The sequence below is a fragment of the Camellia sinensis genome, chromosome 5 (assembly GCF_055761805.1).
Source record: "Camellia sinensis isolate YWXY chromosome 5, ASM5576180v1, whole genome shotgun sequence".
NCBI lineage: Eukaryota > Viridiplantae > Streptophyta > Magnoliopsida > Ericales > Theaceae > Camellia > Camellia sinensis.
Window position 1 is genome coordinate 181,939,410 of NC_138965.1, and position 144,179 is coordinate 182,083,588.

Consider the following 144,179-nt stretch of genomic DNA (forward strand, 5'->3'; position numbering starts at 1 on the left):
GTCTTACCATTTCGCACCAATTGGGTTGTCCCAACTAAAGGCCACCGATCTGTATTAAACAATCATCCCAACTTAGTTGGTGACTTTTTGTTAGAAATAAAAAACATTAAAAAAAAGAAGATAAAAATAGCCCAATAAAATAAAAAATGAGCCTTGTGGGGAATATATATTTACTCAATGCCTATCTAAACATATAAAATAACTACCAATCACATTCACAGGGAAGGACAATGGAAGTTGCACTCAAAAGAATTTTCTAATAAGAAATTGAGAATAAAATATGCTAATATAATGCACATGGGTCTCTCTCTCTTTCTCTAATACAGTTCCTAGTCAACTTGGGACCATCATCGAGAGTACAATCCTCTAAAATAAATAAATAATTTAAATTAGAAGGTTAATTACACTAAAACCCCTAACTATTAACAAATATTGCTTTGTCTCTCTCATTTATGAATCCTTATATATTAACCTCTTTAATTATAAAAAATTATACAAATACACCCATTTTTGGAGAGAATCTGGAAGGGGTCTACATAAGTAAAAATGATATATTTTTATAATTGATGGAGTTAAAATATGTGTTCATAAATGAGAGGAATGACATGATTTTCGCTAATAGTTGAGGAGAGTAAAAATATGAGTTCATAGATGAGGTAAGTGAAGTGATATTTGCTAATAACTGAAGAAAGTAAAATGATATTTTAAGATTTAACAAAATTACAAAGACCTCCTTAAAGTTTTTGAAATAACATTCACCTCTTATTTGCCTTGGTTGTCGATTTCAAACTTTTCCTTCCATTAACAAAGTAGGTTTTTCGTTAACAATAGTGACGTTAACAATAGTGACTTAATAGGATGACTTACATTTTTAGAAAGGTAATTATCTGAATACTTTGGGTGGATAGGCCTTTGTAATTTTATTAAATCTTTAGTATAATTTAAAATAAGGGTAGATTGGTAAAAAATAAATAAATTATGTTAATGATGTTAACCTGACACGTTTGATAGGACATGCTGGGTCCATGGGCGGTTTCTGTATTTTTACTAAACCGGTTCCGATAGGTAGCTCGAATTTGGAGGCTCGAATTTGGCTCGAATTCGGAGAAGAAGAAGAAAAGAATAAGAAGAAGGAAGAAAAAGAAGAAGAGAAGGAGGAAGGAGGAGGAGGAGGAGGAGGAAGGAGAAGGACTGGAGGGGGCATAATCACAGAGGGAGAAGTAGGCGGAGGCGGGGCCGGAGGCGACGACGGTGGTGCTGCGACGGTCGGCGGCGGCGAGGTGACGGCGGTGGTGCTGCGACGATCTCCTCTCCTCCTCTCTCTTTCTCCCTCTCTCCTCCTCTTTCTCTTCTCCTCTCTTCTTCCTCTACTCTTCTCCTGCATTCAACGAAGAAGAAGAAGAAAAGAAAGAAAGAAAAGGAAGAGAAAGAAAAGGCAGAAAAAAAAAATTCGAAACCCAAAACGACGTCATTTTGGGTTTTGAGCTGAATTCGGGCCACCGAATTCGACCTACGAATCATTTTCCTTACTAAACACAGATATACTTTTGAGTCCTAAATTACGTGCTTATTATTATTATTATTTTAGTGTATAACATTTTATGCTTGGCTTGGCATAATCAAAAAAAGTTAAAAAGTCAAAAAGTCACTATCCTATTTAAATTACATCATCTTTTTTATGTCACATCACCTCTTTATTATATTACTTCAAATCCAATTCATACCCAATTTATATTTGTCAAAAAGTGTACTTATTTAGTTTATCCCAAATAACCCCTTAATTATGGCAATTTAGTTGTTAAATTGACATAATTAAATGGGTTAAAATAGTCACGATACGTAGTAAGGAAATAAAAAAATAATAATTAGGAACAATTATAAAAAAAACTCTGAGAGTTTGAGCCTTATAACAAAATAAATCATAATTTCTTAATTTTATTAATTTAAATCTCAATATTTTGAATTTTTTTCAATCTAATCATTCTTTTATTTTAGTTAAAAAAAACTAACAGGAAAAAAGTATTTTAGTCATTAAACTCCATGTAAATATACATAAAATGTCTAAAATATTTTTTTATTGAGTTTAATGACTAAAATACTATTTTTTCATGGATTTTACTTAATGAAAATCCACAAATAGTTTAGATTAAAAATAAATCAAAAGTTTAAGGTTTAACTTGACAAAATTAAAAATTCATGGTTTAAATTGCTATAAAGGTCAAACCCCCAACCCCCCCCCCCCCCCCCCCCCGGTTTTTTTTTGTAATTTCTCCAAGAATTTATACATCAACAAAAATAAAATTCTTTAACAAATTAATACAATTAAAAAATTAGGGAGCCCAAATAACACAAACAAAGCATACTTGGGACCAAAAGTATAATTAAGCTTTTTTTTTATTATTGAGGCTTAATTTTTTTTGTTCCGAAAATTCTAATGATTAATATTGTCAACTATAGGGCTACTTCAATGCATATTGATTTTGTAAATGATATAGTCAAAAGCGTAATTAATTCAAAAAAATCAAGACTAATATCATAAGTCAAAAAGATTTATCAAGAGTATGAGTTTGAGAGCAATTGACCGGCATGTGAAGTCCACTACAGATCCTGATTTAATTATTTGAGCCGTTCATTTTATAAGTTATTTTGTATATATCATTTATGAAACAAACTAAGTTGATTAGATAGTTACAGTCTTTCATTTTATCGTGTTTCTCTTAAAACAAAAATAGATGATCGATTTTTTTAAATATATTTGTTGTCTATCTCGTAACAAATGCGATAAAAAAAAAATATTATGACAATCAAATCGACCTAATTTTTTCAATGGATAATATAAAAAGTCTTATAAAATAAACAGTTTATCTTATCAAAATGGGACTGTGATGGGTCCCACCACCCATCAAATTCTTTAAACCCCAAATTTGAATTTGAGATAATTCAATTCAAAATAAAAATATATACACATAATTTTTGTATAAAATAATGTGGTTAAATTAAAGATTTTTACTAGAAAATAATAAAAAAAATTATTAAGATGATTTTTAATTGTTAAAAAATAATCAACACATCATTTTTTTTTAACACTATCGACACATCATTGTAATAGAGTTTTTAGTATTATTATTATTGTTTTGTAGGATAATAATTTTTCCAAACGAATCCTTTGGACCACAACCAGAGAGAGAGACAGAGAGAGAGAGCGCTTAACTTAGGCCTCATTTGGGAACCTTCTTTTTTAGTTAAAAAGTCAAAAAGTTACTAAATTAACCAAAAAGTCAACAATCCATACCAAAAAGTCAAAAATTCTCTTTTCTCTCTACTTTTTGCATATCTTTTCGTAAAAAGTCAAAAAGTCATTCCAAACATACTAATTTTTTTAATTCATATTTTAACCAAATAATCAAAAAATTACTAAATTAACCTATTCCCAAACGATGCCTTACAATAAAGTAGAATTTGGTTGCCATCCACGTTTAGAATATAAAAAGTTGGTGATCAATCAAAGTGTTTAATAGACTAATATACACACACATAAAACAATATAACTTAGACATATTTATATAAATATATAACTTTAATCATACAGGCGTCCAAAAGGTCACAATTTCTGTGAAACCTTCTTACACCGATAATGCTACGTAACTCAAATTTTGTAGCTTAAAAGTGGCTTAAATAGCCAAAACGACGTCGTTTTGAGTACAGAACAATATAAAAATGGCTAAAATGACGTCGTTTTGACCATTTGAGCCACTTTTGAGCCACAAAATTTGAGCTACGAGACATTTTCCTTCTTACATTAATTCTCATGTGCTAGTTTAATCTTTGAATAAATTACACTCTTAACTCTTTTAAAATTTAAAATTTAAAGAAATATAATAAATTTTATAAGTTTAATATAATTATATTATATTTTTTTAATATTTTAATTCATATAGCACTTGATTCTTTTTTAATTAAAAATTCTTGAGTCATATGAAGAAAATATGATATTATTCTTTTATATTGAAATATATACTTTACTTTGTGTATTTTTGTTCTTTAGGCCTCGTTTGCCGAGTTAACATTTTAGTCAAAAAGTTAAAAAATTATTAAAAAAGTCAAAATATAACTTATATAAAAAAGTTAAAGATTCTCTTTTCTCTTTACTTTTTGCATATCTTTTTGTAAAAAGCTAAAAAGTTATTCTAAACATATTAATTTTTTTTAACTCATATTTTAGCCAAAAAATTAAAAAGTTACTAAAATAGTATGTTCTCAAACGAGACCTTAATAACATCTGCATTAGTTTTAATTTTTTTAATCTTACTAAAATATATATCAATTTAATTATATCAAAATTATGAAACTTGCTTAAAAAAATTTCAACTCATAAGGGATTAGTATAATTTACTTTTGTCCTTTCTATTATTTGTTTGAAGAACTGACACTGAAGTAAATTGTACGAAAAGGCGCCCATGAAAATTATGGTAATACTACAATAGTACTAATTTAGTGTTTTAAATTTACATTACTAATGTCAGCTTTAGAGCTGATTGTGCAAGAAAAAAATAAATAAATGTGTGGGTGATTTTCCGACCACACTGCCCGCTTAGTAACCAGCTGGAGAGCACTGACAGAATAGATGGCACCTGACTGACCTGTAACAGAAATATAAGAATCCCGCGGTGGTTTCGACCACCCGGGGCACTCTGACGATCAAGTCAATATATCTCTCAAAGATAAATCAAGTATTAAACTCACAAACTTGAGTATCAAAAACATACCTTAGACCTATGGGGGTGCCTCTCTTTTATAGCCAATACAATCCTAGTCCCAACAGGAGCCTGGCCCTAATGGACTTAGGATTACTGCTAATCTGGAACTCCCAGTGGGATCAGGATAAACTCTCTAAGAGTTTTATCTTTACCAAAACTGAAGTCTTCTCTCAATCTAGGACTCTTGTCCATATCCAAGTTGAGTTCCCTCTTCATTCTAGGACTCTTGTCTCTTATCCGCTTATCTCGGATTCCGATATCTTCGGAGGCAACCTCGGCCTAGCCGAGATGACCTCGGTACAACGACCAAGACACGTGGCACCTCGGCTGACACGTCGGCGTCACCTTGCCACGTGTTGGTACTCAGAAAATATATCCCCACAACTGCCCCCTAGGTTCTATTACCTCGGCATTCTGAGGTGATGGAACCTACACTGTTCGTTCATCTGTGCCCTTCTGTCCGAGATCAAACTTGTCGTCTTCAAAGTTCCCTGGACTTTACTGTCTACTGGTGTCAAGAATCAAGTTTCATGTTTTCCAAACTGCTTGAAATCGTACCTCCTAGCCGAGGTTCTGATTCCATTAATTCGTAAACTCCAAGAGCTTCGCAACTGTTCCACTCACACTCTCTGGTGAGTTCCCGATTTCCAGTCATCTATTTGACTCCAACGATTTTCATATCGGCGTTTATTTCACTTTGTAGGTTCATAAACTCTTTACTTGCTATTAAGCTCAATCTTTCATAACTCTTCTGATTTACTTTGAATCTGTTTATTTGCCCTCTGTTGTCTTCTATTTTTGTCTGTTTTCAAGTCTTGAATTGTTTGAATGCCTGGCACTGTTCTTGTCATATCCGCTTTCTGTTGCTAGCATCATGTCTGGGTCATTACTTTCTTGTTCTTCACATACTTACTTAGTGCATGTGCACTTGGCTTTATTCTTGAACTTTGTCGTCTTGTTGACTATTTTTCTCTTTTTTTCATTTAATCCTCTGGCTTTTTTTTTTTTTTTTTTTCCCTTTCTAGCTCTTTTGCTTAAATCCGTCATTGTTCCAAGCTTTCAAGCTCTGCAATTGTTTTCGTTCCTCTCCTCCGGTGAAGCTTACGTTATTCTGTTATTTTCGCATCCGTCGTCAGACTTCGGCAATTCTCATTCCGGCTTCCCTCTTTCTAGTAAGCCACTTTTCCTCCTGATTTTATTTCTTGTTGCTTTCCAAGAAGCTTTGCTTCATTGTTAATCACCATTGCTGTTTTACCCGTTGTTTCCAAATCATCTTCTTGACTACACACTGTTCACATATCTGTTGATTTCTGCCACTGTTCTTGGCTTGACACACCTGTGCAATCTTTTTGTCTTAATTTCCTGATAGCTTCATCACCATTTTTGATTTACGAATTATATTCTTGTTTCTGTTTTCTGTGTCTTTTCCCAGATTCTTGCTTTCAATCCTTGCTTTCAAAACTCCGAGGTGCCAATCACCAAGAAGAGCTTTGATCAAACTCTTCAGGAGGTTGATGCTGAGCTCGTGGCTGAGAAGGCTGCTGAGAAGTTCTTTCCAACTGTCTTCTGGGGGTAAGACACAACCTACCGCTGATACCCAATAGTTTGCTTCCTTCTTGAAATTGATGCTGAGGTAGCGGTAGAGAAGCTCCTCCAAATGACTGCCGAGGCTGAGCCATTGTCATCCGTCGAAGCAGATTAGTCCGACGTTCTTTAAGGTCTTCATTTTTGTACTTGCCAACCTTCTCAGCTCTTAACAAACTAGTTGGCCATTTCGGTTGATCATATCTCGGAAACGTCTTTCAGTGTTATCTCGGCTATACCAAACTTGTAAATTACTACTGTAACAACCCTCATACTATTTACTGATTAATGACTGAATGATTACCGTTAATCATAGACTACTGCGAAATGGAACTGATAATGACTGATAATTGAACTGATTAAAATACTGAACTGACTGACCGAAATTGAAACTGAATTGAATGAATACATCTGTTTGAACTGCATTCTATCTATTGATTGTTTATTTGATCTGTTCGTATTTTAGTGTTTAGACTGCTAATTGAAGGCCTTATCGGCGGCCGAATCCGGAATCGATTGATGTTTAATGATCCTTAGAATTAATGTGATTTTATAGTATAATTATCTGAAAACTGATTAGGTATGATTGAATTAGATTAAAATGAGTTAAATTGCATAGTTGGTCTTATTTACCATTTTGCCACTAGAGTGGCCCACTACTTGGCTCATCTCATTACATTCATACATACACATTTTGTTAGCTCATTCTTGAGCACAGCACCGACTAGAGAGAGAGAAATAGAGAGTGAGAGGGAATTGAGTTGAGTTCGAGTTTGTTGGTGGAATTGCTTGCTAATTGAAGTGTAGATCACTAATTTGAGCCTCTAGCCTTGCATTGGAGACCTAAGGTAGAGTAATTACTCTCTTGTTTGTGAATTGAGCTAGTTCTTGCATGATTCATGCTTCACCATAGAAATAAGTCATGTTTTGGTTCATTGTGGTTGAATTGAAGCTTAATTGTTGCATGCATGTTGCCATTCTTGAAGTTTTGAGGTTGGAGTTCATAATACCTCACATGCATGTCCATCTTTTGGTCATACTCCATGAGCTCATCTTGTTTTTGGAAGGTTTGAGCTCTTTTGAAACAGCATTGAAGCTTTGAAAATGATTTAAGATCATGCATGTCATGTTTGAGGATTGTTCTTGAAAATGATTTGAAATTGGGTTTGAATTAAACACTCTTGGGCTTTGATTTCTCAAATTGAGTTTTGAATCATGTTATTCCATGTGTTTATAAGAGTTTTCCAGCAAATGAGCCCAAGAGGATCGTTTTTGAGTCACTAGCAGCTTGGTTTTGAGCTTGAAGGTGCAATCTGGAATTTCCAGATTTCGCACTTCCGCTCGAGCGGGTATAGTGACGCTCGAGCGTATAATTCGAGCATCCAGTATCTCTGCACTGTTTTACAGTCCGCTCGAGCGGAGGATTGGGCGCTCGAGCGGAGTCATGTCTCAAGCTCGAGCGGGCGTCGAGCGGAGATTTCACCCATCCAGTACTTTCACAGTACGCTCGAGCGGGAAAGTTTACGCTCGAGCGTGTACCTTTGTTGCATGTCCGCTCGAGCGGGGAAACCTGCGCTCGAGCGGGACTCTGTTTTTCTGACAATGCTTTTAAATGTACATCTTTGCATCCTCATCCCATTCTAGGCATTCTTAGGCCTAGTTTAAGACATCTTGTTGTGGATATAGATGTAGAACGCACCAAGGCAAATTAGGGGTTAAGTTATGAGATTTCCCAACTGTGTAGCTTAGTGTGTTCAACCTATTAACTGTGTAGGGTTGGCGACTGGGGAGGCACGCTCTAGCATACTGTAGCCCGAACTCTGTGAGTAACAATTGTGTAAAGATATGTTCAACTGATATCTTTTGAATATTGAACTGAACTGTTTGCTGAACCGGTATTACTGAATGAATGTATGTCCTTTATTTCTAAACTGTACTGTGGCATCCTTAGTACCTACTGTTTACGGTTACTGTTACTGTTACAGAGATCTCTGTCGGTTCCCTCGTGGAGCCACTACTGTTTACTGACTGATGGCCATCATTACTGTTCGGTCTTTTAAGACCTATTGTTACTGCTATGCTAATGGATGTACCACATATGACTGTTTACTGTACTGAACAACTGAAATACTGATTGAATTGAACTGTTTTCATTACTGTAAGGACATTCATTCTAAACCCCTTTACGCATTATGTTATTCACTGGGCTTTAGCTCACTGTTTATATATATATGTAGGTGCTCAGCCACCAGATCGGAGCTAGGAGCGTGGGTTAGACTCCAGTTTTGTCAAGCCAGCCTTTGTGCCTCACTGCGAGGTTCCGAGCCTATCTGCTAAGGCTTAGGGGTGTTTTAAGAATTCCCCCTTCTGTACTGTTTCACTGTTTTGTATAGACTGACTGTTCACTGTACCGCTATCTAGGGTTGAGTCCCTAGTTTGAATGAATGTAAATGTTGTGCATACTGTTCTGTACTGTTTATGTATGAATGCATGAAAAATCTTTTTGGCATACAGACTGTCACAGCTCATTGGACATTGTTTAATTACTGTATTGGCTTCCGCCAGGCCCTGTACTCTGTTTTACTGTATTACTGTTCTGTAGGCCTTCGGTAATCTCAGATTACTGGCCGGTTACGGTGCTAAACCCATAGGGCCGGGTTTGGGTCGTGACAACTACAAATTTCAACAAGTGGTAGACTTCATAATCTTCGGTTAACTCATCTTGTAATTTGCTCAAAAATTTCAATAAGTGTTAACATTCCTTGCTCCTTAATTATCATTCATTCTTCCACTGTATTTGATAGCTATGTCGGGTAATTGACTTCTCGGATGGCCCTGAGCTCCAAAAGTCTGTCTACTTCTTCCTCTACTGCTTCGACGTGTGTCAACGTTGGCCCTCTTGCTCATTGGATTACAGGTTTGGCCGACCTGTCGACGTTCAATTTGCGGCATGTGACCAAGCTTCAAGTTCTATTTCTTCTTCTTCGGCTAAGCCTAAGCCGAGAAGAAAGAAGCGTTCTTTGTCCCCCTCCTGGACGAGGATTTCCAGTGCCTCTTCACACCTCTCGACTGGCTTCTTACCGACATCATCTAGTACCTCTATGTCCTCGTTTTCAATCTCTGCCTTCTCTGGTTCTTGCATGCTGCAGGTAGATTTCATTGCTGCCATGGAGCAATTCTTTGCCTGCAGTTGGTCTCCTCTGACTTCTTCAATCCCATGTTCTGTGGGGAACAGCAATAGTTGATGCAACGTTGAGGGAACTGCCCCCATTGCATGCAACTATGGCCTTCCCAAGATGATGTTGTAAGGTGAAGGCGTTTCAATCACGACGAATTCTGGTTTGATCTTCTTCTAACTGCTCTTGCCTGATTCTATACTTAGAATATTTTGTATGCCTTTCATACTTTGCCTCCTTTGTGCAATCTTCTTGGGGTTACATACCTCAGGTATAATAGCTACAAAACTTTTACTTCAGCAAGATACTGACCTGCAAACTTTTCATAAATTCTAACAAGTGTGAAACATATACTACTCAATGTTAACTTTGCAAACTTTGTCTCAAGCTTCAATAAGTGTTTAAACGGTGATCTCGGTTTAGTCTACTTGTAAATTGCTACAAATTTCAATAAGGATTAACATATACTGTAACAGGGATCAACAAGGATTAACATAACAAGTGTTAAACAATAATCTATTTATAAATTGCTACGAATTTCAACAAGTGTTTAAACAACATACTTAGCTTTTTACTCAACCTGTAAGTTGCTGCAAATTTCAACAGATGATCATATGTCGGCTTAACGTTATCTTGTAAATTGCTACAAATTTCAACAAGTGTTAAGCATCTTCTTTGGTTTAACCAACCTGTAGATTGCTACAAGTGTGCAAACTATAACCTCGGTTTCATTTCGACTTGTAAATTGCTACAAATTTCAACAAGTGAAGAGAACCAGTAATCTCGGCTTAACTTTAACTTGTAAATTGCTACAAATTTCAACAAGTGAATTAAGGAATAATCTCAGCTTAACTTCGACTTGTAAATTGCTACAAATTTCAACAAGTGAAGATAAGGAATCAGCTTAATTCCAACTTGTAAATTGCTACAAATTTCAACAAGTGAATTAAGGAATAATCTCGGCTTAACTTCGACTTGTAAATTGCTACAAATTTCAACAAGTGAAGATAAGGAATCAGCTTAACTCCAACTTGTAAATTGCTACAAATTTCAACAAGTGAAGATAAGGAATCAGCTTAGTTTAATTTCAGTTAAACATCATCTTCGGCTTAACTTCGGTTAAGCATCATCTCGGTTTAACTTCGGTTAAACATCATCTTCGGCTTAACTTCGGTTAAGCATCGTCTCGGTTTAACTTCGGTTAAACATCATCTTCGGCTTAACTTCGGTTAAGCATTATCTCGGCTTAACTTCGGTTAAGTATCATCTTCAGCTTAACTTCGGTTAAGCATTATCTCGGATTAACTTCAGTTAAGCATCATCTCGGCTTAACTTCGGTTAAGCATTATCTCGGTTTAACTTCGGTTAAACATCATCTTCGGCTTAACTTCGGTTAAGCATTATCTCGGCTTAACTTCGGTTAAGCATCGTCTCGGTTTAACTTCGATTAAACATCATCTGGGCTTAACTTCGGTTAAGCATTATCTCGGCTTAACTTCAGTTAAGTATCATATCGGCTTAACTTCGGCTAAGCATCATATTGGTTTAACCAACTTGTAAATTGCTACAAATTTCAACAAGTGGTAAACGCATTCTTCTTCTCTTTGCCCCCAATGTGAACTTAAAATCCACTTGGGTTCTCATCATGTAGCTTCGACCTTGTCGCCGAGGTTGAATTCAATCCGAGGTTGTCGGCCTTGGTTTCTCTATTGATCTTACTTGGCTCCAACCTGAGTTTGATTTTCGGCCTCGCATCGGCGAGCCGTTTCTCTTTTCTTGTTCCGATGCCTTTGTTCCTGGCATGTCTTCCTCGGCCCTAGCATACTTCTCAATTCTGGCCAACTTTAGTCTGATCTTGTGTGTTTCCTTTTTATCTTCTGGGATTTGAGATCTGCTCATTGTGCTCTTCTCTTCTCGGACTCAGGTCCTGAGATCTTATCTTCTGGAATCTTGGATCTACTCACTCAGGTTGAGCTCTTCTTTTCTCGGACCTACTCATCTAGGCCGAGATCATGTCTTCTGGGATCTGGGATCCGGGATTTGCTCACTCAGGTTGAGCTCTTCTATACTTGAATGTTATCTTCTTGGGAGCGCTCATGCCCCCTGTCTTTGCATCCCTTCTAGAAGGGTCTTCGTTCCTCCGCAGGTATCTATCCTTTCATACCTGGAGGTCGTCTTCGTTGCTTCGATCTGTTGTCTTTGGAGTGTCACCTTCCTGGCCGGCTTCTTTCACTCCGTGACTCTGGTCACGAGTGTCTGTGTTGCTATTGTCCCCTTCAACGTCGAGATCAATAGGTCTTCCACTCCCAGCAGGAGCGTAGTCTCTAATCTAGTCATTCTGTTCGTCATTGGCCATCTATTCTTCTTTCTTTTCCACAGACGACGCCAAATTGTGTGGGTGATTTTCCGACCACACTGCCCGCTTAGTAACCAGCTGGAGAGCACTGGCAGAATAGATGGCACCTGACTGACCTGTAACAGAAATATAAGAATCCCGCGGTGGTTTCGACCACCCGGGGGCACTCTGACGATCAAGTCAGTATATCTCTCAAAGATAAATCAAGTATTAAACTCACAAACTTGAGTATCAAAAACATACCTTAGACCCATGGGGGTGCCTCTCTTTTATAGCCAATACAATCCTAGTCCCAATAGGAGCCTGGCCCTAATGGACTTAGGATTACTGCTAATCTAGAACTCCCAGTGGGATCAGGATAAACTCTCTAAGAGTTTTATCTTTACCCAAACTGAAGTCTTCTCTCAATCTAGGACTCTTGTCCATATCCAAGTTGAGTTCCCTCTTCATTCTAGGACTCTTGTCTCTTATCCGCTTATCTCGGATTCCGATATCTTCGGAGGCAACCTCGGCCTAGCCGAGATAACCTCGGCACAACGACCAAGACACGTGGCACCTCGGCTGACACGTCGGCGTCACCTTGCCACGTATTGGTACTCAGAAAATATATCCCCACAATAAATAAATAAATAAACAAATAATAGTCAAACTATCACATCAATTATGGATCTACATCAGTACAACGTTATTAGTAGTCTATTAGCATTCTTCAATTAGGGGTCTGAAACATTTTTGATATTACAAAGGACTCAATCATTTTTGGAGTCTTATGCAATATCTTAATATAAATTTGTAATTTATTTTTTTTTTTTTTGGGTCTAAGATCTATCATGCTTTGAGGATTTGAGATACAAGTTCAATTTCAATTTTTCTGGGTAATAGTCCCACACTCGATTCTATTGAGGCTAAAAGAACAAAATAATTTGAAAGACCATATTATCCCTACTTATTTGTATATTTGTTCACATTATCTATCTATTCACGCCACCTATTTATCCAAGTATCATTTATTTGTTTAGGCATTATTCTTTTATTTATTTATATTTTACCTATATTTAACCCGCTAAATCTTTCTTGTGCCTGAGGCCTCGTTTGGAAATTAAGTATTTTAGTCAAAAAGTTAAAAAGTCATTATAAATTGTTATATCACTCTCTCAATTTTTTTACACATCTTTTCATAAAAAATCAAAAAACTACTAAAATAATATGTTCCCAAACGAGGCCTTAGTTAATTTCAAAAAGAATTTTATAAATTTTCTAAAAAAAAAAAAAACTAATACTGGTATTAATAATAGGGACAATTGGGTGCACATCCTTATCTTTTATCTTTAATGTATTAGTTTAAGAACCACAAGAATATTTGTTATAGCCAAAGATGGACCTAAGGGGTGCCAGCACGGTCGCACCTCCAATTTTTTTTTTTAAATTATGTATATTATACTAATAATTAGAAAGATAATTATAAATTGAATTTTTTATTGATAAATCTCATTTAGAGGTGTTCTATCTCAATAAGTCCACAAAGGAAAATTATATTTTAATTAGTCCCTTGTGTTTATACTTTTATTCTATAAGATCTTTTTTTCCTAATTTATATTTTTTGTTAGACTATTATACCTTTATGTTTATTATTGATATATATTATATACAAGAATGATATACACGTTTCTATCTGTTTTTGTTGTGGTAGAGTTTCGTTCTTATAGGAGAAAATATGACGACACAGAGTTCGTGGTAGTATTTCGTTACAGTAGGGTTTCATTCCTATAGGTGAGAAGATGACGATTCAGAGTTTGTGCTCTGTTTGTTTGTTTGTTTTTTTTTTTTTTTCCCTCCTACCATAGTTATGATTTTAGCCAGAAATCAAAGGAAAAGAAGAGGATTTGAATCGAAGAAAAAGAGGTGATGGATTACAAACTTGTTCAATAGATTGATTAAAACCCACATTCGACTGGATTGAATCAAAGAGAAAGAAGAGATGGATTTGAATTGCAACTATTTTTGTATCTAGTCTATATTGTTAAATTCTTTTTCCAACTTCATTTTCTGGAATTGATAGACATGCAATTTTTATTTGGTTGAAAGGGGTTATGGGTTTTGGCTGGTTATGCGGTTGAGATATAGCTCTGTTTTTTGAATGTGGTGAATATTCATATCTCAAGAAGAATGTGAATGTATATGAAGGATTGTATGCTCTGTTTCTTGCTTTTAACATTATTATCTAGATTAAATTTTGGTTGGTTGGTTGGTTGTATGGGGTTGTTGGTTTTGGCTGATCATGTGTTTGAGTTTTGATTTAAATTTTTGAATATGGTAAATATTCACATCACATGAACAATGTGAATGTTCATAAAGTGTTCGGCTTTGGGATTAGTTGTGCAAAATATAAACTTAGCTATTTCTTTTGCATGATGTGATCAGTGTTAATATTCACATTAATTTGAATTGAAAATTTGTTATTGTGTTATCAATTGGTATTAATATTATTCACACACTAATATAATATTGAATGGTAAATATGTTTTCACTGTGCTCATTATCACTGTGACAAGGTGATATGAAGGTTCACATCAGCATTGCATCAACTTACACAACGACAAACCTCAGCTTTCATTTTGAATGCAAACACAATGTGAATATTTACACTAAAATATATGAATGTGAAGTTCACATAAATTCTGAAATATAGATGAAGACACTATGGTTTTAAAGTGTTAATTACTAATATGGAATGGTGATATTAAAGTTCACATCAAAATTGCATTGCCCACAAACCACATTAAGCCATTGATTATGTGTACATAATTGTAAAGCAGCTGACAACAATGTCAGGTTCACATTGATTTTTTAATCTCTAAAAATATGACTACATCAACATTGCATTAAGCACAAACCATCATTTTTGTGTGTACACAAACATGAAGTGTATGTTTATGCACAATCAGATTATTGATGTGAATGCTAACATCACGAGTAAACATCAAATGAATTATTTAGTCACATTAAGCCAATGGTTTTGTATACATAATTATAAAATAACATAAACCAATATAAATATTAACATTGACTTTCTAGTAACAAATATTATGACAATATATCATTGTGTCTTATTAAGCACAATCAAAATAACTAATTATGGTTCTTTTGTCCAATGTATTCTAATATTTACAAAATCACAAAGGATGTGAAATTCATATTCATATTTTTCTTGCCGATGTAAAATGTGTCTTTGGATGCCTTATATGTCTCTAGCACGAATATGATGATATCATTGAACTTCATGCATTTGTTGAGGTCGACTTTACCGATCCTCAACACATTAAACAACTGTCAAAATGGCGTTTCCTTCAAACAGTCTAGCTGAAGATCCGAGAACCTAGTACTCATCATTAGTTTCACTAACCCAATGATGTTAGATCGGTAGTTGACCTTTTTCATATTCACTTTTCAAGGGGGGCTGGCTATTTGTTCAAGTTTGTTTTTGATGCGAAACTGTTCTCTTTTTATTTTGCCATGAAATCTATCAGCAACATCTGTTTGTTCAATTAGAAATAAATTTACTGTTAATGGCCACCAATGGTAAATGATAACAAGTACAAACTATATGTGCTGTGAATAGTGGAATGATGTGACCATGATTGCATTGAGCAAAACCATGATGTAAATATTCACATGAACACAGTACAACATAGGATAAAACAATAAAAGTCAAATACATAGTGTGAACATTCATTTTTGTATCCAGTCTATGTTGTTAAATTCTTTTTTCCAACTTCATTTTCTAGAATTGATGGACATGCAAGTTTTATTTGGTTGAATGAGGTTATGGGTTTTGGCTGGTTATGTGATTGAAATATGGCTCTGTTTTTTGAATGTGGTGAATATTTACATCGCAAGAAGAAAGTGAATGTATATGAAGGATTGTATGCTCTGTTTCTTGCTTTTAACATTATCATCTAGATTAAATTTTGGTTGGTTGGTTGTATGGGGTTATTGGTTTTGGCTGATCATGTGTTTGAGTTTTGATTTAAATTTTTGAATATGGTGAATATTCACATCAGATGAACAATGTGAGTGTTCATAAAGTGTTCGGTTTTGGGAATAGTTGTGCAAAATATAGACTTAGCTTTTTTTTTTTTTGCATGATGTGATTAGTGTTAATATTCACATTAATTTGAATTGAAGATTTGTCATTGTGTTATCAATTGGTGTTAATATTATTCACACACCAATATAATATTGAATGGTGAATATGTTTTTATAGTGTTTATTACCATTGTGACAAGGCTGATGTGAAATTACATCAGCATTGCATCAACTTACACAATGACAAATCTCAACTTTCATTTTGAATATAAACATGATATAAATATTCACACTAAAATATACGAATGTGAAGCTTTACATGAATTCTGGAATATAGATGAAGACACTATGGTTTCAAAGTGTTAATTACTAATATGGAATGGTGATATTAAAGTTCACATTAAAATTGCCCACAAATCACATTAAGCCATTGATTATGTGTACACAATTGTAAAGCAGCTGACAACAATGTAAGGTTCACATTGATTTTTTAATCTCTAAAATTATGACTACATCAACATTGCATTAAGGACAAACCATCATTTTTGTGTGTACACAAACATGAAGTGTATGTTTATACACAATTAGATTATTGATGTGAATGTTAACATCACAAATAAAACATCAAATGAATTAATTTAGTCACATTAAACCAATGGTTATGTGTACATAATTATAAAATAACATAAACCAATATGAATGTTAACATTGATTTTCTAATAACAAATATTATGACAACATACCATTGTGTCTTATTAAGCACAATCAAAATAACTAATTATGGTTCTTTTGTCCAATGTATTCTAATATTTACAAAATCACAAAGGATGTAAAATTCATATTCATATTTTTCTCGCCGATGTAAAATGTGTCTTTGGATGCCTTGTATGTCTCTAGCACGCAAACGATGACATCATTGAACTTCATGCATTTGTTAATGTCAACTTTACCGATCTCCAACACATTAAACAACTGCCAAAATGGCGTTTCCTTCAAACAATCCAGCTGAAGATCCGAGAACTTGGTACTCATCATCAGTTTCACTTACCCACTAATGTTAGATCGGTAGTTGACCTTTTTCATATTCACTTTTCAAGGGGGGCTGGCTATTTGTTCAAGTTTGTCTTTGACGTGAAACTGTTCTCTTTTTATTTTGCCATGAAATCTATCAACATCTATTTGTTCAATTAGAAATAAATTTACTGTTATATGGTCACAAATGGTAAATGATAACAAGCACAAATTATATGTGCTATGAATAGTGGAATGATGTGACCATGGTTACATTGAGCAAAACCATGATGTGAATATTCACATGAACACAGTACAACGTAAGATAAAAAAATAAAAGTCAAATACATGGTGTGAACATTCACATTGATCAAATACATGGTGTGAACGTTCAAAAAATCAATTAAGTCTGCTATTTCCTACAATGAAAACACTAATGCAAACATTTGAAATACTGATGTGACATTCACATATCTAAACACAAGTGTGAACATTCACATCTTTGGGCACTGATGTGAATGTTTGCATCTATGGATAATGATGTAAACATTTACATCTAAGGATTGAATGGATTGGGGATGGATTATGCATTTGTGTTGGCATTAGCACAAATTTATTTGGCATGTATTTCACATCAGTTCGTTACAATCAAACGTGAAAGGGAAACACAACAACGATAATATCAAATAGTTGTTTTGTAATTCACATTGAACCCAAAAAAGGGAGGGGGGGGAGGAGTGTGAATATTCATAACAACTACATACTACCAAACACCATGACAATATCACCAATTCATCAACTACAAACTATAAAGTTTTGCATCATACCCAAACATGATGTGAATTTTAAGTTAACAAACATGGACAACATTAAGCGAGAATGGATAATTGTCAATGGTATTTTTCACATTATATTCACATACACATGTTAATTCACAATGTTAATGTGGAGATTGACATTAACATTGTATCATATTACACAACTACAAAAACAAGCCTTGTTTTGAATATAAGAATGGTGAGGATGTTCACATTTATAGCTTACAAAGTACAAAAACATGACATCATTAGCAATACATTAACCACTCACCACAATTTTTGTGGGAATCAAAACATATTGTGAATATTCACATTGGTATGTATGTTAACATCAAAAAATAATAGTTTTATCCATATATCACATAACAAGTCCAACAAATGAGGTTTTTCATAGGTATTAGCTTGATGCAAATCTTCATAATGTAACATACAAATGAATTGGTCCACAACAATCATGTAACAATTTTATGCACGCCATGGTTTCTATGTGAATGTTTACATCATGAAAATAGCAACAACAACAATTAAAAATAAAAAAAATCTAAAAAAGAAAGAGAAAAAACTTTAGGGGATTTACATCCATTCAAGGATATCATCAATGCCAACAACAACTGCAAGAAAGGAAAAATAATGATAATTATATGAACAATAAAGACCAAAATCATATCAATATAATCATAGGGATGTGTGGAAGTTCGCATTGGGGCAAAAAATAGTTAGGGTTTAATATTTATATACAAAATGAGTGAAATCACTTACGTTTGGTACCTATTATGAGATGGTTGGATTGTCACAGATCATCATTGTGAAGATTCACAGCAGAAATGAAGGATGAGAATGGTGATTCCGGCGGCCGACGACATAGAGAAGACGATAAAGGAGTTTAGGCGAGGAAACGATGAGATGATGAGAGGATTTCACAGGTATGGAATATAGGATTTTTGCAGAATTGTTTCCGTTTTGCTAGGGAGAACTCTTATATTTTCAGATTCTGTTGGTTTGAATGGAAAAGACACTTAAAATCGTAACAGGGGTGTTTTGGACAAAAAGCTAGGTATGGGACTTATTGGAATAGTCAAAAATAATTTGGGTTAGATGAAATAAAACACTTAGAAATGGGATTTATCAAAAAATCACCCATTTAAATTGGAGTATTTTGTACTCTCAAAATTTTAATAAATTTTAATAGTTCACTCTTTAAATTTTAGTAGTTCACACCTATCAAATTATTTACATTGCAAAATTTTAAAAATAGTTTCTAAATTGAGTTTTATCAAATATTGATCTATTATATTTGTTATTTGTATTATTTATTATATTTCTATATTATTTAAAGTTACTTGTATTCTTTTATTTGTTTCTATTTGTTACTATTCTTATTTTCCGTTCATATGTCATTTATGTTTTTTTCTTTTTTTATAAATTACACTTTAATTGCTTATACATCTTATTTTGCATTTATTTTTGTTTGTTCATTCTCTAGAAATAGGAATATTGTCTGAAAATAAAAATATTGGCTACTTCAAAGTGATATTCTTAAAATAAGTTAATAAAATTTAATACTATTTTATTGAAATGGATTATCATTATACTCATAAAAACATTCATTTTCAATTATAATTTCTTTTCAAAAACTAAACTGCATAATAAGATGAAAGATGATTTTATAGTAAGTTACTTGATCAAATATATTGAAAAATATATTAATTAAGGATTTGATGTCGAGCTATATCATAGATAAAATTTTACTAGACGGAGACATAGTAATAGTTAATATTTTATTAAATTAATGTAGACAATAAATATGTCAAGTTATATTTTTGTTCTCAGTTATGTTGAGAAAGATTGTTTGATTAATAGTAATATTATTCATTTTTTTATGCTGGTATAAATAAAATTTTACAACAATTTTTTTCGATAAAAAGTTACATATAATTTTATCCCTCCAAAATTCAAATCCTAGATCCGTCCTGATTATAGCTCAAGTCCTTGGTTGTTTGAACATGGAAGTTTAGATCCATTTTGAACCCTTATTATTTTATTTTTTGTTTTCTTACCGTTCATTCAAATATTTGGATCATATAAATACATTTTATGTATTAGTTTCCATAGTTGACTGCTAATGGTAGAAACTTTGGTCATATTTGTTTGGCGGATTAAGTTGGATGAGATTGTTAGTGAGATGATTGTTAGTGAAGAGATTGTTAATATGGGGATTGTTAGGGAGGAGATTAAGTAAAAATGTGTTTATTTTGATGATAGTGTGGGAGATGGTTAGTGATGGAATTGTTAAATTATTTTTATATAAAATAAATAAATAAATTATTTCTATATTAGAAAAACTAAAACAAATATTAAAACAAACAAGTGTACTTGGTATAAAAAAATAAAAAAAATAAAATAAAATTTTTATATAAAATAGACTGAATCCCCTCACTATTTTCTTAATTTCACTCAAAATTCACCAGCAAGCCGCTTGGAGTATGAAGCCGCTCACCCAAACCATCACCAAACGTGCTGTGGGTGGGACCCATAGCGTTGCTAGTCCAATCCGGGCTCCTACATTGCGACATAAATGTGACCTTTATGTAGCAGAAAATTTGGATCCAGTGTCATTGTTGTGTGTGAAGCACGACAGTGATTGTTGTGCGGCCTATGGAACTCATTTCGGATCTTATTTTGATGATCCGAACCATTAACAATTTAGGAAATATCCAGAATAATATACCTGGAAAAAATCAAGTTGATTGGATATCAATAACGTGTTCATCAAATAACATTTGTATTTAGTTTGATACATACATATTCATTTTTTTTTTATATATAAAGATGTTATTTGATGAACAGATTATTGATATCTGATTAACTTTATTTTTTACAAGTATATTGTTCTCGATATTTTCTAAATTTTCAACGATTCGAATCATCAAAATAGGGTCCAAAATGAGTTCTACGGACTGTCGTGCTTCACGCACAGTAGTGACACTGGCTCCAAAAAGTTTCTATGTGTAAGGAGAAATTTGTGGATAAATGTTTGGAAATTAAAAGTGAGAATAGAAAGAAAAGAGCCAATAAAAAAGTGTTATCTGTATTTCTATATAATTTTATTAGTGTTAATCAAGTTAACATATATTGATAGATTGTCCAGGGTTTAAAAATATAGGGTGTAATTCGAAAAAAAAAAATTAAAATGCAGAGTTTAATATGTTACAAAGGTTAAATTATAGTTTTTTTTTATTATTTTTAAAAATTAAATTCCCAAGCTTTTAAAAGTAAAAGGAAATAAATGTTGATGAGAATTTTAAATTAGACCATGTTGGCACTAAAATTTGTCTTCTCTATCGAATAAGCATAACAAATATAGAGAGTTGATCCAGTGGATGTTAGGAGTAAAGATCATGAGTTTACAGTGGTAGGTGGATCCCAGAATGCAGAACAAGTGGCAGAAGTGAAACAGTTAAAGGAACAGATATGGCAGTTACAATTTTTCCTGTTGATTCATCTAGTAATGCAGGGAGATGTGGCCAAACGTGGCCCAGGTGTCAAGCCATGAAGATAGGCATGCAAGAGAGGCAGGATACGTGTCTTATTTGCAAAAGAAAGAGGATGTTGTAGTAGAGAAGCAGTTACCAGTGGTTATGGAGATCATGGGCAGTTATACAAGAAGTGGAGGTAACTTGCTCCAGGATGGGACACGTAGCAGTAGAGAAGTAGCAAGACCAGCAGCATAAAGGCTGGAATTTTGAAGAAAAGAGTATCTTCAATCAAATTCACAACCTATATGGAATTAGGAGTAATTTAACTTAGTAATAGCTTTTGTACTTAGGAATAGTCTGTTTGTAATTCAGCCTCTATGGCTAAGTTTTCTTTTGTCGATTGTTATGTTTATTAAACTTGAAATTTAATTCTTGTAATTAAGTGACAAGTTTACTTGTTCTTCAATTGATTTTCAGTCTATTCATACTTGTTTCTTCGCATTTCAACCTCCAAAAAAGTCCTTGAATCTGTTAAGGCATTAAGACGTTCAAACCACAATTGCTTGTTCTGTTATTGTTTGTGAAATTTTGGTTACTCTGTCAAATCTCCTTTGTCGATTTGACCCAAACCAGACTTTTGCTAACATATTTTTCCATGCCTGGTGGGACCTGTCTAATTTGGAGTGATGGCTAGAAAGAAACAACATGAAGTCTTTGAAGATCCTAAAAAAAGAGTTGAAGATGGAGAAGAGTTGGATGGTCGACTTGAAGGAGTGCAGGACAACCTAGGTGATGACCATTCAGTGGCCAAACAGGAAATAGGCCAAGGAAATGGCCAAAATGTGGCCAAAACTGGCCTGTTGATCCAAGAAGGGTTTTTCTATTGTATACTCAGCAAACAATTGGTTCTATATTTGAATATTAGAACCAAGTGATGATAGTTGACTTGTTGGTTTTGTTTGAAAAAGCCAACATCAAGCCCAGCCAATCAAGAAGGATTGGGGATGAGACTTAGGTAAATAAAACACAATTCATACCTCATGTAGCCCATCAATAGCATGAAATTGTAAATGAACCTGTGTCATTCTATAAACCTCCCACACTCTAAAAAAGATATGAGGAGGGAATAACCATAAATCTTGTATTTGAGATGGAATACCCCACAAACCCAATGTTTAATCACAACTTAAATAATGTGGGAATGAGACTTGGGGGGCAATCAAAGCCACAAATGTATGGTACTCATGCATTCAATGGGCCTATAACAGGTTATCAGGCTATGGCAGAATAAAGAAATAGGCTAATTAATCAAGTAAGGCCTCTAAATATACGAGACCGTGCCATGCAGCAACCATATTATGAACCTAACATGATGCATCCAAGGCCTAGAGGACCTGGTCCCCATTTTCCTTACTTCCAACCAGAAGTCTAAGGAAGAGGACAGCAACAACAATACTTAGACCCCCAGATTAATAATAGGCAACAAATAATGAACATCATATAAGAAATTTATGGCCAAGGCCTAAGAAAGCTAGATAGGCCAATGTTTAGGAGTCCTTACCCTCTATGGGTAAAAACAACCCTCATTCCAAGAAATTATAGGATTCCTGAGTTTACTTTATTTACAAGGAAAGAGAGACAATCAACCATAGATCATGTAGGCAGGTTCATACTCCAATGTGGAGAACCTGGCTGTGATGACAATTTAAAATTAAAAATCTTTCCTCATTCTTTGTCGAAAGTAGCATTTATGTGGTTTATTAACTTGCCAGAAAATTATGTTCGTACTTGGCAAGAAATGGAGAGTCAATTTCATGCCCAGATCTTTAGAACTGAGCCTGAAGTGACAATGGTGGATTTACCAAAATTTAAACAAAGGCAAGGAGAAAGTGCAGAACAGTACATCGACAGGTTTAAGAAAGCAAAAAACAGATGTCATGTGTACATGCCTGAAATAGAAGTTATAAGACTAGCCCTGAATGGTTTAAATTTTGAACTTAGGAAAAAGTTTGAAGGTGTGATGTTTAGAGACCTATTTGAGTTGTCTTCAAGGACAACTAGTTATGAGGCCATTCTTAGAGAAGAGCAGTAGAGAAATGCAGCCTCATTAGGGACTTATTACCAGGATATTGAGTTTGACATGGATATCGATATAGATATGGCTCAACTAATAGGTAAACAGCCTGTGGTTTGTGAAACATTAAAGAAAGCTGACAAACCTATGAGTATGCCAGCAACATAACCAGCCAAAATGAATGTGGTTGTGTCGCATAGGTAGTACTCTTTTGACTTATCAAAAGCAGATGCATTATTTAATGAGTTATTAGCAAACAAGTTTTTAACTTTGACTACTGGCCACAACATTTCCAAAGAAAGGAACAGAGTTGGCAAAGAGTATTGTAAATGGCATAATTCTTTCAGGCATTCCACTAATAATTGTGTTACATTTCAAAATTGTGTGCAGGACTTAATTCAAAAAGGAATGTTGAAATATGCTGAAAAAGATAAAGGGGTTATGACAGTTGATAGTGACCCATTCCCAAACTTGGTGGAGATTAACATGGTATCAACTGACTTCCGATCGATTGATCAAAATAAGAAGGACAAAAATCCCAGAGTTCTCTTGGTAGAATTAAAGAAGCTCCACAAAGAGAGGATAGAGAAGATGGCAAAAGAAGCAAAAGGGAAAAAAGTTCAGGAAGAACCTGGTGAAAGGTTCATTTGTTTCAAATGTGGTACTGAGAAAGAAAAAAACAAGGCCATCACAATTGATGGAATTCAGAAAATTAGAAAGAATGTTGGCCTAAGGTTTAACACTATGGGTAATGGTGATCTGCAAATTTTTTACAATGATTATTTGTTCTGTGATGGAACAGACCCAGGGATATTTGGTCCTATGAAGAATTATGGTAGAATGATGCTCCATTCTTGTTCCAAGGAGCTCAAATTCATCCATGCTTTGGTGGACCAAGTAATGTGAGGGCCATGCTCAAACAACACAAGGGTTCTAGGCCTTATGGAAGTCCAAGGATTCTGACTAGGCCATACAATGGCCAGCACTAGCAATCTGATGCATCACATAATGGCCATCAACAGACTGGAAGGCCATATGGATGACAACAACTGTTTGTGAGACCATTTGGAGGATTTCAACAGCAGCATCATGGCCCAAGAGTGAGGCAAAAAATGCAACTAGTTCAACCAATGATGGTAAAGCCTCCAATACCATCTCATCTAGGATGGCAATGAGTGTCTCACCCAAAGTTTTCCATGAGTGGCTGGAGACCAATGGGGGAAACAAGAACTCAGAAAATGAGAGAACAAAAAAGGTTCCATGCTATGATGTCTACAATTGCAGGGGATAAGCTAGCTGGAAGGCAAGATTTAGTATGGACTAGAGATGGATTGGTTCCTGTTACTAAAGGAAAGGAAGTGAAGGTTTCAACTTCTAGAGCCCATCCAGTACAACCAGTTCAAATTCTAAAAAGGAAAATGGAGCCAAAAAAGGCAGATGACAGACCTATTGGGAAACTTTCTAAGAAGGCTTTGCTGAGGTAGAAATTGAAAGAGCTAGAGAAAGATTTAATGTCAGATAAAGATGACAACAATGAAAAAGATGTGGTAATAAAAGGGGTTCAGGACCAGTAGATGGCTATTGATGACATGAATAATAATAAGGGAGTTACAGAAGATAAAGTCAAGTCAGATAGTTCTGGTGGCAACTTTAGAGAGAAATTGGCTGTCATTCATTTTGGTTCTTTACCTCCATATAAGGAGTGCGATATGATTATGGCCATCTCTCAGAGGTTTCAGGCCAAGCCAAACCAACCAGATAAATAGGCAAGTGATGTTGAAGATTTGACTAAACTAGTAGTTCAAGTAGCAATGATTGAGATACAAACTAAGCCACTGAGGTCAATTGAGGTGGTTAGGTTTGTCGATGGATAAAAGGTTATGCTGCAAAAACCAGAAGATAAGCTTATTAGGTTTCTAAGGCCTTTATATGTCAGAGCTTATTTAGATGGGGTGTTAGTGGAAAGGGTGTTGGTTGATAATGGAGCCATTGTCAACATTCTCCCTTTTAGAACACTGAAAGCTATTGGGAAATCTGTCAATGACTTGCTTCCTACTAATGTGAACATAAGTAATTTTGTTGGTGGATCATCTGAGGCCAGAGGAGTAGTGGCTTTACAACTTTAGGTTGGTTCCAGGTCAATGGGAACAACTTTCTTTGTAATAGACTCCATCTCTAACCATATTGTGCTACTAAGTAGAGATTAGATACACCTTAATGGTTGTATTCCTTCTTTTCTGCACCAAGCATTGATCTTTTTAGCCAGTAGTGGTAAAGGATGGATGAAAGTTTACTGGGCATATGCAAATCCTTTTGTTGCTGATGTTAATAACATAGAAACTATGCTGTATGATGAGGATTTAGATCCAATTGTGATTGATGAAGAAGAAGTTAAGTCCCAGGGGAAAAGTTTGACAAATTAGGAGTTCAAGACCTTTGTTGAGGAATGTTTTAAGCAGATAGGCCATGAATTGGCCAAGCCAAGCCTGATGTGGAAGCAGAAAAGGTTTATGATAGAAGAAATTATTGAAGATCAAGAGTAATGCAAGTACAAGCGTGTAAGGCCCCGGTATCCCACATCGGGAATGGAGGGGGAGTTCCTGGGCTATAAAAGTAAAAACTTGGACCCTTATATAGCATCGAGGCCTTTTCCCAAGTGGTGAAATCCCTATTAGAACTCCCCAGTTAAGCGTGCTTAGGCTGGAGTAGTTCTAGGATGAGTGACCCACTGGGAAGAACAAATCCGTACAGGCATGACCCAAAGCGGACAATATCGATGACGTGTAAAGGGTCGGGGCGTTACAAATGGTATCAGAGCCGACTCTCCAGAGTACCGAGTGTGGGCCCCTGGTGTCTCTCGGTGCATGTGGGCGGGCTTGCGAGCTGGCAAGCTACTGCACGGGGACGTGCAGCCTTATGGGGGGTGGATTGTAAGGCCCCGGTATCCCATATCGGGAATGGAGGGGGAGTTCCTGGGCTATAAAAGTAAAAACTTGGACCCTTATATAGCATCGAGGCCTTTTCCCAAGTGGTGAAATCCCTCTTAGAACTCCCCAGTTAAGCGTGCTTAGGCTGGAGTAGTTCTAGGATGGGTGACCCACTGGGAAGAACAAATCCGTACGGGCATGACCCAAAGCGGACAATATCGATGACGTGTAAAGGGTCGGGGCGTTACAAAGCGATAGAAGGGTCGGGGCGTTACAAAGCGATAGAAGAAGACAAGCTAGATGAGACAACTAATGTAATTAGATCTACTTTTTCTAGGCTTTTTTATTTCTTCTTAAAGAGTAAGTTCAGCTCTAAGAGTTTGCCTAATTGTTCTTGGGCAGAATGTGCTATCGACAGTAGCCCTTTGAGTTATAAAGAGGTGTAATTGGAACATCTGAAGGCTACTCCTGCCAAGCTTGATGACCTCAAGGCAGATGTGCAGGATCCTTTGGAAGAATATAACTTAGGAAGTAAGGCATGTAAGAGGCCCATCTATGTAAATGCTAATCTATCTAATGAATGTAAGAGCAAACTAGTTGGTTTGCTTTCTGAGTATGTGAATTGCTTTACATGGAATTATAAAGAAATGCATGGATTAGATAGAGCATTAGTAGAGCATAGGCTCCCAATTAAAGAAAATTTCCTTCCTCATAAGCAACCACTAAGAAGGATGACTAATGAAGTCACCTTATTGGTCAATGAGGGAATTAAAAGGTTACTTAAGCAGGTTTTATTAGAACAGCCAAGTATGTTGAGTGGCTGTCTAATATTATCCCTGTTATGAAGAAAAATGGCAAGTTAAGAGTGTGCATAGATTTTAGAAATTTAAATCTAGCAACTCCCAAAGATGAATATCCTATTCCAATGGCTGACTTGTTAGTGGATTCAGCAGCCAAAAGCAGGATTTTGTCCTTTATGGATGGTCATGCTGGGTATAATCAGATTTTTATTAACCCAGAGGATACACATAAGACAACCTTTAGGTGTCCTGGTGCTTTGGGTACATTTGAATAGGTAGTGATGCCTTTTGGATTAAAGAATGCAGGAGCAACATATCAGAGGGCAATGAATTTCATTTTCCATGATTTGATTTTAAAATATTTAGAAGTCTACATAGATGATGTAGCCATCAAATCTGACAGTTTTGATGAACATATGGAATATTTGCAGCAGACATTTCAAAGGATAAGGACCTATAAACTCAAAATGAACCATTTGAAGTATGCATTTGGGGTATCTGCTGGAAATTTTCTAGACTTCTTAGTACATCACAAAGGGATAGAAGTGAATGCTAATAAAACCAAAGCCATTTTAGAAGCAAAATCCCTAACCAACAAAAAAAAGCTGCAAAGTTTTCTTGGGAAAGTGAATTTTTTGAGGAGATTCATAGCCAATTTGGCTAAGAAAACTTTAGTATTTTCTCCTTTGATAAAAATCAAGTCAGACTTTGAGTTTAAATAGGAAGCATGCCATCAAGAAACTTTTGATTTACTCAAAAAATACTTGACAAACCCTCTAGTGCTTATGTCCTCAATGGTAGGAAAGCCTTTGAAGTTGTACATCTCAGCTTCTGATCTGTCGATTGGTTGTTTATTGGCTCAAACAAATGATATAGGTCATGAACAAGCCATTTACTACCTAAGTAGAAGGTTAAATGACGCTGAGACTAGATATAACTCTGTCGAAAAGCTATGTTTGGCACTTTATTTTGCAGCCATTAAACTGAGGCATTATATGTTGCCCACAGAAGTGTTTGTGATAGCACAAACAGATGTTATCAAGTACATGTTGTCTAAACCAATATTGAGAGGAAGACAGGGTAAGTGGATTTTAGCATTAATTGAATATTGTCTTAAGTATGCGCCACAAAAAGCAGTCAAAGGGCAAGCCTTGGCTGATTTTCTAACAGAACACCCTTATACATCTGTCGATTTAGATTTATATGAAATCAATATGGTGGAGAATGAACCTTGGAAGTTGATGTTTGTTGGTTCAAAGACAAATGAAGGAGTGGGAGCAGGTATTGTGTTGATTGCACCAAATAAGCAAATGTACCAATTTGCATATCAGTTGAAGACACAACATATTCAGTCTTGTAATCAAGCTGAGTATGAAGCTCTGATAATTAGCCTAGAGTTGGCCATAGAGTTCAAAATTAGAAGTCTTCAAGTTTTTGGGGATTCACCGCTGGTCATTAAGCAAGTCTTGGGAGAATTCAAGTGTGTAAGTGGTGCTCTAGAAGAGTATCTAACTGAGGTCAAATGGTTAATCAGTTTCTTTCACCATGTCACATTTACACACAGATATAGATTAGAGAATAAAGAAGCCAATGCGATGGCTCAAGCAACTTTTGGTTTAAAAATACTTGAGGGAGCTTAGGAAAGGGTGATTTGAATTAAGAGTAAGTGCAGAAATTTCTTGCCTATTCTTACTTTGGATGTGACAGAGAAAGATTAGAGATTCTCCTTAATAAAATGCCTGTCGAATCTTAGTGAAGGGAATAATAGGTAGGTCAGATATCAAGCCCTAAATTATGTCATCATGGGAGATGACTTATTTAGGAAGGCTCATGATGGTTTGACTTTACTTTGTATTAGTAAGTTAGACCAAATGAAAGCCATGGCTAAAGCACATGAGGGAATTTGTGGGGCCCATAAGGCTGGTGATAAGATGAGACGGTTGATTAATAGGTATGGTTATTTTTGGCCATCTATCAGAAAAGATTGCGTAATGTATACAAAAGGATGTCAGAATTGCAAGAAACATGGTAATATTCAAAGAGTTCCAGCCATAAGTCTTCATTCAGTAGTGAAATCTTGGCCTTTCAGAGGATGGGCCATGGACTTGATAGGGCAAATTTTCCCAGCCTCTTCAAAAACACATTCTTACTTGCTAGTAGCCACTGATTACTTTACTAAATGGGTAGAAGCAGTACCTTTAAAAGTGGTGGCATAGACTTAAGTCATTTAGTTCTTAAAAAAGAATGTGATCCATAGGTTTGGTTTACCCCAATCCATAACTGTCGATCAAGGCACAATGTTCAATGGGGACGAGATTAAAGGGTTTTCCATAGAATATGGCATTCAAATATTGAATTCCTTACCCTATTATGCTCAAGCAAATGGGCAGGCTGAGGCAACAAACAAGATTGTCAAGAACACTTTAGAAAGGATGATCGAAGACAATCCTAGGGATTGACATAACCTCCTGTCAGAAGTGCTTTGGGCTTATAGAAATTCAAAAAAAAAAAAAAAATAGCACAGGAACAACTCCGTATGAGTTGGTGTATAGACATGACGTTGTGTTGTCCCTAGAAGTAACAGTGAGCTCCAATCGACTGGTTAGGCATTTGAATATTCTTATGGATGAATATGCAGAAGCCATGTCTATTGAGTTGCAAGACTTAGAGAAAAAAAGAATTATGGCCTTTAATCAGTTGATAGCTCAGAAAAAGCTGGTTGAGAGAAGCTACAACAAGAAAGTGAAAAAAAGTGTTTTCTCAAGGAGAGTTGGTGTGGAAAACCATCTTACCAATTGGCTTAAAAAACCCAGAATATGGCAAGTGGTCTCCAAACTGGGAAGGTCAATTTAAAATACATAAGGTCCTTAGTGGAGGAGCTTATCATCTTGTTTCTTTGGAAGGTGAGCCACACAAGAGAGTTATAAAAGGTAAATACCTAGAGAAATATTATCTAACTGTGTGGGAATGCATAAATAAGTCATAAAAGCATAAGAAAGAGCATATGTAAAGCCAAGAGAAACCAAAGTAAATATGATAAATCTTTCATTAAAAATTATGTCAAGAGTATAATAAAAAAAAATTACATTTGGCCTACTCTTTTTGAAAGTACATGGAAAGTCTACTCCAAGCTTGAAGGGCAGTTTGGTGCCTAATTTTATTCTGCCTAAGTTTGGTTTAAGCCTGTTTAATGGCAAATGGGCCACCTTCTACTTGAACAAGAAGAGTTGGAATTTGTTGAGAAAGGTTGACTTGTTCTTGTTCAGCAGCAGCTTTCTAAGACCTCACAAGTGCTAGTTGAGCTTCCAGTTGGGCCTCTTCTGCTGTGAAGTTGGCAAGTTGAATGATGAGGGCCTGTGATCTGGTAGAGGCCTCAACCAAAGTAGTGACTGCTTTTTTCATTTGATCCACTTGAGTTTCAATAGTTTTTGGCTCAGAGTGAAATTGATTGATAGTTACTAAGTATTGTGGAAGTTCTTGAAAGCTTGCACTTAGTCTAGGTCAAAGAGTTGAGGCACTAGAGGTGCAATGGCTTTCAGGCAGTCAGTCAAAACTGTGGTGTGAGAAAGAGCCAGATCATCCAAAGGTTGGTCAAGTAAGTTGAAGTACTGATCCAACAATTTTTGGTCTTCATTAGTCAGTTGTTTTACTCTTCCTTCGACAGAAATATTAGCAACAGTTTCTTGTATAGCAGAAATGCCTAGAAGCCAGTCTTTAATTGTGGAAGGAGATACAACTGCAGGCTGTGACAGTAAGAAAGTAAAGTTAACAACTGGTGTAACTTAAAAAAAAAAAAAACATGTAATAGAATGACAGAAAGTAATGTGAAATGTTGTAACTTCTGTCAAAGGTATGGTAGCAGCTAAAATAGAGGGAGAATAGAGATAGTCAAGGCCTTTCTTGAAGGATTTTGGGTTGGCGTGGTTTGCACCCCCATTTCAGTAGTCAATGATGTTTGAGAAGGCATAGTTGCCTTGCAAAACAGTATAAGGAAATGTTATTAGGCTACAAAAAGAAAATGTGAAGAGATAAGGTGTATAGTTGTAAGAAAGTGTTACCTGTGTTGGTAAATTTTGAGCAATAGAGGTATTGGTGGCCAGAACATCTAGAGTTAGTTCTTTGATAGGATTATGAATGTGAGAAGTTTGAACCCCCTTGTTTACAGTGAAAGTCTCTTGATTAGTAAGGTGTGTTTCAGGAGGAGTCATCTCCTCATTTGAAGATGATTCACTCTCCAAGACTTCAGTATCAGCTTGGTCAGCTTCATCCCCTTAATTGAAGAGTGGGGCATGATTTTCTTGTTGAGTGACATCATCTTATTCAGGAATGGGGTCATGGACAGGAGAACTTTTATCGACAGGAGCTCTATGGCTGTCAAGGTTGTCGATTAAGTCAATTAGAGTCTCTCTGACCTGGCCCAAGTCAACTGGAGTTTTTCTTATATGGCCAAGGGTTTCTGATTCTTTTGAGGAGGAAGAGGCCGCACCATGGAAATTAATGACCTCATTTGTTCCATAGCATACCCCTCTGAGAGGGAAGGCCATTGAGTCCCCTAGAGCTATTGCCTGAGGAATGTAAGCCAAAAGCTCAGCCAATTCAGGGGCCAGTTTTCTTAGGGCTACTCTCTCTGGGCCAATTTGTTCTGTCTGAATGCCAGTTTGGGGATTCAAATTCTCTAAGTTTGTTTGAGAAAAGGGTAGATTGGTTTGGGTTTCAAGCAGCTTTTCATTCTCAGGCAAAGAAGGGGATAGATTGGTTTAAGTGTCAGGCAATTCCTCATGAGAAGAATGAGATGTTGCTGGAGAGAGAAATCTTCTCCTCTTGTATGTTTGAAAAGTATGTCTGAAAGAGAGGAAGGAATGTGTAATAGAGTGTCAGTACATTAAACATAATGTATAGTGGTCTAGCAAAAGCTTGAGTGAAAGCTATACCATTATAGGAAGGGAGGAAGAATTGCTAGAAAAGGAAGAGGCTGGTGCAGCAAGAGCTGTGGTTTAAGGAAGAATTGGTTGTTCTTGTTTCCTTTTTGACCTCCTCTCAAGGGCTGTACCATCCTCCAATCGTGGCTGAAATAACAGAATTTCCTGAATTTCCTCTTATCTATTCTTAGTCCTCCTTTCAATCTCAACACCTTGATTCTAAGGTGTGAACCCTTCACAACTAGTTGTTTTCAAAGATTGCCTTTGGGTTTCTTTGGTGGGTTCATTAGAGTCGTGCCTTTGTCTCTAGGGGCTAGAATAGCCTGGGTTGGCATCTTTATGGCCAAAGGAGTGGCCTTGACAGGAGACTTGGCTGCATGAGAAATATGGCAAGTCAGTACCATTATACACTTAAGGAAAACAATTTTAATAATAGGTATAAGTAAAAAGGGAGCACAAGTGTTTACTAATGCTCATTTCCACTCATTTCCTGTTGTCAGGATGCACATTCCAGAGGCAGACTTGAACTTCTCTGTCAAAAATTAATGCACTCATAAGAAGCCACCATTCTTTGAATCTTGTAGTAAGGTAAGGTGTGGTGTTGCAGTAGTAGAAGCTAAACTGATCAAATAATTTTTTATTCTCAACTAAGAGAGCCTTCACATCTAGATGGTCTTTAAATTAAAGTCTGGCCCAAAATTGTTCATGAATTGTGGATGGAAATAGAGGCAAGGAACAGGTTGATATAAACCTATTTGTCTAGCCCATTGGCAAGGGTTGTAGCTCTTAAAGCTGCAGTTTGAGAGTCTACTAGTGAAGATAGACCCTTCCACTAGAATATATCTAGAAGTAAGGATTTGAGCCCAAAAGTTTCTTTGTTTTTGTCTCCAGTCATTATCTAGGATATGGGGCTCAACATTAATATATGTGAGTCTAGATGAAGTAAAATGAAAATGTTGGAAGGGGATAAAAAGTTGAAGATCCCTGTCGATAGGTAATTCATAGAGAGCGATGAACACCTTGGTGAAGGAATTACAGGTAGCTGGTCTAAAAGAAAGGAAAAACTCAGCACAACTTTCACAGGGTGAGAGGTATGGAGTTTGAGTGGTGGGCCTGACTTCAGGGAAATAGGCATAAAGCCAGGCTTTGAAAAGCCAGAAGGGGCCACCACAATTATGATCAATCTCCTTATCAACTAAAGAAAAAAGGCCTCTGTACAGGGTGCCTAACAAGAAATGAGCAAAGGCCAATTCTATGCCCTCTTGAATGCAAGTAGCAAGGGCTGAGTATTCTTTAGTAATTTTAAAGCCAGGGACACATAAGAAATGTTGAGATAGCCACAATAAGTAAAAAGATGTTCTCTTTTCATTTATGGGTTCAAGGCCAAACCTTTGATACTTGGTCTGGAACTTTCCATAACTAAGGTCAGTATCAAGTTTGATAAGTGTCTGTGGAGTTAAAAATGCACTGATGTGTTGGCCAGAAGTAGGGATGCCAATTAAATGGACAATGTCAAGAATGGTGGGATAAATCATATCACACCTCAGAATGAAGGAATTGCATGATGAGGACCAAAAGCAAGCAACAACATTGTTGGCCAATTTGTCCATATCTAGGAAAAAAGTTGACAGCCTAATGGCATCGTAAATGCCTAAAGCTCTCTAGAGATTAATATTGTACACCATCATTCATTGGACTCATAGCCTCTAGTCAGGGTTAGGTTTTTTCCATGAGCGTAGAGGGTTAGGGCTTGAGTCCTAATGGTGCCAAGCCAACTTCGCCTTACTGAAGAACATCATTTTGGTGTCTGCGACAGGATAATAATGACTAAGTTCATCAAGAATGGTTGCAGTGAAAGTAGGACCCAATTCCTCTTAGACAGAACTATCGCAGAGTGGAATAATGCAGCTGTTAAAGATGTGTTGACGGAGTAGCTACTGGAACTCAGTTGGGAAACATTTCACAGGTAACGTTTCTACTTGTTTCTTTCCTTTAGTTTGAGTTCGTTTAGGTGCCATTGGAGTGTATGAGCAAAAAAAGGTTTCGAAGCAGGAGGTTTGAAGAGGCAGAGGGAATGAGAGAAGTGAAGTGATGATTTGGATTCTGACGTTCAAATAGCTTATAGTGGACCCTGTTGATTGACTTTGGGCCTGTTGACAATTGGGGTTAACAGTTGGGCCTTTTTACTTCATGTTTTGGATCAATTTTAGTATCTGGATGTTATTATAAGTATTTGGGCTTTAATACGTGGGTTTGTTTTTATAAGCCTGAATGAATTGCCCAAATACATAAGTGTCCAAATTTTATTTTGTCCTTTCTAACATTCATTCAAAACAAAAACATCTTTTTGTCTTGAATGAGGGACGCATTGTTGGCACTAAAATTTGTCTTCTCTGTCGAATAAGTATAACAAATACAAAGAGTTGATCCAGTAGATGCTAGGAGTAAAGATCATAAGTTTACAGTGGTAGGTGGATCCCAGAATGCAGAACAAGTGGCAGAAGTGAAACAGTTAAAGGAGTAGATGTGGAAGTTATAGTTTTTTCTTGTCGATTCATCTAGTAATGCAGGGGGATGTGGCCAAACGCGGCCCAGGTGTCAAGCCATGAAGATAGGCATGCAAGGGAGGTAGGATACGTGTCTTATTTGTAAAAGAAAAAGGATGCTATAGCAGAGAAGCAGTTACCAACAGTTATGGAGATCATGGGTAGTTATATAAGAAGTTGAGGTAACTTGCTCCAAGATGGGACACATGGCAGCAGAGAAGTAGCAAGACCAGCAACATAAAGGCTGGAATTTCGAAGAAAGGAGGATCTTCAGTCAAATTCACAACCTATGTGGAATTAGGAGTAATTTAACTTAGTTAGTAACAGCTTCTGTACTTAGAAATAGTCTGTTTGTAATTCACCTCTGTGGCTAAGTTTTTCTCTGTCAATTGTTATATTCATTAAACTTGAAATTTAATTCTTATAATGAAGTGGCAAGTTTACTTGTTCTTCAATTGATTTTCAATCTATTCGTACTTGTTTTTTCGTATTACAACCTCTAAAGAAGTTTTTGAATCTGTCAAGATATTAAGACGTTCAAACTATAATTGCATATTCTATTGTTATTTGTGAAATTTTAATTACTCTGTCGAACCTCCTTTGATTTGACCAAAACTAAATTTTTACTATCAGACTAGAACGAAAAATTTGTGCATGCCTATATGGGTGTTTTTAATATTTATTTAATAATATGGCTAGTCTCATCACTCCATCAACTTGTTTTTTATAAATAAAATAAAAAAATAAATCATTCTCTCTCTCTCTATTGATGAAAAAGTGAACTTCACAAAATAATCAATTATTTTAATTAACACTATTGGAACAGTCATGTACATGTTAAAGTGACAATACTATAAGAAATCAAATTGGACTCGTGTGAATATTGTACACACAAGTTTTTTACAATTTTGCTTTTGAAAACCTCCAAAAACTAGTTTTATTTTTTATTTTTATTCTTATTTTTTATTTTTTATTTTTTAATGCCACTTCAGCAGCCTCAAGAAAACGAATTGTATACAACCTGCCAAACATCAAACACTAATGTGACCTCCAAATTTTTGGACTCACAATTTTGAAAGAAAAAAAAAAAAAAAAAAGTGTCCATAAAAAATAGTGTAAAAAAACCAAAACAATTAATATAAAAATTCAATTGATTCTTTTTATTTTTTTACACATCTTTATAAACTATCAAAAAATCATTAAAAATATCAATTCTCAAACCAACCAGGACAGTTAAATGGGAAGTGATTGAGACCCCCTCCAATCACTATCCCCACCACTCCACACACACGTGGGGGTTGGTGATTGGAGGAGGAAAAAAAAAAAAACTGGCCAATCAGAGAAAGGAAGTTGCGGAGATGCCCATTGTGGGGGTCCAAGTCATTTTCTCACTTCAATTTATTTCTTTTACATGAATTTGTAGATGGGTATAGCAAAAGCTCACATCAATAATTAATGGAAAGTCCCAAACTCTAATTAAAGAGACTTTGTAAAGGACAATTAAACATTTTTAATTTTTCATAACAATGCCTTTTGTTTGAGATGTGAATTGACTTTTTAATTTTTTTTTATATTTTTTGATTATTTTAGTTTGGGATTAAAAAGTCTTGTTTGAGATGAGTTTTTTAATTTTTTTTGACTTCTATGAAAAAAAATAAAATAATTATGATTTAAATATGATATTTTATTTTATTTTATTTTTTTATCACTATTTTAATCCAAACTATTCACGCCAAACATAGCGAATATAATAAACAACAACTTGCAAGCTATGGATGGAAATTCATTAATTGTGGGGCCATGCCAAGTTGACAACTATCCCCTGGTTCCCTTGTTTCCTCGCATCAATTATTGCATATATGTAAGGATATTCTTATGGCAATGTTCTGCTTTAGTAAAAAAAATTAAAAAGTTATTATAAGTTATTATATTATTTTTTTATATTTTTATATATATATATATATATATTTTTTATAAAAAGTTAAAAAGTTATTAAAATTGTATGTTCTTAAATGAGACTTAAGTCTACCTATTAGGATTTACATGTAAATTTTCATTTTTTTTTCTCATTTTGATTAGTTTAGATAATAAAATTTATTAGTCGGTAGTTCCTATACTTCAGTTATTGTGTTATTTTGGTTCTTATAATTTTAATTTGTTCCATTTTGATCATAAATTTATAATTTTATTTCAATTTGGTCCAATTGATTATAAATGTTAATATATATATATTTTTAATGAAAAATACACACATAGGTGGTATGTCTCATACTTTAGGGGATAAAATTATAAATTTGCTCAATTCAACGAGTTAATTTTAACCACTTTAGTAATAACTTTTTGTCAAAAATTCTGACATTGTTATTAATTAAACTAAATTAATACAAAATTTAAAATTAAAGATTAAAATTGAGTCGATTGAAAATAAAAAAAAATATTAAAATAACACAAGAAAAATGTAGAGATTATTAAGTAATTTAGGGACTGTTTGGGAAGTGAGTTTGGTGGTTTTTTCAGTTAAAAAAGCTAAAATAATCAATAAAATAAAAATATCACATTTAAATCATAATTATTTTACTTTTTTTTTCTCATAACCATCAAATTAATTATAAAAAAAAACAAATAACTTTCTAAATACAACTTGTTTAATCAAGTTAAAAATCAATTAAAATAACTAACTTCTCAAACGGACTCTTACCCAAATTAAAATTGTATTTGAGAACTGTGTATACTAATTGATACATGTATTTGTGATTTGTGAAGGGTGATCATGATATCGTCATGCAATATCTTATCGCAATTAATTAATTTTTCCTTTTGTTTACCTAGTCAAGCCCTAATTCCTTTTGTCACCCCAAATGTTCAAGTATTTAAGTTTTGGGTTTAGTTTAATGTTACCGTGGAGACCACATAGGTGATAGATACCTTCAATGATACATAGGCTTGAATAATGGTACAACCATGTGGGTCACGTCACACACACTAGTATTTCTTATTTTAGTAAAAGCATGCACAAAAAAATATTTATAAAATTATTGTATTATTCAGATTTATATAAGCTCATATTTAAAGTGAATCGTCATACAATAATTTTTCTTTAATTTTCCTTTGAACATTATTGTACACGAATTTTGTGTACCTAATACTGTTCTTCTTATTTAATCCCACGTGAGAATGGGACTGGAAAAATTGCAATTTAGCAACAGTCCACTTGAGACTTTCGCTCTATATTTAATCCCACGTGATAATATTATCCGATACAATAATTATACCAACTTAAAAATAATATATTCATATGTTGAAATTTTTAAAAATAAAATTATCAATCAAAAGATCTCATTAAGTAATTTTTAAAAAATTGTCACAAAAATATATTATTTTTAAGTTATTGATTTTCATGCTAGACAAATAATTTGGGATGGAAGTAGATATGTCTTGAGAGATTGTATAATGTGCAACCTCTAAATATGGTATGAAATTTTATATATTTTTGCAAATTTCAGAGTATAAATTATAAAATATTATAATTTTTTCATCACGTAATGTCATAATAAAAATTATAAAGGTTCATAATTTTACTATTTATAATCTTAGGATATATCATAAATTTACTATTCGTAACTTTAGATTGTTTTGGGTATAACTTATTTTTAATTTTTTTTATTTATTATAAAAAGACATGTAAAAAAGTAATGTGATAAAAATAAGCCAATAAACAACTTATATGAAATGCCCCTAAAAGTAGCTTTTATTACAAAATAAACTAACACACTACAAATATTTATAATTTCAAAAATGTTTTAGACCACTAATTAGTGATGGCTCTAATGATGTGGCAATTGGCCCCACCCACTGCCACATGTGTTTTGTGTCTTGTTTTTTTTTTTTTCTTTTTTTTTTCAATTGCCACCTCACTAGTGGTGGTATTAGTGATGGTAAATTAGTGGTCTATAGCATTGCTCTTATAATTTTCATCACAAAATCATAACTTTCTTATGTGAACTTTTTTGGAGTCCGGATTGTAGATTCTCACACACACACACACACATATATATATATATATATAATGTTTATTAAAATATGTATTCAATGAATAAGTACAAATAATTAGTAATTATATATTAGGTTTTTATTTAAGTTCTAACTATTGCTTGTATAAAATAACATGAAAAAAAGTTAAGGTAGCGTTTGGTTTTATTTTGAAATCATGGTTCCAATAAAAAAAATTTAAAATTCTTTTTGAAACTTATAACTTAACAAAGTTTTCAAAACTCAATTCAAAAATTATTTTCAAAACTCTATTTTTAAAAAAAAAATATTTTTTTTATTTTGTTCTTTAAAATTATTTTTTATTTTTTTGAAAAAATATATTTTTTATTTTTATTTTTGAAGAAAAATATTTTTTATTATTTTATTTTTTCAAAAAAAAGTATTTTTTTATTTTTTTAAGTATTGGTCAAATAATTTGTTATAATGTAGATATATATGTGGGCAATTTAAATTTTTTTAAAATTAAAAAAATTCAAATATTTATAAAAAAAGTAAAAATATATTTTTATAAGTTAAAATTTTTAAAAAATTAAAATATATTTAAAAAATAAAATAAAATATTTAAAATAACATTTATATATTTAAAATAAAAATAATAAATTTTTAAATATTTTAAAAAATAAAGCTCACAAATGTAGTAAATACAGCGCACATTAAAATAAATAAATATTTACAATAAAAAATATTTCCCCTAAAAAAATAAAAGTATTACATTAATTAAATATTAAAAAATAAATCCAAAACAATTTTAAAATGCAATTCAAAATTTAAAACTCTTTTTAATACTTATAACTAAACAAGTTTTCTTTTTTTAAAATTTATTTCAAAAACTAATTTTCAAAACATAACTCAAAACTCAAATCATAATTTAAAAACTAATTTTCAATACATATTTTATATAATTATATACATTTTTACATATAACGTTAACCATAATTCAGTTGGTTAACACTTTTTTTAGTTATAATTTATAAATACTATTTTAAAATAATAAATAAATAAATAAAAATTGAGGACTTTTAAGGGGCAAAGCGTAAGGCTCCGTTTGGTTTACTTCTTGAAAAGAGGTTTGAATTTTGAGTTGTATTTTAAAAGATAAGCTGTTTAAAGAGTTTTGAAAATTAAAAAATTATTTAGTTATGAATTTTAAAAATAATTTTAAAATGATTTGTATTTTTTTTTTTTTTTGTAGTTGAATAAATGGAGAAGAGAGAAAATTTGATTGATTAATATGTAAAATGTAAAAGAATGAGATATGAAAAAAGAAAGAAAAAAAATAATCAATTGATTTATTAATAAATAAAAAGAAAAAAGAAAAAAAAATAATTTAAAAAATTTATTAACCAAACATATTTATTTAATTTTTTAATTCAAATATTAATTTAAAAACTAAATCAATCACTACCGAACGTTTTCCTTTTTTTAATATTTTCCAGTATGATTATAAAACTGGCGATTAAATTCGGACAAATATCCACGATCTCATCGGCGATTCTAACTCCGACCTCGTCCCTATTAACTCACGAGCTAAAGTTGTTTCCACGTGTCAATTTCTACTCCATTGCAGTACAGTACAAGCTCCTGGTACCACCGACAGGTGTGTTGTGACTTAAAATGCTCGCGCACGTGGTAAGTTACCGGACCAGCCAGTGAACACAACCTGTTGTATCGGTAACCTGTACTCATCTACATTTAATATTTTAATATTATTTTTAAAAATACTAAAACACGTTCACACGAAACAAATGACTCTCTCTCTCTCTCTCTCCTTTTTGCTGCAGTTAGAAGCATTCTCGCAGATGAGAGTTTTGCATTTTCTCTCTCTACTTTCTCTCTCTAGCTACTAGTCTGCCAAAACGGTTTGTGGGGGAGAATTTGGCTTTAGGGTTTGGTGGTTGCAGTAGCAGAGAGCTGCTACTCTGTTTTTTATCTGCAGAATTTGAGTGCTTTGACTTGGATTTAGAGTTGGGTTTGGTTCTAATTTTGCTGGTTGAAATCTGAAATGGAGAGAGACTTCTTGGGTTTGAATTCTAAAGATTCTGTAGTTGTTGTGAAGGAAGAGGCTGTTGAAGGATGTAAAGACTCAGGTACTTGTAGACATAAAAACATATGTTTTTTGTGCCTAAATATCATTGATTTGTATTTCTCAGTGGCTAAGAATTCAGTTTTCTTTGAACTTAGTGTTAATGTAAATTTGGGTTATGATTGAATTTCACTTTTCATGGCATAACAGTGAGTTGTTGCAAATTATTGTTATTATTTTGCATATTCTCTGTATAAATTTTGCTTGATGTGTTGTATCTTGTGCCAGAGTTGTGGACTGAGTATTCTTTAAATTTAAAGCATGTGCTCTTCTAAGTTAGTTTAGACTTGCTGTGTTTGTTGAGGGTGAGGCCAATTTATGGTAGGAAAATAAAATTGAACAAATAAATGGGGTATTATAAATCGATATTCTAATTAACAAGTGTTTCTACAGAAAATTTTTACGGCTAATTATGATTTCTTCAATTTTTGCTCTTTATATTTTGGATGTCCATTCAAGTCCTGGATTTCAAAATTCATGAGAGATGTAAAGAAAGATTAAGAATTCTCCATATTCAACTTAATGGGATCTTTCATTCACTTATTCTTTTGTTCTTTTTATGGCCAATAATGATTTATTGAACTCTTCGGGCCTCAGATTAAGGGGTTGGACTGGTGGATGAAGCCTTTCCCCTCACCACGCATCTGAGTCTCACTCTTGCATGTTGCAGCTTCCCCTTCCCATATTTCCCCTCCTACCAATTGAAACAGAAAAGAAAATCAAACTTTTTGAATCCCAAATTTGAGTATTCTCCCTTTCATGCAATCCATGTAGTTCAACAAGCAACTGGTGTTTCAAAGTCGAGGACTATGAAGCAACGACACTTGAAAATGAGTGCGTGTCTGTGTCGTACATGTATGGGACAGCTACATGCCGGGGACACACATGTCCACCCATCGTATCAATTTTTTGAGTTACTTTTTTTTTTTTTTTTTTTGTGCAGAACACTTTGAGGACTACTCGACAGACATGCTTGCCCTGTATTTGGACACCTCTCAAGACATCTTTGTGAATTATTATTATTTGTTTATTTTTTGTAACTTTAGAAAATTGATTTGGGGTCAAAGTAAAATATATAAAAACAAAGAGAGACGAAAGTGGGAAAAAAAAAACAGCCACATATCTATTGATTTCTCTTATATATATGTGTCCTAAATTAATATTTATATACATAGTAAATAAAAATATAAAAAATATTTTTTTTTCCATCTCCCTGCCACCTTCATATCCTAAAATTTGCAAAATCGTTGTGTTCGTATCCGTGCCTGTGCTTCTTAGGTTGAAGATGTGTCACCCTTTGACATAGCTGTCCATACATTGTAATCTGTAGTGAGTAGATTTTCATTCGGGTTAAAGTAAAGTAACAATATATGAGGGTGACTGTTATGAGGTGTTTACCTTTCCATGAGATTCTACTCAACATTCACCCAAAAAGGGGGGAATAAAGAAGAATGGATGGGTGCTTAATCTGTAATTTTTTTTGATATGCATGGTTGGAAAACTAATCAGAGTAAAATGAGAAAAACAAGCTATCAAGTAAACATTAGATATATTATTTCACACATTATTGCCAGTCATTAAAACCTTCTTGTTTCTGTGTTCATAACATGTTTCTTAAATGCAATGGGTATTTATCCTCCTCTTATGTTTTCTACAATATTTTGTGCTCAAAAGGATGACCTTAATTGGTTTTTCCATGACTCTAGCCACAGAGTTCCTGGCAAAATGAGTCTGTTTTCTGTGGCAGTTGCTAGAAACTGACACTAAAGGTTACTAGATTTTAGAAACATGCATATTTCGTTAGAAAAATTTATGGAATATTCAAAATATTAGGAATATTGTGAGCATGCGATTTGTAATTTACTAGGAGAAAACTTAACATGTCCAATTGGTTGAAGTCATAATTTATATTCCGTAATAGTGCTATTCCTAAGTTGTGTGGGTGCATGATCAAGTAATTTTTTCTGTGTCTACTGAATAAAATCACCTAGAAAAAATGCCTACGAGTTCTATTTTTTTGTGGCTTAAATGTTCTGTAACATATGAAGTTGTGTCATTATTTCTTGTTTCATAATGTTTTGAAAATATTTGATTTTTGAAGTGTCATTCTGAAATTGTTGATCGAATTCGACTATTGTGATATTGTATTGGCTTTCGTTTTTATTGATGATTCAGTTCTAAACTAAAAGCATGTATTGAACCTAACTGAGCATTGTTGTTCACCTTTGTGGATTTTGTAGCATTTTCAAAGGGTTCAGGAGTTCAGTGGCCCTTGTCAAACAAGGTTTCGGCCCTTCCTCATTTCATGTCCTTTAAGGTTGCTCAAGATGAAACGAAGCCAAAGGTAATGTCTGACCCACTTGCTGCTTCTGGATTCATGTCTATATCAACTGCAGATGCATTTGACACCACTCGCAAACACCGCTCTGGTGAAACCCAGGTTTTACTCGTTCCTTCGTTTGAATAACCATATAATTGCATTTTTAGGGGTTTTGGATAAAACATATTGGAATTGAACTATTCCAGTGTTTTTGAAATTTTTGATGAGTCTGTCCTGTTTATATAGCATTTATACAATCATAGATTGGATTTTTTGAGAAATTTGTGGAAAATGAGATCATTTAGATTCCCTTTAGCAAATCTGTGATCTACTGAGAATTAGTTTATGTTTTTAGACGCTAAGATATTTCCAGTATTTTTACTTAATGAATATAAAAAAGTCTCCAGTGGTTTCTAAACAATCATCCCCATTAGTTAGTTTATCAACAAATGTCCGATCTCTGTCTTTAGTGAACTTAAAAAGCATGACCGTTTCTAAGAAGTAGCGTGTCCGAATTGGATGTGTGCCAGATATCAACACTCGTTGAACACTCCCAAACACGTGTAGGACATATGTTCAAATGTGTCCTATTAATATATTTTTTAAAAAAATTTCAGAACTCGATACTCTTTGGACACTCAGGGGATCCATTGCTTTGACACGCATGAGATGCATCCAAAATTTGAAGAAAAATACTTGGGATTTAATTATAAATTAAAACAATGCAGATTTATAGCTTTTTCCTTTAGGCTTTTTGATTTTAGTAATTTTAATGCCGGAAACTTCCAATTTGTTAGTGAACAAAGCTCTCTAAATATTAGGATTTTTTCACAATTTTTTTTTCAAATATACATATTTGGAAAACGATCTCATATTAGTTTTTCACGAGAAAATATAAATAAGAAGAAAATATTTATTTTTTGTCATATGGTTGTGCCCCTGCCATGATATGTCCTGATTTTTGTGAAAATTACCGTGTTGGTGTGTCCATATCGTATCGTATCCGGCATGTCCGTATCCGTGTTGCTTAGAATGACCTGATAGTTTTGATTGATTTCTTGAATGGTTTTTACTATTTAGAAAGTTCATGATGGACAAGGTGGCGTTCATTTTTCAATGACAAATTATCCTGTGCAACACAATGCGCTTCCGATGCATTTTTCTCATGATGTTAAGATGCTTCCAGCTGCAAATTCCATGAGCAACCCTTTCTTCAAAACCCATTTTTCTGGTGCTGCTCAGAACTTTGCAGGTGCAACTATGAAGCAACAATTACTTGGCGGGATCCCTGTTACGGCACCACATCCAATGATTTCTTCTCTTGCTTCTGTTGCAGGAACCACTGAACCATGGTACCGAATTGCTATATGCTTTACTTCATTTAATCATTTCTTGAATTTGTTGACAAATATAAAATTGTAACAATTATGAGCAAGAAAAGTAACAAAAGAAAGCATGACCAAAAATGATGAAAATGAATAAATAAACTAAAAACTTAGCTTGAATGGTATGTTTTTGTAGGTTAACTTCCAAGTCCTCTGAGGCTCCTCCTCAATTGACCATCTTCTATGCGGGAACAGTGAATGTGTATAATGATATCTCTCCTGAGAAGGTTCTCTCTCTCTCTCTCTCACACACACACTCACACACAAAGAACAACTCATCTTGGCTACTGCTCCCTTTGTCCTTCCAAATTGTTGGTCTATTTTCACTATTCCAGACATCCCAAAAATTCTACGATTTTGAAAACTATCTGCAAGAACTAATTGAGTATATTTTAATTTGTGAAAAAAATACTTGGACTTTTTTTTCTCTCAAAAATACATTGTTTATTGACGCAATTAAAGGGCATGAATACCGAAAATGGACCAACAATCTGGGATAGAAGGAGTAGTTATAATTCTTCCCTCATAATCATGGTCAGGTCAGTTTTTAACATTTATTCTGCTGGGGGCATCTAATCCAGGCTCAGGCTATTATGTTCTTGGCTGGAAATGGGGCTTCTAACAAGGCACAACCAAGAGCTCAGGTTCAGGTCCCTACCTCCAAGCAGACTGGGGGAGATGGTGTTCTTGGCAATCAGCCCACTAATAATACTCCACCTAACTCTGGCCTTTCCAGCCCTATCTCTGTTTCTTCACATCCAGTTGGTCAGTCTGGTAATGGGCTTACTGCCAATGGTGAAATGATGGCAGCCAAACCAAATGGGGTTTCAACCACTCCGCTTAGCAAAATTGACCCTCCAAAGATTGGACCTCTTGCTGCAAATACCATGATACCATCAGGTATGACACTCTGACGATGGTGCTCTGATCCTTTTGTGTTTGTGGCTAAAACATGTGAAGTTAAGTAACTTCTGATTAGATTCAAGTCTTGTATGAACTTCACACAAGTTCAATGAATATCGGGATAAATGGTTGCTAGATATTATCCTTACATTGGATGGTTTGTTGTTGTGATGATGATCCTTATCTTTTTGCATGCAATTTTTATTTTCTATTAACTTTGCCTGACTCTTGTGGTAGCTATTGAAAGTATTTTCTGAACCTCTCTCTCTCTCTCTCTCTCTCTCTCTCTCTCTCGTGTGTATATTATGCACACATCTTTTGCCTCTGGTGCCACTTTTCCTGTGTCTGCCATAATGAGTTTGCAGTGTTGCCAATAGGGAAATCTAAAGATAGAGTTACGTCTGGAAACAATATTGGCTTCCATTTTTACATCACGTCATCCATTTTGTACTGAGAATAATTCTTCCTTTCTCCTTCCTTTTGGTTCTCTTTTTTTTAACAAGTTCTTTTTATGGATTTTTACAAAAATTTCTCTTTTTATTTCCTTTTATCATTCTATAATTTATATGAATACAAATTTTTACGACCCTGTAACAATCTCATCCCACATCAGAAGTTTGCATGGTTGATTTTGGGCATATAAGTAGGAGCAATTAACCCAAATGACATTTCCTTGACTAGCGCTTTCGGGCAAGTTCCTTGATTATATATGGTATCAAAGCCAACTTGTGACATTAGAAGTTTGCATGAGTGATCTTGGATATATAAGTAGGAGAAATGAACCCAAATGATATCCCCTCGGTCTAGCCCTTTTGAGTGAGTTGGGTGGATTTTTAGGGGACACAATTTCTAGATGTAAACAATATTAACTTCCATTTGTACATTAAACAACTAATCCTATTTGGTTTTCTGAACTTTTGTTATGAAGATAACATAGCCAATTTTGATATTCCTTTTTAAGGGAAAATACTGCATAGTCCAGCCCCTCTCGTCCTCCTAAAGTCCAAGTTTCCCCTCTGATTTGCAGTGATCATTTATCAGATTTATAATTGTCACAACTGCCATGTAAATTGATGTTCAATTTCCTTATGCAGCCATTCCACAGTCCCGCAAAGCATCCTTGGCTCGTTTCCTTGAGAAGCGCAAAGAAAGGTAGGCTGTTAAACCTTACACCAATGATTGCTTATGGATTCAATAGTTGGAGATTGAGATATAATGTATTTTTGTGTTCAGTGTATATGTGTATTGCACACTCAACTGCACCTTAGTATTTTCTTCTTTTGGCAAAGGGTTTCTTCTTCTTCTTCTTCTTCTTCTTCTTCTTCTTCTTCTTCTTCTTTTGGTTTGTTTTGACCTTAGTAGTAGGGACCTCCTACTTGGGTGACTTTTCTTACTGTAAAATTCAATTAGGCGCTCTCAAGTAAGAAACTTGTATGAACCTCGCTTCTGTTGAGGAAGAAACTCGCTCCCAACTGATATAAAACCTCTCAAACATACAAATGTTACACAAACAAAAGAGAAACAATTCAAATTTATTATATTAGTTTCTATTTACATAATATTTATTTATATTTAACAATGAAAATTTGTAGTTGACATCGATCTTTAATATTTATTCATATTCTAACACATTAAGTAGAAAAAAGAATTATTAGAATATATTTATATGTTTAATATATAAAATATATACACGTTCCCATAGATGCTCCCTCTTCTGCTCCCATCCTGCCCCCACTCCTTCATGCAACTAAGGTTTTGACTGCCCTAGAGGGTCTATCAATTGACAAGAATTTTTAATTATATTTATGAGAAATAGCTTCCTCACATTTCAGTTGTAGCTTGTCATAATCAATGATCGGCTAAACTGCTTTTCATGATGAGGTTTATGTTAACTTATGCAGGGCACTGAACTCGGCACCCTACAACGTCAGCGTCAAATCTCCCGAGTGTGCCACTCCAGGATCCACCTAAGTTTTTGTGCAGGCGGTGCCGGTCCTCGTCATGATGTCAGAGGGCCAATTATCAATTTATGTAGTAAGATATAGTAGATGTAACTGAAATGGGTTTTGTTGTCCTACTTTATTATCTTTTATGATCCCAACTTGTTAGACCTTCAATCTTAACTAAGTTTGTTTTTATATGAAGTTGTTCACTAGTGTGTTAATTCATTGGTCTCTTTTCTGAATATGTAGTCAGGTTGTATTCAAACATTTAATACACTGTAATATTAGGGAATGTATGTGTAATTCAGAACAAGCTTGCTCTTACTCTTCTTCTTGTTGTTCATCTTTGTTTATCCATTTGAAGCTTGTTTTCCAAACAGCTTTGAATATTGAGATATATCTTAGTTAGTTCAGATCAAATAATGCTGGTTTGTTGTCCATGTTCGACAATTTTAGAGCATTTTATATTTGACCAACAAATGAAATTATGAGTTCAAAAAAAAAAAAAAAAAACAAATGAAATTATGCAATATCACCATGTCCCTGTCTAAAAATGTTAGATTAGTTTTCATGGTGGTAGTCATTATCTATAATATATATATGAATTGTTTTAATACACCAATCAAATAAGTGTATTGTCATTTTTTTTAATGGAATCTCATTTTTTTAATACAGAAATGAGTTGAACCTTTAGTGAGGTGACCCTTAGCATCTTCACTGTTTTTTGATTGGCTCAAAATTTTTTATTTTATTTTATTTTATTTTATTTTATTTTCTGTCTTGCTCTCACAGTCTCCACGTGGAGGTGGGAGTGCTAGGGTTCACCCCCATTGGGGGTCCCAGCATTATTGTTTTTAATATCCAAAGTAAGTTATTGGGTGTCCTTCATCATACATTAAATAATAATAATTTTTTATTGTTTATTATTTGTTTAGTTGATAATAATTTTCAAGAAGTGTCAAAGTGTAAAATGAAGCCTTTTTTTTTAAGGATCAACAAAAATTGTAAATCACTTTTGCTTAAGGCTCGTTGCATAAAATTTAAAGTCAAATTTCAATGAAGAGCAATTACATATGAGTTGTATGATTTGGGGTACAAAATGTATACCTCTTATATAGTCATGTTTGTTTAAACGAAGTAGCTTAGATGGGATTAATATTCTTAGATTGATTGAATTTTATTAGCCTTCTTCATAGTCTTAAGTCAATTTAAATATAGGATTATGATGAGAGACTAATAAAATCCTATCAATTTTATAATTTAATTAATTAGTTCGAACATTATGAAATGTCTTCCATTTGTATACCACCTCCCTATTGGGGATTTAATTCTTAATTATTAATTTTTTTCTATTATCTATTCTTTCTCATGTTTGGATTGACTTAAGGTTATGGGACTACTAATAAATTTCTATCAATTTTACAATTTAATCCGAATCTTTCATTAATCTTCCATTTGTATACCACCTCAGTGTGGGGAGATTCAATAATTCCACATATAAGAGATGCCATATCCGAATAAATTATTAGTCTAAACTTTAATGTTTTTAAACCAAATTATATATTTTATATTCCAAAATGATATCCATCAAACAAAGTTGTCCATAACTTCCATGTGCAATGCCCTTGAAAAAGATATAAGAAGAATTTTTTTGAGTGGCTGTCCTTTTAGAGAGGATATTTGGGGGAGTATTATCTTCACGAAGGGTTTCATTTTCCTTCATTTTTCTCTCATGTCATTTGGTGTTCATGTACTCCTCACATGAGAAGAAAATGAGGGACTATAAATTTTTAAAAATAAGACACTATAAATTATTTTTATCTCATAAGGAATAAATAAAAGTCACACTCAATATTTTGACACAAAATTTTAATTTTTTTTTTAAAATACAAAAAGTAATTTCATAAAATGTACCAAACACTTCCAATGTACTTGTTTGACTCCTTATGCTGTGGGATTTGATTGATAATTCTATGATTCCATGAAAAAATATATGTTTAGTTTGATAAATGTCATTCGAATAAGAGTCATATATGGGAATATGAATACAGTGAAGGATGGGATTAACATTGTCATGAGAGGAAAGTGAGATTGTTAATCCAATCTCATGAGATTAGATATTTGAAAAAAAAAAAAAAAAATTTATTCACTAAATTATGAATTATTTTGATCTTATACCCGTTGTTCACCCATTCTCATTGAGGTTTCATTACTTACCTTGGGTAGTGACTACTTCAATGAAAAAAAAAAAAAAATCACTCGGTTTGGTTTTGATTTTTAAAATTTACTTTTCAATTTTTTTTTGTTGTTCGTTTTTTTTTGTTTTTATTAAATTTTTAAAAATATTTTAAGCATTTTTTTTTAATCTTTAGACACACCTAACATAAATATACTTTAAAAGTATAATGTAAGTGAATTTTTTTTATAAAAATTATGTATATTTTTTATATTTTTGTGTATTTACTAATTTTTAAAATATTTTTCCATAAATAAATATTTTATTTTTTAGATATATCTAAGTAAGGTGCATCTAAAAAAGTATAAAATTTATTTAAAATTTTAAAAATATTCATTAAAAATTTTAAAAAAAAATTTGAAACATAAAAAAATTAAGGGTTGGTTTGGCATAGACTATATAATTTATTTTTTTATCTTTTTTCCATCACATCACCTCTCTACTTTTCTGCACATCTTTTCGTAAAAAGACAAAAAATATACTTTTTTAAGACATCCCAAACCAACCCTTAAAACTAAACGCACCAAAGAATATGCAATTGAAAAGAAAAGAAAAAAATGATTTTTTTTTTTTTTTAAGAGAAAATGTAGTGGTTGATACACTTTTGGTAGTACCCTCGGTCACGTATAGCACAATAGCTTTATTGTTGGTTTTTGGATGGATGGCCCCCAAATGTTTGTGAATTGACAATTTGACATTAACCACGTGAGATGTGTGTTTTTTGTCAAATGTATGAACCAATCAGCAAAAGGCTTCTGTTTTTTTGGGTCACATTTTTGTGTGTTTTTGTTGTCATAGATTGAGATGGGTTTGGATTGGATTGGACAGTACACCAAACGGGTCCCACTTTCTTTTTCATTTGGTTTGTCCTAGATATTACCCCTAGATTTTTGCATTATTTGGGGGAAAAAAAAGAATCCAGACTTAGCCATATGTGGTCATGTTCAAGTAAGACCCACCCCCGCTCAAAAATAAAAGAGAAAAAAAAAAAAAAAACGAAGAGAAAAACAGATAAATGTTGGAGGAAAAATTATTCATAAATTCTATAGGGAGAAAAGTTAAATCATTTAATTTTGAAAGTTTTTTTTTGTAAATCAAATAATCCTATTTTTTAGGTAAGTTTTATTTAGGTGGTTTTGATTCCATTTGATTTTATATGAATATCTTTGGTAAATGAATGATTCTGTTTTGGATGGGATAAGGCAACGTTATCATGTGGATTCTGTCTTGACTGTTTAACATTGATCTACAAATCTCATTTCCAATACACATCATCATAAGCTAAAATATGTTGGAAATAGTTAAGAAATTCTGGGTTAATAACAGAATTTTTTTTTAAGTTTGGTCTATTTTTTAGGTGGGTTCCGTGCGTTGATTTTGACGGGTTAAAGTGATAACGCGTTCTATGCCGCGTTATGATTCACGTGGTATATTTGGTTACTCAAAACCATTACCGAGTGAATAGAAAATTGAAGCAAAAGTATACTCCATGGAAATGGAGTTTTGGTAAAAAATCCTTAAAGGTTTGAATAAGACTTGTCCCACATTGATTTGGTGGGAAGTTCTGAATGGGTTTATAAGGCATGAGATTAGAACTTGGGGTGTACCCCAAGGGGTGGATACCCAAGTGTTTTAGAGAGGGAGGTTATGAGCAAAATGGGTTAGACCCATTGGACCCAAAAATACCACATGCGAGTTGCCGGTCGGACAGATTGGGCTTGTTTGGCCCAATACCTATCTTTTTGGGCCAAAAATATTTGAATTTTATTTTATTTTTTAGTAAAATAAAATCCAGAATTCAAATTAATTTCGAAAATAAACTGGTCCGGTTTTACTGTACACCCAAACAAAGCCCTTTCCGTTTTTTATCTATTTGAATTTTGAACCCAACAGATTTAAATCTGTTTAAATTCAAAACCAAACAGGTTTCATACCTGTTCAAACAGGTTTGCACATGTTTAATTCAAAACCTACAGCCACCAATCCATCTATAAATAGGACAACCCTCATTTGGATTTTGGAATTCCAATTTTCGTCCTTCATAATTCTGCAAACATTCTCTTCATTTTGCTGTATTATTTTCTTGTAAGAAAGAGTATAAACACTTAGTGTGTTCGTTAGGCAAATAATTTGTAGTGCTGCTATTGTTTGTAGTTGATCATTTCATCCTGGGAGAAAAACGTCCATATTCTGAAAGTACCGAGAAGATGACGAATCTGTCTTAAGGACACAGTGTCAAACACTGGACTTCATCAGATATTTATTAGAAGAAATTAATCAAATAAGTTGTTTAATTTATTATTCTGTTTTATTTGTTTATTAAATCAAATTTTAATTTTATTTTTGTAACAAAATGAATCTGTTTTTATTTATTTATTTATTTATTTCTAGTTTGATTTTTGTAATCAAACAAATTCTCTCATTTCCTTTATTTCTTTATATTCTTGTTGTTGTTTAGTACACAACAGAATTTAATCTATTTAAATATAGTGAAGATTGTCCAACAATATACACAAAAACAAAAAATAGGAACCATCCCCTTGTCCCCCACACCCAATATGACAGAACACCAGGCACCCAATCACAATCACAAAATACCAACACCATTACAGTTAATGTAAACACCAAAAAAAAAAAAAACCTATGGACCATTATCATAACAAGATAACATACACCGACAACAAACACAGAAGAACCCAAAATATCATAACCACCACAGTTAACGCAAACACATCAAAGCAAACACATTGGGTGAAAAAAAGATCTGGAATCCAACCCACGAATTGCCAATAACATTAACAAACTCACAACCGGAATCCGCATTACACAACCATTACCCTTTACTCAACTCACAACAAAACCCACTATATCATAAACGTCCATCAACACTACACTAGAATATTGACATTTTTACTTACCCAAAAAAAATATTGACATTTTCGAGATGTTAACAAAATATAACACATGTCAAACTACTTTCACAACTCAATCTGAGCAACACAAAGGAAATCAAGGGTACACATAAACAAACGAACAACTTACCTGACGCCATTTGTTAACAACACAATCACCGGCGACGACGAATGGAGGTTGTTTACTCAGCGCACGAACACACAATGTCGTAACGGCCTCTGCAACTCGTCGACGTAAACGTATTGCCAAAAAGTGGTTTCGTATTTTCTAGGGTTTCGTAGGAAAATGAATTGTTAATTTAGGTTACTACTCCACATTGATTCAACGTTGCATATTACAGATGGATCACAAACATACCAAACAGTATCCCATTTACATCGGAACACCCACAAATTTCCATTTACGTCTCTTCTGTTTCGATCGGTTTGGAGGGAAACCAAAAATCCCTACAGTAAGGTTTGGGGCAAAGACATAAATTCCACTTCGCAAAAACCAACATGTACCCTTGCTCTACACGATAAAACATTGACTAATTGGTCATTAACACTAGAATGAGACTTATTGGTTCATAAGATAAAAGTTGAGAATAAATGGATCAAAAGATTGAGATTTGAGATTTATTGGTGCATCTCCCTAATTTTTAAGAAAAAAATTTAAAAAATTATTTGATTAAAATTTTTTGAAAATAAAAATTTTAAAATCACTTTTCATTCTGTTAAACATCAATCAATCACTTTTTTTTCTCTTTTTTTTTCTCACATCTCCTATACATCAATTAATTATTTTTTCTCTCGCCTATTTATTCAATTACACAAAAAAAAAAAGAATTAAATCATTCCAACCTCCAAAATTTCAAAACTTTTTTCAAACATACAACCAAATAAATTTTCAAATTTTATAAACTCTTTCCAGAAAATTATTTTTCAAAATTGTTTCACAAATACAAACCAAACATGACCGTAATATTCATAATTGTTATTATTATTATTTTATATTATAATTCGATTTTCATGAAGAAATAAATAATATTGTTATATATTTCTACATGTAATATAAAACAATGAAAAAATATGTAATTACAATTATGGCCCTCTCTAAAATTACCATTAAGGATTGTAATCCTAAAAATTCAAACCTAATTTCTATCGACAACTTGGCTAATGCATGGCTACTATCGCCTCTCTGTCACCCCTCTCCAACCTTTATCAGCCCCTATAAACACTATTCTCCAACCTTATCGCACCATCTCTCCATTATGCTTTCTCTTCATTCCTTCACTCGTGTAGCACTTTCTCCTATAACCCTCGCCAAATTTTCCATTTCTAGCCCCGCCTTTTCCTTTGTCACCACATTTCCTCCTCTAAACCACCTCATTCTCGTCGCCTCCCTACCTCTTCATTCTCATTCTTCTTCTTCTCTAAAAGTCCTAGATCCAAGGAAGAAGGTGTAACAAAAAAATGAGACAGGCTAGGGATTGTAGTTGTTGGTAATGAGGGTTGGGGATGAGAGTCAATGAGGTAGAAAAGAGCTTTAAAGTGAGGCTAAGGTAAGAGAGGGTCACGATAGTATGGGAGCCCATGTGAAATACTTTGAATCGATTTCAACTGTGTCTCTCTCTCTCTATGTGTGTGCGTATGTGTGTGAAATGCTCTCTGGCTAGGGCTGTAAATTTGGCCCGGCCCGAGCCATGTCTGGTCTTGCGGGCTCCCGCCAAATTCGAGCCTGGCCGGACCAGCCTATGAGCCAGAAAATTAGGCCCAGGCCCAAGCCTAAACCCAAGGGATATTCGGGCTTTGGGCGGACCAGTAAGCCTGGGCCTGGGCTTACTTGGACAAGCTTGAACAAATTTTTTTTGTTTTTCTATTTTTTCAACCAAAAATTTATTATTTTCCACTAAAAAAGACATTGGGCCTCGAACGGGCTAAGTCTCGAACTGGACCTGGGGTGGGCCTTATGTGGGCTAATGGGTCAGCCATGAGTCGAGCCGGGCTTCAAAATGATAGCCCAGGCCCGGGCTTAGGATCTCGGGCTGGGCTCGGGCCCAAACGGGCCTAAACAGGTTAAGCCCACTCCGAACCGCAAGCACACGGGCTTCAAGCCACTCACGGACCACGGCCATATTTACACTCCTATCTTTATCTCTACATGCAAAGCCCCTACTTCCCCAACAAAGCTTTTCACGGTTAGTAGGCTTCATCGCTCATTTTCCTCTTCCTTATCCACCTCTCTTGCTAGCCGATAGCCCTCGCTCTCTCTCTCTCTCGTTTGGTTATGTGTCCGATTTTTAATGATCGGATAAGTATTTTTCTATAATCAATTTGTGCTTTCTCGCTACCTTAATTGTTGCATCCCCTCTCTTGCTAATTTTCCTCGACTCAGAGTTGCCAAATACACTATAGACCATTATTTGATGTCGTTTTAACATGTTGATCCACGCTAAGCAATCCCTTGTAGTCCATTAAAAAATTATTTTTTCTTCTGTGAATGGGATTGCGACATTCCTAACTGATGGTAGTCATAACTAGTTTCCAATTTAAATTATTAATCTATTTTCGTTAAATAAAATTAATAAAAAAAATAAATATTTTAGTCATTAAAATCAATGAAAAAAATATTTTAGATATTTTATATATATCTACAATGAGTTTAATAACTAAAATACTATTTGTTTTCATTGATTTTACTTAACAAAATAAACAAATGATTTAGATTAAAAATAAATTAAAATATTAAGATCTAAATTAAAAAATAATTTTGTTATATGACTCAAACTCTGAATTTTTTTATTTTTTTTAGAATTGTCCATTTTCTTTTCCAAAAAAAAAAGAAAAGCGTCTTTCAGTTTTCCCTACCACCTAGTCATGGAAAAATAGATTCAAAGATTTCACTTCAATTATTTTTTCTGTTAACAATTGTTCAAAGAAACCAACCCAAATAAAAGAAAAATAATGACAAATGATATGTGCGAGAAATAACATAGAAATATCACTGTACCTTATTTTTCTGACTTCTTGATCAATATCTATCTGTACTAACTCATATAAGATATATTTGAACATGTCTCCTCAATTATCATGTCAAGTTTTCATTGCAATTTCATATACATCTTATATATATATATATATATATAAATTAACCCAGCAAATATAACATATCAAATTATTTATTATTATTTTATATTTTCTTTTTAAAATTTTGCTAATTATGCTGGTAAATATTCCAATGGTCGACCAAATTTAAGGCCTGGCACCTAGGCAAAACCAGTTGCCTACACGAGAAATATATATGTATATACTAATTTTAAAAAACCCGTGTAAAACATAAGTTATTATTACAGTATGATTAAGTTTTATATTTTAATTTTTTTTTAAATTAAAATATTATTATATGAAATTGAATAGAATAAATCATTAAATATATGATAAAATTATGTAGTATGAAATGTATCATTTTTGATTTGTTATACATTAAATGATGTAAACTCCAATTCTATTACCTAACATTTTGGATGAATAATGAGTCTTCAACATTTCTTCCGAATTTACAAAAAAAATTATGGTGTATACTTTTTTCTCAACAGATAAATATACAACAAATACCAAGATAATTCTCTCATCTACAAAAAACTATTAAAATAATTCACTGAACTAGTAAAGAAACAAAAAAAATACATATATATACAAATGACTAATTTTATTAATATATAAATCATACTCGCATAACAAATAATCAATTTTATTAATAAGTAAATCAACAATTTTTAATGATATGAAAAATATTTTTCAATTAACCATTTTGTTAATAAATAAAATCATAAGTCAATTAACAATTTTTAATGATACAAAAAATATTTTTCAATAAACAATTTTGATACTTTACTATTGCATAGGAGAATAATTTTTTTTTTCTCCGCGTATTGTGTTAAATTAAAATTTATAACAAACAATAGTTATAATTTTTAATATTATAAGACCAAATCATATTTTAAACAAACTTTTTGGGTGTATTTGTAATTTGTTAAAAAATAAAAGATTTATGTTTCATAACTGATCAAGAATGTATGCGTAATTACGAAAAAATCTATTTCATAATTGACCAAGAATGTTTGTGTAATTACGAAAAACTTATTACCTAATTGACCAAGAATGTTTGCGTAATTACGAAAAAATCTTTACTCAACATATAGGCCACCATTAGTAGATTATTCAAAATAAAAGCACGAAATCAGAAAGAAAAAAAATACGAAACTCAAACAGTTAAGCGATTCTTATATATATATACATAAAATATAAAATAAATTAATTGTAAGATTGCTTACCGACTACCTCTTTCAAAGCAGCAGCCTTGTGCACTAGTTATATTGGATATAAATTGGTTGAAATGCGAATGGCTTTGTAGTTCAGGTGCTAAGGATTTCTATGCTATGTAACGTGCAATATTATTATCTATACCCTATAAAAAAAAGTTAACAAGAAATTCTCTTATACTGTGTTTAGCTGAGGGATTTGAGAAGGAATTTGGAAAGAAAAAAAGAAAAAATAGGTGAAATTTCACTTAGTTTCACACTCCTTTTCTCTTTTCCTTTCTAAATCTTCCAACCAAAGATAGCGTTAAAGAGTCATGATTGGTCTACAATCCCAAAAAAGCACAAGAAAATAGTTCACAACTTATTGATGCATTATGTGTCACATTACTCATTGCCATTACAATACAAATGCTATCAAATGCCTCTTCTAGACGGCAACGTTACCAATACATTGCGAGTTATGCGCTAGAAAGACAGATCGATAATGCTTAACTTGTAACTTAAAAACATTATTTAACAGAAAAACATGAGAAAAAGTTTGCATATATGTTATCTGTATGGACCATTCCTATTCATACCTTCATTCTCTATTCTGTTCTTATAAATCGGTAAACCCCATTTGCTATGAAGGATTTTGAACCGGCTTTGGGTGAGTGGCGGCATAGATGGAAGAATTGATATCGGTTTTTAGATGGGAAAGTAGATGCTGTACATCTGGACGTAAATTTTCCAATGCTCTTCCACAGAGCGCCAAAACTTCATACCTAGGTTTACTGTTAGCCTGCACAGGTCCTCCTTGCCCTTCATAATGGACAACATGATGGCTGTTGGGCATAAACAAATCAAACATATGTAAGAAAGGTCGTGTGGACGGGAAATGGATAAATTTGAAATTTTATGCTATAGGATTGGTTCAAAGACGAGAAGCAAGATCTTACAGGAAGTCAATGAGATCAGCTATATCCGATGCTTCAACAGGAGTTGATAGCTGTGAGTTCTTCCCGAACACGTCGACCATTATATTTAAAAGCAATGACAGGGTCTGGAGGTCATTTTAAGAATATTACAACCATAACATATTCAAAAGATGTAATTAAGCAATCAATTTAAGATGTTAGGCCCACAAGATACCAAAACTTTTGGTGTTCTATGATTCACCAATGATCACGGTTCTTAGAATCTTATGATTCACAATTCAATTCGGTACGAGTTTTGACCAAAACAATTTCATACGTGTTGTTGGATCTTAAATTGTATGAATCTTATGACTCAATTGTGTTTAACTATGATTCTTTATGATTCACTACTATTTGCTACCATTCAATGCGATTCACTACAATTCAACTCTATTTGCGTAACGCATGAAACAATGTTATTTTACAAAATAAAAGAGAGATAAAATAATTATATTAGTGTACATGAATTTATATCTATATACATATTTATGATTTGGTTATATTGAAATTTATTTCATTTTAAACGTGTACTTTTACATCTACATACATATATAAAATTATATGTAAGAAAACAATGTAAATAGAGAATTGTATATATGATTGTATTATTGATTGATATATTGATATGTTACAATGATTCCTATATATAAAAGAGTAGGTGGTAGTAGGTGGTAGGTGGAGTAGGTGAAGTGGAGGTGGTAGTGGTGTAGTGGGTTAGGTTTAGTGGAGTAGGTGAGGTGGTAGTGGTGTAGTGGGTTAGGTTTAGTGGAGTAGGTGAGGTGGTAGTGGTGTAGTGGGTTAGGTTTAGTGGAGTAGGTGAAGTGGAGGTGATAGTGGTGTAGTGGGTTAGGTTTAGTAGAGTAGGTGAGGTGGTAGTGGTGTAGTGGGTGGATTTTAACAGCCCCCGCAAACTCAAGGGGGATAGGAACTAACCAACTTGAGTTTGGAGAGAGTAACAAAACAAGAAAATACATAAAAATAAAAGAGGATAGGAGACACTGTATGGTTGTGTCAGACCATTGGTGAAGACACTGGATGGTGGTGTCATAACGTTGTAGAGGACACTGTATGGGGGTGTCATAACGTTGTAGAGGACACTGTATGGCGGTGTCAGACCGATGTAGAAAACAGTTTATGGGGTCATGTCGGACCGTTGTAGCAGACAATGTTGTGACAGTTGTTGTGACAGTTTACGGAGTCTTGCTGGACCCTTGTAGAAACTAACCGGAATCAATGTCGGGACAGTTTATAGAGTCTTGTCGGACCCATAAAGGAGCTAACCGGAATCAATGTCGGGACAGTTTACAGAGTCTTGTCGGACCCATGAAGGAGCTAACCGGAATCAATGTCGGGACAGTTTACAGAGTCTTGTCGGACCCATGAAGGAGCTAACCGGAATCAATGTCGGGACAGTTTACAGAGTCTTGTCGGACCCATGTAGAAGACACTGTATGAGTGTGTATATAGGCTGCCCAAAAGATATACATGTAGATATATATATCGAGCCCGCAAAAGTCGCGCCCTCAAAAAGCGCGCCCACTTTATCAAAAGATGTGCCCGACAGAAATCATCGAGCGGCGAGCCATCAAAAGGCACGCCAGACACGCGGCGATGCACGTGACCGACAGAACGCGTGTCGGCCTCTTCGTCAGGGTCTTTATAAACCAAAGCGGAGGCTGAGGCTTGGAAGCATAACAAACCAGTTGAAACCTCTGCATTCTCAGAGAGCTTGTCTCGAAGAGCTGCAAATCTTGAAACACTCTGTAACCAACCCTGTCTGACAGTACCAATCGGTAATCGCTGCTTCTCTGAAACACTTAGCAACCCAAAAACATGGCCTCTTCTTCCCGTCCAGCTACCCAGAACATGGCCTCTTCTTCCCGTGGTCTGCTTACTCTCTTTCCCGACCTCAACGAGTCCACAAGAGAGATAACCGGTGCGGTTGCCCTTGAACCTCAACCAAACGCCCCTGAGTTTGCTCCGTTGACCTTTCCTATGCGGTCTGTGGAGCAAAGAATGGCAGCGCAATCAGATATTGAGGCGAATCAGTATACTTTGAAGTCATGTGTGGAAACCATGACTGCGGTCACAAACTTGTCGCACCGGCTGCAGAGTAGGACAAATGAGGTGCAGCAGTTAAACGCCCAACTGGCTCTGCTCCAACGCATGTATAAGGATGCGCGAGCAGAGATAAGTGTGCTAAAGGCGGAAAATAAGGAACTGAAGCGGAAGGCCACCGTTATGTTCCGATTTGGAGGTCTGCCATATGCTGCAGTGGAGGAGCAGGGAGTAGTGATCGTGCCCAGTGGAGTGGGTGCGGGAAACACAGAGGCAGCACCGGCAAGGGCCGCCCAGGACGGAGGCAAGAAAAAGCGACCCGCAGCAGAGTAGAGAAGCAAAATCCCGCCTGTGGATGTGGTTGTTTTGTGTGTGTGTGTGTTTTTTTTTTTTTTTTTTTTTTTTTTATTTTTTATTTTTTTGGTGTAAAATGCTGATCGGGGTTGATCCCCGGCATGAAGAAATGACAAGTTTGTAAAATGTTTTTTTTTTTTTTTTTTGGGAGTGTTGTGTTGAAAAAATAAAAATAAAATGAAAGAAAACAAGGGAGAAAGAAAATAGATAAAAAAATATGTATAGATGGATTATATGAAAAATATCAGGGTGATTGTTTCAAAAATAAAGTGGGGGTATGTAAAAAGGAGGAAAAGTGATTTGGAAAAAATAAATAAAAAATAAGTGATTTTAAAATCAAATGGAGGAGAGTTTGAGTAATAGAATATAATAAAAAGAGATATATATATATATATATAAAGTAAAGAAGGTGGGGAACAACATGATAAGGGTGTATTTTAAAATGATAAATAAAAGAAAGTTGAAGACAACATGATACCGGTGTGTATGGATGTGATAATGAGAGTGAAACAAACTTGGTGAGTATGATTAAATAAATAAAAGAAGAATGGGTGTGCTTTCCTTAGTGCTCCTCTCTCTGCCTTCAAAGTCGAGATTGGTCTCTCCAAACGAAGGCTCAACATTCAAATCATTGTAGTCCTCTGAAAAGGTTCTAACCATGTGCCACAAAATTGGCCCCACCATTATTTGCCTGATAGATAGATGGCTGGAAGCCCTTGACAACACCAGCACCACATATGGACAAATGCATACACACACAATCACAGCGCTGGCACCACCGATGAGTATGGTGGATAGCCTCCTGTGGGCCATCTCTAACACCTCATCATCTCTATAACCAGATACTGATATTAAACAGAATGTTAATATAAATATCAGCAGCCCATAATCGTATCTTGCTTTCATTCTTGGAAAAAATCTTATGAATGTCACTACTGCAGCTAGTATGAAGACGAAAAGCCCAAGTAGTATGGGCTCACATATTTCTCTAGAAAAACTAGCAATTCGATGAGCTCCAACGCCAAGAGTACCAGCAAGCAGTGTTGCAAAACCCCTATTTACACCCCTTCCAAGTGTTGCACCCACAGAGAAGTCAAAGACAACAACAATAGTAAGAACAACCCACATTGCAGAGACACCAAAACCATCATAGAGAGGGTCACAGTAGTAGAACTAAAAGGTTGAGAAGGTGGTGTAGAGAGAAACCGAAGAGAGAGTTGCCGAGAGAGAGAGGTTGGCCTCTTCATCTCAGAGAGAGATGAGAATGGTTGATCTTTGTATGTAGAGAAGTCGCCTCTGGTGGCGGCGAACTGGAAGCTATATGTATTGATAGAGATGACAGCGGAATAGGTTGAGGTCCGGCGGGCGGCTAAGGTGAGGTTGCCGCCCGCCGGGGAAGCGAAAATACTAGGTTCTAAACCTGCTCTGATACCATGTAAGAAAACAATGTAAATAGAGAATTGTATATATGATTGTATTATTGATTGATATATTGATATGTTACAATGATTCCTATATATAGAAGAGTAGGTGGTAGTAGGTGGTAGGTGGAGTAGGTGAAGTGGAGGTGGTAGTGGTGTAGTGGGTTAGGTTTAGTGGAGTAGGTGAGGTGGTAGTGGTGTAGTGGGTTAGGTTTAGTGGAGTAGGTGAAGTGGAGGTGATAGTGGTGTAGTGGGTTAGGTTTAGTGGAGTAGGTGAGGTGGTAGTGGTGTAGTGGGTGGATTTTAACATTATATATTATGTTAAATAGAGTAATTTTACAATTCACGATTCATTATTTTAGCAAACAATTCATGATTTGATTCATACTTTAACAACAATGCCTATGATTAATGACTTTTTCCCATTGTCTATTGAAAGGACTCCATTCCTATGGTGGTTTGGTCAATGAACGCATCTTGGGCCAAACTGACTAATCTAGCACTTAAGTCCTTGCCATTGTTGGGTGCTTTGCTTTAGCATAGAGGAGTTGGATCCAGGCTAAGAACTAAGGCTAGTTTTATATTAACACATTCAAATCATAGAGGATGGTTTAAACAAAGTCATCTTTATTACATAGAGGATGTGAGTACTAGATCTCTGAACAAGACAAGAATATATGCACTTTAGCATGGTGAAAAACTATTGAGTCACTATAAGTTGTGAAGAGATTGTAAGAATTCTCTCACTGATGCTTGGAAATATTGAAGGTTAGTTACAACTACACCTATCAGTCTGACATAAGGCCTACCATTGCCTATGTAGCAAGTGTAATGAGGTTAAATCAGACTGGAAATAAAATTCATTGTTGAATACCAGATACTGAAATTCAAAGAATTAAACTAGAAATGAATCAGTAATTTTCTGACCTTATTGAAAAGAGCATGTGCATTGGCCAATCGCGGAAGCAACGGACCCATAATACGGAATACTATTCTCAACACTGCAACTGATGTAACTGGCCTGAGATGCTTTATGATAAGGTGTGTTCCATCTAGCCATTCTTGTGGAAGATTACTAAAGAAAGAGTGAAGCAGGGCCACAATGTTACCTAGCAAAAAATTGATCACATTACAGGATCGAGGGTCAATCAAAAAAACATAATGTAAGAAACAATTAATCCTTAAAACTTGAAATGGTTCATGGTGATGAATGTTTGGCTGATCAGTTTGAAAAGAACTAGACCATGGCTGCCTCAAAGCACATAAAACATTGTTTGTTAGCTTAGATAATACACTATGAACTGAAACAATTTGACTTTCATTATTACTCTGCTTCAATCCTAGAGAAGTTATAACTCACTGCTATATGTTTTAGCAAAAGGTTTGAGCTATAAATTGCATTCATGTGAGCAAAAGTTTATGATCAGGCAATTAAAAACTAATTAGTTGTCACAAGCACACAAAAAAAATGTTCTCGTACTGTGTTCTAATTTATTCAATTTGCCATTGAAAAGAAAATGACTTCGAGGCAGCTTCATTACCCCCGACAGTGAATGAAAGCAATAGATTTATATATTGCTTATACATACAGAAAAATGAAATAGCTAGACAGCACCCTCATCATTAGAGGATGAAAAGAAAAAAGCAAAATAAATATAGAGATAAAATATCAGCACCAAAGACAAGGTAAAATCAAGGTTGTTAAAATTGGGATCCTAGGTAGGATCGGTGAGAGGATCTCGTGGATTGGATCGCAAGATTGGATTGAGGATCGTAGCATCCTACTTTCTATTAAAAAAAAGATAAAAATATAAATTAGAATGACACATATTAAAAATAAGGTGAAAAATCACAAAATCTACGATCCTACTTGTGATCCTGTTATAACATTAATCCTACAACAATCTGGATCATTTTCGCAATCTAGGATCGTAGGATTGTATGAATCCTACAATCCGGATCTCGATTTTAATAACCATGGGTAAAATTTATCAATACAAAACCAAAGTTATCAAGTACGTACCAATGGCTGTTGAGGTATTGTCTTGGGCAGCCCATGTTGGATCAAGCAAAGCATAACCAACAGCAGAGTCTAGTTCTCCAAGTGACCTCTTCCCATCAGTAAGCCACCAACTCTCTTTTATTAGACGTGATGCCTCCATATAGAGTTGTATGTGAAAATCTGTTGGGAGTTGAGCCAATAAAAGACCGCAAGCTTGGATGAGCAAACAAGACAACTGCTGGCATGTATAGCCACTTCGGGAAACAAAGTTAGAGGTGTTAATTCCTGAGACAGAAGGAGTTGGTCTACTTGCGTTCAAGGAATCAGTGCTTCCTCCTGAAGGGGAAGTTGGTAAAACAGAACCTTGCCCAACACTATTAGGAGCACCATGCAGACCATTGCTAGATTGGATTAGTGTTGGTTGTATGTGCACAACAATTTGAACTAGTGATGATACAATCTGGGATGCAGATACAGGAAGAGAGAGTATTTCTATGACTGCTGTTTCAAGCATCAGCTGAGTATGTGTCCCTGGATCTTGGATTTGATAGAATGCTTTCTGGCCTTCAGAAGCATTTGTTGGTCCAGGCTGAGAAGTCGCAGAATTCTTGTGCGCACGGAGGGAATTACTTGAAGCATCCCCCAGTGAGACAGTTTTTGAGCTATTATTTAAAGGAGGAATAACATTATTCACAATACCTAATAAAAGAGTTGCAAAGTAGTCCAATGGCGGGCAAATGGCAGCATTTGATGAGTTAATATGCTGGGGAAATGACTCAGAAAATGGGATCTGAAACACAACAAGAAGGAACAAATGAGGCAGCAGCAACGATCAAAGTAGTGGGGGGGGGGGGGGGGGGGGCGGCAAAGAACGGGAGGGGGGAAGAGATTCGCCATTACCTTTTTAAGATCCAGTACATTCAGTATTCGGAGAATAAGCTTTCCTGGAAGATGACCATAGAAATATGCAAGTATATCACGAACAAATGTAAAATTTAGGGGGTAATAGTGAAGAAATGTGGAAAACAACTGCAGAACTCTGTCAGCGAAGTCTGTGGCATCATTTTCAATAAGTCTATAGATGATTAAGGGGATGACTGGAAGCAAACGTGCAGTGATATCATCAAAGAATGTGGGATGCCTGTGTAGTGCAAGATGAGAAAAACAAGAGTCAAAACAGTGCAGGCATTCAAATCAAATGAAATTGCACAGTTTACAAAGATAGAGCAAAAAAATAGTCTAGATAGAAAGAATATATGCATTAATGAAAATAATGGGAAAAAGGGATCTCATGACTACATTTATGAGAAGCCAGAAGAGGAACAGGAATTTATTCAGTCACTTAAAAATGGTTATGTCAATGCTTTCTTGGAGACAATGGCAATTTTACATCTCTTTCCCTGAAAAATGGTGTTCAGTTTAATAAACTTAAGTGGTGGCACATATAAGTCCATCACAAAAAATGCTTTCAACCCAACTATATACCAAACAATTTGATTATATGTCCTCAAGGTGCTTTGTACATGGTGGTTGGATATTGACAAGCCATGAAAGTATATTTTAATCTTTGGGATTGGAGGAATAGATATTAAAATCTTCAAACCTATGATCTTAGATATCCATTGGAACATGTGCAAATGGGCAAAAACTTATCAGCTATACACATCCATGATGATGCCCATATGGACTTAGCAGTGAAGAGAACTGAAAATATTGCTCATAACGTAAAATCTAATATACTTTACTATGACATAAAATAAATATATAATTTTGATGAACATCTCAGGAGTGGTGAAATTCCAATTTGGTTCAAGGAAGATGCCATCCTTTAATATTTCTGTCCCTTGATTATTAATAGTTAATATCTGAGTTCAAAACTGAATGCCTGAATGGCGAAGTTATACAAAACAATGAGTACAATTCTAATGGATGTGAAGATGGCCTTCCTTCATGGTGCTCTAGAAGAGAAAATTTACATGAAGCAACCACAAGGTTTGACAACAATGATTACTACAAAAAAGTGAATGGTTTGAATTACATGGCTTGTGTCCATGCCATGAAGGCTTTTTTGCATGGGAAAAAGTATCTGCGATTTATTGCAAAATTTGAATCCCCCCAAGGAGTATGACACCTATGTTGATTGGTCTGAGGATTCGGTTGTGATGAGTAGTGGCTCTGGCTTAGTTTGGAACCGATATTGCTACTACCCCGGTAATCTAAAAGAACATTATGCATATTTTGTTCCATATTTTTGAAAGTTTATTCGTTCATTCCTTCAGCATGTCTTCTCCTCTAAACATCTCCGAGGAGTGTCAAAGTGACAGCATTCTAAAGTTACTATTGTATGGAGAGATATTCATGGAAGTAACAGTTGCTATATGTTGAATATAACCAAAATATGATCTCACAGTCATTGTATTGAAATACGATAAAGAGAGGAAAAAAAATTTTTCTTTGTGTTTTGTTTATGTTTTATTTGTTAATTTTCATAGAATATCATGAATGAGTCTCACTCATTAAGTTTTAACTTGCAACTTGAGTGCAGAACCTTCATCTTATCAAACAATATGTTCTAGAGATTATTGCAAGGTATGTTGCAGTTTACAAGATGTCAGTTCTTCCAAGAGAGATGATTTGCAAGATCTTTCTGTTGTTCAACATGATTGAATAATCCAAAGGAAAACCATTGTTTCTTTATTTATTTAGTTTTGTTTAATTACTGTAGGTTGTTGTGAATAAATCTCGCTCATTAACTTACACAGTGCATAACCTTGACCATAACAAACAAATTATGTTCTACAGATTTTTGCAAGCTATGTTACGGTTTATAGGACGTCACCTTTCCTTCCAAGAGAGATGATTTCCAAGAGCCTTTTGCAGTTCAACACGCTTGAACATGCCAGAGGCAAGCCAGTGCTCAGGTGGGCCACGATTCATGAGGTAAAATTTTACTCTCTGTTGAAGCTCTTGCCTCTCAAGTAGATTGATCTGCAAAATTAGATTACTATACCATTTTAAAATCAATAGCAATACAAAGGCAACTCTCTCGAAATATGTAAAGATGGAAACCACAAGTATCCATTGTCTTAGTTTTACTACTAGAGAAATTTTAAATGAGTCTTGAGGAAAAGTATATATCAAAGCAAACTTCTCAGCTATCATATCTGGCCAAATCACATTCCAATTCATTTGAAAAAAATAAGCATTGAAACCATCAGGCCCTAGAGATTTGTCTGGTTTGATGCCAAATACGGCAGCCTTTATTTCCTCAACAGTTAATGGTTTCACAAGAAGACCTTGCTGATCATGCTGGAGTTGAGGGAGACCAAAACTATTAAGAACAAGTCACCCTTCCCTTTTTGTGCAAATTCAGATCCCAACAACTGCTTGTAATATATAACGATTTCCCCCTTTAGTAGTTTAGGATCCTCTAATGCATCTCCATTCAAAGCTCTATGCTTAAGATTTTATTCCTCAGCCTATGATTGCACATGTTCTGGTGGAAAACTTGGTATTTTGATCACCCAACCTAAGCCAATTAATCCTAGCCTTTTGTTTTTTAACAGATACTTCTGCTAGGGTGAATTCTGCATCAAGGAATTAGCATCTAAGCTCTTTATCTGAAAATGTAGCTTGAAATTGCTCCAAATTTTGCCTTGCCTCCACCACTCTAGTTGAGATGTTGGAATAATGATCTTTGTTGAGCTGCCTAAGAATAAGTTTAAGCCTTTTGAGCTTGGCTTGGAACTTCACCATAGGTGATCCCTGCTGTGGCTACATCCATGAATCCTCCAAAAGCTTAAAGAACTTTCCATTTTTCAACCAATAGATCTTTAGTCTCAAATAGTTCTCATCTTTCACTGTTCATCCATGCTGATTCCATCACCAGTACAAACTTCACCCAGATCATTCACAAAATTAAAGTGAAATTGTGGTGGCCTGTTACCCTTCATGGTGGACGCATTGAATTTGGGGGATTGGAGAAAGTGCAAAGTTTTTTTTTTTTATCATGGGCATACTTTGAGTTTGTTCTTAAAATTCTGTTGATAATGGCGGTGGTTGATTTGAGGTCCTGAAGGGTTGGAGAAGATGGAAGGATAAGCGACTTCCTTGTCCATGGTGTGAAAAGCACCAGACCAGAGAGAGAGAAGATGTGGGGCTTGGTCCTCGCCTCCTTGAAAGTCACATTGTAGAACATTTTGTCCATTTATATTTATTTTCCCTGATAACTGTTGGAATGTGTCCACATCACCTGGAATTGCCCTGTCTATACTGGTTATAAGGCTCCAGTTTCCCTCTTCTTAATACCTGGATTTTAAGGAGAAGTGTGGGTTGAGCTTTTCAATTTAGTATCAGAGCTTAGTTGGGCCTGTGCTTGGTGTGCCATTTGTCCAAATACTGTATGTTGTGGTCCAGGAGAGTGTGTTGGAATGTGTCCCGCATCGCCTGAAATTGCCCCATCTGTGATGCTAGTTATAAGATTCTAATTTCCCTCTCCTTAATACCCGGGTTATAAGGAGAAGTGTGGGTTGGGCTTTTCAATCCAGGTGATGTGAGACACATTTCAACACACCTTCCTAGACCACAACATACAGTAGACAAACGATACACCAATCATAGGCCCAATCAAGCTCTAATACCAAATTGAAAAGCCCAACCCACACTTCTCCTTAAAATCTAAGTATTAAGGAGAGCGAAACTAGAGCCTTATAACCAGCACAGATGGGACACTTCCAGGTAATGTGGGAATATGATTGGTGTATCGTTTGTCTGGCTACTGTATGTTGTGGTCCAGGAGAAATAAGGGACATGAAGAAATCATCGCACTAAAGCCATATGATGACCTTAATTGGAGAACAAAGAAAAATAAAATACTGAAAATATTGTACACTACAGTGTTGGTTCATCTAATTTCCCCATTGAATCATTGTTCTCCTATTTTCGATCCATACTCCCGCCAACCAAAATGAATTTTGCACAAGAAACTTTAGCACTAATGTAACACATAAGAAATAAGGGACATGAAGAAATCATCGCAACATCATTAATGAGACACAATCTGTATCAAACTTATCCAACATACAAGTGAATCAACATACTGCAATCATTTGATAGAGATACTAATACATACATAAAAGACAACTCACTTCAGAAGACATAATAAGTAATGCTAAATAAACGTACCACAATACGCAAAGCATGGGGATCATCATCACGGTCAATAAGTGCTAAAAGCAAAATATCCAAGGGAAGCAGCTCATTGGTCCAAACAAAATATGCAAGATTTGTGGAAGCTTTTAATATAAGCTCCTGAAAAATACGGCACCGATGATTATTTTGAGAGAGAATAAGGGGAAGAAAAATAAAAAGGAGGGTACAATGCCAAACCTGCAAGGAATGTCCATGTTGTAGCTCCAAATGAATGTGATGAAGAAGGACATCCACCATTTTATATATATTCGCTGTCACTTCTTCAGGAGAAAATTCTCTTAAGACACATCCCTGAATTTCATCACCCACACAGAAAAAGATTAAATAGCAAAGTTTTTACAAGAGAAATATCAAAAACTAAAATGATGGCAAGGAAGGAAAATATTTTCTGGTGAATTAGGGGGAAAAAATGCAGTGTGAATTTACCAGGTTTGCACTGTTAATGTTCTCAGGATGGACATGCATCAGTACCCATGCACCAGCACAAAGATAATCTCGGTGCATTGGAAAACTGTGACTGATGTAAGTCATGGCATAAGTAGGATCAGCTGACGGTGAAAGAAGCTGTGTGCACTGCTTAATCACAGTAGTTTCTGACTGCCAAAATGAAATGACATATGTGAATAAGTGAAGTTTTTTTATCATTTAAAAACCTGAATTCAAACTAACAAACATTATGACATAGGACAGCACTAGATTTTGAATAGGTTATTTGATGGCCTAAACAGTGAGTAATTTAGGGTTTTGAATAAGTAAATTGAAGGCTAATAGGTAAGGGAAGGGATTAGGGTTGGTTCTGTAAGTTTCTGAAGAATATTGTATATTCAACTTGTATCTCAATTACATCAAGACCTTAGTTTATATAACCCTAACGCCTAAACCAAAAAGGAAATACAGAACCATGCCTAATATATACACAATCATGCATAATATATACACAAACATGCCTAATATATACAATTATATTCTCACATGTTTTGGGGAGATTGGATAAGGTTTTGAATAGGTGTGATCATAACAATTCACTACAAAATTAGTCAAGCAAGAACCCAGTAGCATCCAAAAATTGAAGATGAAGAACAAAGCATGTTTATCACAATTCACAATAATATGAGGAAGTGTAAGAACTCCTTGATTCTATTTTTTCTGCAGCATGAAAATCCATCCAAGAGCAGTCAAACAATAGGGAATACCTAAATTCATAACCTTCAACACATCAATCCTCCCATCATCGAAAGCATAAAATTCTACAAGCTTCAAGAACACAATCAACAGCCTTCTTCAAATTAAATTGCACGAGATATAGAAGATTTCTTTTTTGACTCTGGAATACAGGCATTCGCCTACAATGAGCACATCATTTTTTTTTAATTTTTTTTTTTATTGGTAAGTTAAGAAGACTCAAACTTCAGTCTCTTTATTAGGAGAAGACAGCCTAAGCCGTCAGGGTATTCTGTATGGGGCAAGAAATTTTCCAGATTTTAAGAAAACATTTCAGAAGATCAAAGATTTGACATCCCCTGTAAGAAAGAAAAAATTGGTAAAGATTTTGAAAACTCGTAAAAGGCTAGAAGATGATGTTATGAAGTCATGGTGCCTTTACAAACAAGTGTGATCTTTTTCTCCACACCTCATCTCTGTCCCCTTTAGAATAGGGTTTATCATCTTTTATAATTTAAACGTATCAGGATTCAGAGCTTTATTTACTTCAAAATTAATAATCTCTTCTTCAGGCAATGAACAAGACAAGGAGGCTAGTTCATCACTCAGCAGAAGAGAGGGAAATACCAAATTCTCCCTTAGCATCTACATCTTCTTTCATCCCTATGAAGTGTTAGCTTTCATCCTTGAATTCCCCATCCACAGTCTGCAGATAACTTCAGCGGAATTTTTTTTTTCTTTTTTTTTTTTGTTAAGTAATAAACAAAACTTTATTAAAGAAGCATCAAGATGATGCAATAAATACAAAAAACCCCAAAGGGGCAAGAATCACCCTCTAACCAATGACCTCATCCAAAAAATCTAAAACACCAAACATGTCTGGATCAATTTTCTTCTCTAACCAACTATACAAAACTACAAATAAACGACTCTCAAGCCAACTACCAGTACGATAAGTCTCTTCAAATGTACGCCTATTACGCTCCAACCACACTAGCCACATCAAATAGAATGGAACCAAAGACCACACGCGCCGTCTTCAATGGCCCACCTAAGCCCCATGCCAACTCCACAACATGTCCACCACCCTCCATGGCTGAGCCTAAACAATGCCAAAAAGGGAACAAACAAATCCCCACAAACGGAACGTCATAGGACAGTGCAAGAACAAATCATCCACAAACTCTACATCTTGACAACACATACAACACCGATTTACTAGAATATGACTATGTCGCATCAAGTTATCTAGAGTAAGATTTTGGCCCCAGGTCGCCATCCACATAAAGAAAACCACCTTAGACGGGACCTCCGACACCTAAATAACTCTTCCAAGGAAAATCCCGTCTCACCTCCCCCACCATACTCCAATAGAACGACGAAACTGAAAAACAACCCTTAGCTTCCACAACCTTCCACACCAACACATCCTCCCCCACCCCAGTCACACCCAACTCATACAAATATACCCATAACTCCATCAACTGATCAACCTCCCAATCTTGGACCTGTTGTCATAACTAAATATCCCAAACCACCCCATCCCCACCCCCCAAATAAGATGCCACCATCGTCTCCTTATCCACCACAACACTGAAAATCAAAGGAAAGTGATCCTTTAGCAAAACCACACCAAAACACCTATCCTTCCAGAACCGCACCCTTAGCCCAGTACCCACCCGAAACCCCACCCTTTCCCAAAACACCCTACTCCCCAACCAAATCCCCTTCCATAACCCACAACCATGAGAACCAAGCACATCCCTTGACCCTCATCCCCCCCGAGCTAAACCATACTTACCAGCCACCACCTTTCTCCATAAACACTCTGGCTCCCAAGCAAAGCGCCACGACCATTTCCCTAACAAAACTTGGTTAAAAGTCAACAAACTCCTCACCCCTAGCCCTCCCGTCACTTTCAGTTGGCAAATCCAACCAATAACATATGAACAACATAAAACTGACAAATTTAAGAAAATTCATATCAAAGTGAAGCATATTATGAACCTGCTGCCATTTTTGAATTGCCAGTCCTCTTGTATCCATCCGCCCATTCAAGGCATCACGGAGAATAGAAGGGAAGTAGCGTAAAGTCTTTTCTGACCATGTATGTTGACTAATTGACAATATCTGTTCCAACATGTTTGGAAGATAGAGCATCTGATCAGCCTCAGCAATCCCACGTGTCTTAATGATGATGGCAAGGGTTGTTATGGTTATACGATTCAAGGTTTCTGTGAATTCAGTAGGACCCTGAAAAGAAATATACACACTTGAATTTTAATTCCCAGTAGCAATGAAGGAATTTGTAATTTTAAGTCCATATTTCCTACCTTTCCTTCCTTCTTCACAAAAAAAAACTCTCTCAAAGAAAAAATAAGATTCATGCACAAATTTTCAGCCAATCTAAAAATGCGATGATCTCCACGTTTCCCTTTTAGCGTGGAAATTATTTTCGTTATATCATACATCAAGATCTTGCTTTTGCCTTGGTACCTACAAAGCAAAAAAAAGGTAAGTTACAATTTTTCAATGTTGTTACATCAATTTGCATATACTTAACTAGATTTTCAACTTAATGTCAAAGTTCCATGGCAACTGAAAGCCAATGAATTCTAGAGAGAAAGATTGGAATACAAATATTTGATTGCCATGACAGTTCTCGATCTTCTTTTGGTTTCAACATGCTCAAATGGAAACTTTTTCATTCAAAGCCGAGAAGTTTTACCAAATTGACTAGACATTCAATTACCTGTAGAGTGAAAGCAAACGGTAGTTCAGAATTTCAAGCACCAAAAGAGAAGGTCCAGGCTGCTTCAAAATGGCTGGATTCCTCTGTGACAGATGCTGAAAGGAGTTGCAATATTATGGCACTTTTCCATTAGTAAGCAAAAGCATTTCACATAAAAAGCGAGACAAGTAACTTCTTGGCCAAGAATAATGTCATCTTACTGAGACTAATAGAAATATAGAAGTGTGATATTGACAAAGCAAGGTGAGTCCAAAATGCCTAATCATAAGAAACACAAATTGGCTGATCGTCTCAAAAATCAAGGGAGAAGCCAAATGCACAAATGGGAAAGACCCATGACTGCAATGCTCTCACTACAGAAATAAAAATAAATAAATAAATCTGCTAATGATTTTTATTATATTTCTTGAAGGATTATAGTCAGGAACTAATGGAGATAAGAACAACCGCAAAACAATATAAAGGCTGCATAAAAGCAATCTACAGAAATTTGCAATCAATGATCCCTTTAAGTAGTGAGAAGATTGTATTGGCAGATTAAATTTTCTGAAATTCCATCTGGAGATTACAGAATAAAAATATGATTTGTAACCCCTAAGGAACCTGATAAAGATTAGGTTTGATTTGCAAGATGAAGGGTCATCAAGGATAAAAAGACGAAGTAAGAGAGGAAAAGAAAATAGAGAAATGTAGGTTTTCTTGCCCAACTATTTTGTCAACCTATTTATCTAGACCTCAATTTTTGTGTATCCAGGTTTCTTGCCCCAACTCTTATTTAAAATATCTATGCCCTTGTCAAATTTTGTACCATTTTGTGCAATTTACATATGAACTATCAATATTTGTATTCTGTAGTTTTTGAATTTTATTGTGTAACATAAGCATTAATCATTAAAATTCACTAAAAAATATTATATATATAATATATATGCATTGATATTCTAGTAAGTGAAATGATATCCATAACAATAACGCATTATTTTACGTGACAAATTAGGTGTCAATGCTTTACATCTAGGATCAATTATTACAAAATTAGGATATAGAAAATAAAGGAGGGATAATCATTTGAGATGGTATGACAAAATGCAATAGAGATCAAACAATGCGCCTGTAAGAATTTAGGTTTGAGAGTGTCAAAAGACAAAGGGGTAGGCTGAGAAGGACATAGATTGAGCTGGTTCCAAAAGAAATGATTAACTTAAACTTGACTGAAGATATGGTTTTTAAAAGAAAAAATTAGAGAAAAATTATACAATAAGTAAACCCCAAATAATTGGGAGTGAGGCATGTTGTGAATTTCATTCCATTGTACATGTCAAAAATCAAACAAGTGTGAGGGACACTAATTTTAGATTTAGCATAGAGCTATAACATATATCAGGAGCCCACTAAGTATGGTACACTATTTTATTCTCTTTCACTTTCTCTTCTCACTCTCTGCCTCTTATCTCTATTCCTTATTACCTGAGAATCTAACAAGAAATTGGGACCAAGGCTTCTTGAGTTAAGATTTATGTGAATTTCATTTGAAAGTGCACTGAAAGCTTCTGTTTTTTATGTTTATGAGCTTGGGATATTCTGTTTTTTTTAAGGTCAGGGATGACACATAGTTGAGTAACGTGATTTGGAAAACTTGAATTCGTCTGCTTCTCTTATGAGAAATTCTAACCAAGTGTACAACTGTCGACTCTAGTTCTAATAAAATTGAATTAATTTAATCTGTCTAGTTGTCTAAAATTGGTCAACTGAGAGCTTTTACAAATCGGGCATTTCCTCAACCCGGCAAAGGTTTGAAGGTCAGTTCTTGACCTGATTGGCTCAAACAATCTGGAGAGAAAAGAATGAAATTTCTATCTGGGGATATTCAAATTTTCAAAAACCATAATTGAGGCTGATTGACAGATTGGGTGCTTCAACACCTAATCCAGCTAGATCCTTCAAAATATTAGAGTAGTAATCATCATGTTTGGTTCCACTTTTTGAACTCAATTTTTAGGAAAATTTAGAATTTTTGTTTGGTGAACTCCAAAAATACAAAAAAAAAAAATTCCAAAAATCCAATTTTCCAAACCATTTGGGAAAAAGAAATTATGTCTTCTTTATGTCAAGGGATTAGATGTTTTCTGGAGGAACTTTTGAATTTAATTTTAACAACCAAACAATGGTCACTTTTTCAAAAAAACTTTTCAAAAACAAAATTTTGAAAATTAACTCAAAAAATGAAACCAAACATGGTGAATATTTTTTGAGTATAGTAAGTTTATTTAATCTACCTTAAAAAAAAATGGAATAAGGTAGGGAGGAAGAAGAAAGAAGCAAAACAGTTACAATCTCTAAAAGAAGTGAGGCTGCAACTTCTCAGTTCGATATGGAGTAAAACCAACCTTTCACAGGCTTTAAAACCTTAATAACAACAGATCTGAACCTTTTAATCACAATAATCTCAACCATTAATTAAAATCAGAATTTGCAAAGAAAAAACAGAAGGCCTAGAAATAGAAGTTGTCAACTGAAATGAAATTAATTCACTAAATTAATCTGAATAATAAATTCAAACACTTCTTAATTCTGAATTTTGTTAAGTCATCAATTGTCTCAAAAGCTTAAGTTGTTAGAAAGTAGGCCTAAACAATGCATATCAAGCTATCTAACACTCACGTCATGTGCAATCCATCATACATGTGGAGAGGCATACAGGCTGAAATGAACAACATATGACAGCAAACAAAAATAGATTTCGAGACCTAAAACCCAGGGCCTCTTGGAACCAAAGCACTAATACCATGTTATGTCATTGATTGTTCCAAAAGCTTAAATTGTCAGGAAACGGGTAACAATGTGTATCACGCCATCAAACAAACAAAGTAAAATAGACACAAATCAATTAAACAGTTAGAAGATACTCTTAGGAACAATTTCACATGGACCAAAATGGCTTTTTGATTGGAGTCCAAAGCCTTAACTTTAGGCTCCACAGAGCGTCAGTCTTCTCTGAAAAATAAATAAAAAAAATCCAGAGCATGATGTTATCTCTCAGCAACTACTCGGTTTGATGCAGGAAGGAGAACTCCAAATCATTACAGATTCACTTTATGCAAAGTAGCAAGTGGAACTGTGGAAGCACAGTCAAAGAACAATGGAGACCAACAGTCAGATCATGATAAAAAACTACACAGTCATCCTTCAAACTGCAGGAAAGCAGGCATCCCTTGTACAGGTTACAGATTAATGGGTCCTGCATCTAGTTTTTCCAGTCTCCAGAGAAACCATATTGGCTTCCCAAACACTAATTAATCAATCAATGCAATGAAAATAACTCAAGAAATATTACAAGTCTACAGAAGTATTAAAACAGAAAGAAGGGGGGAGAAAATTACACTTAAATGTGATCGAAACATTGAATGAGGTGCAAGGAGCAGCAATCTAACATATGTCTCAACCATAGCAATGTTAGGCACAACCTGCATTAAAATTAAACATCTATATATATAAATCCAGAACTTTGGTAACTATCTAAATGGACTCACATTAGATAAAGTGCAAATCAAACAACCCTTGCACCAAATCATTTGTTGAAAAAGTAACTAGTACAACGAACACAATTAATTGTATGAAAAAGGGAGTAACTAAATGAAGAATATTATATGAAAAGCATAACTAATGCAATTTAATCAAATCAATGAAATCATAATTGATGCAATACTCACGATTCATTCGTACTTACTATAGAAACTCACAATATGCTTTATGAAGTATTTTCCGATACCATCGTTAGTCTCCTAACTTAATAAAAATAGATAGCTAACAATTTATTAGACCAATGATTGACCATTAAAACAACTTTAGCCGAATGATGCAAATAACATGCCTAGGAAGTTCCGAAAATATTACAAGAGATGGGGCAAATCAAATTCCAAGGCCAATATAGCTATTTGGCAAGATTCTACTTTAGAACTTGCCTAGGGTATTGGCTAACTTATGCTTGATGCTATTTTCGATGTACTTCTTTTAGTTTTTACAGTAAAGTGGACTGACATAATGGTATATTGTGTATATGATGACAAGCTTGATTTAGGTCAGATTTGATACGGCCCACGTCATACCTTTTTGCTTAGGGTCCAAGAATTATTTGAGCACCAATTTGCTTGATCCCCAAGTGCTCTTGACCACCAAATTGGGCCCCAATAAATATATATGATGTTTTACTTTGTTGGAACTTGGAAGTGATGAATGAATGAACATTACCTCAGTCTATTTTCTTTTGTGTGATGCATCATCCCTTAGGTGTGACTGCCAAGGCCTCCCCTCTTCTTCTTTCCCTACATTCACTTAATTTCTCCCAGAACTTTCTCTGCAATCAAAAATGTTGCTTTTTGCTTTTCGTTCTCATAGTTCCCCCCCCTCCCCCCCCCCCCCCCCCCCCCCCCCCCCCTCTTCAATTTTCAACTCATATGAGCTCTATACTACACAATAAACCCCTTGTCTACCCTATCCAATTCATACACAATCTACTTCCCAGCCAAACCTAATCTTAAACTCTTCAAAATAGCCCAAACCAGCAATAGAGTTTGCACCCTTTCTAAGTAGCAGAATATCCAATGAAAACACATCTCATGGCCCAGGGATCTAGATGTCGAAGCGAATGTTTAGAGACATGAACAAAACATGCACAACCAAAAAAAAAAATGGTGAAAAGGAAGAAATAGAAGAATTATTATGAAGAAGCTCAAGAGGAGTCTTCAACTGAAGAATACTGGATGCATATGATTAATAAGATAGGAAAAAGTAAGAAATGTCTCACTCCAAAAGGATTCAGGGATATTCATGGTAAACAAGAGAAATCGAGCTAACTCAAGAAGATAATGATTCTTACGTTCAGCAACTCAATTTTGTTCAGAAACTAGTTCAACTTTACATCACTTACACCAGTGGCATCGGCGTTTGGGCTGCCCTTCCTTTGGTGTTTTAGAGAAGCTATTTCCTAACTCAGTTAAACATTGCCATAGGAACAGTTTTGTCTGGGATGCATGTGAATTTGCAAAACATAAATGCTTTGTTTATCCACATATACAATCTACAGATTTATATAGAAATAAATATAATATAAGTTCCTATCACCAGATACTAAGTCAACCACAAGCAAGATAATAAACTAGAAGATATCTAGCACCTGTCCCAAAAACATAGATTCTTCCATCTGATAAGCCAGTTTCAGACACAAGTTGATTGAAAAGCCAGATAACAACGAAATTGGCAATGGGCTAACTTCCCGCATCACCATTAGCCTCTCAGTTGACTGTAAGTTTGATCCAGGTAACAACTCTTGAACTCCAGCAGAGGTCAACCAATTCATCACTGTTTCACAAGCAGGCTGTGCCATGGTGTAAGACACAACCCAGAACATACCAATTGATCTGTCATCTAGGTTCATGTAATCCATCATGCGATCCCCTTAAACAGAAACAAAAAAGTTAAAAGGAGTTAATGAAGAATCATATAGAGGCATGACACTGAATTAATAAACAATTACCAAAATAATGCTTCAGAGCCAAATGCAAAAGATGATATCCCAAATATGGAATATTTAAATCCTGCTCTTTGAAGTAAAAGGCTAAAACAAATAAAGATTAAATGAATTAAAGTTATAGCATATGATAGTTTTACAGTTTAAGAAAATAAAAGTACAGTAAAATCTGATGAGGCAAAATCATGCCAAACGAAGTCGGGGCATGGTTGGAGCAAATCCATCTATAACTTGCCCCTACATCCATCACACAAAGTTGGAATAAAACTTGCATTCTTAAGCAATGTTGGTCTATAGGCTATCATCAAATTATGAAAACAAGTGAAGAGTTTTTTTTCCATAGGGATGGCAATTTCACCCTTCAGTTAAGAACCCGCCCCTTCTAGGACAAGCTTCCAAAGGTATTAATTGGATTAGAGCCAAGTAACAGGAATAGGATTACAACCCAAACTCGGTTTGGGGTGGGGTTGGGAGTAGGGAGCCCCTACCCCAATCCAAGTATACATAACCAAAATCACTTAACAACCACTCTACCATCATGGAAAAACAAGTACCCCTTACGTATGTGCCTACAAACTAAAGCAAAACATTAGCATCAAAGCATATTAAAAATGCATCAAAACCTATCAAAAACACTATGAAACACACAAGAACCATAAGTTGTTTCAACACTCATCAGGAATCCCTAACAAAAGTTGTCTTTGTTTCTTATTTTGTTATTAGGAAAAAAAAAAAATGTAAACGAAGGAAATATTTCCCTATTAATTGAACATATAAGAATGCTAAAATGGAGAAGGGGATAGGGGAGCTTCTATTTGTAAAACACAAAAATCTCAGTTCACACCATTTTGTTGTTCAAATATCAACTTTCGAATAAAAATTAATTGTTCATATATCAACTTTTGAATGAAAACCATGTTCAGTAGTCAACATCCAACCAAGTGATTTTTGTTCAAAAGTTAATATCCAAACAGTAATAATGGTGTGAACTAAGATAAAGTGTGGTGTGCAAATAAAGGCTCCCAGAGGAGAGACCAAGAGAAGAGAAAAGGATATGATTATTCTCTTTCATTATTATTACAAGTACCTTATTCTTCTTCCTCTTCCCTATTGATTTTAGAATGTGGTGTTTCTTTTTCTTTTCTCTTACAAAGGCAAACCAGACCCCAACTCAACACTTGTCAGTTTGTTATGCTCTAATATTTATTGACCTTTGTTGAACCTCATTCTTAAACCATATGAGAAAGACCCTTTTAATCTAGTTTCCAAAAAGACATTCCTACACCTTGCAATCTCATGCAGTTCAGATCTAATTAGATGCGGGAACTACTATCATAGGCCCAAGGGGCTGTAATGGACCCTAGAAGGGTAGTAGAGAGAATATTAGCTAAAATACATATTTTTAATTCAACAAAGATTTCAATACATCAGCTACACACCAACTTATATAGACTTAATTTTAAGATAGGTACATTGCATGTTTACCACCATCACTAACATATTTGGAAAACTACACAATTTTTACTTTCATTTTTCAAATAGGACTAACATTTTGGGACATCCCAAAATGAAAAGATGGACTAAGAAAATGGGACAATGGAGTACAAAATAGAAGGCACAATAGCAAAACTGCCCCAAAATAAGATTAAATATTAATCTTCCCAAAACTAAACAAAAATATAAAAGACACCTTATACATGAAATTTAACTCATAACTGGACGCTTTAGTCGTGCCTGAATTTAGGTCTGCCACCCAACCACGGATACAACTATGTTAGGACCCAAGAAACTTGACCTTAACATCTTGCATAGGGACTACATAGCCAATCAAAATTGCCTGTTGTCTTGAACTACTACACATTACTTTGATGATCTAAAGATTCATAGGCATGAAAATCAATTGGCTCAAGACTCTCTTAATCACATCTTCCTTCAAAGATGCTAACCAAAAGGAATAGCTATATTCTAGAGACAATTTTTTTTTTTTTTTTATCGGCAAAAATCAATTGTTAGTTGTTAGATTGGCACCTATAGAAGTTAGCCTCCCCACCTTTGCAAAGCAGCAAGTGCTTGCCTCCTAATTCAATTCGCCCTTAGGGAGAGTTGAACCCATGACCTCTTCCTTGGGACTAAGCCCACTAGTCGTGCCTCAATTTCGCTGCATACAACTTACAAGTAATCAATCATTTCATGATTGATAAGTTCAGTTTCATCTGATTGTATGTCTTTTAAGTCACAAAATTTATCATCTAGCACAAGTTTGAGATTTCCAATTCTCACCTTGTGATCATAACTACATTTGGTAGTAATTAAGTAACCATTCTCCGAGTATTCATGTATTTCGGATGTAGATTCCAATCAACTTCTTGCAGAGGAGAAGAATCTCTACCCAAACATGTCTAGGGATGGCAATCCAACCTGCCCCGCCTCATCCTCGTCTCCACCTCGATTGGAGCAGATTTCTGTTAATTTATTTGCATTAGGGATGAGTTTGGGAAAAAATATCACGAATCAGATCGGGGATGAGATGGGGGCAAGGTTGGGGTAAAGGCCCTTGTCCCTAACCCTACCCCATTCACTTTTTTCTCTTCATTCCTGTAATATTAGGTGTAAAATGAAATGTTACAAAGAAGGCCTGAATACAAGACCTAAAGGTTAGAGCTTCTATAATGACTAGGGAAAACCTCTTCTGTTGTTAAAATTTACATGGAACTCAAAAATGAGCTCTCCAATGACAAGCTAAAAGCCTTGCCAGATTTTAGCATTGCTAAATTTGTGCCAAATTTGGCACAAGGATTAGTAATAGCTAAAGTTTACAAGACTTCTTCTCTCGTTCTTTCTCATAATCGGGCCCACAAATGAGATTTTGATTTATTTTTTGTGAAGAAAATAAAAGAAATATCATTTGCACCATTGGAGTAACATTGCTAAAAAAATAGCATTTTGACACTATTCATTGTCAAAATTTGACTTTGCTAACCATTTTAGCAATGCAACATTGGAGATGCTCTTAGGCTTCAACCAATCGAACCACTAAGGATAAAAATGTACAAAATATGAGAATATAAGGATAATAGTGTCATTTAACATTAATGCACAAAATATTAAGGATAAAAATGTAATTCTATCACCTCCGTTAATTTTTTTTTAGCGTACTAGTAGTGGAGGGGAGGTTAGAGTAATTTCATCAAACTAGTGGGCCATACTAAATTTTCATCAAGGCTCAGGAGAGGTTAGTCTAATTTGCTACAAAAAGGAAAGACCGATCATAAAAAATTTAACAAATGCATACCTTTGCTTACTTGTCTCCACCATTCATCTATTTGCTTTCCTTTCTGAAGTTGCTCATTGTTCAAATATTCTCTAGTTGATGTGTTCAATGACCAAATACGTAAGTTTTGACAACTGCTTATAAAATCAAGCAGGATACTTTGGGGATTATTAGGATCAGAGCTTCTATCTTCCTTATGAAATGAAAGAATCTTTCGGGTTGTTTCAACCTACCAGAAGAAGATAAATTTCTAAGTTAAAGTACATTAAGTGATTGGCTCAAGTGTAATAAATCATAGGCATTTGTACACCAATCATTCTACATATAAAATCTAATAATGAATAAAATAGTGAATAAACATCCTCTATGCACAAGAACTTGGGAATAAATACATCATATTATATGTAACTAAAGCTAAATTTTTGTTGACAAAGTTTGAGAACATGCCATGCCTTTCTAAAGAGATTAAAACCATGCCATGTGTCTTTCTTAAACAAATTAAAACAAAGTTATTTGTACCATTTTTAACATATCTCATAAAACCTGTAAAACCCATGTGTACTTTTACCTATATTCACAAGTCCATAAAATCCAAAATTATTTCTTTTGTCTTTCCATTCCTCTTCTACTTTGTCTATTTGCTTTAGTGCTCATACATTTCGTTTGTTTTTTTTTTTCTTTTCCAGTCTTCCCTTTTTCTCTTATCCTCCTCTTCTAAGAAGCACGGACACTTCTAAGAAGGTGACGTATCCGTGTCGTGTTCATGTCGGACACCGATAGGACACGTGTCTGACACTCTTCAAAACGTGTCTTATTTTTAAATTTTTTTTAAAGATCCAAACACTCTTTGAACACTTGGAGGACACATGTGTCAATCACTTAAACACACGTGTCTATCGATTAGACACGTGTGAAACTAATTATAAGCTTGAATACAACAATTTAAGATATAATAATAAAACAAAACCCATATAAATTTATAGAAATTAGTGTCATATTGCATTTTATATTATATTTGAATGATATATTTATATATATAATATATAATAAATATATAAAATTTGTTAGAATTTACCTACACCTACCACCACCTACTACCACACCTACTACACCTACCACCAATTTACCCTCACCTACTCCTCACCTACTACCCAAACCCTCTCCTATATAATGAGCCACTCTGATTTGTAATATAACACATCAATATATATCAATCAATAACATTATATCAATCAACAATACAATTCTCTATTTCTCTTTATACATTAAATTTCTACATGGTATCAGAGCCATAAGATTTAGGCCCGTATTTTGTTTTCTCACCGGCGGGCAGCCGGCCGGCAACCTTGCCTTCGCTGCCCGCTGGAATTTTGTACACATACCTTCACTTTCCTGCATCTTCCAACTTTCTTACAACTGTTGTCCCATAGATGGGCTTCATATCTACCAGTCCATCTATGCCTTGTGACACCTCTATACTGTGAAGTCCTCTGTCCAAATGTATCAATGGACTTCCTATGGCCAACCTGCTTCTGATCAAGCTTCTCAGCCCTCTTTTCTTCCCCTCCTTGAATGGTGTTTGGTACACCTCATGGCCTCTAAATGCATAGTAATCTGAGTATTGCTGGGCTTGAATCTGCTGTTGTTGACTATTGTTGGTCTCATGATCTGGGTTGTGGTGGTAGTACATGCTCTCTTCTTACGTGAGAAGGCGCGTCACTGTCGGAATACGGGCTGCCGCCTCTGGCCCCTTAAGCTTCCGCTGCTTCCGCCCTACTCTTGCTGGCGGCGCCGCACCTGCGCTGAAGGTTGCCCAATTTAGGCGGAAAGTTTGCTCGGTATTTGGCATTGTAGTACCATTGGTTGTCGATGGCATCATCTTCACAGCCTCAATCTCTCTCCTCGAAATCACAGTGAATTGAAATTCGGCAACAAATGGTATACAGAGTGGTAGTAGTACTGTTTTTGTGCGAAGGGACAGAAATCATCACATTTCTCACCTTTTTTCTTTTATTTTGTCCTCCACTTTACACCTCACATGCCTTCTCTCTGTCTAAACAATAATTTTCCACCACCCAACTTTCTTTTTATTTTATTTTCTTTTCTTTTATTTTATCACCAACTCACTTCTTATGATGAAAACACATGCCTTAATTTATTTTAATAACATGAGTGGCCTCCCTTTTCCACCATCTCCCTCTTTTTCTACACAATATTTTTTGTACCACCGCCCACTCCATGATACCCATATTAATATTATTATTATTTTCACAAAAAAAAAAAAAAAAAAAAAATTCATTCCAGTTGATTTTTCTGCATTACCACACCTACCATTCGAGTTTGCCAAACACACTTATTTTATTCATGTCAGGATCAACCCCGATCACAATTTTACACACAAAAAAAAAAAAAAAAAAAAAAAAAACAAACAAACAAACAAACCACCACAACACACCCAACACCCACAGTGGGATTTTTCTTCTCTACTCTGCTGCAGGTCTCTTCTTCTTGCCTCCGTCCTGGACGGCCCTTGCTGGTGTTGCCTCCGTGTTTCTCACACCACCGAGCACATTCACTCCACCCTGCTCCTCCACTACAGCATATGGCGGCTCTCCAAATCGGAACATAAAACTGGCCTTCCGCTTCAGCTCCTTGTTTTCCGCCTTTAGCACACTTATCTCTGCTCGCGCATCCTTATACATGCATTGGAGCAGAGCCAGTTGGGCGTTTAACTGCTGCACCTCATTTGTCCTACTCTGCAGCCGGTTCGACAAATTTGTAACCGCAGTCATGGTTTCCACACATGACTTCAAGGTATACTGATTGGCCTCCACATCCGACTGCACCGCCATTTTTTGCTCCACTGACCGCATCGGAAAGTTCAATGGAGCAAACACAGAGGTGTTTGGTTGAGGTTCACTGGCCACCGCACCAGTTCTCTCTCTTGTTGACTCATTGAGGTCGGGAAAGAGGGTGAGCAGCCCGCGGGAAGACGAAGCCATTTTTCTGGGCTACAAAATGTTCCACAGTTTCTCTCTCCAAAGAGGTAGAGTTTTTTTCAGAGAAGGGTTGGTTTCAGAGGTTTTAGAATGGTATGCCTCAGCCTCAGCTTTCGTCTTGGTTAAATAGCCAAGGCAGCCACGCGCATCGCGCGCCTCTTGCCACCAGCCGACAAACGGGCACGCAAGCCAAGGCGCCCACGTGCCTCGCCATCATGTCCGGCACACCTTTTGATGAATTGGGCACGCCTTTTGATGGCACGCCTTTTGATGGATTGGGCACGCCTTTTGATGGCACGCCTTTTTTGAAAAATTGGGCGCACCTTTTGAGGATGCGATTTTTTAAGGGGTCCGACAAGACTCTGTAAACTGTCCCGACATTGATTCCGGTTAGCTCCTTTATGGGTCCGACAAGACTCTATAAACTGTCCCGACATTTGATACCGGTTAGCTTTTTCAAGGGTCCGACAAGACTCTGTAAACTGTCCCGACATTGATTCCGGTTAGTTTCTACAAGGGTCCGACAAGACTCTGTAAACTGTCCCGACATTGATTCCGGTTAGCTCCTTTATGGGTCCGACAAGACTCTGTAAACTGTCCCGACATTGATTCCGGTTAGTTTCTACAAGGGTCCAGCAAGACTCCGTAAACTGTCACAACAACTGTCACAACATTGTCTGCTACAACGGTCCGACATGACCCCATAAACTGTCTTCTACAACGGTCCGACATGACCCCATAAACTGTCTTCTACAACGGTCCGACATGACCCCATAAACTGTCCTCTACACCGTTATGACACCACCATACAGTGTCCTCTACATGGTTATGACACCCCCATACAGTGTCCTCTACAACGTTATGACACCACCATTCAGTGTCTTCACCAATGGTCTGACACGACCATACAGTGTCTCCTATCCTTTTTTATTTTTATGTATTTTCTTGTTTTGTTCCTCTCTTCAAACTCAAGTTGGTTAGTTTCTATCCTCCTTGAGTTTGCGGGGGGCTGTTAGAATTTACCTACACCTACCACCACCTACTACCACACCTACTACACCTACCACCAATTTACCCTCACCTACTACCCAAACCCTCTCCTATATAATGAGCCACTCTGATTTGTAATATAACACATCAATATATATCAATCAATAACATTATATCAATCAACAATACAATTCTCTATTTCTCTTTATACATTAAATTTCTACAAAATTATATATTTCATGCGTGTCCCCCACGTATCGTGTCCTGTATTTTTTGAAAATTAACGTGTCAGCGTGTCCGTGTCGTATCCGTGTCGTGTCACGTGTCCGTGTCCATGCTTCTCAGCTCCTCTTCCTATTCCTATTTACTCTTTCCACTCTTCTTCAAGACATACTCCAAATCAAAACTTCTTTTTTGTGATCATTGTTTTTTTCCTCTCACTTATATGTCTGGATCCTGTACTATCATCAACTTGGTTGTTGTAGCTAACCTTATGAGAGAGAGCTAAGCTCCACTTTTGGCTTAAGAAAGGTAGTAATAGAAACAAGATATTTCATTAGTTAGACCGAATTAGATGATAAATATTCTCAATTGTTACTGCTTTTTTTTTTATTTCCATAAATTCATAAAACATGGGTTTTTAAATTAATTAAATTATGTTAACAACTAATCTCTTTTGATTTTATAACTTATGAATGGGTTATCTATTATAAAAAATAATTTATGAATGGGTGTATTAATATTATTTTGTACATGGTTTAAATTTCTAAAGAAATTGGTTCTTATTATTCAAGTTCCAAATATTTTCCTATTTGTTCTCTTTTTGGTATACGCTCTTTATAGTTTTTGATTCATTGAATTCTTGTGGTGGATGATGATCTCATTTACTTGAGCATTAGAAAATTTACTATTTAAATAACAGTATCAATATTCGTTCCCTTTCTATTTTTTTTTCTTTTTAATCATTTTATGTTATACAATTTTAAGCACTTTAGATGCACCTTTTGTGAGTCTGTATTTAAATAGTAAATTTCTTGAGTCTGTATATAGCGGTTGAATAGTAGCAAATTTAAGCACATTAGATGCACCTTTCTTGAGTCTGTATTTAAAGCATTCATCACCAGCTCAACTCGTATAATTTGCGCGAGCAGCCATGTCACATGATTTGTTCTAAGAATATTTTGATCACCTTCTGCAAAGCGTAAAACTAGCTTGTCCACAAAATCAACAAAATCAATGCACCCATTCTTCATTAGAAAATAGAATATGTCTGAAAAGACAAGCCACTCTTGCCAGCAATTTATCTCTGGAATAAGTCAGTAAGAGCAAAACACAAAAATCTTTAGAAAGTAATATATGTAAACAACAAAAGAAAAAAAAACTCTTGCAGCGTATCACATAATAACCAATATGAACAAGGTTACAAACAAATATCACAAGAGGATTCAGCTTGGAAATGAACAAAACACATGCAACAAGGATCAGTACATGTTGTTTACCAGATAAAAGGTATGGAGCTGTAAAAGACCGAGAAATCAATGAGCAAAACAAAAACCTCCATTCGAGGAAATGAAGCATAAATAACCAAACCACAGGCAACCACCTCCATTATCTCTACAAGAACTGCAAACCTGGCACATTATGGTGCCATAAATGACCATTTAATTAAGTTTAGCTAATTTTGCTGTCAGGTAAAACCATAACTCATGCTCTGCACCCACCCCTTGAATATATGCTTCAACAGGAATCACACAAAGGTAGATTAGAAACCTCTGGTAAAATCCCTGCCTGTAATCCAGCAGATAAACAACAGATTGGGTACTTCAACAGGAATCACACAAAGTTAGATTAGGAACCTCTGGTAAAATGCCTGCTTGTAATCCAGCAGATAAACAACAGATTGGGGCTGGAAAGAGGAAACCGAATGAGTCAGGTTCAGGGTGGAATTGGAATTGTGTACAGACCAGCTATTACTTCCAGATGGGAACTCATCAAATGTACCATTATCAAGGCCCACTTTCGGCATAGCTTTTCGGTAAGTGGGATAACCTTGCTTTATTTGCTGGTCATCATTCCTCTCATTCAGGTTAACCCATAATCAAAACCTTCCATATTTTAAAGTTTCTTCAGAACAATGATGGAATCAAAATGCAATCTGAACTCACACAAGAGAAATAGAGAAGAAACCCTTCCCTGGATAGGGCTAAACCTAGGTTAGAGAGAGAACCAGAGCACTTTGCTCTAATCAGTATGTATATTCTTCAATTAAAACTAATTACAATTGAGATTTCATCACCTATTTATAGACTAAGATTATTACCAACCGCAACTTAATCCAACCCAACTAATTGGACACTAAATAGACAAACTCAGGACACTTGAGCATAAGACTCATTTAGTTTTAAAAGATGTTTATTTTACTACATCAAACAAGTTCTCTGAATGATCTATGACACTTTAGCACATAAGACAGCTCTCTGAGTAGCCCGTTTTACAGCATCACACTTTCATCTCCATGTATGAAATACTGTACCATTTTGTATCAACAAGATATTTGTGAAGTCTAAACCGTAAGTCCTAATAGAATATATAATCATCACATGCATGTGTAAAATACCAGCAAGAAGCAAAACTGAATGAGTAAAAGAATATCAAGGAATAATTAAATAAACACTAATATTTAATACATTTTGGATCAAAGAGAAACAAGTAACATATTAGATGCAAGAATATTGCCTGAATTTGTCAACTTCAATAGTTCAACAATTCTATCAATTGTTGCCTCGCAAATCATTTCAGAAGTAAAAACAGCACCAGGAGTAGGGCCTTGAGAATGAGGCCTATAACAAGGAGCCACAAGAAGCACACGCTTCCACCAGTCAGTTGAGGGAGTAGTACGCAGAGCATGCCTTATACATCGCAAAGCTCTTTCCCAGTCCAAATTTCCCCTCTTAATTGAAGCTGCAAGATCCTATAACAACAAAAAGAGACTACTGACCAATTCCTTTCAGATGCTTATTCCAAATCCAATATACAAATGACTAACATATTGTGGTTTTATATGTCCTAACCTAACAATAAGAAATTGCATATATTTTCTTATTTAGCATCTCTAGCTTATAAATTACCACATGCATATTAAAATTTTGGGGAACTATGAAGACTAAAAAATGAATTAGAGCTTTAAAGCACCACAGAAGCCCAATATAGTTTCTGCACGACATAAGATCAGTTTTAAGCAACAGGAGAAAAGAAAAGAAAAGAAAGACAAAAGAAAACAGAAGAAAAAACCAAAACAAAACAGCATGGTTTAGATCAGAATTCAAGTAATCCACAGATGATTAGCCATTAAACATCAAAATTTTATCTACTATAGTTACAAGTAAAAACTTGCTCAGAAGAGCTGAAGAGCCCAATTGTAGTTTTTTTAAGTACTCTTGATCCCATTCAGGTAAGTCATTATTATGGTTCAAAATTCAAATATAAAGGACTCTTCTATTTATTTTAGAAAGGGTGCATCTGAGAGAAAAAGGGTGCAAAAGTTTTAGTTACAAACCATTGTGGTTATGTTACAAACCATTAGGGGTGTGGTGGACCATAGTACTATCTCCCTCTTTCACTCATTAGTATGAGATAATTTTACACAGATGAATTATGTCATGTTACTTATTTCCATTTTTGTAATGGTGATCATTGAAGTTCAATTTCCTAGAACACATTAGAGCGTGCTCATTATTTATTAGCTCATCTTTGATAGTGATTTGTTAATTTAATAATAATTTAAGGGATTCAAACTTATCCTGACACATCCGATTGGACTTGCCAATGCCTTGCTTTTGGCCCCCCCAATAATGGAATCCTGGCTCAGCCCCTAGATGTTGGCAATGGCCACATGCAATCATCACAATGGATTGGTTGAGGATCACTCGGTACTGAAACAGCTAGTCAAGGAACAGGTGGAGAATTAACAAATACATCATTGAGAACAAAACCCTTCTAAGAAAAGAAAAATATACCCTCGAAGAAGGTGACATCAGCACTAACAAATTAACTAGGAGACTGGATTTCAATATTTGTATCCTTTTTTGTGTTCAAAAGTAGCCTATAAAGATACACTTAACAACGCAAGGAGACAACTTATCATCAAGACCTGAAGTTTAGCACCTGGGCAAAACAACCACAACCGAAAATACATGGAGGTACTTCAAATAATGGAAGCTGTGCGAACAAGACAAAGTGAGAGCTTTGACCATGAAGAACTGAAGGCCACATTTAATTTTTGACTTATTTAGCGTCAGACCAAAATTCTTTAGGAACATGCATATAAAGCATTTGAGTTATAGCAGCTTCAACCAAATGACGATTCTTATGCTGCACTACATTTTCCTGAGGAGTAGTAGAAATATAGGCATCCTTTTTGTATTGCATCAAAACTTCACCAAAAGGCGGGAACCTAGGACCTCTCACCATTATTGCAACCACTTAACCAATGGAGCTATGCTAGTTGGTTATTGTGAATACGGTGAGTAGTAATGAAAATTATCTCTAGAGTATAACATGTTTGGAGTACTGGGTGTTTCTAGAATTCTCTTTAAGCAGCCCTTTCCAACAAATTTAAAGGCCAACCTTGAGTTTAACTGTGAATGTTGAATTAGTGTTTGAACGTTCTGGCCAACGATAGAATGAAACCAACTTTCATTGTTGGCTTTGGGAGCCTAGGTCCTCTGTACATTGGAGGCATATTCACATATCACAAATGGCATCCTATCTTTCTCCAAACAAGTGGAAACAATATTTACAGTTAAAAGGGGGATTCCAGCTCGTTTTCAAAGCCTTCAAGAAAATTTTTGGCATTCCAACTTGTCTGATGAAGGTCGGTTTCTAGTCTGTTGGGGCTAGAGTAAGGTCCTACCCTTTGGATCTTAGCACCACACCAACCCAGTGCATGAGTCTTTAATTTGTAGTCCCTAGAGACTTGATGTAGGAGAAGATTTTAAGAATTTCTATATTTTTAGTTCTAATATTTTTGATATATTAGTTGATTAGAATTCTTGTAATTTAGTATAAATATTTTAGAATTAGGTTTCTTAATTTAGATTTATTTTATTTTCCTAATTTCTTAAGTTTCTTGTTTTCCAAGAATTAGATTAGTTTATTATTTCCTAATTTGAGTTTTCTTCGTGTCCAAGAATACTTGGTCCCTAAGGTTTACATTATTATAAATATCTATGTAAGCCTCATGACAAAGATAACTTTTATTCCACTTTTAATTCAATATAATTCAGTTTCTTAAGAATTCTTTCTTTTCCTTGTGGATTCAAGGTTCTATTTTCTTGTGGACTCAAGAGTCTTTTTCATCTACTAGAATGATATTTAGTCCCCCGTGTATTCCGCTGTGTCAAGTGGTATCAAAGCAACGTTTTGCCTAGTTCGATGTCATTCATCAGAGGAGGAAGCACAAACCTATTGACGATGTTGGTAGAGTAGAAGCCATATGGGATGTGATTGAGGAACATCGGCTAGAGGTGCACGAACTTCATAATGAAATTTGTAATCAACTTGCCGAATTGGGACTAATTGTCAACCAAAGGCAACCAACAACTGACAACATTTGCACTAAATGATTTGCCATAGGTCAACCTATGAGCTTACTCTTTGTTTTAGAAATTGCATATTTTAATGGTTCGAGTAAGTTTCAAAAAGAAGATTTTCTTGATTGGTTGCTTGATTTTGAAATTTTATTTGAATACATGAAGATTTCTCATGAAAAGAAGGTTATATTTGCATCCTACAAACTTGATAAAATTGCACTGAAGTGATGGAATGGATTACAAGATTATCAAGTTCGTGAAGGTAAGGACAAAAGTAATTCATGGTTAATAATAAAAAAGTTTTTAGCAAGAAAATTTACTTTCATGATCATGAAGATATATTGTCATATACAAATCGAGATACTTCAATGGAGTTGATAAATGTTTGCAATGAAATTGTAGTTGCAAGAGAAAATATTTCACACCCTTGTTTGTGGTAAGAGTACTTGCAAAACTAACGAAGAAGATTTAAATACTCGAGAAGAAGTTCTACAAGGAAATCTTGACAAAATTGAAGAAGAAATTTCAGCCATATATCATGAAGAAAGTCAAAACAAATAAGAGATTGTTGAAAAGATTGAAAATTATGCCTTCAAATTGGAAATTACTTCAGAGGAGGAAACTACTCAAGTTGATAATTTTGCTATAAAAAGTGAAGATTCATCAAAGGAAGAGATTTTAAAGATCCAAGATCCAATAAAATTACACAATTCAGTTCATTCACCGATGGATGTTACTAAAGGAAGAATTGATTTTATTGGCGTCGAAAGTTTTGATGTGATTTTCAACATACATTTGATTGATCTTGTCAATCAATTGAAGATTAGCTTGAAGAAAATTTTGCACAATCAATTCATGGAGATTTCTTGGGGATTGCAACTGAAGAAACTGAGGTATTCAAAATATCTCTTCATTTAGCATGGAAGATGGCAGATCTCTAGTCAGAACTCGAGGACGAGTTCTTTCAAAGAAGAAGAGTCTGATGTAGGACAAGATTTTAAGAATTTCCATATTTTTAGTTTTAATATTTTTTATATATTAATTTATTAGAATTCTTGTAATTTAGTATAAATATTTTAGAATTAGGTTTCTTAATTTAGATTTATTTTATTTTCCTAAATTCTTAGGTTTCTTGTCTTCCAAAAATTAGATTAGATTAGTTTATTATTTTCTAATTAGAGTTTTCTTGGTGTCCAAGAATACTTGGTGTAATATCTATTTAAGCCTCATGGCAAAGATAACTTTTATTCAACTTTTAATTCAATATAATTTAGGTTGTGTTTGGTGTAGAGTTGTAATCATGATTCCACACATTGGTTTGAGTGTTGTGTTTAGATATAATTTGCAAAAATTGATTCCATATTTTGGTTTGAAAACTCTTTCCAGAATATGGGTTTGAATTTTGAAATTTGGTCTACCCGGTCATTCGCCCCGACATCCATGACCGGAACAGTGGTTTTTTTCAATTCCTTTTTTTTTAGCAGCGGTTATGTGAAAAAAAAAATTTAAATAAATTTTTTCAATAGTTATTTTTTAGAATTGAATTTTAAAAAGAGTTTAGTTATGAGTTTTGAATAGAATTTTTAATAGAGTTTTGAGTTGTGTTTGGTTATGAGTTATAAATTTTAAAGTTTTGAAAACCCTTTTTAAAACTCATAATTAAATAACTTTTTTTAATTCAATATTTATTTAAAAAATTCAACACTCAATTCAAAATTCAATTCAAAACTCTTTTCAAAACTCATAACCAAACAAATTTTCTCTTTTCAAATCATAATTTCAAAACTCACAAACTCAAAATACAACTCTATTTTCAAATCATAATTCTAAAACTCTACCAAACACTACCTTAGTTTCTTGAGAATTTTTTCTCTTCCTAATGGATTCAAGGTTCTATTTTCTCGTGGATTCAAGAGTCCTTTTTGTCTACTAAAACGATATCTAATCCCTGTGTATTCCACTGCGTCAAGACTAAGGTCAAGTAGATACCTACATCAAAATTAGACAGCCGCAATTTAGATGAAGGGAGGGGCCTCTATTTTAGAGTATTTTCGATTCATTTTACCCTCCTTTGAGAACCAAAAGGATTTTGTTAGGCTTTTAGGGATCTCAAAGCTTCCCTCTTTATCTCTTTAGCATGTTTATGTTTAGTTTTTCTTTGAGAAGGATATCTCATCCTTCTTTACATTCTCTTGTCCTTCAGCTTACTAATAAAGTTTTGTAATTTTTTATCATTACAAGGATGAAAAACATCACATGATCAAGTTTTCATAATAATTAGCAGAAAAGTAATTACCTCTCCATGCAAAGGTTCTCCAAGAACACTTGGGTATGTGATTGGTGAAAATTTCATGTTACTCACCGCTTCACCTGATACATTAGTAGTGGCCTGAGATAAAAGCCGCTGAGTTCCAAATGTAGGGCAGTGAAGGTGTTGATCTAACATCTGCATGTGCATAGCCATCATATCTCGCCGCCTATGGATCTCCAAAATAAGTGTAAACAATGCTTCATCATCTGGTATGTTTTCTATAAACTGCAAGCCACTTCGCAACAGTTCATAAAAAGGCACACGGCATTTATCATCCTCAACCAACAGCCAGATCACATCTAAACAAATGTGTAACCATTCAATTAGGGCTTTATCAGGTTTCCAGCATTTTGCACCATCAAATTCATCACTCCCCAGTTGTCTTTGGTCCCAATTAACCAGCCAATTCAGCACATGGTGGAAAATGTCAGCATGAGTTACAGGCTTCAAATTGGATTGCAGACCAGTTAAAATAATCTTACAGCATAACTGACGTAGACTACTTATGGCATTATCTCTTATTAATAAATTGGTCCTGCTTGTGGACTGTTGTCCTGTACAAGTGACATCAGATGATTTCATCGGTGATAAAGCTGCACCAGATGATGGTTCAGTAGCTGACTGAGCAGGGGATCCAATACCATGAACTGAAGGCATAGGAGATGCAGGATTTGAAGACTGAAAAGTAGAGGAAATGGGTATTGTGTTTGAAGATGGCAACATCCCAGACTGTGATAAACTTGTAGAAGAGACAGCAGGCACGGACTGACTCCCTTGAGCAATTGAAATCTCTGCAGAGGAAACAGAAGAAAGAAGGGAAGGCAAGAATGTATCCCAGCGTATGTAACCTATACTGCACAAACTGCGTAAAGCAAATAGAAGGAATTCTGCCCGGGGTGCATGACCACTACACTGCATAACCAGAGAAATAAGAATCGACTCAGTAACAGCACGCAATTGCTCCTGGTCCTGAAAAATGTCACAGCATTGATAGAACACTTCGTAGGATTAATTAAGTGATACAGAAGAGAATTGAAAAACCAACCGAACCAAATGTGTGATGTAGTAAAGTTAATTCAAATTTGAAACTTACAGGAAACTGGCTCTGAAGCTGCTCAAAATCTAAAAGGAATTGTTCATTTCGTGGAGGGAGCTCTCTGTTAAGAGCGGTTACACGCTTCTGTGTTTTGTTACTGAACATTATGCACATCATTATTGTCCAAAATATAAACATCTGAAGACTGTTGAACATAGGACATAGAAAAGCAACTATATTGTTCTATGACCTAAGCATTAAAAATAAATCACAAGATTACAATAGAAGCCCACTACAAGATTTATACACCTCCACAAAGGAAACTCTTCCATAATAACAAGCGTAGATTTATATCAATACTACTGATCAGGTTAATGACATTCAAATGTCTGTCCATCATCACCTGTTAGGCAGTTAATTTTGTATCGATTTAACTTCCGCTCATCATAGTTACAGAGTTTCCTAGTTATTAATTATGGCATCAGTATTGCATGAAGTTTAACAGCTTTATCAAGCACCTGAACTGCTGATCATGGAGGAACAGATTCTAAAAAATAAATTATGCAAAGGTGATCCTCCCATGTACCACCCAACAAGACAGCATCTTCAAATCCTAAGAAGCATGGACACTTTTATGGAGGAGGTGTGCCGTGGGTGTCGGACACAACACGCTACGGACACTCCTAAAAGCATGTGCGACACTTCTTCAACTTGTCTTAATTAAAATTTTAAATTCATAATGTAGAACACTTCTCAAACATTTCAGCGAACTTTTAAACTCTCCAAACACGACCTATGTGATAAATCTTCATAATAACCACGTTCTACATCCTTCAAATGCAATATTTTTGAAACATTTATAAAATAAAGACATCGTGTATATTTCAATGTTCTACAATTGTTTTATTATATTCTTTAGAATGCAATTGTTACGTGAATGATATCTTGATGTTTAAGTTATGAAATATATAGAGCTTTTCAATTAAAATTAGTATTATGTTGCTTTTTTCATTATTTTTGAACAACCTATTCATATATTTGCCATATAATAAATTTTATTGTGTCCCGTATACTGTCCAACATTTTTTGAAAATCACCATGTCAGCATGTCCATGTCGTGTCGTGCCATGTCACATGTCTATGTCATGCTACTTAGTTCAAATCTATACTATTATAGTAATGCAGTTTTCCTTCAACCAACTATAGGCCACCTTATTCCCAATCCTCAATGCAAAAAGTCACCATTTCTCTCTCCTACATTGTGTTCTCTCAATAGGCTCCTTTTCCCATCTTAATTTTGTAATAGAATTTAACCATAAATTAAATCTAAAGTGTCAATTTGCATAAAACCAAAATCCTTAAACCATGGTTATCTTAATCTATATTCTGAATTCCAAAAGTTTAGTTATTATGAGATTTCTTTCCCTGCTACACGGGTATCTAAAATTTGTATTTTTAACTCTGAAATTTTTTCATATTTTTGTTAGAGTTATCACGCGATCCATGCCTATTTTATCTCCCTCCTCCCCGTCCCAAAAAAAAACTCAAAAAAAAAAAGCATACATACATGCTTCTTTCATCCATAGTTGTCAAATCGAGGTTCGTATTGTGAATCGAAATGGCCTCGTACCAAATTACAAATCGAATCGAATCGAATTGCGAATCGTAAAGATTCGGTCACTTTTTTAAAATTATTTAAAAACATATATGTACACATTTACATGCTAAATATATATTATGAATATGAAATAATTAGACTTAAATCAATGAAAATGTTATTTTAATAAGTTAACAAAGGTTTTTATGTAAGATCACCATTTTACCTTTTTTCTTTTTTAGATATTTCTTATCAATCATTCTTAATAAAGATAATAACCAAATAGACAAACTATCAATTTCCAAAGTAAGAACAACTAACAATGATATTAGTATTTGAACAATAAGCATACATACTTTTCTAAATAACAATAAGCAAATAATAAGAAAGAATTATTTAGAATCTTTTATTTCAAAGCCTAAAACATTTAAAAGGTATAACTGACCTCACACATGTAATATTCCACTATATTCAATTTAATAAAATAACAAAAGATAATTCATAGTATAACTTTAATCTTAAACATCTTTAGAAGATATATTATGTTTTTTAGGGGGGAAAAATGAGAAGAAAGGTTAAAAATATATTGGGTCTGACTGAATCTGATTGGATCTTATTAAAAACTCTATAATCACTAAAATAACAATAAATCATGTATATATGTTGGTTATCTTGGTATTAAATGCTATTAGAAGTTATATTATGTCATTTTCACCAAAAAAATGGAGAAAAAAAATGTCAAAAATATGCCGGAGACAATAATTTTAAAAATTGCATGAATCGTAAAAAGTGAATTGAATCGTGAATCAATTGTGAATCGTGCGATTCACTAGAAATTTACTTCCAAAATAAATTCACCTATAGATTTGTATCGATTTCGCAAAAATTGTGAATCGAATCGCGAATTATAAGATTCTGATAACAGAGATTTCATCCCCCTTCCTTCTTGAAGCCCACTCTCTCTCTCCATCAAAACCTCAATCCTAATTCCAAAACCCCAATTGGCAACACCAACACCCAGAAGAATGTCATTTTACCCAACTAATAAAAAGACAACTAAGGAGGGTGATTATAGGGGGAATTTGGCCTACCAACTTCAGGCCTCATTCAACTCAATCACTCATTCCGAACCAGGCTTCATTCAACTCAATCACTTGTAAGAGGGATTATAGAGGAACTTGGCCTACCAACTGCAGGCTCGAGTAAGGGAAAACATATGGAATCAGCTCAACCAACTCTTCTTTCTTCAATGAGCTCTAGACAACTCTCCTTTCCTCTTTCTTTTCCTAAGAGCTCGCTTTCATAGTCTAGCATAACATAAGATTTTACTATAGCATAGTATACTTGTGCATAGTTTAGCATAGTAGTATACCTTATCTTATAGAGTCTTGATACTTGATGTGTAATATTAACTTTCATCCACTATAGAAATAGACATACCAACAGAGCAAAAAGTTACTGCAGATAGGGCATATGAATGTTTGCAATTTTTAAAGCATAACGCCCAAGAATCTCTCACATTTTCTCCCTCTCCCTCTAGCAAACCCATTGGCACAGTGGGAGCTGGGTCAGATCAAGCTAGCCCCCTTTGAGATTAATTTTTGGGTCTACCACAACCCCAACCTGGAGGTCTTTCACTGTAGTTGGATGCTATGAAGCATGGCTACCCTAAAAAAGTTGTCATACTCGTACCAGGTACTGTTACTCATACCAAGAAGACTACATGCGTACCAAGTACCCGAAATATGTACCAGGTACTTTCCATACATTCTTTGACAGTTGGGTACTCTGTGAGTACTTTATGAGTACAGGATAGGTACATCAAGGTACACCAAGTTATGGGACATTGGTGGAGATATGTTTAATTTATTAGAGAGTTCAAATTAACTTGCAATTGCAAATCCTTTACTTGATGTACCAGAGATTAAAGATACATTATTCAATGATGAAATTGATGAAAGTGAAAATTGAAATTTCATGTGTTTCAAATTTGGTTAGCTTACTTTTGGAATGAAACTTTATTTTATAATTTCTCCTATTTAACGGCATTAAAATAGTTTATAGACTTTATTTTGGTATTGGTATTATTGAATCATTATTTCTCTTTTGATTTTGTAATTTCTTCTTTTAATTTTGGTATTGAACTTTAATTTGTAAATTGAATATCAACTATAAATTATAATAAATAATAAATTTATTGATATAGCTCTGCTGTACCCGTATCTTATTTTTTTTAAGTCTTGTCGTATTGACATACACGTAACATGTCCATACCCGCACCCGCACCCGCACCCGCACCCGCACCCGTGCTTCATGGGTTGAATGGCTGTCATGCAATAAATAGGTATAGCTCTTAATATTCACAGTTGTGGTTAGAGGAACAGTTACTGAGGTTGCAAGTAAATCACATAATCTAAATGTTTGTTTTCTCTCCAATACTAGAATAAATTTTAGTTTTAATTTTCATTAAATCTATTTTCTCTTCATCTAATCCAGCAGACTTCCCCATATTCACGTTGCCTTCAGCTAAGTTCAATATGTCTGCATACCCATTTAATTCAAAAGAAAATGGCTCCGGCCATATTAAGTTATAACAAGTCGGGAACTTTAATATGAGATATATAATTGAATTGGATGACTTGGGCATGCACCAAATGTTAACCATTGTGTCCATCCACCTAACTTATAACCAACCAGTAATCTGTTTGCACATATACATCTTTAAGCATCATCATCATTAAAAATAAATAAATAAATAAATAAACATAAACCCTAAATACTGAAAAGGAAACAGGCCATGAATTCAAAGGTTTTAAAAAAAAAAAAACAATTCTTGAGAACAGAATGAAGAAATAGACGTACGGAGGTTCTCGGATTGACTCTTCGGCTTTTTGGCGAGCACTTCTCTGCAAAATTCAAAAACGATCCGAATATAAACATATATATTTAGAGAGAGAGATATGAGAATTGAAATGAACGAAGCAGAAGAGAAAGTAATAGTACTCCTAAGTAGAGGTTGAACAGATCGAGAATGGCAGGTCTAGCAGGGTGGAACTGGAAAGCCCTCGAAGCTCTCTGGTTCTGCTCCATAGATTGGCGAGACAATGGAGGAGAAGAGCTCTCAACTCAACCAACTTTAGTGCACCACTGTAATTAAAATTGGACTGTTCTTCGTTATTTCGGTAAAAGCTGACTAGGAGGAACTCGGTTCGAACCCAAAAAAAATCAGGGCCGGAGCGAGGCGGGTACCGAAATGGAAGTCTTAGGGTCCGTTTGGAAAGTAAGAAATAAATTTTAAAAATAATTAGGAATTTTTTTTTAAAAAAAAAACAAGGTTTGAGACTTTTAAAATGCCTAAATGTTATTTCTATTGAGTTAATGAATAAAATATTTATTTTTTATCGATTTTACTTAACGTAAATAGTCAAATGATTTATATTGATAATAAATAAATAAATTATAAATTGACAAAATTTAAAATTCAAAATTTATTTTGTTACAAAGCTAAAAACTTAAGGGTTTTTTTTTTTTAGTTTTTTCAAATAATTATAATTTTGAATTTGATCTTTACGAACAAATAAAACATCGAGTTTTTTTATTTATTATTAATTTTAATATAAATCATGAATTACTAAAATAGAAGTCGTTTGGATCTCTCAAATAAGTCATCTTTTTTTTCGAATTTTTGTCTTGCAATTTTTCTTTTTTAAATTACGCTAGGAAACTTTTTTGTCAATCTTGTGTAGAGGAATCTAAAAAGTAAAAATATATATATTTAAATTTTTTTAAGAAAATGAAAATTTCAAATAAGTTTAAAAGTTGACTACTTTTTTTTCTTATTTTTGCCTTTTCTAAACTTTTTTAGAATTTTTAAAAAAATATGTTTGTTTCTAATTTTTTGAAAACACTTTTTAAAAAATTCTACTTTCTTATTGTTTCGTATTTTTTGTTTTTACTGAATTTTTTTAATATTTTAAGCAATTTTTTAAAATTTTTAAGCACACCTAACATAAATAAACTAAAAAGTATAATTTTTGCAAAAAAAAAAAATCTTTAAAAAATTCACTAAATATCAAAAATATAAATATATATATATATATATATATATGAAAATTCAGTATATTTTTCGTACTTTTGTGTATTTATTAATTTTTTAAAATATTTTTTGACAAATATTTTAATTTTTAGATATATCTAAGTAAGGTGCATTTATAAAAATTAAAAAAAAATGCTTAAAATTTTAAAAATATTCACTAAAAACAAAAAGAAATACAAAAATAAAAAATCTAATTTTCAGAAAATTGAAACCAAATACACTGATTAATTTTTCAATTCGTCTTGTCGAGTAGAATATATAAGCCTAAAAATGTTTAAATTTTTTTTTAAAAAAAAAAACTCTAAATAAGAAAACAAAAAAAGTCACAAGAAAACAAAGCTCAAAGCCTGAATTTAACTATTTGTTCATCACCATTTTAAGCCACTAATGTTCAAGAATTATTTTGGCAATTCACTCTCCATGTGGTATTTTTCATGAGCTTCTAAATGCACAAAAAATTACTCTAAGTAAACCGATTATATAATAAAATGTTTATTACAACAAGTAATTACATGAACTTCCTTTTTGATAATTACAATAATTTTAAAATGTCTAAATGTTATTTCTATTGAGTTTAATGAATAAAATATTTATTTTTTATCGATTTTACTTAACGTAAATAGTCAAATGATTTATATTGAAAATAAATAAATAAAATATAAATTGACAAAATTCAAAATTCAAAATTTATTTTGTTACAAAACTAAAAACTTAAGGGTTTTTTTGTAGTTTTTTCAAATAATTATAATTTTGAATTTGATCTTCACAAACAAATAAAACATCGAGTTTTTTTATTTATTATTAATTTTAATATAAATCATGAATTACTAAATTAGAAGTCGTTTGGGATCTCTCAAATAAGTCATATCTTTTTTCAAATTTTTGTCTTGTGATTTTTTTTTTTAAAATTATGTTAGGAATTTTTCTAGTCGGTCTTATGTAGAGGAATCTAAAAAGTAAATATATATATATATATATTTAAATTTTAAAAAAAATGAAAAATCCAAATAAGTTTAAAAAGCTCACTACTTTTTTTTTCATATTTTTCACTTATCTAAAAAAAATTAGAATTTTTAAAAAAATATTAATTTTTCAATTCGCCTTGTCGAGTAGAATCTACAAGCCTAAAAATTTTTAAATTTAAAAACAAAAAAAATCACTCAATAAGAAAACAAAGAAAATCACAAAAAAACAAAGCTCAAAGTCTGAATTTCACTATTTGTTCATCACCATTTTAAGCCACTAATGTTCAAGAATTATTTTGGCAATTCACTCTCCATGTGGTATTTTTAATGAGCTTCTAAATGCACAAAAAATAACTCTACGTAAACCCATTATATAATAAAATGTTTATTACAACAAGTAATTACATGAACTTCCTTTTTGATAATTACAATAATTTTTTTAATTACATTAACCTCCTTTATCAGAGTTGTTGAGTAATAATATTGAGAGAAAATATGATTTTATTTTTTACCCCTTTACAAAACTAAATTTACATCCATTATTAAATTTGTGTCCAACCAAACATATATTAAACTAGTGAATGTGTGTCCATCTAGATAAATATATTGTTAAATCTATAAAATATATATTAATTTGGGCCTAATTTTTTTATCCTTCATTTTTTTATGATAAAAACAAGGCCGAATTTTAGTATTTCACAAATAACTGTAATTATTAATTAATAAAATGTCATTATTTTAACACACAAAGTATAAAGCATATGATGGGAGATGTGTATAGTAGAATTTCCCAACATGAGTTTTTTAAAATGTTAACAAAAAATAATAATAATAATAATAAGCAATATGTCATGTTTAAAAAGGGTGAATTACATATCAATAAGATAGTAAAAAAAGAAATTACACAAACATAGAGCTTTTCCCTTACACCCGATCACAAGATCACTTGCACCTTCCATGGTTTTGTAATTTTTTTTTATCTACTCCGCTGTTAAATAATTCCCCCTTTAGGAATTTAAAAAAAAAAAAAAAAAACGGTCAATATATTGCCAATCATTTTTTGTGACTAAAAGTTTATCACCACATCTCTACCAAACAATAGGTGTTCGTGGATCGGGTTCGGTTAGGGGACCTCCCATTCACCATCCTTCCAAACTTAGTCAAACTGTGAAAAATGTATCCGCATCGATTTGCTCAAACCATCAAAACCATTCATAATGTGATGAATTGGTTTGGGTCCCTCAATTTTAACAAGTCAAAATTGGTGCTTGCCTCTGTTCATCTTCTATCTTCGGAGAAAATGTCCACATGAAAAAGGTTTTCTTGGAGATATTTTTGTAGGTGCAAAGTGGCAGTTTCCTTAACACAGTATCATTAAGGCTGAACAAAATTTTGTTTCTTTTGATGTTTTAAGTTTCCCTAAGGTCCACAGAGTCTCCCTAAGGTCCACAGAGTCTCAAAATGCATTACACTGAATTTCTTGGACAAAGGGTGTTGGACCAACCTCAGAAAAATGTCTTTATTTGGTATCAAGGTAATAAAGAAAACATAAAAATCTATACTATAAATAAAGCAAGCAACAAAAGAGACTAACCCAATTCTACATTTTTTTTAATCAGCAAAACAAACTTGTGTTAATGAAAACAGTGGAATAGTACATCAAAGTCATACATCAATACCAAAAAGATAAATTCCATCATTCATGAAAACAGTGCAGAACTACGCAACCACAAAGATAAATTACATCCATATATGCTAGTACTTTCACTTATTGCCTTAAAAAAAATGACTTCAAATCACCATCCAGAGTTCAAGACATCTACTGATAATCATAGTGATATGAGTAGGTTTGTTTGTGAAGCTAGCGCTTCATGCCTCCCTCCACAGCGGGTGCCATTGCTAGTCCACGAGTTTGTTTCTGCGCATTTCCTTTCCATCATAATATAACAAATTCAAGAGATTCAGTAGATGGTCATGTTTAGTGCAGCTTACGAGGCTGCTAATAGCTTATTCTTTCTTTCTTTTTTGAAATTTGTACGAGACTATTTAATTCATGTTTTGCTTATAATTTATAAGATAGAAATAACTTAAATAATAAGTTAAAAAAGGTTGACTGTTTAAAAGTAGAGAAATTGGTAGTTTTAATTACTACTTTATCAACTTTCAAGTTGAAATAAGTTATATCAAGCAGGCTTGATAAGCGATTATATTAAAAAATTTGTTTGAAAGAGAGGAATTGTCTAACCAACTGACATGTCGAATCCACGATTTTGGAGCTCACGGTATTCTTGGCATAAGGCGCATTTTTCACAACAAAAGTGCACCAAGCAATCGTTACAAGGAGTAGACTCCAACGAGTATCGATTCCTTAGCTTGGATCGATAGCCACAAGAATAGAGGGGTGCACAAATGTGTGCACACCCATAGAGTAGTAGATACCATGTTGTACCTTCACAACAAGCTGTAAAATAAAAATAAATAAACATGAGACACCAACACCACACATTGAGCTCACTCTTTGCACTTCTCGATTAACACAAAATTGTTACAATCTAAAAGCAAACTTACTAGTTCCACCCTCGTCTACGATTTCAGCAATCCGTCCAAAAGTAACGCATGGACACCAAATTGTCAGACAACCTGTACAAGATTCATCAATTAGAGTAGCATGTTATCTCTCTCTCTCTCTCTCTTCTTCTTCTTTTTATTTTTATTTTTTAAATTGTTAGAAATATAAATAATTTTATTATTTATATTATATTTTCATTAGTAAACTACCAACCAATTAATTGATGTAAACAAAACAGAAACATCTGATGATGCTAATGCATAAATTAGTGTTTCACTATGGAATAAAATTTGAACATACACGATGAAGTATCGGAAAAGCAGTCGAAGAGGCCAGAAGACCATTCATTCTTCGAAGTCATGGTTGGATTTGCCATGGAATTAGGGACGCTCAAAGGGACATTATATAGTAGTGTCCAATGGGGACCATAATAGCACTTACTGGTTTGCCTGGACCAAAAAAAATTCTTCTTCTTTCGTAACAACTTTCCCACGTATACATATCCCAATTTTTGGGAGGGGTGAATTGCATGTAGGCTTTGGCCCAGGCAAAAAAAGGAGAAAAAAAAAAAAAGCCTCCTTTTCCTATTTTTTTTTCTTTAGTGATTTTTATTCAAAATTATGTAAAAAAATTTAATTTTCCGGTCCATCTTGTCAAGATGAATCTTAAAAGTATATATATTTTCTAAAAAAAATCACTCAAGACAAAAATAAGCCCAAAAAATTGTTTATTTTGGTTTATTTTTGTCTTTTCTATTTTTTTGGATTTTTTTTTAAAAAAATTATAATTTTCCTGTTCATCTTGTCAAACTGAATTTAAAATCCTAAAAGTTATTGATTTTTATTAAAAAAAAATATACTAAAGACGAAAATAAAATAATAATTAAAAAAAACTAAAAAATGCCATTTCCAAAACACCTCTCCGATGGGATCTGGCATGCTGCTAGCAACTTGTTGTGCCCCCTTTGTGGAAGGTCGTTCTTGCCTTTTGATAATCTGAACTGTTCGTATTATAAAATTCATTAAGAATATTATTCATGTAAAAAATTCAAGTTAATTATATATTCATAACTCTATGATTAGATTGTAATTGTTTTTAAAAATTTATAAAAGTTACGTTAACTATTAATTTTTATAAAAACAAATATGCTTTTGTTATAAGACTACAGCTATTCAATCAACGTAATTTTTTACATTATTAATTTATTTGACAAACTTTATAATATAAATGATTTGAATTATCCAAAGAGGCTCGGGATGTAAATCCCCTTTGTTGTGCTTGTACTTTGTGCTATAAATGATTGTATGTGTCTTGTGATGTGGCTACTAGCACTACAATATAAGAGTTTTACAAATCAAATGTTTTGATTTTTAAAAGTGAAAATTTTATTATAAAAGATATTTAAGAATCAATTTACATCATCATGAGAATAGTTATTAAAAAGTCCTTTCGAAAAGTCAAAAACAAGACTTTTAGCGATAAAATTCTGAAAATGTCACTAATAAATAAACTTTTAAGAACAAAATAATTTCGTCTCAAAATAATTTATTTTTTGAGATAAAAAATTTGGTCCTAAAAGGATAATAATTTATCACTAATGTCTAATTTTATTGCTAAAAGTATAAAATGATATTTTTTTGTAATAAAATTATTTAATTTCCAAAAAATAATTTTGCTAGTAAATTTTAATTTCTAAAATTTTAATTTTTTTTTTTTGTAACATAGGTATAATTTAGAAAAGAAAAATGAGTTGGATTCCAGTGGGGTGAACTCAGCACCCTCACTATTTTGTGATTGGCTTAAATTTTATATATTTATTTATTTTTCTATCCGCAAGTCACAGCTCCCAACCAACGTAGAGGTGGGGGTGCTGGGTCACCCCAACTGGGTCCCAAGCAGGACTGTTTAGAAAATTTGGGAAAAAATTATCTGCGACTGTTTTCGTGGCGTATGAACGTACGGACAGAGAAGAAGCAAAGATAAAAGAATGTCGCAACATTGGAGTCCGGATCCTCTCCAGCCCCCCTCTCCAACCCTTCCTCCGGTCGACGGCGATGGCTCGATGAACGAACGAACATCAACGAACAAAGCACCATCGGCGGCGAACATCGACGGTTCCTTCTCGGGTCTCTTCCTCTATTTATCTATCTCAACAATACATATATTTTGCTACATATATTCATTGAAGAATAAACAGAGCAATCCTTGAAATTCTTGCCCTCCAAATATCCACTTCCTCAATTCCTTCTCATCTCATATATATATATATATATATGTTCATATAATTTCTTTGTTTTGTTCATTCTCTCTCTCTCTCTCTCTCTCTCTCTCTCTCTCTCTCTCTCTCTCTCTCTCTCTCTCAATACACAAATAGAGCAATCCCAAAAACACCTTCTTTCAAACAAACCACAAATGCCCTCTCTCAATGGTGCATGATTAGAGATATCACCCATTGAAGAAGGGTCTAAAGGTTATTGTGTAGGAGAGGAGTTACAAAGTAGCCTTGTGGGTTTAATCTAAGAGTAACCTAGTGGGTTTAATCTGTGAGTCACAATTCAATGTCCATTCGCAAGAAAAACATGGACTGTGGCTGTGTTGTGGCGGAGATGTGGCTGTACGGTGGCGGCTAACTTGGATTCACCACCGTCGATGTCAGGAGATGGAGTCGGCAGAGCTCTGGGAGGAAGATCTGTTATACTTTGCTGTGTTGAATAAAATTCTTTTTTTTTTTTTTTTTTGGGTTAGCAAATTTGATCTGAGTCATAGATTTGGTTAGGAGTGATGTGGCCAAATCCTGGCGTTGACCGGAGGAAGGCTGGAGATGAGAGGAGAGCTGGAGAGGATCCGGACTCGCAACATTGGACGCGGGTGGCCGACAGTAGATAGTGGTTGTACACATCAGCATGTGAACGGCCATAATTTCGAGTTGGCTACAGCATATAGTGTTTGTAAACATCAACATGCACAGTCATAATTTCGAGTTGGCTATGTTCACTGCGTCCGGATCCTCTAGAGTGATCATGTGAAGTGATCCTCTAGAGTGATCCATCATGGAGCGACACGTGTCCCATTAACGAAATCAATGGCTGAGATGATGTCTAGACAAAACGACGTCGTTTTGGTACCAAAAAAAAAAAAAAAATTCAGAATTTGCAGATTTGCAAATCGTGAGAGAGGATGAGGAAGAAGAAGCCATTGATGGAGTCCTCAAGGTTTCTTGGGAAGTGACAGCATGAGAGAAAGAACACAATTACACGTGTATGCACATAAGTTCTTGTTCAAGCCAAATTCTTGTTAAAGAAAAACCCAGATTCTTGTTCAAGCCTAAGTAATAAGAGGACCCATTTAAGGTAAAAAAGATCAATAAATAATTACCAAAAAAAAAAAAACTAGGAAAACTCATATGACAAATAAACAAACAAGTTGTATGCACATAAATTCAATACAAAATCACCTACTTGTGAACAGTCTCTTTGAACTTTTCTTCATCTAGGAACTGTAAGATCAAGAACACAAGTTCTCTACTGAGAGATGTCAATGTAAGCACTCTGACTGTGAATCCAGATGAGCAAAAATCAGCTAAAATAAGCAGATCTGCAAACCCCTCTTCCCCAAAAACAAAAAAAATCTGGAATATATATATACATATAAATATATAACCAAAAAAAACCCAGGTAAGAGGCTTTATTAATTTTATAATATAACTTATTTATTTTCCCAACAATGAATTGAAGTAAATATAAATTAAAATAGCAAGAAAAATCAAAATCTAAAAATTTGAAAACTTTACTTACCCAGTACTTAGATCATTAAAGTGATCTTCAATTTAACACACACAACTACATTTAGTTTGAGCATATACACCGACAAAACATGAAACCCAGAACCAGTTGGTAAAAAGTGAAGAAAACAAAAATAAGGGGTTTTTTTTTAAAGAGAATCAAAGACACAAAACCAGCTTTAAAACTGAGGGAATCAGAGATGCAAAAGAAGATTAAATCAACACAAGCATCATTCAATTTCTTCAAGACAGAATCAAAGACGATGGAGATTGGCAGACATGGAGATCGGCGAAGGAGATTGTTCAGCTCGTCGACGGATCGAAGACGAAGGCAACGATAGAAACTCTTCCAGATCTCCGCGGCAGCTGTGGAGCCATCTCAGTGACGTTCAACTGGGTTTCATTTGATTCAATTGGGTTTTGGGGAAAGAAAAAGAAGAACACAGAGACAAATCTGAGTTTTTTTTTTTTTTTTTTTTTTTTTTTCAAATTTCAATCCAAAACGACGTCGTTTTGGCGAGGAAGAATCTCAGCCCTTCGATTGTTCACTCTAGGAGATCACTTTATAGAAGACACTCTAGAGGATCCTCACGCATGTTGACTTGGATCGTTTGCAAAAGGGTCTATATATAATTTTATTTTTAAATATAAAATAATGCAGTCTACGTCAATAAATATACTGTAAATTATAAAAACACTCTTTAAAATTCAGTTAAAATATGAATTATTCCTTATGATTTGAAAAATTATAAATACTTTCTTGTCATAATTTTTTATTTAACAAAATTAATTGAAAAAATGAAATTTCTAACAGTTCACTTATACAATAATAAAATTATCTGAATTATTAATTGAAATAAAATTTTAACATTATTAAAAATTATTAATTAACTTTATAATTTATTAATCAAATGACCTATTTGTTATGAAATTAAAAACTTTAGGGGGCGTAATGTAGTTTCTAAAATTACAGAGATAATTTGTAATTTAAGTAAGGCCAAGTTTGGGAAGACTAAAAAAGTGTACTTTTTGTCTTTTTAGACTAAAAAATTGAGGTTGAAAATATGGATGTTTGGGTTAACTTTTTGACTTTTTATTGAAAAATGTGTAATAAAAAATTGTAAAAATTGATTTGTAGGGAAAAATTTGAATTGGGAGTTGTGCAGCCGTAATTGTTGACTTTTGGTGAATAGTGTTAACTTTTTAGCTTTTTGAGTAACTTTTTGACTTTTTGGCTTTTTTGGATCTTCCCAAACTTGGCCTAAATCTCATTAGATGTGTTTGTAATTTACCCATAAATATATATGGGACTGATTTATTTGTGCACTTAAGTGTTGAATTTAGTTGATTCATTAAGTGGCTCATTGAGTCAACTTAGTGGGTTGATTCAGATTTTAGAAGAGTAAACGAACAAGTTACATTTTTAAAATCTGAATTTGTAACATCAATTTGTAAGTAAGTTAGCAAGTTGAAGTATTAGAAAAATAATCTTTTGTCTCTAACTCTTGGTGTATAAATAGGGGTATAAGTAGTATACAAGAACAGATCGTGCAAGAACACTTGAGAGCAAGCAAGTGTAACCAAAGTGAGTGTGAGTGTGAATGTGAATTGTGTTAGAGAGTCACCTTCTCCTCCATTGTTGTATTTGTTTGTTATTTTGAAATTTAGTGAAAATTCGCTTCGGTAGATGTAGGTGCATTGTCGAATCACGTAAAACTTGTGTGTTTATTATTTGATTGCTTGTTTAGTGTTTTTTTTGGACTCTAGGCACAAATTAGTGTTTTACTATGGAATAAAATTAGTGTTTCATTATGGAATAAAATTTAAACATACACGATGAAGCATCGAAAAAGCAGTTGAAGAGGCCAAAAGAACATTCATTCTTCGAAGTCATGGTTGGATTTGCCATGGAATTATGGCCACTCAAAGGGACATTATATAGTAATGTCCAATGGGCACCATAATAGCACTTATTGATTTGCCTGGACCAAAAAGAATTCTTCTTCTTTCGTAACTTTCCCATACATACGTATCCCAATTTTTGGGAGGGTCACATGTGAATGTAGGCTTTGCCCCCCCAACCACCCCCCCCCCCCCCCCCCAAAAAAAAAAAACTCTCTTTCCTATTTTTTTTGTCTTTAGTGATTTTTATTGAAAATTATGTAAAAAAATTTAATTTTCCCGTCTGTATTGTCAAGATGAATCTTAAAAGTGTATCTTTTTTTAAAAAAAAAAATCACTCAAGACAAAAATAAGTCCAAAAAATTGTTTATCTTGGTTTATTTTTGTCCTTCATATTTTTTTGGATTTTTTATAAAAAATTATAATTTTTCGCTTCATCTTATCGAACTGAATTTAAAAATTTTAAAGTTTTTTTTTTAAATATACTAAAGATGAAAATAAAATAATAAAAAAAAAACCAAAAAATGCCATTTCCAAAACACCTCTTTGATGGGATTTGGCATGCTGCTAACAACCTGTCGTGCCTCTTTATGGAAGGTCGTTCCAAGCGCTTTTGATGATCTGAACTGTTCGTATTGTAGAATTCGTTAAGAATATTATCCATGTAAAAAATCAAATTAATCAGATATTCATAACTCTATGATTAGGTCATAATTGTTTTTAAAAATTTATAAAAGTTATGTTAACCATTAATTTTTATAAAAACAAATATGCTTTGTTATAGGACTACAGCTATCCAATCAATGTGATTTTTTACATGATTAATTTATTCGACGATCTTTACAATATAAATGATTTAAATTATCCAAAGAGGCTCAGGATGTAAATCTCCTTTGATGTGCTTGTACTTTGTGCTATAAATGATTGTATGTGTGTTGTGATGTGGCTACTAATACTACAACATATAAAAGTTTTACAAATCAAATATTTTGGTCTCTAAAAATAAAAATTTTGTTACAAAAGACATTTAAGAATCAGTTTCCATCATCATGAGAATAATTGTTAAAAGGTCATGTCGAAAAGTCAAAAACAAGGGGTGTGTTTGGTTTGTGTTTGTAGAGTAGTTTTTTAGATAAAAAGTACGAAAACTTGTTTGGTTTGCTTTTTTTCAGAAATAGTTTTGGATAATTGTTTTGGAGAGAGAGTTTTAAAAAAAGTAATTGATTTGATATATATGAGAGAGAGAGTGGTTTTGAAAAGTAGGTAACCAAACAAAATTTTAAGATTTTTTTTAGAAAAATTTGTTTGGTTTGATTACTCTTGAAAATTTGTTTGTAGAGAATTTTTCTCAAAAATTTTTCTGAAAAACAAACCAAACAAGGATAATAATTTAGGAACAAAATGTCATTAAGAAATAAATTTTTAGAAACAAAATAATTTGGTCTTAAAATTGTTTATTTTTTGAGATAAAAAATTTAATCCTAAAAGGATAATAATTTATCACTAATGTCTAATTTTTGTTACTAAAAATATAATAATGAGATTTTTTATAATAAAATTATTTAATTCCAAAAAAATAATTTTATTTGTAAATTTTAATCTCTAAAATTATTATTATTATTATTTTTTTTTTGGTAATGTAGGTATAATTTAGAAAATTTGGAAATAATATCTAGCGGCTGTTGCGTGGGATATGATCGTATGGAGGGAGAAGAAGCAAAGATGAAAGGGGTTATGTTAGGGATCTTAAATAAATTACTAAATAAATTATTAAATCTCTCATATGAATGTAAAATTTACACAAATTATATGTGTGTATATCTTATATCCATATAAAATATTTAATAATTTACTTGGAATCATAGTATTTTCCAGATGAAAGAATCTTGCAATATTGGACGTGGGTGGCCGACACTAGATAGTGGTTGTACACATCAGCATGTGAACGGCCATAATTTCGAGTTGGCTTAGAGTATATAATAGTGGTTGTAACATCAACATGCACAGCCATAATTTCGAGTTGGCTATGTTCACTTGGATCGTTTGCAAAAGGGTCTGTATATAATTTTATTTTTAAATATAAAATAATGCAGTCTACATCAATAAATATAGAGGAAAATTACAAATATATCTCTTAAAATTTATTTAAAATATAAATTATTTCTTGTGATTTAAAAAATTACAAATATCTCTATGTCAGAATTTTTTATTTAACAGAATTAATTGAAAAAGTGAAATTTTTAACTGTTCACTTATACAATAATAAAATTATCTGAATTATTAATTGAAATAAAATTTAATATTATTAAAAATTGTTAATTAACTTTATGATTTATTAATAAAAAGACCTATTTGTTATGAAATTATAAACCTTAAAGGACATTATATAATTTCTAGAACTACGAGGATAATTTATAATTTAAGTAAACCTTAAGAAGTGTATTTATAATTTACCCGTAAATATATATGGGACTGATTTATTTGTGCACTCAAGTGTTGAGTTTAGTTGATTCATTAAGTAGCTCATTGAGTCAACTTAGTGGGTTGATTCAGATTTTAGACGAGTAAGTGAACAAGTTACATTTTTAAAATCTGAAGTTGTAACATCAATTTGTGAGCAATTTAGCAAGTTGAAGTCTTAGAAAAACACTTTTTTTTTTCTAACTTTTGGTGCATAAATAGGGGTGCAAGTAATATATCTAAATGAGAAAAGTTAGGAATGATAAAAAAAAATTCATGAAAATGATCATGAAAGATTTATAATCCTTAGTTTATCTTAATTAGTGTGTGATACTTTATTCTAAGTGTAATCCAAGAGTTACAAAGTTTTCAAAATTATTTTCATAAAAGATTTTTCATGATACCTAACATTGCGGTACCCAAATTATTTTAGGAGCGTTATCTTTATGACATGACTTTGCTATCAGTTGGATTTTTTTTTTTTTTTTGCGCGTGTGTGTGGGACATTAATTGCTATATTTTTTAAAATATTGATATCAACCTTGAATATTAAGGAAGTCTGTTTCTTTTTCTTTTGGCCCCTTGTTTTGGATAGTTTGAATATTGTACTAAAGCTTCTGTAAAATGGTAAATAGATTTGGACTATTTATGTTTTGAAAATCTTTATGACTGTACTATCACTTGCAAGTTGCAAAGATGTTTAATTTAACGGCTGTGATTGAGGCCTCGAAAATGAGGCTCGAAATTGCCTCGAATGCATTTTTTTTTTTCTGGGCTAATACATTGCAGAAAAAAATAAATAATAATAATAATAATAATAATAATAACAAGCAAAGCATCAACCCAGCAAAAAAAAAAAAAAAAAAAAAATTCGAGGCAAATTTGAGCCAAAAAATTTGAGGCCTCAATCATTAATCTTAATTTAAATATACCCTTTCCTTTTTCATTTTCTTACAAATATGTTTTATATTTTACTTGCTTTTTCTTCAGCAAGATTCTGAGAACTGTTCTCTGACTTCTTTGTACTTCTTTTCTTGATTTGCAGAGCTGGGATTGGACGTGCAACAACATTCTCTTTCAGATGTTGAAATTGTTGGAATCATGTATGCGTTAAGATCCTCTAGAGTGTATTCTCTAGAGTGATCTAAGAGTGATCCATTCAAGGGCTGGAATTAAGTCTCACCGAAACGACGTCGTTTTGGTGAGTAATTTTTTTAATTAAAAAAAAAAATCAGATTTCAGGGGCTTTGGAAGAGAATGTGAAGGAATTCCCAGAACTTAGTGAGAATGGTTTGGTTGATGAATTCAGGGGCTTTGGAAGGGAAAAGAGGAAGAAGAACAATGCAACAAAGAGAGATTTGCAGAGAAAGAGTGAGTAGAACTTACTTAGATTTGGGTGGATTGGAGATGTTAGATCTGGAATTAGAAGATGGGGTTTGTTGGATGAGTCTGGTTCCTTCATTGATGAACAGAGATGGGCTTCTTGTGAGATTAGGTGTGTGAAGTGGAAAAAGGTTAAGACTTGGAAGCAAAGGAAGAAAAAGAAGAGAGAGAAAGAGAGGAGAGAGAGGGAGGAAAACATTTTGACCTGCAATAAACCAGGATGCTCACACGCACCTAACAACAGTGCCGCTAAATCACGCTCTTGCAGAGAGCATATTGAACCTGATTTCAAATTCCAGCAATGACCCTCCATAATTGACGAATTAGCAGACCCATGGATGGTTTCATCATAAAATTATCTGAAGAGAACCAAAAAACATGAAACTCATCACAAACCATTTGGTTCCTACTCTCTCCCTCAATCTTGTATAATCTATAAAAACCAGAACCACTCTCACTCACTTTCCTAAACACAGTAAGTTACCATTGTTACACCCAATGAGAGTTTTATTTCTCTAGATTCTAGAGAGAGAAGCTCTGCCTTGAATGAGGAGATTTTGAAATTTGAATTTTTTTTTTTTACCAAAACGATGTCGTTTTAGTGAGACTTAATCTCAGCCCTTCGATGAATTACTGTAAGAGATCACTCTAGAGGATCTTAACGCATCATGTATCCTAGAGAACTTTTCCACTGTTACTATTATTCTTCTTGGTAAACTGGGAAGGTAAGGATATGATTGCTCCAGTTTTGGAATAATTAATGTTATTATTGACTAATGCATCTTCTTTTTAGGTACTGTGTCAACTTGATATTCTAGTGCGAGGTTGTGGCACTAAGAGAATAAATGAGAGGGGTATTTTTTAATTACAATATTAAAAATATTTATAAAAATATTTTACTTAAATTTTTACGATTGACTTCAAGAAAGATAAAAGAAAAATAATAATAATAATTAATGTATTTGATTTGAGTTTTTTGAAATAAGTTTTTTGAAAATTAAGTTTTTTATTTTTTATTTTTTTATTTTTTTTGTTTTTAGTGAATATTTTTAAAATTTTAAGCATTTTTTTTAAAACTTTTTTAGATGCATGATGTATCTAAAAAAAATAAAATATTTGTGAAAAAATATTTTAAAAAAATAATAAATACATACAAATACGAAAAATGTATTGATTTTTTATATTTTTTATAATTTTGGTATTTAGTGAATTTTTTAAAGATTTTTTCGCAAAAAATTATACTTTTCGAGTATATTTATATTAGGTGTGTCTAAAAAATAAAAAAAAAATTGCTTAAACTATTAAAAAAATTGAATGAAAACAAAAAAAATACGAAAAATAAAAAGATAGAATTTTTTGAAAAGTGTTTTTAGAAAACTCAAACCAAACAAAGTAAATATGTTATTTGTAATTAGTATATCATGGACAATATTAAAAAAAGTCATAGATATAAAGTTTAAAAATAAATTATATAATGATAAAGTAATTTTTTATACAAAATATGCGTAAAAATTCAATATAATAATCATACCACGCAATCATTGACATGTGATATTACCAACCAATAATAAAAAAACACATGGAAGATGAACCCTACATATTAAATGTAACTAACAATTCAATAAATTCTATATTTTTATTGAGATTAATTATGTTTGCATATCAATAATGATAGAAATCACCATTATATTGAAATTTTCATAGATAATAATATCGTAGTCTCTTTATTTTCAATCAAAACAATTATTATTGTTATTATTTTAAAAATATTATTGAAATTTCACTCTAAATATTATTTTATAAATTTTTTTATATAAAATATTTTCTTTATGTTTGTAAAAAAAAAAAATTCCAAAACTCAATGGGCACGTGACCCCCTGGGCCCTCCTTCCCTGCGCCCCTAGGCACTTATCAACAATGATACATCCCACTAATTTATGAACACTAATGGACCACTAATGAGGTGGAAATTCAAAAAAAAAAAAGAAAAAAAAAACTTAAGGCCAAAACATCACATCAGTCAGTGGGATCCACTCTTTAGAGCTCTTTTAGTTCTCCCAATTTAGAGTTCCCAAACATTTTTCGAGCACTTATATTGTTGGTTGAAGCCTTGAGATAAAATTAAGAGGAACTGTGGTTTAGGATCTTGTTGACCGTGTTTTGTCATTATGGTTTGGTTAATGTGCTTTATTGGGGCATTTCTCAAAATAAGCCAAAACACTAAATCAATTTCCAAACTAAGCCTAGTTTTGAAAGAATTTTCAAAATAGACTAAATCGCGGTTGTGAATCACGATTTCAACATATATGCGCCTTTCTCGCGTAGATGGGAAATCTTAAAATCGTGGTTACAAAACGCGCTTTTGATTAAGAAATCGCGGTTACAAAACGCGCTTTTAATAATTTTTTTTTCTTCTAAAATCGCCGTTATGAACCATGATTTTATCCAAAAAAATTTTTCTTCTGAACTCGCTGTTCTGAACCACGCTTTTATCCAAAAAAAATTTCTTCTAAACTCGCGGTTCTGAATTACGATTTTGGCCAAAATATTTTCAAACACAAATTCATTCTGCCACTATGACACACATATATATTTATTCAAATTTATTCTGACACTATGACACTATGACAAACGTTTTCAACACGTTTTCTGTCTCTCTCACACTATGCCACACATATATATTTTGTAATAAAATTGAGACTAATAATATTTTAATATATAATTTATAATATAAATAAATTTTATTTTATAAAATTGAGACTAATATTAAATATATATAATAATAATTTATAATAGTAAATAATAATCAATTATATAATTTTTGTAAATATAAATCATTTTTATATAATTTTAGAAATAATTTTTTACAAATTAAATTGAAACAACCATACATACGTATGTATATAACCTGTCCAAAAGTTAAAATGATAATTATTTTTTACCCTTAAATAATATTTATTTTTTATTTTTTATTTCTTAACCAAATTAATTTTTAATTTTAAAAAAAAATTCTAAAAATCAAACCATACATAACCTAAAAATCTTTTGAAAAGTCATTTTCTACGTTGGTAACTTATTTAATTAATTATTAATTTTATGACATTTTTTCCATCTGAGGCATGTTTGGTAACCATTTCGTTTTCAGTTTTCAATTTATATTTACAAAAATTTAAAAAAACTATCATAAAAACTTGTTTGATAATTTTTTAGTTTATAAATGGTTGTCTCAATTTATAAATTTGAGGAAAAAACGTAAATTCAAAAAATTGGTAAATTTTACTAACAAAATTTTTCTTCAATTAATTTTTTTTTCAATTAATTTTTTGAATTTACATTCAAAAAATGAGTTTACGTTGGTTTGTAAATAATTACGTTGGTTGTCTCAATAATTTTTTTAATCAAAAAAACTAATTTTTTGAATTTATGTTTTTTCCTCAAATTTACAAATTGAGACAACCATTTATAAACTAAAAAATTATCAAACAAGTTTTTATGATAGTTTTTTTAAATTTTTGTAAATATAAATTGAAAACTGAAAACGAAATGGTTACCAAACATGCCTCAGATGGTAAAAATGTCGTAAAATTAATAAATAATTAAATAAGTTACCAACGTAAAAAATGACTTATCAAAAGATTTTTAGGTTATGTATGGTTTGATTTTTAGAATTTTTTTTAAAAAAATTAAAAATTAATTTGGTTAAGAAATAAAAAATAAATATTATTTAAGGGTAAAAAATAATTATCATTTTAACTTTTGGACAGGTTATATACATACGTATGTATGGTTGTTTCAATTTAATTTGTAAAAAATTATTTCTAAAATTATATAAAAATGATTTATATTTACAAAAATTATATAATTGATTATTATTTACTATTATAAATTATTATTATATATATTTAATATTAGTCTCAATTTTATAAAATAAAATTTATTTATATTATAAATTATATATTAAAATAATATTAGTCTCAATTTTATTACAAAATATATATGTGTGGCATAGTGTGAGAGAGACAGAAAACGTGTTGAAAACGCTTGTCATAGTGTCATAGTGTCAGAATAAATTTGAATAAATATATATGTGTGTCATAGTGTCCGAATGAATTTGTGTTTGAAAATATTTTGGCCAAAATCGTGATTCAGAACCGTGAGTTTAGAAGAAATTTTTTTTGGATAAAAGCGTGGTTCAGAACAGCGAGTTCAAAAGAAAATTTTTTTTGGATAAAATCGTGGTTCATAACAGCGATTTTAGAAGAAAAAAAAAATTTATTAAAAGCGCGTTTTGTAATCGCGATTTCTTAATCAAAACTGCATTTTGTAACCACGATTTTAAGATTTCCCATCTACGCGAGACAGACGCATATATGTTGAAATCGTGATTCACAACCGCGATTTAGTCTATTTTGGAAATTCTTTCAAAACTAGGCTTAGTTTGGGAATTGATTTAGTGTTTTAACTTATTTAGGGAAATGCCCCGCTTTATCTTGGAACTTAATAATATTCTTTGTTGCTGTTCAAAAAAAAAAAACAAAAATGTTTCAACTTGGAAACGGTTGGAGGATAATAATATGCCGTGAAATATCAATTTGCTTGATAATTAGCATAAACTCACTAGTCACATGCAAGAGGATGTCCCATTTGGGGGTTGAGTTGTACTTATTTTGAGAAATTATAAAAGGCATAAACCTAATACAAAATCAGATGTTGTTATTGATCAACCCACCTCTTCACATATCGTCGTAATGGTGCTGAATCTTTTGTTGCTTTCAATACCTAAAGTCAGGATCTAGGCTGTCTGTGTGTTTCTCTATACAAAATAAGGCTACATCTCAACAACAAAAAGCGTTCCACCATCTCATAATTTGCATATGGTGTTTTTAAACAAGATGAATCCGCAAATATACGCACAGATTTAAGAGGAACTGGGAATAAAGAAGAGATAGCAGGAAGTGATTTCAAGTAGATGTAGAGCCATATTGCAGGACATATGAATAGACAAGTGAGAGGGTAATTTTTGGGAAAAATTGGGCCGAGCTGCGAGTTGGGCTTTGTGGCCCAAAGTGCGAAGGACTAAGTAAAAAGGCCGTAATGATTACTCTGGCCCAATAAAAATGCAAAAGGTTACTCCGGCCCAGGAGAGGCAAGGTTACTCCGGCCTAGGAGAAACAAAGTTACTCCGGCCCAGGGAGGTAAAATTACTTCGGCTCAGGAATTATAAAGATACTTCGGTCTGGGAACGATTTAGAGTTATGTCGGTCTTGGAGTTATACCGGCCGAGAGTCATTAGTTCGGTCTAAGACCGTACCATTGGTTGAACATGGGAAAACCGAGATAAGGATAGAGTTGAAAGTAGAACCGAACTAAGAATAGTTCGGTTTACTCAGTGGCTCTGCATAGCCAAGCTTATTCCGGTCATATAGTAGTTCGGCCAAAGTAAAAACCATCCCACTTGGTTTAAGCAGTGGGGAGGGTGTAAAAGGATAAACATTATCCTTAGGAGTATGAATTCTAGGAGGACTCTGCATGGAGGAATAACAGTCCTACTAGGATTGTGCCTCAGGAAACTTATAAAAGCTCACAAACATCACCTTGGAGGAGGTAACAGGACACGACACAATTTTGCTTTCTGAGAACATAGAGCTTTGTCTATTTGTCAAGCTTACTGACTTAGGCATCGGAGAGGTTTCCGGCACACACCTGCCGGCTAGCTCACGTTTGTGTTTTCAGGTGATAAAGCGACGTCGTACGGAGGAGCGTGGACTTGGTCAACAGGATTATACGAGGAGAATTATTTCTTCTCCGTACAACAAGTGAATTTTTTTGATATTGTGGGCCTGAAGTATATAGGCATTGACAGAGCGGAATGGAGAAAAAGAATTTGATTGAGAGGCATGAGGGTTGGTTTGGTATTGTTGGCCTTAGGCTTTCTGATTTATGAATTATACTATTTAGTGATCAGTAGATTGAACAATTTATTGATTACTATTGGGATAGGATGCAGAGATATGCTTTGTAATGATAAATTAAGAGACTAGAATTAAGAACATAATGCAAATTTTAGAAGTTAAAAGAGTATGGATGAATAAAGGGAAAGTATGATGTGGCACCATAAGAAGATGATGTAGCAATTGATGTATTTTAGTCCTTGGCGCTTTATTAGGATTCTTTAGAATCCTGTAGGATTTCTGTGACTTGTTTGGTATCATTTTTAAAAATTGTTCCCTACAATTGAAAATTGAGAAAATGAAAAGACTGATAACAAGTTTTATGGAGCTGTTTTTGGAAACTATTTTTGAGACTTTCCTCACGACAGCTCATTTACAAAAATTTGGATCATTAAGAAAAATGATTCAGAATTGATTTTGTATCCGAACTCCACATCATTTTCATTTCTGAAAATTTTGGAGAATGAAGGACTGGAAGTGATGACAAAAACAATGAAAATGACAACAAACAAGCTTATGTTTTGATGTTCAAGGTTTTAGAATTGATGACCTAACTTGAACATGATATGTTCTATAGGATCGTACCTTAGTAATAGTAGCTTTGGGTTCTAAGGAGAAAAGTTGAAAAGTTTTGGAATTGAGTAGGGTCCTGTATTTTTACCATTGGTTATTAACTTGAGTCTCAAATAGGGAGGTGCAGTGTCCAAGTTTCTTTTGGGACGTGTATCTCTTAACCAGGGAAAATAAATAAAAAAGAGAAAAAAAAGGAAAGAAAGTTACATCGTGCAACAATACTGTGTAGGATTGGCTTATCTTTGAGAAGGTAATTATGCATCATTGGAATTGGAAATTATGATGAATTTTTTAAAATGTAAGAGGTCAAGATTTCAAAAACTTTTGAGGTTTCTGTCCTTTTTTCTCTTCTCGCCATATGTTTGTGTTTGAGAAACAACGGTTGTGTTCCCCTTCCTTATGTTCTCATTCTTTTCTATCACTTTTATTCAGTGATCTAGATGCATGGAAGTTGCATTTTGCTCTCCCTCCCCTAGCTTCTCTTTTTCTTTCTTCCCCTTGCCCCAGAGCTTCTCCCTCGTCTCATCGCATTGCAGTGTTGGTCCTAGTTTAACCTTTAGCATTATTTGCACTGAGTAGCTGCCCTCGGATATGAATATACAGGTTGTTACACTTGTTAAGTGCACAAAGCAATGCCGCTTTTGTTTTTCATCACCTATTAAAAACAGCACAGTTTAGTCACCAACAATTGTTCTAAGAACTAGATGTGTGAGTCACGTTACATTGCTTATACCTATCAAAATTGGTGAATTTCCAAACAATCTGAATAGAAGCATTACTTCTCTAGCAAAGGATCTTCTAAAGTCATGTTGGAATAAGGATGTTCAGATGGATTAGTGGCAAGGTGTGGACAGGATTCAGTTGAGATTCTATGCCCATGTTTACACATACCGGTAGTGGAACCAGATTTTAGTGATACTGTAAGATGATTCTTATTAGGACACAGTATTGTTTTCTGGAATGACTAAAGGATGGCCACATCGGTGTGGATTGAGCTAGTTATGAAGACAAATTGTTAAATGTGAACTATGGCCCTAGATGGAGCAAAAATAGTAAAATTGCCAAGTTTTGCTCCAAAATAGTTTAGGCAAGGTTTCTATTATGTTGATTTTTTGTTGAGAATTTTTTATTTTTAAATGTTACATATGAATCCCTCATAATTAAAGCTAAGACTTAAATAAATCCTCATAACCCTTAACTGGTTGTGCCAAGGCCTAGATGCGTGTTGGTTTAATTTATTAATTGAAGAAGAAATTTGTGGAATGATAATGTTGAGATCGATTAGTTATATGACATGGAAGGTTTTGGTTCAGATAGTGGTAATGATTTTGTGTAATGAAGACCAGTTGCAATAATGTGGAATAACATTCAAGGACAATACTTCCCAGCCCAATATTGTTGTTGGAGGACTAAAAATAATCACATAGATATGGGTTAAGGTTATTGTTTAAGATTTGTTCAGTGAGAATTTTTGTGAACTATGGCCCTATGCAGAACAAAAATAGTAAAAAGTTGCTGGTTGGCTACATCCAGACACTTCAGACTAGGTTTGTTGAGGGGAAAATTTTTCCCTCTTTTTTTTTTTTTTTTTTGTTTTGTTTAGAGTTTTCTTGCATGTTTTGAGTTTATGTATGCTTTTCTGTGTCCCCCACACCCAATATGACAGAACACCAGGGATCCAATTACAATCACAAAATACGAACACCGTTACAGTTAATGTAAACACCACACAAAAAAAAAAAAAAAAACCTTATGAACCATTACCATAACAAGCTAACATACACCAACAACAAAACATAAGGACCCAAAATATCATTACCATCACTGTTAACGTAAACACACCAAAGCAAACACATTGGGTCAAAAAAAATGGGGAATCCAACCCACAAATTGCCAATAACATTAACAAACTCACAACCGGAATCCGCATTACACAACCATTACCCTTTACTCAACTCACAACAAAACCCACCATACCATAGACGTCCATCAACACTACGCTAGAATATTGACAATTTTGAGATGTTAACAAAATATAACACATGTCAAACTATTTTCACAGCTCAATCTGAACAACACAAAGGAAATCAAGAGTATACACAGACAAACTGTTAGAAATGGGCGCCCATGTGACATGACCATTTCAATGCTTTGAATTTATAACTGTAACTTCTGCATTAATGGGGTTTGTAACTCATGCCTTTATTGCAGAGGTTAATGGTGCATTAATGACCAGCCATAAAGGCTGGAGGCTTTTCCTCTCTCCTCTATACATGTATAAAATAAACATTTCTAGCAAGTCTAAAACACTCAGAAATTTCCCTTATTCTGACTCTCTCCCAAAAACAACGATCAAAGCCGTTTGCACTGTGATTTGTGTGGGTGATATTCATTGTTGTAATATCACCCCACTGCTGGGTTGACTGATTAGATTCAAGAAGCACGTGATTTACCCACGAGATCTTTTCTATTCAGACTCTGCAGGAAAGGTATGACCATAATTTTTATTCCGCTGCGTTATACTGCTGATTTACATTGGTATCAGAGCCTAGTTGGGTATTTTCGTGTTTTCTTAATCATGTATATATATGTACACATTATATAGCATGAATTGTTTGTAAATTTACATGAAGATGCTATTGTATGGAATTTATCATACTTTTTGACATGCCATAGTCAGTGGGAGGTTGTTCGGTTGAGAGAAATCTTTGTAGATTTACTCCTGAAAACCAATATTTTGCGCATAAATTAAATTGAATTTTGGATAATTGTTACTTGTGGCGCAAGAGATGATTACGAGCATAGTAGATTTTCGATCTTGCGACTTGTGTAATATTGTCACTATTTAATTTAGATTTTTGCGGCAAAATTATATTATGCTAATCAAATTAATCCCAATGCAAATTTCTCTCTAAATTGACTTAGCTTATGGAAGTTAATTGGTTGACCTAGACTTAGTAAAGATGTTCAAATGTGAACAATGTAATCCCATTCTTTAGATGAGCAAAAGTCTTGGAGACTTTAGGTCAAGTCTTAATTGAGCCAACGTAAGGAAACATGACTCAAAGTCGCCGTGGTTTTGTTGCCTTGTTTGGCATAATAAAAACTAATGTGCGCGCTATGGTTAGCGGCACGCTACGTAGTTTTGGTTGGCGAGTTTTGGAGTTATGAAATTAGTAAGCCCTCAATAGATCTGTATATGATCTTGACTATTGAGCTGCGCAGATTGACTTTGTAATTTGACTTGTAAATAATGTTACATCATTAGATGAAGTAACATTCAAGAGTCACGTCATCCAAGAAATGCGAGCTTAAATAAATTAGTCATTAAGTGTAAGATGAGTAGGCAGTATGAGTAGTGTTTTGCTCTCTACCCAATTATTGGGAGTGGATGGAGCAAAATTTCATACACTATAATAGTGTGCGTTGAAATATCACGTGAAGTTAAAAGATTAGCGCTTAGAAGCTACAAAATCTATTAACACTAAGTGAAAAGATTAGCGCTTAGTGGCTGCAAAATCTATTAACACTACGTGAAAAGATTAGCATTTAGAAGCTGCAAAATCTATTAGCATTGCCAACTTGTCTAAGTCTGGGCACTTACTGTTTCCACACTTGAGTGTGAGACATGAGGAGGGGCTTCTTTGTATGATACCTTAGCTAGGCTAACGTCTTTTTTTTAATAACGTTTAGCACTAAGCGCAAACGTTGCGGCATAGTGATGAAAAGGTCAAGGCCGACAAGGTTGTTATGACTCTAAGAATTTGACGCATCGCTTGTGAGAGTATTGTGTTGAATTAGACTCTTTAGCCTAATTTGCGCTTAAGTTACTTTGGAGCTGTCATAGTTGGTAGCTTATTCTCTCTTTCTTGTGGATAGTAGAATTAATTGCAAGTAATTATGAAGCGCGAAATAGATATGGCAAGAGGAGTATCATCATGTTTCAACTAGATGCAGTAAAGTGTATGGAGAATAAAATTGACTTGAAGGTGTAGGGGATTAGCACTTACTAGTTAAATTTGCGACTTAGGCGCACTTGATATCTCCATGACATCCTTTTATGATCTAGTGAATATGAATTAGTAGTGAGTCATTACCTAGTTGGGCCTAAACCTTTAAAACTTGTCTTCGAGAACTCACACATTAAGATGATTGGAATTAGTTTATGACATTGGTCATGAACCAGTGGCTTATTATACTTAATCACATTAATGAGATGATGACACGATGGTTTGAGTAGGCCTTCTCGGGCCCACTCGCTTATGACATCCTGCTCTCATGTGAATGTGTAACTTTGTTCGCAATGGGTGTGCACAAGTAAGTAGGAAAGCCGTAGAAGGTCATTTGTTTTGGCGCATTTAGTCCACTATGATATTTGTGACTAGATATGTGTGAGGGTATGATAGCTAAGCCTCAATCTCGACACATTTATAGATTACGATACGCATCTGAGTCAAGACTATTTGATCTCCCATAAGTCAAAAGTTTTGAGATGATTTTTGACATTGCACATATGAGGCCGAGATCAATTAGATAAGAGCTTTTGTGCTTTTAGTTTTGACCAAGGTGGCGAGTATCTATTTGAGTTATTTTTTAGAAAACTTTGGGAAGAGAAATGGATGCTTAGAAAATTGATTATTCCTAGTACTTAACAACACAATGGTGTAGTAGAGATAAGGAATTAAATATTGTTAATGTTAGGTGGATAATGGCGCAAGATGTTTCCCAATTAGAAATTGCACTAGTTTGTTGCCTATATCCCTAACTAAGAGCCCTCCATATCAGATTTTACACTCTAATTTTGAGTAATAGGTTAGCGAAGAGCCATCTATGGGCGATCTACAATCGTTAAGCAGCTTATCTTTATTTTACTTCTCATAAGATTGCGAAGTTAAGACCTAGGGTTCTATAGCGCATTATTGTATGCTGTCTTGTAAACACAAAGGGTCGTGTGGCGCATTATTGTATGTGGTCATGCAAACCCTCCGGGTCATGTGCATATAGGTAAGCAGCTTTGTGGTAGTGTAACTAAGTCACATAAAGTTTTATTTGTAAAGGTGACGTGAATAGAGTTTTTGGAGCTCTATAAAATAGATAATTCTAAGAATAGCGCTCTATGTTGCTTAGTTGAGAATGGAATTTTTTTTTCAATATCCTAGGGACAGTGGGAGCGATGTGCCTACTAATGGATTACTCCATTAGAGAAGAATACTCTACATTCTTAGTTGCGTAGTAGCAAATGTGAAAATTTTCCACGTCATCACTGGGTGATTGAGAGGGAAACATTCATGATTGCTCCGCAAGATGATAAAGAGCCTAGGATAATGTCAAAGGCTCTAGTCCCCTGTTTTTAGAAAGTGGATCAATGTTGCGCAGTTTAAGACAAAGTCTTTGAGGATTAACCATTTCTATATTTTGGTTGACTTTCCATTATGACGCAAAACTGTTCTAAATTTATGCGTAATTTGGATAGTCATTGTTGAGGCATAAGGCTCGCTAGATACCGAAAAGTCGCACCATTGAGAAAAGTGTAGACCGTGAGAAGATTTTCTCCTGGAGAGTGAGGTTATTTCGACTTAGGCTATGATTGACATAAGTTCGGAACATTGATTTGTGGACATTGTGACCCGATTTCTCGTTAGAGAATTGGATAAGTAGATTCGTACGTATTTACCTTCTGCTTTTATGGTGAAAAATTAGGAGCGCAAAAAGGTTGCTAGTTCCAATAAATCTTTTACAGCCTAAAGCAGTTATCCAAACAGTGGTTCTTAGATTTCGTCAAGCCGCGATAGGCCAACGATGATCGATAAAGACCACTGAGGCATGATCAACGGTCCAAAAAAAGTTTTTTCCTTACTTAGTCATTATGAGCCAGGAATTTATAAGGTTGTCGCCACCTAGGGTGGGCAGTCCTCTATTTTAGATATGATGGAAATGGGTGATGTAATTTATATGCTCGGATGTACGATCCTTAGGGATTGTTTTAGAAAAATTCTCGGTTTGTCTTCGATGACTCACATAAGGAATATCCTAGAATGATTCTAGATGCAAAATTGCAAACCCATTGACTTACCTATCGGTAAAAGCCAGAGCCTTAGCTATTGAGTGAATCCTCGGATTGTCTTTGGGAGAAACAGATGACCTATATTCCTTGATCTTTTCTTTGTTGTGGGAGCCTAAAGTACGTTATGTGGGCGTATTCGGCATGATAAGTGTTATCTTTGGTAAATGGTCAACTGAGTTGTTTAGACATTAACTTTTTTCATTAGACTGTGGATAAAATGCTTTACTAGAAGCATATTAATTTGCTCCTTGTAAGATTCAATGTGCTAGATAGGTGCATCTGTGCTAGTTGGGCGCATTAAGAATGAACGCAAATTGGTCACCAAAATATCTTTAGAAAGGTTATTGAGCAAAAGGTAGTGATCTTAAATTACTTCATATTAGGCGCACATGGTGGATTCCGTTGTATATACTTATCGCAAGAGGTGCTGATAAGGCTTATGTTTGGAATCTATAATTGCGCAAGCTGTGGTTTTTTTTTTAAAATCAATCACTTATTTTGAGATGATGGGATGTTGACACTATTATGGTTTGTGTCATAATGATTAGCAGATTATGATGTCAGCAGGCAAGATTGGCTCACTCACACGAGCAATCGCCCTTGGCGCTTGGGAGCGAGCAAGGATGAGACTAGTGATATTTTTTTGGAGCCAAGAGAGGCTTAAATCATCCACTATGTATGTCGCCTTGGTTATAACCAAGATGAGGTCATGTTAAGGACCAAACATGGATGTTAGTACCCACTTTCCATGTTGTGCCTGTTATGATTAGCCAGATGCGAGATCTCATTTGGCGCCTAGAAGGCGAGCAAATAGAGAATTCGGTTTAGGCGCTAGAAAGCGACTAGACTAATATCTGTACGGTGTATCGAGTATGACGTCACTCTTTATGGAAGAGTTACTCCACCGTAGCATGTATTCATACTATATGTGTTTGGCGACCGAGTAATGAGGTGAGAGAATGGATCCCTGCTTCCTCACCGTGTGAGTCTTACGTGTCATTATTGATATGACTTTCATTTATGTACCCTTTTGTGACTTTTGACTATGTCATAAGGTAAGGGGTTGATGTTCTGCTATTTTGGTATGTTGTCTGCGGTCATGCATGATTCGACCTTAAGGGACATCACTGGGAAAGTGGTCAATCCTAAACTAAATGGCATGAGTACAAAGGGAAGATCATCTAGTATTACAGCACTGTTGTATATTCACTGCCGGCAACTCACATCGCTCTGTATGAGAGGCGAATTGAGTGTGAATATATTGCAAGAATTGAGAGGGTCAAACATGCTCTTTTTTAGGGATTAGAGATGTTTTTTGTGGACCAGTGCAATTAGATGGGTCTGGGGTATATGAGGCACTATTTCTGTTCTTTTGGGTTGATGTCTCTGTGCTGGCTCATTTTGAGTTTCTAGTATAGAGCTCCCACATGCAGGTGTTCTCAGCGGTCGCATGGTGCATTGGCTAGTATGAGACTGTTCATTTTTTGGGGAGATTGAGAGAGAGATGTGGCAGTGTCATGCCAACTCATGTGCGAGTGGGAGATGTTAGAAATGGGCGCCCATGTGACATGACCATTTCAATGCTTTGAATTTATAACTGTAACTCCTGCATTAATGGGGTTTGTAACTCCTGCATTAATGGGGTTTGTAACTCCTGCCTTTATTGTAGAGGTTAATGGTGCATTAATGACCAACCATAAAGGCTGGAGGCGTTTCCTCTCTCCCCTATACATGTATAAAATAAACATTTCTAGCAAGTCCAAAACACTCAGAAATTTCCCATATTCTGACTCTCTCCCAAAAACAACGATCAAAGCCGTTTGCACTGTGATTTGTGTGGGTGATATTCACTGTTGTAATATCACCCCACTGCTGGGTTGACTGATCAGATTCAGGAAGCACGTGATTTACCCACGAGATCTTTTCTATTCAGACTCTGCAGGAAAGGTATGACCATAATTTTTATTCCGCTGCGTTATACTGCTGATTTACACAAACGAACAACTTACTCGATGCCATCTGTTAATAACACAATCACCGGTGACGATGAATAGAGGTTGTTTACTTAGGGCACAGACACAATGTTGTAACAGCCTCTCCAACTCGCCGACGTAAATGTATTACCAAAAAAGGGGTTTCGTAGGAAATGAACCGTTAATTTAGGTTACTACTCCATATTGATTCAACGTTGCATATTACAGATGGATCACAAACACACCAAACAATATCCCATTACGAAAATGATCCGTAGCTCGAATGTGTAGAGCTCGAATGGCTCGAATGGTACGGAAAATATTATCTTACCGGTAAGAGAATAAAAAAAACCTTAAAACGACGTCGTTTTGGGATTTCGAGCCATTCGAGCCTTTGATATTTCGAGCTACGTAGCGGAGTTGATCCCATTAACATCGGAGCACCTAATCACTTTATAGTAACACCGGAACACCCACAAATTTTCATTTACATCTCTTCCGTTCCGAATGGTTTGGAGGGAAACCAAAAATCCCTACAGTAAGGTTTGGGGCAAAGACGTCAACTCCACTTCGCGAAAACCGAGGCTTTTTCCATATTAAGCCAATTTATCATCTTAATTCTCAAACTAGGCCTAGTTTGGACGGAATTCTCAAACTAGGCTAAAGCACTATTACAAATCACGCTTTTACTGTTTAGGGTTGAAAATTTGATGAATAGTGAAAGCGTTATTAGAAATCACGCTTTTAATTAAGAAAGCGTGGTTCCAAACCACGCTTTTAACATATTTTTTTTTTTTTCAAAAAACGTGATTTCAAACCATGCTTATACTGTTAAAATATAAAAACACATTTTGATGTGCATGAGTGTTTTGTGGGCGTGTGTGCTTAAGGTTGTGGGTGTGTGTGTTGGTTTGTATGGAAAACGTTGTTTCAAAACGCATTTTTACATTTCAACAGTAAAAGCGTGGTTTGAAACCATGTTTTTTGAAAAAAAAAAAAAAAAAATTATGTTCTTAATTAAAAGCGTGATTTCTAATGGCACTTTCACTATTCATCAAATTTTCAGCCCCAAACAGTGAAAGTGTGATTTGTAATAACGCTTTAGCCTAGTTTGGGAATTAAGATGATAAATTGACTTAATATGAGAAAAGCCTCGCGAAAACCCACATTTACCCTTGCTCAACGCAATAAAACATGGACTAATTGGTCATTAACATTGGAATGAGACTTATTGGTTCAGAAGATAAAAGTTAGGATTAAATGGATCAAAAGATTGGAATTTGGGATTTATTGGTGCATCTTCCTAATTTTTAAGAAAAAAATTTAAAAATTTATTCGATTAAAAATTTTTGAAAATAAAAAATTTAAAATCACTTTTCATTCTATTAAACATCAATCAATCACTTTACAGTGAGATCGGAACACCCACAAATTCCCATTTACGTCTCTTCCGTTCCGAATGGTTTGGAGGGAAACCAAAAATCCCTACAATAAGGTTTGGGGCAAAGATGTAAATTCCACATTTACCCTTGCTCTACGCGATAAAACATGGACTAATTGGTTATTAACACTGGAATGAGACTTATTGGTTCATAAGATAAAAGTTAGGATTAAATGGATCAAAATATTGGAATTTGGGATTTATTGGTGCATCTTCCTAATTTTTAAGAGAAAATTTTAAAAATTTATTTGATTAAAAATTTTATTTAAATTTTTAAATCACTTTTCATTCTATTAAATATCAATCAATCACTTTTTTTTCTCTTTTTTTTTTTCTCACATCTCCTATACATCAATTAATTACTTTATCTCTCACACCTATTTATTCAATTACAAAAAAAAAAGGAATTAAATCATTCAAAACTCCAAAATTTCAAAACTTTTTTCAAACATGCAACTAAACAAATTTTCAAATTTTATAAACTCTTTCCAGAAAATTATTTTTCAAAATTGTTTCACAAATGAAAACCAAACATGACCGTTATATTCATAATTGTTTTTCTTCTTAGTTTATATTATAATTAGATTTTTATGAAGAAATAAATAAGATTGTTATATATTTCTACATTTAATATAAAACAATGAAAAAATAGGTAATTACAATTATGGCCCTCTCTAAAATTACCATTAAGGACTGCAATCCTAAAAATTCAAACCTAATTTCTAACCATAACTCGGCCAATGCATGGCTACTATCGCCTCTCTGTCACCCTTCTCCAACCTTTATTAGCCCCTATAACACTATCCTCCAACCTTATTGCACCACCTCTCCATTATGCTTTCTCTTCATTCCTTCACTTGTGTAGCACTTTCTCCTATAACCCTCGCCAAATTTTCCATTTCTAGCCCCGTCTCTTCCTTTGTCACCACACTCCCTCCCATAAACCACCTCATTCTCGTCGCCTTCCCACTTCTTCATTCTGATTCTTCTTCTTCTCTAAAAGCCCTAGATCTAAGGAGAAAGGTATAACAAAAAGATGAGATGGGCTAAGGATTGTAATTGTTGGCGATGAGGGTTAGGGATGAGAGTCAATGAGGTAGAAGAGAGCTTTAAAGGTGAGGCTAAGGTAAGTGTAATAACCCCGACCTCCGATTAATGCTAAACCATGACTAATTATGCCTAACAGTAATTTAGAAGGAATCCGGAAGTAAATTGCATATGTATTGCATCATCTTTGTGTTTTATCTGTTTGCTATAAAATGATCTGTTCATGTTTTATGTTTTAAACTGCAAATTGAAGGCCTTATTGGCAGCCGAATCCGAAACTGATTAGTGTTTTGTGTTAATTAAAATTAATGTAATTTTATGGTAAATTTAGTTGAAAATTGATTTGGTATGATTAAATTGGATTAAATAAGCTAAATTACATTAGTTAAGTTTATTACTATATTACCATTGAGTGGCCTACTACCTAAGACAACCTTGAGATTGCTTCATACATTTGTTGCATCATTTTCATTCATCTTCCTAAGCTAAAACCAACTAGAGAGAGAGGGAGAGCTAGGAAATAGAATTCATCAAGGTTTGGCTTAGAGCTTAGGAGAATTGAAGAGTAGCTTGCATATTTGAGCTTTTATGCTTGGAATTCAAGGTTTAAGGTAGGAGATTTCCCTTTCAATTGTGAATTTAAGATTCATTCTTGCATGGTTCATGGAAGATTAGAGTTTAAAGTTTAGAATTGGTTTTAAGAGTTGGATTTGAGAGTGAATTCATGCATGCATGCACATATTCTTGGATTTTGGAGTTGTTCTTCATGAATTTCCACATGCATGTCCACATTTTTGTTATAGTCCATGAATTCATCCTATTCTTGAGCTTAATCTTGTTTTGGATCATGTTTTGGAGCATTTGAAGTCATAAGAATTCATACATGTTACATTTAAGTTATGTTCTTAGAGTTCATGTTGATTTTGCACAAATTGGTTTACTCTTGGGCCATGATTTCTTGAATTGAAGCTTTAGACATGTTGTTTTTTTGGGCTACCAAGTGTTTTCCAAAGTTTTGGCCCAGAAAAATGAGTTTTGGATGGTTGATGGTTGAGTTTCATGTTTGGAGGTCAATCTGAATTTTCCAGAAATTTGACTCACACTCGAGCGGGGACTTTCACGCTCGAGCGTGAAGCCTGAGTACATGCACTTCCGTTCGAGCGGCGAGAGTCACGCTCGAGCGTGAAATGCGTATACCCAAAAGTTTATATGTTTTGCAGTCCGCTTGAGCAGGGGAATCCACGCTCGAGCAAGGGTCTGTGTCGCACGCTTGAGTGAGGGTCGAGTGCCTGTCAAGCGTGAATTTCTTACATCCAGCACTTTTTCATAAGTTTGTAGTACGCTCGAGCGGGGAAGTCCACGCTCGAGCGAAGCTTCATATGTGCATGTCCGCTGAGCATGGACCTTATCTTCAGCAAAATTTGAGAAATGTTTTCCAAGGCATCTTTGTATCCTCATTCCATCCTACGCATTCCTAGGCCATGTTTAAGACTCTATAGTGAGGATTTAAGATTAGAAACACACTAAGAGCCAACGACGTAAGTTTTGTACAATTAGAACGTGTGTTTCAAGTGTGTATTTGTTATGTGTTATGTAGGTTACGTGCCGCGTGTCCTGTGATCAATCTGCTCCGTTTGTCTGTTTCAAGGCCAACTGTGAGTAATAATTTAGTAAAGTTATGCTCAAATTGTATCTACTTTCTGTGTGATAAAACAAGATCTGTTTTCCGAAATGATGTATTCTGTACAATGAATGATTGTTCAATTTCTGATATGTATTCGTGACATCGTTAGCATCATGTGATATCTGTTAGTTGTTACCCGGTATCGGAGGTTCCTTTACGGAACTTATTTCTGTCTGCACTCTGTTACCCGTACCGGAGGCCCTATCACAGGGGCTCAGTTTCTGTTCTGTTCTGTTATCCGGATCCGGAGGTTCCTTTATGGAACTGGTTATTCGTAACCTCACGTGTACACGCTCCGTTCTGTTCTGTTCTGTTTATGCTAATGGATGTATCACGTAAACTTAATCATGACTTATGATTTCTGTCTGTATATGATCTGGACAAACTATGATTTTGATATGAATTGAATTATGACTTCTGAATCTGTACGAACTCATTCATTGAAATCCTTTACTCTATTATTATTCACTGGGCTTTTGCTTACAGTTTGTATTATGTATGTAGGTGAGCCGGCACATGACCAGGGCCAAAGTTGACGGCCTTCTGTCTGTTTTGTCAGCCAACTGTTGCGTCTCCCGAGGAGGTTCCGGTCGAAGTCTGGCTGTTTTTGTATTCATACTAGTCTCTGTATGTGATTTGTAAAGACAGGTCTTGGGATGTAATACTTTGTAAATATTGTGTACCTGGACTGGTATGTTTATATATATAAATATGTTTTGAAATGTTCTGTCCCATGTGCGTTATCACAGCTCATTGGACCTTGTCTATTTTGTATTATTGCTTCCGCAGCCCCTTATTATTTGCTATTCTGTTCAGAGGCCTTTGGTAATTCACGGATTACTAGCCGGTTACGGTGCTAAACCCATAGGGGCGGGTTTGGGTCGTGAAGTACGAGCGGGTCACGATAGTATGAAAGCCCATGTGAAATGCTTTGAATCGATTTCAACGGCTCTCTCTCTCTCTCTATGTGTGTGTGTGTGTGTGTGTGTGTGTGAAACGCTCCCTGTCTAGGGGTGTAAATTTGGCCCTGCCCAGGCCATGTCGGGCCTCGTGAGCTCCTGCCAAAATTCGGGCCTGGCCAGGCCAACCCATGGGCCAGAAAATTAGGCCCAGGCCCAGACCTAGACCCAAGGGGTATTCAGGGCTTGGACGGGCTTGAACAATTTTTTTTGTTTTGTTTATTTTTTCAACCAAAAATTTATTATTTTTCACTAAGAAAAACACTGGGTCTCGGATGCCCCAGGCCTCAAATTGGGCCTTGAGTGGGCCTTAAGCAGGCCCACAGGCCTGGCCAGACTTCAAAATGATGGCCTAGGCCCAGGCCTAGGGTCTTAGGTTGGGCTCGGGCCCAAACGGTCCTAAACGGGTCAAGCCCACTCTGGACAGCAGCCGAGCTTCAGGCCACCCACGAGCTGCAGGCCATTTTTACACTCCTATCTCTGTCTCTACATGCAAAGCCCTTACTTCCCCAACAAAGCTTTTCACGGTTAGTAGGCTTCATCGCTCATTTTTCTCTTCTTTGTTCACCTATCTTGCTCGCCGATTGCGCTCTCTCTCTCTCTCACACGTGCGCGCGCACACACACACACTCTCTCTCTCTCTCTTGTTTGGTGGTGTGTCTGATTTTTAATGATTGAATAAGTGTTTTTCTGTAATCGATTTGTGCTTTCTCGCTACCCTAATTGTTGCACATCTTGCTAATTTTCCTCGACTCACTGTTGCCAAAACTTCTAGATTTGAACTAAGATCTTCTAAATCTAAACTCAAATACTCTATAGACCATTATCTAATGTCGTTTTAACATGTTGATCCATGCTAGGCAATCACTTGTAGCCCATTAAAGAATTATTTGTTCTTCTGTGATTAGGATTGCAACATTCCTAACTGATGGTAGTCAAAACTTGTTTTCTATCTAAATCATTAACCTATTTTCATTAAATAAAATCAATAAAAAAATAATAAGTATTTTTGTCATTAAAATCAATGAAAAAATATTTTAGATATTTTATACATATCTACAATGAGTTTAATAAGTAAAATACTATTTTTTTCCGTTTATTTTACTTAACAAAATAAACAAATGGTTTAGATTAAAAATAAATCAAACGATTAAGATTTAAATTAAAAAATTAAAAATTAAAAACTAATTTTATTAAATGACTCAAACTCTGAATTTTTTTTTTTTAGAATTGTCCATTTTCTTTTCCAAAAAAAAAAAAGAAAAAAAAGCGTCTTTCAGTTTTCCCTACCACCCAGTTATGGAAAAATAGATTCAAAGATTTCCACTTCAATTATGACAAATGATATGTTCGAGAAATAACATAGAAATATCACCGTACCTTATTTTTCTGACTTCTTGATCAATATCTATCTGTACTAACTCATATAATATATATATGAACATGTCTCCTCCATTATCATATCAAGTTTTCATCGCAGTTTCATATATGTTATATGTATGTATATATAAAAATTAACCCAGCAAATATAACATATCAAATTATTTATTATTATATTATATTTTGTTTTTTAAATTTTGCTGACTATGCTGGTAAATATTCCAACAATGATAAAGATTTCCTTTTTGGGACCCCGCAACTCCTAAAATGATCCACATCACTCATGATATGGACTCCACATATATATGAGTGGATCCTACACATATATGAGTGGTGTAAATCACTTTGAGGGTTATGGATGTCCCAAAAAAAGAAGTGTCACTCATTTTCCTAAAGGGTGATTCTACTTACACCACTATTTAACTTCTTTACACTCTCCATCTCATTACACCACTAAAAAAAAATGTAATTCCCATTACATCTCCAATATATTACAAAAACTAACCCTCAATTAACTATTTCATATCTTTACACCACTAATTTGGGAACACAGTGTTAAATAATTTACATTACTTCGGTGTTTTGTTGCGGGAAAAATAAAATTTCTCTAGCATTTTGTTAATATACATTTACAGAGCCACTTTCTTTCAAAAAATGATTTTTTAAATTGTGGTGGGTCTGTTCGGTATTACAACACTAATTAATTTGAATTACTCCAGTGCCATATTACCAGATATTATTTTTTTTCCCAGTATTATGTTGCTATCCAATTAGATGATAACAAGAAATTCATTGGGCCACTTGTGAAGTGCCTGTTCAGTGATACATTATTATACAAATGAGATTACTCTAGTGTCATGTTGCCAAACTACAATAGAGTTGTCTAGACTCTCGTTGCTGTACATTGAAAGATTTACTTTTTCCTTAAAGCATCCATAAAAAAATTCATAAATCAAACACGTATCCATAAAATCATACATAAAAAGTATCTATAAAATTATTTATAAAAACATCAAGTGTACAAATATCCATAAAATCTATCATTATTTGTATCCATCAATCAAACATGTTATCACAATTCGTTTTAGTAATTTGTAGGTAATTTTTCCTCCTTATTAGAAATAGACATCCATACTTTTTAGAACATGTCAATCTCAATCGTTCCCCATTGATCTTCCTGTTGTCTCTATAATAACCATTTTTTTTCACAAGCAAGTGTAAATCTTAATTTTCTGCCATTACCTCTCGTATCTGATGTCTTTGTAACAATAACAAATTCAGTCTTTTTCCCAACATCATAAGCCTATTTAATTAATGTTTCACGACTACTAAAAATCTAGATAATAAATACATTTATACGTCAAATTATTAAAAAATTAAAAATTAAAAATTATTAATAAAACTCAATACAAATTAAAAATAAGAAAAAAATCGTATTCATTAAAAAAATTTAACAAACCTCGTCTATGATGAATTCATGACTAGAGTCCGTTAATATTGTAGTACTTGCGTTGTTGGAATGAGTATAAGTATAATCCTTCCAGGCAAAAAAATAAAAAAATAAAATTGAAAATATATATATGGTAATGAGAAGCCCAACAAATTAAAAAAATTCGATTTGGGAATACCAGAAATGTATTTTTTATTCGGTAGTTAGTTACCAAACATATATTTTTTGTTCGGCAATGCAATGCCGGACTATTTTATTTTATTTGATTTCGAACCACTGAACGAAATTCGAACACCAATCCATAAAAACGAAATAAAAACCTACCAAATAAATTAAAAAAACTCACAATTTCACTTTTTTGATGGTTTTTCATCACCGTTTCTTCATCTATTGCTTTCTTTAATGATTAAAATATTATAATTCTCACTTTTTGAAAAGAGATGTGTAAGAGAAAAGAAAAATTAAGAAAGGAAAAGAGGAGTAGGGATTGAAGACCAATGAGTGTAAGGAGATAACAAAATATATTTAATTTTAGCGTTTTGTCCTTAAAGGTAATTTCACACATGGATAAAATTGGAAAGAAAAAAAAACTCATATGAAGAGTGTAAAGAGGTAAAGTAGTGGTGTAAGTAGAATCACCCTATTATTACGCAACAACTCTGATAAAGGAGGTTAATGTAATTTAAAAAAATTATTGTAAAAGTCAAAAATCTCAAGTAGGAAATTCATGTAATTACTTGTTGTAATAAACATTTTATTATATAATGGGTTTACTTAGAGTAATTTTTTGTGCACTTAGAAGCTCATGAAAATACCACATGGAGAGTGAATTGCCAAAATTTTTCTTGAACATTAGTGGCTTAAAATGGTGATGAACAAATAGTTAAATTCAGACTTTGAGCTTTGTTTTCTTGTGACTTTTTTTTTTTTTTTCTTATTTAGTGATTTAAAAAAAAATTAGGCTTATAGATTCTACTCGACAAGACGAACTGAAAAATTAATCAGTGTATTTGGTTTCAGTTTTCTGAAAACTGGGTTTTTTATTTTTCATATATATTTTTAGTGAATATTTTTAAAATTTTAAGCATTTTTTTTTTAATTTTTGTAGATGCACCTTACTTAGATGTATCTAAAAATTAACATATTTGTGAAAAAATATTTTTAAAAATTAATAAATATACAAAAATACGAAAAAAATATTGATTTTTTTTTAATTTTTATTTTTGGTAATTAGTGAATTTTTTAAAGATTTTTTTCATAAAAATTATACTTTTTAAGTGTATTTATGTTAAGTGTGTCTAAAAATTTTAAAAAAAATTGCTTAAAATATTAAAAAAATTCAGTAAAACAAAAGAAATATGAAAAATAAGAAAGTAGAATTTTCTGAACAGTGTTTTCAAAAAACTAGAAACAAACATATTTTTTAAAAATTCTAAAAAAGTTTAGAAAAGACAACATTTTTTAGTTTATTATTTAAGTTATTTCTATCTTATAAATTATAAGCAAAACATACACTAGCTTCACAAACAAACCTACTCATATCACTATGATTATCAGTAGATGTCTTGAACTCTGGATGATGGTTTGAAGTCATATTTATTTTTTTTTTAAGGCAACGAGTGAAAGTACTAGCATATATGGATGTAATTTATCTTTGTGGTTGTGTAGTTCTGCATTGTTTTCATGAATGATGGAATAATGTATGCTTGTTATCTTCTACTTCATGTTGATTTATTATATTTTTCTTCTGTGCTATGATGCTGTTTGGTTCCATGTGTTTTTGGTATTGATGTATGCCTTTGATGTACTATTCCATTGTTTTCATTAATACAAGTTTGTTTTGCTGATTAAAAAAAATGTAGAATTGCATCCGTCTTTTGTTGCTTGCTTTATTTATTATGTTTTCTTCATTACCCTGATACCAAATAAAGACATTTTTCTAAGGTTGGTCCAACACCCTTTGTCCAAGAAATTCAGTGTAATGCATTTTTAGATTCTGTGGACCTTAGGGAAACTTAAACATCAAAAGAAACAAAATTTTGTTCAGCCTTAATGATACTGTGTTATGGAAACTGCCACTTTGCACCTACAAAAATATCTCCAAGAAAACCTTTTTCATGTGGACATCTTCTCCGAAGATAGAAGATGAACAGAGGCAAGCACCAATTTTGACTTGTTAAAACTGAGGGACCCAAACCGATTCGTCACATTATGGATGGTTTTGATGGTTTGAGTAAATCGATGTGGATACATTTTTTACAGTCTAGCTAAGTTCGAAAGGATGGTGAATGGGAGGTCCCCTAACCAAACCTGATCCACAAATACCTATTGTTTGGTAGAGATGTGGTGATAAACTTTTAGTCAAAAAAATGAATGGCAATATATTGATAGTTTTTTTATTTTTTTTTTAATTTTTAAAGGGGGAATTATTTAACAGTGGAGCAGATAAAAAAAATTACAAAACCACGGAAGGTGCAAGTGATTTTGTGATTGGGTGTAAGTGAAAAGCTCTATGTTTGTGTAATTTCTTTTTTTCTATCTTATTGATAAGTAATTCACCCTTTTTAAACATGACAAATTGCTTATTATTATTATTTTTTGTCAACATTTTAAAAAATCATGTTGGGAAATTCTACTATGCACATCTCCCATCATATGCTTTATACTTTGTGTGTTAAAATAATGACATTTTATTAATTAATAATTACAGTTATTTGTGAAATACTAAAATTCGGCCTTATTTTTATCATAAAAAATGAAGGATAAAAAAAAATTGGGCCCAAATTAATATATATTTTATAGATTTAACAATATATTTATCTAGAAGGACACACATTCACTAGTTTAATAAACGGTTGGACACAAATTTAATAATGGATGTAAATTTAGTTTTGTAAAGGGGTAAAAAATAAAATCATATTTTCTCTCAATATTATTACATAACAACCCTGATAAAGGAGGTTAATGTAATTTAAAAACCTCAAAAAGGAAGTTCATGTAATTACTTGTTGTAATAAACATTTTATTATATAATGGGTTTACTTAGAGTAATTCTTTGTGCATTTAGAAGCTCATGAAAAATACCACATGGAGAGTGAATTGCCAAAATAATTCTTGAACAATTAGTGGCTTAAAATGGTGATGAACAAATAGTGAAATTCAGACTTCGAGCTTTGTTTTTTTTGTGACTTTTTTGTTTTCTTATTTAATGATTTTTTTTTAAATTTAAAAAATTTTAGGCTTGTAGATTCTACTCGACAAGACGAATTGAAAAATTAATATTTTTTTAATAATTCTAAAAAATTTTAGAAAAGACAAAAATAAGAAAAAAAAAGTAGTGATCTTTTTAAACGTATTTGGATTTTTCATTTTTTTCTAATTTTTATATATATATATATATATATTTACTTTTTAGATTCCTCTACATAAGATTGACCAGAAAAATTAAGGTAATGTTTGGTAGAGTTTTAAAATTATGATTTGAGAATAGAATTGTATTTTGAATTTGTAAATTTTGAAATTATGATTTGAATGTGAAAGATTTGTTTGGTTATGAGTTTTGAAAAGAGTTTTTAATTGAGTTTGAATTGAGTGATGTGACATATGATATTTGATACAAAAATTTACAACTTATAACCAAACACACAACCTAAAATTCTATTCAAAGCTCATAAAAAAAAATTCACAAATATTTTTTTTTGTAATATAAAAAAAAAAAAAGACAAACACTGTTCCGGTCAACCGTTCAGATGACCGTTATGACTACCGGTTAGTCCAAATTTTCCGCCATGGAAAGAGTTTTAAAAAGTGAGTGTAAAATTAATTTTTGAAAACGCTAAACAAACACCACACTCAAAAGTAAGTGTGAAACTATATTTTGAAAGTTCCACCAAACGGAGCCAAGTTTCCTAACATAATATTAAAAAAAAAAATCACAAGACAAAGATTCGAAAAAAGATATGACTTACTTGAGAGATCGCAAACGAATTTTAATTTAGTAATTCATGATTTATATTAAAATTAAAAATAAATAAAAAAAACTCAATGTTTTATTTGTTCGTGAAGATCAAATTTGAAAAATCTAGAAATCCCCTAGATGTTGATTTGTGATTATGTATCAATTTTAAGCAGAATATAACAATCCCAATCAAACAATCAAGACAAAGAGACACAACGATTTTACGTGGAAAAAACCACAATTGGACACCTCCAACTGTGATAAAAAAATCACGGGCAACAGCCACAAAACAATCCACTAAGAACATTTAAAAGAATTACACAGGTATACTCTCAATTACCTAGCGAATCCACGCCTAATTGAACCAACCTCTATGTGCCTCTTCCAACCTGTCTTCACCTCGGAATTGTCTTTACGATGAGCCACCTCGGAATCCACCAAAGCTTCAGGCTCGAATTCTTCAGAATCCACCAAAGAACAACTCTCTCTTTTGTAGAACAAAACACAACCTTTGATGTACTCTCTTTAAACCATGAGTTGAATACTCAATAAAACATCAAAGAAAAACTAAAAAGATCCCCAGATATAAACCTTAAGAACCAAAAAGAAGATCTGGAGGATTTCAGGAGTCATCTAGTTTTTGGGAGAAAACCAACTACTTATAGAAAACCAAAAAGTAATCCTAGATTTGGAAGAAAACCCAATCCTTATTGAAATCCGAAAAACTGTGTTCGTGCGGTCCGCTCAAGCGCCCAACATCCCGCTCGAGCGTATTCAGTAAAATCTGCGCGTGATATAACAGAGGTCCGCTCGAGCGCTGGAGAACCCGCTTGAGCGTGAAATCACACCTTCCAGTATTTTTACAGACCTGACAAACTGCTGGAACCAGGGATTCTTCGCTCGAGCGCGGGTATGTCCGCTCGAGCGGACAGGCAATTTTGAATGCATTTTTGCATTTTGCTTCGGGGGCGTTGCCCCTTGACCCCGCCGTGGCGCTGCCCCGGACCCGCCAAGGGGCGCTGTCCCTTGGACCCCCGCGAGCTGACCGAGCAGCTCGATCCCTGTCATAATCAACGAAGTGGCAATCTTGAAAGCATTAGCATCACAAACTTCTCTGAAAAGGCACAGTTCGGGTTGGATTCGCATCTAAACCCTCATAGCCTCACTGAAATAAAAGTGCGAAAATAAATACAACTGAAAGGAGTTTTGTCAAACGGGGTTGCCAAGAATAAAACCTAACAATCTCCCCCTTTGGCAATGCCGTGACAAAACACACCTAACAAATAAAATCCTAAACATCCCAACCCATTACAGCCAACAAAAACCAACTTCTTTCTCAAGGTCATGATCTGCAAAACAGTTATTAGTGCCACAATCTCCAAAACAACTATTAGTCCCACAAGAGTATATGAAAAAGCAATAGACATGCGACACGATTATCTTGAAACATGAGATGGAAAACATGAATAGATGAAAACTAAGACTCATGAAAAATAACTCTCAAACAACAAAAGCAAGATCATAAGCCAACCCAAATCAAGATGAACCAAACTCCCCCTCACTAAAAACAACCACAAACACTGAAACCAGTGAACAAGAAGAAAATAATAAAAATAATATGGTGGAGCAAGTAAAGAATTTCAGATTAGTACCTTAAAACACATAAGATTATCCAAGAAGCACCATTACAAGAAAACACAATGTGCACAGTCTGTAGAAAATTCCTCATGAAAGAAAGTGATGCATTATGTGAAAAGCATAGATCCCATGAGAAAAGTGTGTGTGTGAAACTTGGAGTTCGACAAACACTAGATTCAATCCTAGTAATGATATGAAAGCTGGACCTCCGACAAGAGAATCTAAGCACAATAAAGGAAAGTCAAACCACTAGGAATCAAGGGGTATTTGGTGAGTAAAGGCGGAGGTTGGTTCAGTCCACCCATTCATGACGGATTGCCAAACTTTTTCATCAATAGATTTTAAAAAAGATCTCATCTGAGCTTTCCAAAAAAAATAATTGGATCTGTCAAGTAAGGGTGGTCGAACCATAGAATTTCCTTCACGAATTGTATCCATTATCACAAATCAAACAAGATCTCGTTCTAAAAGAATTTTTTTTTTAAAAAAAAAAAAATAGAACAAGGGAACTCTGAAAGACTCCAATGCTATGAATGCCAATCTTTTGGAATCTACTCATACTCATAAATCTAAAGGCAAAGATAAATTCAAAATTAATTCTATAGCCAAGAAGGAGAAAGGAAAGATACAAGGGAACTCTGAAAGACTCCAATGCTATGAATGCCAAGGATTTGGCCATTTTGCTCAAGAATGCCCCACTCGTTTGAAGAAGAAGAAAGCCCTTGCCATCACTTGGGATGATGAATCTGAATCTGATGAAGATGAAAGTGACAATGAAGATCAAGGCGAAAATGGACATAAACAATTCCTTGCTTTCATGGCGGCTTTCGAAGCTGAAGGACAAACAGATTCTCCGAAGATGTCAGTTGAGAATACCACTGATGATGAATCCTCGGAGAGTGATCATGAAGAGCTTGAGCAAGCTTATGAAAAGTTGTATAAGGAATCTCTTAACTTATTCAAATTGAATGACAAACTCACAAAGAACTCAAAGCATGTGAAAGTGAGAATGTCAAACTTAAGGAGGAGATTTCCGAGGCCAGGATTAATGCCATCAAGGTAACTGATGATCGACAAGTTCTTTGTGCAAAACTGTTGACTTGTGAGACAGAGAGGAATGAGCTGCTGCAAACCCATGCCATATATGAAGAAAAGATTGAATCTCTCGAGATGTCACAAATCGCTTTGGAAGAACTAATGATCAAGAAAGAGCAAGAGCTCAAGTGTGCTATGGCTACCATTGGTCTTTGGAACAAAGGATCAAAGACTTTGGAGGATATCATTGGGTCTCAACAAGTGAGTTGTGACAAGAGTGGCATTGGCTTTGGTGGTAAGAAAGAGCAAAAACAGAGTGCTTCAACATCTCTGATACCAATTGAAAAATCTAGAAATCCCCTAGATGTTGATTTGTGATTATGTATCAATTTTAAGCAGAATATAACAATCCCAATCAAACAATCAAGACAAAGAGACACAACGATTTTACGTGGAAAAAACCACAATTGGACACCTCCAACTGTGATAAAAAAACCACGGGCAACAGCCACAAAACAATCCACTAAGAACATTTAAAAGAATTACACAGGTATACTCTCAATTACCTAGCGAATCCACACCTAATTGAACCAACCTCTATGTGCCTCTTCCAACCCGTCTTCACCTCAGAATTGTCTTTACGATGAGCCACCTCGGAATCCACCAAAGCTTCAGGCTCGAATTCTTCAGAATCCACCGAAGAACAACTCTCTCTTTTGTAGAACAAAACACAACCTTTGATGTACTCTCTTTAAACCATGAGTTGAATACTCAATAAAACATCAAAGAAAAACTAAAAAGATCCCCAGATATAAACCTTAAGAAGCAAAAAGAAGATCTGGAGGATTTCAGGAGTCATCTAGTTTTTGGGAGAAAACCAACTACTTATAGAAAACCAAAAAGTAATCCTAGATTTGGATGAAAACCCAATCCTTATTGAAATCCGGAAAACTGTGTTCGCGCGGTCCGCTCGAGCGCCTAACATCCCGCTCGAGCGTATTCAGTAAAATCTGCGCGTGATATAACAGAGGTCCGCTTGAGCGCTGGAGAACCCGCTCGAGTGCGAAATCACACCTTCTAGTATTTTTACAGACCTGACAAACTGCTGGAACCAGGGATTCTCCGCTCGAGCGCGGGTATGTCCGCTCGAGCGGACAGGCAATTTTGAATGCATTTTTGCATTTTGCTTCGGGGGCGCTGCCCCTCGACCCCGCCATGGCGCTGCCCCAGACCCGCCAAGGGGCGCTGTCCCCTGGACCCCCGCGAGCTGACCGGGCAGCTCGATCCCCGTCATAATCAGCGAAGTGGCAATCTTGAAAGCATTAGCATCACAAACTTCTCTGAAAAGGCACAATTCGGGTTGGATTCGCATCTAAATACTCATAGCCTTACTGAAATAAAAGTGCGAAAATAAATACAACTGAAAGGAGTTTTGTCAAACGGGGTTGCCAAGAATAAAACCTAACAAAATTCAAAATTATAATTATTTGAAAAAACTACAAAAAAAACCTTAAGCTTTTAGTTTTGTAACAAAATAAATTTTGAATTTTAAATTTTGTCAATTTATATTTTATTTATTTATTTTCAATATAAATCATTTGACTATTTACTGTTAAAAACTACCTTTACTGGAAGCAACAGAGATAAGAAAACATTATGAACTAAAGCTGTCAATTTATTCAACCTGACTGATTACAGCTTAAATAGACCAAATAGTAACAAAGTCATCAGAATAAAAAGGAACAGGTTACTCCATGACTAACAACCACTACTAAGACTCCTATATAACTGGGATACTCCTATTAAATAGGTAAAACACCACAACTGACTCCTAAACTATAACAAACAAAGACTTATTAAAAGATGACAGAAATCTCAACACCCTCCCTTAAACTGAAAGTTTTCTAACATTCAGTTTAATGGTGATTCGTTGCAGCTGTTCCTCAAATTGAATCTTCTAATGT

The 144,179-nt window shown here is 34.1% G+C and overlaps 3 protein-coding genes and 2 long non-coding RNA genes across 11 annotated transcripts; 3 read left to right on the plus strand and 2 right to left on the minus strand.

Moving 5' to 3' along the window:
* Positions 1 to 27,859: 27,859 nt before the first annotated feature.
* LOC145791923 (uncharacterized) lies at positions 27,860 to 29,524 on the plus strand. Its single transcript, XM_082872378.1, has 2 exons — positions 27,860 to 28,590; positions 29,323 to 29,524. The coding sequence occupies exons 1-2, from the start codon at positions 27,860 to 27,862 to the stop codon at positions 29,522 to 29,524; spliced, it is 933 nt and encodes a 310-aa protein (XP_082728504.1).
* A 10,740-nt stretch (positions 29,525 to 40,264) lies between these two features.
* LOC114317541 (protein TIFY 6A) lies at positions 40,265 to 47,538 on the plus strand. 4 transcript variants are annotated; one of them, XM_082870641.1, is made up of 7 exons: positions 40,265 to 40,667; positions 42,904 to 43,103; positions 44,226 to 44,335; positions 44,505 to 44,595; positions 44,950 to 45,268; positions 46,366 to 46,423; positions 47,173 to 47,538. In XM_082870641.1, the coding sequence occupies exons 1-7, from the start codon at positions 40,583 to 40,585 to the stop codon at positions 47,240 to 47,242; spliced, it is 933 nt and encodes a 310-aa protein (XP_082726767.1). In that variant the 5' UTR covers positions 40,265 to 40,582; the 3' UTR covers positions 47,243 to 47,538. The 4 variants fall into 4 exon arrangements, with proteins under 4 accessions (XP_082726767.1, XP_082726764.1, XP_082726768.1 ...); XM_082870638.1 differs by having other exon boundaries at positions 40,275 to 40,667; positions 44,064 to 44,335; XM_082870642.1 differs by having other exon boundaries at positions 40,304 to 40,667; positions 42,904 to 43,007.
* A 9,481-nt stretch (positions 47,539 to 57,019) lies between these two features.
* Positions 57,020 to 99,053, minus strand: LOC114317543 (mediator of RNA polymerase II transcription subunit). 4 transcript variants are annotated; one of them, XM_082870644.1, is made up of 21 exons: positions 98,910 to 99,053; positions 98,769 to 98,812; positions 94,367 to 94,466; positions 93,259 to 94,185; positions 88,108 to 88,342; positions 86,460 to 86,677; positions 81,404 to 81,611; positions 77,758 to 78,038; positions 75,965 to 76,048; positions 72,585 to 72,679; positions 72,166 to 72,328; positions 71,840 to 72,085; positions 69,098 to 69,268; positions 68,849 to 68,962; positions 68,645 to 68,770; positions 66,300 to 66,448; positions 64,361 to 64,601; positions 63,482 to 64,250; positions 62,386 to 62,567; positions 57,608 to 57,711; positions 57,020 to 57,493 (listed from the first exon to the last, which is right to left on the minus strand). In XM_082870644.1, the coding sequence occupies exons 1-21, from the start codon at positions 98,994 to 98,996 to the stop codon at positions 57,292 to 57,294; spliced, it is 4,746 nt and encodes a 1,581-aa protein (XP_082726770.1). In that variant the 5' UTR covers positions 98,997 to 99,053; the 3' UTR covers positions 57,020 to 57,291. The 4 variants fall into 4 exon arrangements, with proteins under 4 accessions (XP_082726770.1, XP_082726771.1, XP_082726769.1 ...); XM_082870645.1 differs by having other exon boundaries at positions 93,325 to 94,242; XM_082870643.1 differs by having other exon boundaries at positions 93,259 to 94,242.
* On the plus strand, positions 58,218 to 61,977 carry LOC145791029 (uncharacterized). Its single transcript, XR_014330653.1, has 3 exons — positions 58,218 to 58,320; positions 58,405 to 61,604; positions 61,647 to 61,977. It is a non-coding gene; the product is annotated as an uncharacterized LOC145791029 (long non-coding RNA).
* LOC145791025 (uncharacterized) lies at positions 82,661 to 85,521 on the minus strand. Its single transcript, XR_014330650.1, has 2 exons — positions 84,667 to 85,521; positions 82,661 to 84,630 (listed from the first exon to the last, which is right to left on the minus strand). It is a non-coding gene; the product is annotated as an uncharacterized LOC145791025 (long non-coding RNA).
* Positions 99,054 to 144,179: the final 45,126 nt, after the last annotated feature.

Excerpts from the sequence above, each read along its gene's own strand:
- LOC145791923 (XM_082872378.1), top strand. The coding sequence starts at position 27,860 with ATGGTAGGAAAGCCTTTGAAGTTGTACATCTCAGCTTCTGATCTGTCG. Across the intron at positions 28,591-29,322 it reads TATCTAACTGAGGTCAAATG|GTTTGGTTTACCCCAATCCA; the intron begins GTTAATCAGTTT and ends TGTGATCCATAG.
- LOC114317541 (XM_082870638.1), top strand. The coding sequence starts at position 40,583 with ATGGAGAGAGACTTCTTGGGTTTGAATTCTAAAGATTCTGTAGTTGTT. Across the intron at positions 43,104-44,063 it reads ACCGCTCTGGTGAAACCCAG|AAAGTTCATGATGGACAAGG; the intron begins GTTTTACTCGTT and ends TTTACTATTTAG. Across the intron at positions 45,269-46,365 it reads AAATACCATGATACCATCAG|CCATTCCACAGTCCCGCAAA; the intron begins GTATGACACTCT and ends TTCCTTATGCAG.
- LOC114317543 (XM_082870643.1), bottom strand. The coding sequence starts at position 98,996 with ATGGAGCAGAACCAGAGAGCTTCGAGGGCTTTCCAGTTCCACCCTGCT. Across the intron at positions 57,712-62,385 it reads CACATGCTCTTTTCAATAAG|ACCCTGTCATTGCTTTTAAA; the intron begins GTCAGAAAATTA and ends AATGACCTCCAG. Across the intron at positions 57,494-57,607 it reads GCTGATCTCATTGACTTCCT|CCATCATGTTGTCCATTATG; the intron begins GTAAGATCTTGC and ends TATGCCCAACAG.